Source organism: Tiliqua scincoides, chromosome 1 (assembly GCF_035046505.1).
Source record: "Tiliqua scincoides isolate rTilSci1 chromosome 1, rTilSci1.hap2, whole genome shotgun sequence".
In the NCBI taxonomy this organism is placed as follows: Eukaryota; Metazoa; Chordata; class Lepidosauria; order Squamata; family Scincidae; genus Tiliqua; species Tiliqua scincoides.
Window position 1 is genome coordinate 216,769,198 of NC_089821.1, and position 144,179 is coordinate 216,913,376.

The 144,179-nt window shown below is 44.7% G+C and overlaps 3 protein-coding genes and 1 pseudogene across 4 annotated transcripts; 1 reads left to right on the forward strand and 3 right to left on the reverse strand.

Moving 5' to 3' along the window:
* Positions 1 to 24,808: 24,808 nt before the first annotated feature.
* Positions 24,809 to 38,456, reverse strand: FBXO5 (F-box protein 5). Of its 2 annotated transcripts, none has more exons than XM_066615758.1 (5): positions 38,405 to 38,456; positions 28,402 to 29,100; positions 27,654 to 27,744; positions 26,164 to 26,343; positions 24,809 to 25,721 (listed from the first exon to the last, which is right to left on the reverse strand). In XM_066615758.1, the coding sequence occupies exons 1-5, from the start codon at positions 38,428 to 38,430 to the stop codon at positions 25,470 to 25,472; spliced, it is 1,248 nt and encodes a 415-aa protein (XP_066471855.1). In that variant the 5' UTR covers positions 38,431 to 38,456; the 3' UTR covers positions 24,809 to 25,469. The 2 variants fall into 2 exon arrangements, with proteins under 2 accessions (XP_066471855.1, XP_066471846.1); XM_066615749.1 differs by having other exon boundaries at positions 26,164 to 26,346.
* On the reverse strand, positions 37,836 to 57,859 carry MTRF1L (mitochondrial translation release factor 1 like). Its single transcript, XM_066615772.1, has 7 exons — positions 57,485 to 57,859; positions 55,279 to 55,358; positions 53,783 to 53,966; positions 43,324 to 43,487; positions 41,946 to 42,063; positions 40,285 to 40,421; positions 37,836 to 38,642 (listed from the first exon to the last, which is right to left on the reverse strand). The coding sequence occupies exons 1-7, from the start codon at positions 57,780 to 57,782 to the stop codon at positions 38,427 to 38,429; spliced, it is 1,197 nt and encodes a 398-aa protein (XP_066471869.1). The 5' UTR covers positions 57,783 to 57,859; the 3' UTR covers positions 37,836 to 38,426.
* Positions 57,860 to 68,521: 10,662 nt separating this feature from the next.
* Positions 68,522 to 103,777, reverse strand: RGS17 (regulator of G protein signaling 17). The gene is made up of 4 exons (XM_066611304.1): positions 103,659 to 103,777; positions 79,312 to 79,401; positions 75,512 to 75,746; positions 68,522 to 68,710 (listed from the first exon to the last, which is right to left on the reverse strand). Exons 1-4 carry the CDS (start codon positions 103,775 to 103,777, stop codon positions 68,522 to 68,524), a joined length of 633 nt encoding a protein of 210 aa, XP_066467401.1.
* Positions 103,778 to 127,493: 23,716 nt separating this feature from the next.
* On the forward strand, positions 127,494 to 127,613 carry LOC136638276 (5S ribosomal RNA; annotated as a pseudogene).
* Positions 127,614 to 144,179: the final 16,566 nt, after the last annotated feature.

The window sequence follows — 144,179 nt, forward strand, 5'->3', positions numbered from 1 at the left end:
ATATGACTAGTATTGTTGCCTGTAGAATTTCCAATTTGTTACAACTCTGCTAAATAACATTGTGGGAGAGGAGTTATTTAAAAGCTGTAGTGGTTCCTACTGTCGCTTATTAATGAGCGCTGAGAATTCAGATTTATGTACTGTAAATGTTATTGCTCTGCCACTACTAGAGGAAGGAAAGGTTAATTGTATAGAGCAATTCTAGTCATTTTCTTCTTACCTGAACCTGATTGTTTTGGAGCTCCTTTCTGTCTGATTTCATTTCGAGTCCCCACCTCAGTCTGATTTCCCTGTCACCCAGCAACACTTCAATGAACACAAAGATCTGAATGTTCCGTCTGATCATCTCCATCCAGGAAAATTTCATTGCTTAGCATATGTCCTAAGATTATGATGAGGTGAAAATGTCCACCATGACCAGCTTGGAAGAAGCAAGGATACAGATTGAATGATTGCTGTTTGAACCTCTCCAGAAATAAGAACTTGGTGCAAATCTTTTCTTTACAATGTTTCCATTCTCTCCTGAGTGTACTGAAGCTTCTAGATGTTGTTTTTTAAATTGTGATAGCATGGTACCAGAAAATCATTGTCTCAGGATTTCCCCCCCCCCAACCAAGACCAGCTCCTCCCCCTGCCTAGAGAGTGGTACCAGTATTATTAACAGTTTAATATTGTGTGAAATTTATTTTTGCAAGAACATGCCAGCATCATAGGACTCATTATACGTTAGCCTCGTTATGCTCTTTCACAGCTCTGATGAGAGTTCTCTGCTGAATTATTCAAGGAGATACTGCCTGAGAATATTACATACCAAATTACACTCATCCTCTCACATTTTTCTTTCTGCCTGGAAAAGCCTGTCACTTTCAATAAAGTTCTCAACACCCAAGCGCAATTCACTAATGTCAGCCACTAATATTTGGTGCTGCGTGGACATCAAATATGCACCATCATGCCAAAAGCAAGATGTCACACAAATTTTGATTCACCCCAAAATCTGCTGTTGTAAGCTTTATCAGAATTGTATCTGTAGAAGTTGACGTACGCGGACAGGCTTAATCCCAGAAATCAAGGATGGACCTTATGACCTCATATTTCAGCTTTCATTTAAGTAACCTATTTTTCTATCTGGTTTCTCTAAAGTGCTTTCCCCCCACACCTCAAAGCTGCACCATTGTGCTGATTAACCCAATGTGCAGATAAAGAGGAAACAGGTAATTCTGACTACATACATATGTCTTGTAGTGCAGTCATACCTATTCAAACATAAGCCTCAGTATGTTCAATGGGACTAATTTCTAGGTAAGTGTGTATAGCAACAGTTCTCAAACTCTCCAGGAGTTAAAGAACCACTGGTTAATGCTTGTGGGGATGGGGACTGGGAGGGGGGATATGTCTTGGCAGTGCTGCAGTGATTGCAAGAAGTGGCAAGAAGGTGGAGGGTCATGCTCAGCAGCTGAGACACTTACCAGTATGAACTTTGCAGCTGTACTCAGAAGTAGTCCCATTGTGGCTGGTCATTCAGTGAGCCTTCTGGGGCCATGCCATTTCTCCTGGATGGCATCTACCTCCCCTTCTCTCTTCACTTGTCCAGGGGAAAAACCTTTTTCAGATATAGGAAAAACAATTATCAGTTCCTTCAGAGATGGACAAGAGAGCAAAAGCATTAACCCTTCCCTGCCTCCTGACTGGAACTTCCCTGCTGCTTGCCTGGTTTTGGGGAATTGCGGAAGATCTGGTGAGGAGATAGGATGTGGTGTCAGCAGTGGCTCCTTTAAGGGTTAAGGCCTGGGCTTTGAGCAGAGGGTGTGCTGCACAGCTGCAGCCACTAGAGGCAATGAGGTCCCTATTGATATAAGGAGCACCTGAGGCAGGAAGGGTTTGTGGGTTGTAATGGAGTGAGTGTGAGGCTGGCTGGGCTTTGTGGCTAACTGAACTGCTAACTCATAGATTGACTTATGGCTCTGCATTTTGGACTGAACATCTGGACATACTGGCTATTGACTCACGGACTCACCCATGACCTTGCTAATGAACCAATGGACCAGCTAACAATGTACTGGACTTTTGGACTGATTATCTGGCTCACTGACTAATGGACTACTCAGACTGCTGTGTGATGCAGCGGTTGAGATGCTGCTGCTTGGAGAGCTGGGACCCTGCAGACTTACAGGCAAGCCACCTATTGGTCTCCTTCATGCTGGTGCTGGGCCACAAGTAGTTCTTGCAGTCTGCTAGATCTAGCTGTGGTTAAGCTGGGGGAACTAATTAGCCTTAAAGTGGGTATAGGAGCTCTAGGCAAAGCTCAGAACAGGGAGCTTGGCAGAACACCTGTTCTGAATGATGGCCCCACAAAGTCTTTCATGCCACAAAAAAGAGTAAGCAAGCGCACCCAGATGCAGATAGAATTGAGTCTGCATGTGTGGGGACTCATTTCTGAATAAGTGGCCTCAGACTCGAGTCAGTTCCAAAGTCATTGATGTGTCTGACTCAAGTGTACACAACTCAGCAAAAAAACCAAATTTTTGTGACTTGGACTTGAGTCATCTGACTTGAAGTTCCCATCCCTGCCAAAATCTTACAAGTTGGTTGGGTTATATTGCAATAAAGTTTCAAAATTACTTATATAATATAGGTTTGGTTGTGTACTGTTTGCTAAATTATTAGATTTGCTAGTCACTCCAGAACTTGTAAAAGTGTGGCATGTTCAGTCTAGGCTTTCTTCAAAATGTTTTTATTAGGAATACGATTGTGCATGAGACAAATCTTAGGATCAATAACAAAAAGGCAATGTCATCACTGGGCAGGGTTTCATTAAGCCACCCCCAGACCTTATGTAATGCAGAGGTGTGAGAGGAGGAGGAAATTACTGCTAGGATTATAGGATGATAAAAGACCTCCTAACTTTGACTATGTGGCAGGAATGCCTCCAAATCATTCCTATAATTTTTAGGTGACTGTACGGAAATTATGGAGGTCCCTGAAAAGGCTTTCAGTTGTTGCAGTGAATCAGAACTGCTCTCTGGTGTTACCTGACAATGGTCTCATTTCTGTTATCTGAAGGTGACACATGACATACTTGATTATATGTCTACGTGGTGCTGGGTGCTTCCCAAGAGATCACAGGCCAGTGTTGTACTTTGGAGTTGGAGTGATGATGAGAGGCACCAGATCCTACAAGCTGTGTGGAAGGTCTCATTTTTAATTTGTCAGAGCAATCATCTCTGCTACCCACTATCAAGTTGACTTGGAGGAAACCTCACTTGACAGTTGCACAGCACATTTGACCCTGTGAACAAATGCCATATCAAGGAACATTCCTTGATTGAATTTAGCCCATAGAGTTGGTGAGGATAGCTAGTGTTTGAGATCTTCTCTTGTGCCACTAATGACTTTGTTTACTCCAAATCAGGAAGGTTCTAGGATATGGGGTTTGTTCCAGAGTTAATTAAGAATGTGTTGCTGTACTGTTGGTAGGGTGTAAAACAAAAGGAGTGCCCTTTTAGGGCTGGGGATAGCAGTCAAGGACCAACAAAAGAGGGTTCTTTAATGAGTCCACTCCATACAAACCCCACAAGAGATCCCATAGCATTCTATGGGAAGAACCCTATGAGATACCATAAGGTTCTATGGGAAGAAAAGTTATAAAAATCTGAATCACTGGACCCCACATCTGTTTCTCATTCTGTGCTCTGCCTTGTTTTGGACATTGTCATTCCTCAACCCACCAGTGCTGCATGAGGCACTCCTTTTTAGCTGCTACCGAAGAACTACTGTGTCAAACTGTCACCCAGGACTGGTAACCAACTGCTCTCTTTCCTTCCCAAGCCTTCCCCCCCCTTCCCTGCTTCAGTTCCATGACACCAATGAGTTGGCCCTGCCTCATTTTAACCTTAAAAATCAAGTTCTGTGCTTTATTTATTTTGATATTTATATACTGCCTTTCTCAGTAGCCTCAAGGCGGCTCACATAGGCAGGCGGAACATAAATCCTTTATTCAGTGAGACTTTTACAAGTATTATTCCATGAGAAAATTTCATGGCACCTTCATTTCTCCAGTGTTTCCCTTCATAGAGCAGTCATCATCCTGGCTGCTGGCTCTTGCACTTCCCGGGCTCTCACAAACAGCTGCAACCAAGATTCAGGTTGGATTCTCAAGAATGTTATCACCATGTTTTTGTTTAGCCTGCTCACTCCTCCACACAGCTATGCCAACAGCCTCAGTCTCCCATTCAGTCTCTGAGCCCTGTAAGCTAAATATATATATTTTTTAAATATCCCACCTTTCTGACCAGATATGGGTTGGCAATAGTTTCTACCAACAGGGTGCACGCACTTCCACATACTAGCTAAGTGAATGCCCATGTCTACCTAAGGAGAGGCTAAATTGAGCCATAAAGATGAAAGGATCACCTTTATGCTGAAAGACTTTTCAATTAGCATTGCGCTAACTCTCAATAGAGTTAAAGTAATGTGTGTTCTCTTAATTCAGCTCTGCATAATTAAGTGCAAATTTAAATTTTCAATTTTAAATAACCTTTTTAAATTCCATTTTATGTTGTGTGTCTATTGCCTTTGAATCACTAATGCAGATCAGAAGTCCTTTGTAGGAATCCACAACTGTTATTTTCCATAGAAAACAAAGTAATGGTCCAATATGGGGCAGAAGGCATCTTTCTGTTCTGTTTCATCTTTGAAACCAGGGAGCTGATGCCCAGGAGAAGAGGTAGGGTTAGAACAATCTGTTTGAAGTCAGGCTTTCTCTTTTGTACTTGGCCCCTTGTGACTGATGTGAGTAAGAGGACCTTTCCAGAGGTCAAGTATGCTGATTCAGGGGGTCTTAGCTTGAAAGCTCAGGAAAGTATCTAGAAGTGTAAGTCTGCCGCATCAGCAGCATGATGGGAATAAAATGGGATTCAAAGATGCATTTCTGTTAAACATAGCCCTAAACTCAATTTCAGTATTTAATAAAATACACAAAGCAGGAGAGCACAGGATGTAGAAAAAGCTTCTAACCAGAGGCTTCATTTCCTTCACCAACGTTGCTGACTATGAGCTAAACTCTGCTTCTGTACCATCAACCATGTGGTCTTTCTACCTCTGGCATTTCAGTTTTTATTTATTTATTTATTTTTAATTAACACACAAACATATACATTTAGGAGTGCTAAATACCATATACCATTACTCATTAATCATACTATATCTCCTAATCTACTACTCATCTACTTCTGCCTCTTATTAGTTAATCCATTTATTTATATAATACTAAATTTTCCCTAATTCCCTGTACTATATTTTCTACATTTTCACTTTCTATCAAACATAAACTTACTTTAATTACTCATTAATATTAAAACAAAATAATCTAATTACCAAAATATAACATATAAAACAATTCTTCCATCTACTTCTAACTCTTCTACTCAGTTATATATTATATCAAATAAAATGGATTTTTCCTAATTCCCTATAATGTATTTTTAAAATATTCACTTTTTATCATTTAACATAATAACCACCTATAAAACAATTCACCCACATGCTAATATTTCCAGCTATTTTTTTCTAATTCATTCTCATTCATATATATCAATTTTGTATGTATTGGTTTTTTAAGTAAATTTAAACCAGTTATTAACTAAACAAAATCCTCCAATTTTCTTTAACCCTCAGGTTTCTTTTTCTTTCTTTCTTTCCATTTTTTCTCCTGTAATATCTTTAATAATTTATCTCCATAACAGAATCCAGTAGGCCCACACTTTCTTGTATATTCATTCTTCCAATTAACTGGGATATGTTTTCTGCTTCTTCCAACAGATTTTGTATTTTGTGCACCCATGTTACTGTCTATCGTCTCTATTTCAATCTCCATCAGTGTCCCTCTAGATGTTGATTTTCCACTCTTCTAATTTGTGTATCCACTCTTCTGATGATGATTTAATCCCTCACCATCATTTCCGCTTTCTCCTTCTGTGTATCTTCTACTTGTTTCTTCACATCTTCCAATTGCTCCTTGCACACATCTGTCTGTTGAGAGAGAGTCTTTAAACTGGCCTGAATCTGCAAGGACCAACTCAACTGCTGTCTTCTCATTGTGAGCAATTTTTCCAAATTTTTAAGGATCATTTGAGTCCAAATATCTGGAATAGGCTCCATCTTGCAATTTCTCTCTAATCCATAAGATGTCCACAGCGTATTCTCCTTACTTCCACCACATGTTTCTTCAGTCAAGCATTCTTCAAATCTTTCTTACAGATAACAGTGTGGTTAATGGAGAAAAACAAAACAAAAGAAACAGTCTCAAGAAGACAAAACTCTTTCAAGTCTAATGAAAATTATGTCCATAAGCAACTCTGGATTTTAGTCCACACACTAAATTATATTTATAGTTATAATCCATGACCAATTTATTCCACTACAAAGATAAAGAGCACTTTCAACATCCTTAAAAAGTTTCTCATTAACGCCTTCATTGTATCCAGGGCTTTTAACCAAATCAGTCAATCAAAGCCAGGGACAATATTAACAGATACTTACCTTAAATTTCCAACTTAAACTTTACGCTTCATGATTTTTCTTCTATATGGTATCTTAGCATGGAGCCAGCAGCTTGATTGCAGACACTGCACCTCCTCCAGTACTGTCCCTGATGATTAGGTTTCTGAGAAGCCCCCCCCCCCCCCGGTGGTCGGGCTTTCAAAATCTCAGATACCTGCACTATGGAAAGATCTTACCTCTCCTGATAAAGAGATCCTCTTCAGACCTGCAGTTTTTTGGGGAAAACAGACTGTCTCTCAGGAGCCCCTGGAGACATGTCTGTTCATCCACTGTTGGTTCCTCCTCCTCTCCTTTTGCATTTCAGTTTGGAAGGGTTTTGTCACTTACTACCAGAGATGGGAACTTGAGTCAGATAATTCAAGTCCAAGTCAGGAAAACACATGTTTTTGCTGACTTGTGTACACTCGACTCATCTATGTCAATGAATCAATGCCAGAGTCAAGTCTGAGGCCACTGTCTCAGAAATGAGTCATGAATATAAAAAATTTGAGTCAGCAAGTCTGGCTGTGCTTACTCACTTTTTTAGCACATGAAAGACCTTGTGGGGCCATGAGGGCCCTCAGACTGAGGGAGTGTCACCTAGGCCCAGCCCAGGAGGCCAGGAATCACCCTGGAGCAGGGGTCTCCTCAGGGGTAAGGGCCTCCTTGGGAGTAGAACCTGAGCACTATCAGGACTGGGATCCCAGGCAAGTCACTTCCCTGGGAGTAGGCCCTAGTGCCTCCTGGGAGCAGTCAGCAGCCATGTCGGCAGAAGGGGTGGGGCTGGACTAGAACAAGGCTAGCCTCATAAGGAGGCTGGACAGCCTAGGGAGAGGTCACTCCTCTCCAGTCAGGAAAGGGATCGCAGAGGAGGCTAGAGGGGGTAGCCACCCCGGCCTTATTCAGCCGACAGAGGCTTCAAGGGGAACTTGGCTTGCCTCAGCCCTGGAGAGAAGGGCCGGAGGCTGGGAACCACCCAATGCTGGACCCGCCTTGGGGTTAAAACTGGAGAGGCGAGACCAATGCCCCAAAGACCCCATCTCAACTACCCCCATTGGAGGCCAGCTTATCAAGGGGCAAGACCGGAGGTACAGGGGGCCCTCCAGAGGACAGCTAAGCTGACCCCCGACAACGCTACGGCAGCCACTGGGAACCCCTATCCCTTTCCAACGGGCACCGGTCAGGGAACCCTGTCGGAACCCGCAAGGGGTTGGGAAGGAGTGGGGGAACGTGCATATTGTTTGCCGACGCCGTGTGTCTCTGTAAAGCAAAGGGGCCTGTGACGTAATAGGCCACATGAATGTCAAGAGTTTAACCAGAGTAAATCGTCTGTACAAATCTGCTGTATCTGTCTCCCATCCTTCTTTCTGCCGATGACCTGCGCGCATCGTCGAGGTAAGCCCCTGTGCTCGGGCACACCCAAAGGGGTGGGGTCTCTGCCCGCCATGGACATCACAGGGAGCAGCAGGGAAGTTCCAGTTAGGAGGCAGGGAAGGGTTAATGTTTTGGTTTTGCATCAAGAGGGAGGTGGGAATGGGCTCTCTTGTCCATCTCTGAAGGAATTGATTATCATTGAAAGAAGGATGGGTGGAAGGAGGAGCCTAAGAGATGGGTTGGGGTACTTGCCTTAGGAGTGACTGGAGAAGCCCAAGGAGGTGGGAAAGCCAAGGGGAAGGCAGTTCCTAGTGATCAAAGAGAAACTCATGGCTCTGGGTGGGCTCATTGAATGACCAGCTACAAGGACTACTTTTGAGTTGACCTGCAAAAGATTGGGGGCACAATCCTAACCAACTTTTCAGCATGGAGGTAAGGGCAAGGCAACCATTAGGAAAGGGAACAAACATTCCCTTACCTTGAGGAAGCCTCTGTGACTGCCACCCAAATGCAGGATGCAGTGCACACAACACTGGCACAGCTACATCAGTGCTGGAAAGTTGGTTAGGATTTGGGCCTGGGTCATCTAGTAAGCCTCCCAACTGCTGTGCAGGACCCTCTTGCTTGCCACTTCTGTCCCCACTCTCACACAGTCCATCCCACCCCCTCCCACTTTGCCAAGATGGGATGCCTTTTTCCTCCTTACCTATAGGTCCATCCATGCTCAGCATCCCTTCTGAGGGTGAAATCGAGAGTCATGATCTGGGGTTTGCACGTGGCTGGGTTTGTCAGGAACAGAGTGGCATGTTCTGCACTGCAGCCTTCACTTGAAGAACAGCAGAGCTTTTGTTTACTGATGGGATGGGCAGGGACATGAGGGGAGTGTCGAATGAGAACTCTGACACATACATACACACGTTGCCAGCAGCTTCCTTTTTTCCAAGGAGCCATGCCTGACACGTGTATGGAAAAGACACATGACTCGAGTCAAATTGAGTCCCGAAAACGCTCTGGACAAGTCACCCATGGCCATCCATTAAGACTTGCGCATGAGTCATGGGGTCAGGGAATCGGAACTCAACTTGAGTCTAGCTGTGGGGGATTTTCACATTCCCTGCTTATTCTTTGTTAATTAAGTAAAGTTTTGCTGCAGTAGTAATACCCCCTTAAAGGTGTCATGCAAAATTAGAATATTCCAGGATGGTTTGTGCCCTTCTCAACTAGTGATTCTGCAGCAGAAGAATAGAAAGTGGGGTTGCTGTGTTTGAGGGGGTGGATCTCACAATCAGGCATACATGCACCTTTGCGTGTGTGTGTCTTACCTACCCATGCCACATATATCTGTGGGTTACAGATATCTGCTCCTTTATTACATGCATTGGATCCCCGGTCAGTAGCAGTGGATCACCACAGTATGATGCCTTTTGACATAGGGCCCACTCCTATCCAACTTTCCAGCACCAATGCAAATGTAATGCAGCCCCAAGGTAAGGGAACCAACATTTTCTTACCTTGAGGAAGTCTCTATGACTGTTCCCCTCCACGGCAGGATACAGTGCATGCCCTGTTGGCACAGCTGCATCAGCACTGGAAAGTTGGACAGGATTGGGCCCACCTAAATCATAGGTTGTGTATGGCTGGAAAAACAATTGAAATCCAGCAGATGCGGTTGAGGCATCAAGATCAAATCCATAAGTAGAAATGTTTGATTGGAATAACACTAACAGGCTGTATACTAGTTATTCTGAAACCACAGGACAGGCCTTTAAACCAGGGGTCTCCAAACTTTTTGGCCACAGGGCCAGATCAGATATTGAAGACTAGAAAAACAAATTTAAATATAAAATCTAAATAAATGCATTAGAGATGGAACTTGAATGAATGAATAATTGAATTGGCTCAAATTTCCAGGATTTCTCCAAGCACCAAGACACACCACAGAAATAAAGCACGCACTTAAATGGACTCCCATTCCCCTACCCCACATGCAGCTTACTTAAATGTACAGGACTAAATACCTCAGAACCAGCACGTCACAGGAACATTTCCTGGATTGCTCCAAGCACCAACACACACCACAGAAATAAAGCACACACTCAAATGGACCCCCCTTCCCCCACTTCCCAAGCAGCTTATTTAAATATACAGGAACAAATACCCAAGAACCAGCACACCACAGGAAACACCCAGAGCATGTTCTTAGGGCCGGGGAGGTCTCCCCAACCCTCCAAAAGCCTTCTAAGGTCTTTGGAGGGCACAAAAGTTACTTTTGGTTTATCAGGAAAACCAGGAAGTGATGTTTTTAAGACTTTAGAAGGTGTTCTGAGGGCCAAGGAGGCTGTGCAGTCTGCCTCAGTACACCCTCCAGATGTGAGCAGAACACAGCTCTGGTCATGTTCAGTAGAGTGGGCCAGAGGCTCTCAAGGACCAGAGACTGGCTGCAAGCCGGATAGAGGCTCATCCTGGGCCGCATCTGGTCGGGGTTTGGAGACACCTGCTTTAAGCAATCCTTAAGGCATGATGTCATGCAGAAACAGAGATTATGCAACTGGAACATTAGCAAAAACCAACCTAATAAGCATTGTGGATGCTGGGGAGATATCCCAAAATTCTAGAACTTTAGGTTCAAGAGCTGTCTGTGCATGCAGGGATGTGACCCTAAGACTGCTCTTAGGACCCCTACAGCATCATTCTATGCATGTCTACTCAGAAGTCCCATTGGATGTTCTACCAGGACAGAGTGTAGGATTGTAGCCTAAAGCTCCTTTACACCTGCTTTGATAGCACTGAGGGTCAAACTAAATGTTATACTGGGGCCTCAGTACTTTGCCCATGCTTTGGTTCTGATTCCTATTGTGGGTCCAGTGTGCTATTTTAAATAGGAAAATAAATCCTCATTGGCATTCAGTGGAGTTGTGGATGAAGACGATCAAGCTGAAATTCAATTCAGACAAAACAGAGGCTCTCTTGATCCAGAGACTTGCATTGCATGTGTTGAACCAGCAATTCAGAATGAAGTTGCACTCCTTTTACAGGAGCAGGTTTGGAGTTGGGGGTTCTCTTGGATTACTTGTTGTACTTAGATGGTCAGGTGGTGGTAGTGGCCAGGGGAATCTTTACCCCACTTAGGCTGGTGCACATATGTGAATTGATCTTTTCTGAACCATCATGGTCCATGGATTGGTGACATCAGTTACTTCAGTGTGCTGTACTTGAGCCTGCCCATGAAGACGGTTCAGAAACTACAACTTGTGCAGAATGCAATGGCCCATGTGTGATCATGGTCATGCTATCAGGCTGCTGCTCCTTTGACTGTGCTGGGTGTTAATTTGTTGCTGGGTACATTTCAGTCCTGATAGTGACCCTTAAAATTCATCATGGCTTGAGCCCAGGTTATCTTTTGACATCCAACTCCCATAAAAGATGGCCTGTCCCCAGAGGTCATCTGGGTAGCCCTCTTATGTATCCTGCCAGTATTTGAGGTTCACTGGCAACAACAAAGGCCTTCTCTGTAGTAGTGCCATATTATGGAATTCTCTCCCTGTTGACATTCCAGTGGGGGCTCAAATCACTTCTGTTTTCTTGCTTTTTTTTTTTTTAATTTTGTGACTTTTCTGTTCTCATTATTCTTTGTGATTGTTTTATTGTTTAATTTTGTAGTTTATAGATTTTATTGCATTTTTATGTTATCAGCTGCCTTGGATCTTTTTATTGAAAAGAAGCATGGAGGATAAATGTTTATAAATAAATAAATGTTTCAAATGTGTTTACATGTAAATTGCAATTGACTTTTTCCTTCAGTCATGTGGTTTCCTGAGACAGGTCTGCAGCTAAACAGTAGCAATTCTTACAGGTTAATATTAAGCACAAGACATGTATCAAACAAGTTGGTGTTCACTTTATGATTCGTGCTTTGTTAAATGCTAGTAAAATGATCCTTGATTACTCACCACTGTTTCATAAAAACTAAAAGATGCAGACTGCCCTCTAGTGGAAATGGAGGAGAACCAGCGCACCAATTCAAAGGGTAAGAACCCCTGTGCCTACTTCTCAGAATCAGTCACTAAGCCTAAGTATCTATAGATCCCATAAACACATGTTCTTCCCTAGTTTCCTCAGCCTCGGCTTCTTCTGTTGTATTCCTTTTTTCTCTTGTTTGAAATCTATATCTGGTTACTTTTTCGCATGATATCAGATAATACAATATAATAACAAAATAACACGTTGTTGTTGATGGGGCCAACAAAAAGGCCCCATCCTACCCAAATCCCCCCTCTCCACTGATGCACACCTGCCAATGGGGTGTGCATTGCATTCTATTGTGGTGGGGGCTGTTGCAGAAGACTCCTCAGAGTAAGGGAACATTTGTTCCCTTGGGTACTGCCATTTGCCTTGGGTTCCCATGTGCTGCCTTGGGTGCCCTTCAGGGAGAAAGGCGGAATACAAATCCAATGAATGAATAAATTTGTTCTTTTACCCTAGGGAAAACCTCCACTTTCCCTATGGGTCTCCTCAGTTCTGTACCAGAACTATTTTACTGGTGCAAAACTGAGAGTGAGGGAGATGAAGGGGGAGAGGGAAGAGGACAGGATATGGCCACACAGTCATGCTGCCAATCCCGCCCCTTCCTGCCCAGTTATAGCCAAGTTCTTGCCTCTCCCTACCCAACCCTTCCACTGCCCGCCTCAACCACTGCCATACCAGGGACAAGCAGACTGTGTCTTCACCACCCATGAGTGTGCACAACCACAAGCAACTGTGCTGGTGGCCTTGTGTTCACCAGTGGTGTCAGTGAGCATGACAGCATAGCACAACATGCACTGGATCCAGACACTCCAGCCTGGAACCTGATGCTTCCGTTGCTGAAATGCACGTTCCTCTAGCATGGTTTCACTTAGTATTGGGCAGTCATTATAATTCTCTCATATCATCAAATGTCACCTCATGTCTCTTTTTAGACTATGAGCCCCTTTGGAACATAAACTCTTTTCATTCTGTGTACAACACCATGTACACAAGTGATATTGTAGGAGTATTAAATAGGCCTGGGAGACACTAAAAGATAAACAAGTCCAAGTCCTCTTCCTCCTGCCTCTCTCATGGTAGGATCGGCTTGAGAATCCATCTCATCCTTTTCTGATGAACCCACAGAATCCAGACCAGTGGTGTACCTGGAGGGTGGTGGTCCACAGGTACAAGTGAGCACAGGAAGCATGGCTGGGGAGGGCACTGTCACCACTCCAGCTGTGCTGCCCTGAGGGCCACTTGCACCTTCTGCCTCAACCCAGAAGCATTCTGAGGGCAGGAGAGGCTGCCTGAGGCCTTCCTGGCCCTAAGAAGGCCTTCTAAGGCCTCTGGAGAGCCTTAAAACATCACTTCTGATTTTCCCCTGAAAACCGGAACTGATGTTTTAAGGCCATCGGAGGCTTTAGAAGGGGGTGGCACCTCTAGGTGTGTCCACGGACACCATAGTGGCCAGGATTGCCACTGATCCAGACTTCAGTATATCACATTGTAAAATGGCAGGAGCAAGAGGATCCAGACAAGTTTCTTGCAAAGCAAATGTGCAAAACTGCATGCTGTACCAGCAAGTACCCAGGAGCTGAACTGCAGGTCAGGTTTGCTTGGCTAACATTTACTCAAATAGCATACATTCAAATACAGGTGTGCATCACTTGAAGGCAGGGATATGTTTTCAGGTTCCTGCTGTTATGTGATTAGGACATTATGTGAACATCCAGCCCCATCTAGTGCCTTTTTTGTGTAAACAGATACTCACTGCCAGTTACTCACTACACAGAGACTTGATTGCCTCATTAAGAGCTTCTTTGTTGTGCTTTGATCACCGTCCTATAAGCGGTCCAGCATTAGGCAGAAGGTTGTTAAGTGACACACATCTGTATGCTATGCCCAGATATCATTTGGTCTAGTCTGACTTGGAAGAAAATTTCTTCTCCGCACCAAATGTTGCACCTTTTGAGATCCTGGACATGACTAAACACATGCAGGGCCCATGAAAGGGGTTAAAGGGGGTAATTTGTACCCAGGCCCAGGGTCAAAAAGGGGGCCCAGGAGCCAAAGAAGGGGCCCTAGAAATTTCCTGGGATCTTATATTTTGCTATCTCACCTGGACTTGCTACCTGCATGGAATGCTGGGAGCATGGCGGCTGCTGCTGCTACCGAAAGTCATTTGTGCTGGGTCAAGGAATGTGTACATGATACTCCTTACTACAATGTCAAATCTGGGAGGAAACTGGCCTGCTATAGTAGCTCTTTGGCATGTAGATTCTCTTTCCTTGAATTAGTGTATAGGACAGTGATTTTCAACCTTTTTCATCTCACGGCACACTGACAAGGCACTAAAGTGGTCAAGGCACACCACCAGGTTTTCGACAATTGACAAGACACACCATGCCGCCAGTGGGGGCTCACATCTCCCATTGGCCCTATTAATAAATGATCTTACCCCAAATTCCTGTGGCACGCCTGTGGACAACTCGTGGCACACCAGTGTGCCATGGCACAGTGGTTGAAAATGGCTGGTACAGGAGCTCAGGGACACAGCTACGGGGCTACAGCTGCCGCAGAAGTATGTTTTGGTGCAAGTAGGACACATTCCATTCCAGTGTAAGTCTCAATACCATGATGCTCATTTTCTGCAATGATTTTGTGTATTTAAAATATTTTAGAGAGATTTAGGCATGTGTTTGGTTTTCCATATTACTGTATCTAGCTGACGAAGCTTCGCTCCAGAGAGTTTTCTGGTTGTTACCACCCTCCCCCTGCCTTGTCCCTTCCTCACCCTTGTTCTGCCCACCCTTGTCAACACCCTGCCCTGCTCTGTTCCATCCCCTTCCCTCCCCCTTTGGGAAGGGACCAGAAGAAACCCCTGCTAAAATTCCTTTCCAAGGCCCTAGGGAGGGAAGCGGAGGCATGTACTGAGTGCTGGCTGATATATTGTGCACAGTGATTGGTCAGTGAGTTGTAGCAGTGAGACCCCACTGCACTTAATTCTTCAGTAACATCCTTCCAAGAAACCAGGGTTGGGAGAACATGCTATCAAGAAACATTTCGTGCTGACGGAACCCCACTTCCTTGATTGAAGAGCACTAGAGCAGAGGTGAAGAACAGGGTGAAGAACTCTCCTGTGAACATTGGAGTGGGGAATCATATGACATGGGCACACCAGTTAGTTTCCTGCCCTCAGAAGGCAAAACCTCAGAGGAAAGCTCCTGCACTCATTGCTACAAGGGCAAGGGACTAGCATGGCTTCAACTATGCCAAAAGCCCTGGATTGCAGAGACTGTTCTTTGCTTTGCCCTTGTCAGGGCCTCTAGCAGAAAGTGTTCTGTACTTGCCACAAGTGAAGAAAGATGTGCACAGGTGGGACCAAGGTCAGTGCTCTCAGTAGGATAACCAGGCAGCCAGACCTCTGGAGGCACAGTACTGATCTTTGAGGGGCACTGTTTTATACAGATGAGTTCTTTAACCCATTTATAAAATGCCGCTGCAACAAATGCAATGAGATATATATATTTTTAATTTTAAGATCAATGTCACAATGTACATAAAAACATGTCAAGTGTGTGAATTCACTAGAGAAGTCAACGATGTTTGGAACTGTTAGTGGAACAAGAAAAGGGGGCAGGCAAGGAATGCGCTGACTTGATATCATCGAAACAGATAATGTCCAATGGTTGAAAGAAACCGTGACAGGATACCATGGTGCGCTCTCATCTATAAAGTTGCCAAGAGTCAGACACAACTGAATGAATAAAATACACACACAAAACATACAGGCAGGCCTCTGTATCTGTGGATCAGGGATCCATGGATTCACCCATGGATCCAGGGGAGCCCTACACCCCCTGTGCCAATTCCATTACCGTAGTTTGTGTTCTTGCGCTAGTGTTTCATCCTTAAACAAGGTGAAATTGTTGCTGACATGAAGAGCAACTGAACCAGCCTGCAGGCTAGATGGAGCCTAACTGAGCATTAACAGAAAGCACCTCCGGTTAATATTGAGTTATAGCCCAATCCTGAGTTGCCCGGTGCCCAGAGGAGCAGTGGCACCAAAAAGGCTACCACTGCATTGTGGCAGCTGCCAGAGTCTCTTGGGGGGGGGGCATTTGTCCCCTTCCCCCAGGTGAGAGTGCAGTTCCCTCAATGGGTCTCTTCCAGTATGTGCCGGCTATTTTGCCCCTCAGTTTCCACTCTAGTTATGTCTCTGGTGTTCTGCCTGTAGTGTGCAGGCTTGTTGACTGTATGCGACTCTTTAGTTCATCAAGAATTTCACTTTGTTTAAGGAAGAAACACAAAAACTAAGTTAATGGAATAAGTGTGTGAGGCATGGGAAGGCTGCTTCAGTATTCGAATAGTGTCGTCTACTATTCGTCCTGCCAAATAGTATCACGGTTTCTGTACCTGCAGTGTGTGTGAGAAAGACTACTTAGCCTTGCATAGGACACAAAATAGCTGGACACCAACCCTGGGTGTGCCTCAATAATGCCTGGAGGCTGGAGAAAGGGCAGATCTGCTCTTCCTGACTCTGACTCAGGGGTTGGGCACCCTCACAAGGCTTTGAAATGTTTCTTTCTAATCCTTAATTGGAGAATGTGGTGGGTCATGACTTCATGGCGAATCTTCTTTAGCCCAGCTCCAGGGGGTCTGGGAAGGTGCCTCAGATATCCAACTGCATTTGGGCATAAGGTGGTGGAGATATCCCATGTCCTGACAGGCTTGGGACTGCATCACCTGCCAAAGATGAAGTGCTGCTCAAAGAGCAGAGTGAGTCCAAGGATGTTTTTGACAAACAAGATTGGCACCTGGTGCACAGAAAGATATACCAGGCATCAGAACTCCAACTCACTGATGAGCAGAAATGAAGCACAGCTGAGCATTGCAGAAAGGCTTCTTTCAGGTGCATACACAACTCCCAGAGAACGCTTAATCTATACCATGAGATCTGAAATGGGGCTTATCCCTCCAGATATAGAAAGTGACATCAGGGCTGATGGAGCCACAGAAAGGTCCAAAACATGGCAGGCATAATGCTTCTAGGATATCATATCTCCCACACCTACAAGGAAAGCTGTGGTTCTAAGGTTGATGCTATGGGATTGTGGCTTTCTGTGAATGCAGTGAAAGGGGACACTGGCTGCTACTTACTTCCCTCTTTCTGCCTCCTTCTTCCTACAGTATACCTTGCAGAAGATAATGCTGGTAGTTTATGAAGGAATTGATCAATAATGCTGCAAAGATGAGACAAAGGACCATGTGAACTGATGTGAGAAAGCCAAGAAACTGGATGACTTTCCACTTCCTGTGAGATCTCTGACTAAGAGAGAGGCTGTTCACCAGTCCACATCTCTTTCTTCATTGAGCACATAGTTATGGGGCCACAAGCCTGTTACACAAATGGGAAAAGAATAAAACATTGAGGACTGTCTGAACGTTAACACTCCATAATATGTATGAATGCACTTTCCCATCACTCCATGCCCCCCAAAACCCAGCTGATAACAGGTTAATCCAATTTAGTATCACAAATAAGGTTACACCAAGACAAAAGGCAAATTCAACATTACAGAGGACACTAACATGATATATACAGTTGGAAAGTAGCCATGACTAGATTTGCTAACCTCTCACCCCACATCAACTTCAAACCTTAAGAGCAATTTCCTCAGCTTTTCATAACCCTTAGCTGAGGCAAATACTCAGGTTAAAAGAAGAATGGGTATCCTCACAACTCCACACACTTCCAAACTCTAATCAAGCAATTCCTTCCTCATAGCCTTAATTACTAAACTCTCACAGCTGCTTTAATGAGCAAACTGCTCAAAGTAGAATCAGGCCTGAGCTAGAGCAGCAGCAAGGCCAACTTATTTAAAGGGGAATCAGGTCAAAGCCTTATACATTTACATATTCTTCACAGGGGAAGTAAGATATCTGGACTTCATTTCTTTTGAATTCATATGTTTTTCAATTACAGATTGCCACATCAATCTGCTGCTGCTAGATTCTTAGGTGATTCCCCAGATTTGGGGGCTAGTTTTAATTTGGGGGAAGTTTTCTCAAGGAGGCTTCTTCCATGTAGGCTGTCTAACTTTGGATGGTGGCAGTGTGAGCTACTGTTTCCCTGTTCCGTTCCAGTTAAAAGGGTGAAACAGGGAGATTGGTGTTAGTCATTGACTGCTAGGTGCTCCATCAGCCAGATCCTTCTCCATTCACTAACATTTGTGAACAGTCCTAGGGTCTGAACCTGAGGAGTTCTGGCAAACTTCCTTCATGCTCCTCAGGTCTAGGCCAATAAGCTAGTTCTTACATTTGGAAGAGAACACTAGTGAACAGGTTCAGTTCCTCCTCCTTGAGTGACATATTGACACACGTCACCCAAGGATCTCTAGGCAGATCCTTAAATTAGACCAGGAGTCATCTTTCCTCCCACACTGAGGCTTTTCCCTTACCCAAGAGTGGTAAACCAACTTGAAACTCCAGATGGTGAAGTAGAAACTTAGAGCTGCTCCAGCCTTGCAACTAACTCACAGCAGGGCATGCCCATCATGGGCACAAACATGACACTGCCTTGCAACCAAAGACCAAGAGCTGCTCTAGCAGTTTCTGGACCCAGCCTAGACTCTCCCTGGAAAATACTTCTGACATCACAGAGTCTAGTTCTGATTGGCTCAGGGGACCTTTGTGATGTAAACACAGCAGACTTCACAATTAGGTAGGAGCATCACACCATAACTATCATCTCCATAGCCCTAACACTTTAATGACCGAATCCTGTTAATAATAATAATAATCATCATCATCCTATCTTTGGCTGTCCTGTGGGGTGCAGTGATATTGACACAGCTTCCGCTGCATCCCATGGGCCGGCTGGGGCTTGGGCAGCAGCAGAGAAGTAAGTAAAGAAATTTTTTACTTACCTTCTCTGCCGCTCCCTGGTCCCCTGTAGGCCTATTCAATCTATGCCAACTCTTTTGCTGGTATAAATCTGGTGGGCTCAAGAGGACATGTTGGGCTGTTGGGGGGGGGGGGGGAAGTATAGAAAGAAATATTTCTACATCAAAATGATTGTGAATCAATAATTCACTCCCAAGTGAATGTACACTCTGTGGTAACCCTGCTTTTGTTGATGTGCAACATATAAAATGAGCCTTAGAGCAACTCAGATGGCGGGCTGCATTTGTATTAGTTGCATTTTACAAGAAGTTACAAATTGCATTTGTATTGTTTGGAGAGTAGGGCCCGGGGAGGGGTGGGGTGCAGAAGGTAGTTTGCACCTGGGCCCAGGGTCAAAAACAGGGCCCAGGAACCAAAAAGAGCCTATAAGAGAGGATTCCTGATCCATCAAGTAACACAATCTAAAAACAAAACAGTGCAGATATAAGGGCAAAAGCCACAGCAGCTCAAGAAACCCTCTGGGGTTCCCCCTTCCTCTGTCTTCCCCATGCAAGTTATCTCTCCAATTTTCTTCCCACCTGGTCACTGTTTTATGGTGCTGTTTGTAAAATGGGAATGAAGATGAATCTCCAATAAAACAATTGATTTAAATGTTTTGAGGACAATGGCAGCAAGACTGAGGTTTCAGGGTCTGACAGGTCTGGAGAATGACTGGGGTGGGATAGTGGGGTCAGAAGAAAAATTGTGGTTTGGGCCTTATATCTATACACGTAATTCATCCACAAGTATTGGAATAGTTTGCCTGCTGGGATATTTTGTGTAATGCATCAACAGCACCACCATGTGGCTTCCTCCCTTCAGAGCAGGTGTTATAAAATAGCTCTGCAGATTGTGAAGAAAAAGACCGGAGGGCAAACAGGTGCAGCCAGGGACTCTGAGAAGAATTTTATCAGGGGGTACAAAGTTTCTTTTGGGCCCCTTCCCAAAGAGGGAGGGGTGAAGCAGAGAGGGGGTGGCAATAGGGATGGACAAAATGGGGGCAAAACAGGCAGGGAAAAGTGGCAACAGCTGGAATAGTCTTTGGAGTCCAGGTCTACCAGTCTTCCCAATGCAGAGATCATTGGATCTACCTGCCCGCCCAGTGTTGGCAGCTAGATACAGTAAACAAACATACTAAAATCTTTGAAATATAGAAAAATCATTGCAGGAGATGAGTATCATTGTATTTAGGCTCACACTAAATACAAAGAATGGAAAGCGCTCTGTGTACACCAAAACTGACTTCTGCAGTAGCTGCAGCTTCTATACACTCCTTTATGGTAAGCAGAGCCACAAGCCAAAGAGCTACTGTAGCAGGTCAGTTTCCTCCCAGATGTGACCCTGTAAAAGACTGTATGCATTACTGGGCCAGTTGTGTATGGCTTGTGGCACTAGTCATTGCCATGTGCCCACAGTAATGCTCCCAGCATCCTGCATGGGTAGTGAGTCTGGGTGAGATTGGAAAATGTAAGATCCCAGGAAATTTCTGGGCCCCCTACTTTGGCTCCTGGATCCCTTTTCTGACCCTGGGCCCAGGTACAAATTACCCCCCCTCTCCTAGGCCCTGGGTGCAGCACCTAGCAGTTAGAGGCTGGTACCACACACTCTGCTCTCCACTTACCCTTTGCCTGGGGAGTCTGAGATTTACTGGGAAAATTGTGATACCTTTGCTGCAGCTACTCAAGGCTGGGAAGTTCAGATAGGAGGTTGCCTCGGAAATGGAGAAAGGATAAATACATGATACTGATCAATGACAAAAGGACAAGGATGGGGGATGGGTGGGCTGGAAAGGTTGGCATGGAGGTTAAAAGGCAAGCAACAAACTAAAAACTTTGACATGATTAACTGGATATACATGATGAATGCTGTTGTTCTCCCCAATATTTTTTGCCTATTTTTCTGTATTTTTTAGGACATTTCTAACCCCCCAGAGCATCTTGAGATGATTTGGCCAGTCAAAGAAACTGCCTAGCATCCTAGATGCAGCAACCATTACTTTACGGTGCTCCTCAGACACATCATTCCCCGAAAGCCACATGATTATAATGTATATTGATCTGTCTGGGACCCACTAAAGGCAACAGCTGCTAACCAATCTAAGACTGGCATGTGTCCAATGGGTTACATGGATTCTGTTTGGCCAGTCAAGCCCACCTACCTATGTAAAAGGGTGGGAGGGAGCGTCCAGGTGGTTTCCCCTCACCCAGTCAGGTAACCGTGTGACACCATCAAACCTAGATTTCTTAACATCATGTACAAAGATTGTTGGAGATGGTTTGCCATTACAGCTAGCTGCTGGTTTGTGAAACGTACACCCACTTTCTTCCCAGAGTAGAAGATCAGCATTCCTGAGACAATGGAAGCAGATGGCTACAGGGACTGTATTTCTAGTTACTTTTTGGGAATTTTGTGTTGCTTGCTCCTTGTGCTTCATGCAAGCTTGGAAACTTCAGGGTACAGATCTTGGAATTTTGTATACTTTTCTAACTAAAATAAAGCTGTGTATAGTCATTGTATTAACAATGTAGGAACAGGAAATTGCATTTGTTGATCCAGAAAATGTGTTAGCTCTGGTCCCAAGGCCAGAAGAGAACATGGTCTTCAGGAAGCTGGGGATACTTTTACTACAGTAAAGCAATGGGCCTTCACACCAATGTTCCCTCTAATTTCCTCCTGGAGTGCACACAACCTTGCAGTGGTTGCAGGATATTCAAACTCTGAAGGGCTGAAAGGGAAGCTGTATGGGGCTGCAGTTAGAGCTACACATCTTAGAGAGAAGACAGCTCCATGCAATCACTGGTGCAAGTGGGAAGGCAAGCTCAAAACATTCACAGGGATCACGTGGACATGTTTATTATATGAACTGACACCTATGTGAAAGGTTTGTGCATGTGGATTACTGCAAATACATAAAATGCTAACATGCCTTTGTCTAGTCATTCAATCAACACCTCCATGCGATCTTGCAAGGCTGCAAACTCTTGTGGAAGTTTAACATGCTTTCACAGGCTATCAGAAGGGTTCACACCAAGCACCTGAACCAGGCCTTATGGTGCATAATTAGATAGTGGCTCAGATGTGGAATTGTTCTCAAGCACTATCATTACCTATGGATAAATACACTCCTTTTTTTGTTCCACCATTAGCTGCTAAGTCTCTAATTTGATGCAGCACTTGAAAACTGAGAGTAATAAGTACATATAGAGTTCTCATAGGTAGCCACAAGACAGCTACTTGACATCTCTGGCAGACAATACATTTTCTACCTTCTATTCCCAGCTCAGTGTTATTTTGACAAAAGAATATATATATCGATGCCTGCATATCTACTGTTACCATGTAACACTTCCTAGAAGAAAAATAATGCTCCTAATATTACTGATCATGCAAAAACTTTCACTCTCCTCACTAATTGCAAATCCATTTTTCATCTTTAATAGATTAAGGAAATATATTTGTCATGTGGCCATTTAAAAACATAAAAGGGCTCCATTAATCATTTGGAAAGCCATATCCCAGAAGTAAACTCTTCCATAGAATCAAGGACAAAGGGCACAATGTTCAGTTTTCACTTCCTCTTAGTTGTTTAAATCAGATATTGGCCACTGAAAGTCTGTGCTATCTGCATTGAACAACAATGAAAATCCTTGTCCAAGACTAACATCCTTTCTATAGTACTGGACAGTGGTTCTCGAACTTTTCCAGCCCACTGCTCCCCTGATCCTTGTGGCCATTGGCCACAGCTCCCCTTTACAACACCTCACCTCAGTTACCCCCAAAATGGGGATGAAGGTGTTATAATTATACACTAGAAACAAAAAAATAGCTGCCAGCACTCTATGCAGTCCTAACCATACTTACCTGAGGAAGCCCCATTGAACAAAATAGGACTTACTTCCAAGTAGACCTGGTTAGGATTGTGCCCTGAGTTTGTTAGCAGCACACCTGGAGGGTTTTGGAAAGGGAAGGCCGAAGTGATGAATTTGCTGGGGGAGGGGAAGACCTTGCTTTGGGTTTATCTGCTAATTGCAAACAGATGCAAACTGAGACCCAGAGACTGTTTGGCTGCAATCCTAACATCATTTTCCTGGGAGTAAGTCCCATTGAACACAATAGGACTTACTTCTGAGTAGACTTAGCTAGGATTGTGCCTTTTGTCTTACAATAGCGGCCAACGTGGGAAGTACCCCCCCCAGGAGGCAGGAGGAAAAAGGCGGGTGGCTGAAAGGGAATGGGTATTTTTAATCAATTTTTGGAGACAAAGCCATCCCCCCTCAGCCACAAAGCTTCCTGAGTGACTTTGGGCCAGTCACACTCTCAGCCTCACCTACCTCACAGGGTTGTTGTGAGGACAAGGAGAGGAGCAGCTGTGTACACCACCCTGCACTCTTTGGAAAAAGGGCGGTATACAAATGTGGAAAATAAATAAAAATAAGAGTGGCTTTTCTTTTTCTTTTTCGAAGGGGGAGGAAAAAGAAAGGTGAAGCTCCTTGGTTAAGCTGACAGAGCCCACTCCTAGGCAGGTCTACTCAGCAGTAAGTCCCATTTGAGTCAATGGGGCTTACTCCCAGGAAAGTGTGGATAGGATTGCAGCCACACAGTGCAAGATTACAACTCACCCCTGAAGTAGATGGGGGCATGCTAACACACATACACCCCAGGCAGATGCCACCCGTTCTCCCAGGCAAGACGGAGGAATGTAGGCTGGGGCATTTGGACACCCTCCCCCCACTGAGAGCAGGCTAGGGTCCCTCCTTCCAAAGCAGAGGAAAGCGCTGCACACCTCCCAGCTTCTTCCAGTCAGCCTTCTCTCTGTTTGGTGGGGAGGCTTCCCCACCATGTTTCACAGCCCTCTCCACCTCACGCTGCCCCACCCACCTCATTCACAGCAGCAGAAAAGCAGCAAGTTAGGAGGCAGCATGTGCAGCTAAGTTGAGCAGCTAAGGCCACCTCTCCCCCAGATGCCTCATGATGCCCCTGGGAGCTAGCCATGCCTCCCTAGGGAGGCCCAATGCACAGAATAAATACCTCAGGTATTGGGTAATATTATGCAGTGCAATCCTATGTGTCTTCTACTATGTGAGCATCTCTTCTGAGTTCATCATCCTACAGTTTTTAGAGACTTTGTTCTTTGCAAATGCCTAAACTCTTTGAAAGAACAAATAGAAAGATATGATCCATCCATGTATTGACACACCTCCACAGATGGGAAGGGGTTGCAATATTCCTTCCCCCTCCTGTACAAAGCACAGCACAGTACATGAACCTATGATCACAATGAGAGGTCACTGAACTTCTTCAGTGCCTTCTCTCCTCAAAACCTTGGCTTCAATTAACTATTCATGCCTGCCTGATTGTCAGTATTTGCCACAAAGGGCCTAAATGGAAGATTCCAGTTCCTCCCATGTGAACAGACCCAGCTTAAGCAATTTACTTAAAACTTTCAGACTGCCTTTTGCATTGTGCACCAGCTGCAGCTTTCAAATACTTTTCAAGGACAGTCCTGTTGCAGCCCAACTTCTTCACCCCTCAAATGTATTAGACCAGTAGTTCCCAGCCTGGGATACGTGTACCCCCAGGGGTATGTGCCAGGACCTTTAGGGGTACTTGAAAAAGAATTGAATAGTGGTGGGAAAAGACAGGTCTGTATTAGAATGTCTTGCTGGGCTGGCAAGGCAGGAAGGAAGGGGGCTGCAAAAGCCCCACCAACTGCCAGTTTCTGGGCATCAATTCATTTATCATCAGATACAGATAAGTAGTTGAAAACATAAATTTGAAATAACAGCAACTATGTTAATTACAAACATTTTGCTAATATGAGATGTGTAGTTTATGGAAATGGGCTGCTAACAAGTGATGGGACCACAGTATTAGACATTACAGAAACATAAGTAATGGCATTTATCTGTTAAGTGAAATTTATTTTTCGGGAAAAAGACAGACAATATTTAAGTATTTACAAATATATACAGAATTAACACACAGAATTTGGGGAAAGTAAAGGAAGACCTGCTATCAGGATATTTAGCCAGGATTTAATATATTCAGGCTATGTATATTTATGTAAAAGTGGAAGAAGAAACATTCAATGCTTGTTTGTTTCACCAGTTACGACAGGGAAGGTTACAAGATCCAATAAAATCCTATGCTTTGAAAATGATCTGTTAAATATTCAAATACCAAGAGCATAGTTTTCCATACATAGCATTGAAAAGTAAATCTTAAAAATTGCAAGGAGGCAGAAAATCAGAATTTTAAAAAGCCAGTGCTTTAAATTTTATTTTACCTTCAGTTTCCTGAACATACTATAAAAATCCACTGTCTGACTTCTTGCTACAATGACCAACCAGCCAGTTCTCTCCCTTCATTCCAACACACGTATATTGTTTAAAATTTCTGCAGAATATCTTTTTTTTAAATACAAAGATAGATAAGAAACTCATGAAATTGTTTTAAAAATTAAAAACTTTAAAAAACTACAGAACAGCTCCAATTCTATTTTCTCTTTTTAAAAAATCTGTTGTACCAAACAAAATTCTTAGTCACTCCTCTTCTGGGCCTTTAAATCAAGGTATATGTTGCACTAGCCTATCATATGTAAGTTATAATCTCCGTAAATTCTGTTTGCTTTTTTTGGTACCAGGAGCTGCTCCTAGTTTAGAAGTTGGCTTCACAGACTTTCCAGTAGCGCAGTCCTTGGCACTGTGGTACTTGCAGAAGCACTTTGTGCAAAAGTCAAAACCACAGCTTTCACGGGTGCATACTGCCCTCTGAAGATGGGAATCGTACTTTGAAGGAGAACCACAGCGATGACAAACTTTCAGACTCTCTGTATTTTTCAAGGTTCTGGCAACCTGTTGAGAAAAGTACACTGAAACATTTATTCTTCCCCTGAACAGAAACAAAAAAGTAGAAACATGCCAGGCCACAGTTCAGAAACGGGGATTAAATCTTAACTCTGTGACACGGGACATACCCTAGCCTCAGATGTGCAAAGGGGAGTGGGTAGCACATAGTACATTCGCCTGAAACTAGGGCATAGGATTAAACACTGACTCCATGTAGTGACTGACTGAGCCACAGTGTTTTATACCCCAGCTTTCCCAGTTCATTTAAAGACAATCTAAGGCCTCCTCTATTTCAAGTGCAAGTGTAGCTTACAGTCAGTTTGTTATACTGCTCCCTCATTTATTTCACATACTTAATTTCACAGCAAATGCTAATTAGACTATATTTGAAGCTATTAGTAATAGTGTTGCAAAATCTCAACAATGCTGCCATTTTAAAATATGTTACCTCAGAAAACTCTGCGTGCCGGCTGTACGAAGAAGCACTCTGGTTATTCTGCTTAGTTGTCTTGATTCTAGATGTAGCTTCAGAAGTGGCATTTTGTGCAGTTCCAACTTTCTGAACAAGAGTTAACGCTTCTCGGTGAAGAGCATATTTTCTTGTATCGGCTTGTTTGCAGTTGTTATTCTGCTGAGAGAAAAGATTCTCATTATGAAAGTCTATTTTGAAATTTTAAAAGGGTAATACTTCAAATTCAACAGCAAATGATATCCTTCATTTACAAAACTTGATGCAAGAACCAGAGACTTTTCCCATAGTAAAGGTACATAGGAAAGGAAAAGTCACAGGGTTACAAATTAAAATTCTGAGCAATGCAGTTATACAGTACTTAACTGTATTTAAATATGGATTTAAAATGCAGATTAAAAAACATTGCTAGATGATAGGATAAGTGCTATAGTAGGGTATGCTAGTCAGCAGTCTCGAAACTGGAGATTGCTGTGCAATGGGAGAGGTGTCTCCAGTGCAACTGGCACTTACCACTCTACCAGGGAGCTGTTCTTCCCCATTGCTGATCTCCCCCAAACTGCTCTCCAGCCTGCCATGGCAGGCTGGAACGCAGTTTGGGGATCAGCGACAGAGAAAGATGGCTCCCTTGCAAAATGGTAAGCGCTATTCATGCAAGGGAAGGAAAAGGTAGGGTGCTGGACTGCAGTCTGGAGAGCCCTGACCTAGGCAAAAGTCAGGAGTCAACTGAGAAAGCAGGTGTGTCGATAGCCCAGCTGTGAGCAGTGAATATCTTAGAAAGGGGCCAAAAGCTAGCAGCTAAGGCAGCTATTCATCTCTCCCCCCCCCCCCAATTCTTGGTCAATTGCAAGAGCAGGAGACTTGAGCAGCTACTGCTTCTATAAAAGCCCCTCACAAAGTTAAGCCATTTCTGCCCAATGTTGCATATACGCAACAGGGACCAAATGGGTACACCTGTGGGCTGGGCAAAAGTGGTTAATCCATTTTGACTCTTAAACCAGAACCAGCCCCCTCCTCAGATTTCCATGCAACATGCAGAAGATTCTGGGAGGAGTTGACTGCGGCCACAAATAGCTGAACAGTAACCCAAGCCAAAGCTTACGGACCTCAAAGGGAAAAAGTCAACAGGTGTTCATTATTATAGTTATGACATCAGAAACTTGTAAGAACAAACCATGGCTTTTTTCTAGCCTAGTATTCTAGATCAGTATTTCTTAACATTTGTCCCCCACTATACCACTTCACATGTTCCATCTATTCAAAGTACCACTGGAAACAACTGGAGATTATAATCTCCAGTTACTTATGGGTCTGGATGTGACTGCAACAAACACCAGTAAGAGGCTCAGGGAGGATGGGAGGGCTTTTTGGAGAGCAGGAAAGCAAGCTTTGGAGCTCTGCTCACTGAGTCTCTTACCACTATTTGTTGTGTTGATAATTGAAAGGGGGGAGGAAGTTACAAAACTTACAGAAATTAACTTTAGTGCTTTGTTATACAGCTGAACAGCCCACTTGTCATCATGTAGAATTTTCTTCCATGTTGTGCTCACTTTAGCCACACTGTTATGAAAAAAATACCTCAGTTATATTAACAAAACATTAAATCTCATCACTTAATAAAATACACAATTCTACAATTACACCTTTGTAACACAAGCAATAAGCTGTATCAGTGGTTCTCAAACTTTTGAGGCTGCTGCCTGATTTAGAGGCTTTTAGAGATTGCTGCCAAGCGGTGGGGCTATAATGTTGATTGGGCAGCACTGCTCCCCCCCCCCAAGTAGCAGCTTGATGCATAGCCTAAACTGCCCTGTCAGGTTTGCAAACCACCAAAGGTTGGGTCATTAACACATAGGAACAGAATTTGCTTTTCTGTCAATGTCTTCACACATTAAATCAAATGATGGTTATTCTGATATATTAGTGAAGGTTGAATTTCTCTTCAGAGTCTTAGCATCACTACCAGATATCTGCTGCCAAGAACAGTGAGCAGAAAATGTAATGCATATGCAGATCTGTATATGGGTACACAAGCCCCTGTACAACGTCTATACTTTTCCATTTATGAAACAAACTCTCCAAATATAGCTTGATTTTCCTCATGCACCACTCATGCACTCTGCACAAGGAAGAGGATCTGTAGAGCTTTACCAAAGCTTATAAGGAATACAGATTGAAAACCTCTATTTTATAAACAACGAACATAGGTGAACTCACTTTATTAAGTCTATATCGCTGAGGTGTCTTAAGATGTTTGCTACTAGATGCCGGAACTCCTTGTTGAACAGCTCACCGAGAATATCCAACTTATCGATTCCCATTTTTCTGCCAATTAGATTTGTAAATCCCATGCTTTCCCTGGAAACCATCTTGTCTAACAAAACAGCCCATGACTTTGGATTTCTTTTACTATTTTTTTTCAAAGTGGAGCAGACAAATTTCTCAAAATGGAGAACTGGGAGCAAATTCTTTTTCTGAATGAAACTGCTATTTGGTGTACCAAGGAGGTTTCCGGCCAATGAGAGAGTATCATTATGTTCAATTGATTCATTGAACTGATTGCCTAACACAGAAGAGTATCCACTGTCTTCATTGTGATTGTCCATTTCATTGGCATCTCCAGTATGCCTCCACAATACCTGGTGGTTTTCTTTGTTATGTACAGGCTTCCCTTCACTTTTGACATTGACATTCTTGGGACTTCCATGGTGCACGTTACTGTACAATAGCCTCTGATACTCTTTAGCACAGTCTTTACAGAACTCATCATAATGAACAATATGAGACTCTTCTGATCTTGTGTCTGTTACAACTGGTTTTAATGGTGAAAGCCCACAGTGAACTTGGTAACAGTTAAAATCACGTTTCATTTTCAGAGTGATTAAGGTTTGTATCAGTATTTTTCTGATTAGTTTCCTATAAGAAAAACAAAACAAAAGTTGTATCAACACAGTGATTGTTACAGAAGACACTTTTATTTGTTTACCTGTATTTAGAGTCAAGGACATCTGCAAGAGGGATCTGAAGGCCTTAGGAATGGACCTCAACAGGTGGGAAACCCTGGCCTCTGAGCGTCCCGCTTGGAGGCAGGCTGTGCAGCATGGCCTTTCCCAGTTTGAAGAGACACTTGGCCAACAGTCTGAGGCAAAGAAGGAAGGCCCATAGCCAGGGAGACAGACCAGGGACACACTACACTTGCTCCCAGTGTGGAAGGGATTGTCATTCCCGAATTGGCCTTTCCAGCCACACTAGACGCTGTGCCAGAACCACCATCCAGAGCGCGATACCATAGTCTTCCGAGACTGAAGGTTGCCAACAGGAGGATTTAGAGTGAAGAGTCATAACATAAATTGTATGGCATTTACCTTCAGATGATTAAAAATATTTTATTGTGCAGGCATAAGTTGCAACAGATTATTTTTGCAAAGATAGACATAGTTTTTGATAGAATGAAAAAAGATTGTAGCTCAGTAATAAAAGCACATGCTTTGCTTACAGAAGGTACTAGGGTTTGGTATCTCCAGGCAGGACAGCAAAAAATTCCTGCCTGAAACCCTGAAAAGTGGCTGCCATCAGCATTGCCAACTGTGAATTACATTCCTAGTATAGAGCAGCTTCTTATATTCAGTTTGGGAAGTTTCAATGGGACAGTAAATATGGCAAATTTAACAAGTATGAGGTTAGATGACCCTGAATTGAATGGTCTCATAAAACCCTGCTGAGCACTCCCCCCCCCCCATCAAACTAAGGGGCCATTAGCTTCCTTTCTGCCTTTTCCAGTTGCAATCTGTGGAAAGACCCAAAAGCCATTTGAGTTCTGCTTCCCCCAAATGCTGCTTGAGGGCTTTCCTTTGGGAACAGTTATGCATCCCCATCCCAGATGATTAATCAGCCCCCCCCCCTTAAGAATAAGAAGAGCCCTGCTGGATCAGGCCAAAGGCCCATCTAGCCCATCTCAGTGGCCCACCAGATACCACAGGGAGCACACATGACAACAAGAGACCTGCATCCTGGTGCCTTCCCATGCAGCTGGAATTTTGAGGTAGCTTACTTCTAAAGTCAGGAGACTGCCCATACCCATCATGGCCTGTAACTTGCAATGCAACTTTTCCTCCAGAAATTTGCCCAATCCCTGAAAAGGGATACTAGTTAGACTATCGGTCCATGTAACTCACAATTGGCAATGCTGATGGCAGCCACTTTTCAGGGATTGGACAATCCCCTTTTAAAGGAACCTAGGCCAGGCAGCATCACTGCATCCTGTGGCAAGGAGTTCCACAGACTAATCACACACTGGGTAAATAAATATTTTTATTTTGTTGGTTCTAACTCTCCCAACGCAGTTTTAGTGGATGCCCCCTGGCTATGATGTTGTGTGAGAGGGAAAAGACCATCCTTCTATCAAGCCCCTGCATGATTCCCCCATTCAGAGGGATGGTGACCTTCCTATGCCAGAAGGCCCTTCCTACAATGATCTTTTCCTAGAAAGCTGCTGCCATCCAGCCATCCACTTTTGGCCAGCTGATGACTTTCCAGACAGCTTGCATCTCGCTGCCTGTACTGTAGGTCCTTTGAATGAAAGGTCAACACACACGCGCGCGCGCGCGCCCTATGGCGCCTCTGCACTCCTAAGGCGGATGCTTTAGGGCCAAGGGAGCAGTGCCACCTCCACCCTCCCTTCCCCCTCAGCTTGACAGAGAAGAAGGTGACCCTGGAGGAGAGCGCGGGAGGTGCGGAGAGGGGTTCGGGCTGGCTGATTATCCACGAGGCCACGCAGTTTGGAGGGCTATGGAGTGGCCCCCCAAGCCCCAGCTTGCTCCCTCCTAAAGGCCAGGAAAGCGCGCCCCCCTCTGCCCCGTATGGCGCGCTGCACAGCCATGCACGGGCCCCGCGCCCTTTCGGAAACGAGCAGGCTCCTTCGGGCGGGAGGTTTACCCTCTTCCCTCTGCAGCTGCAGAGGCCTCCGATCAAGGGCCTTGGAGGGAGGAGGGCTGCCCCCCCCGGAACACGCGTTTCCCCGCCATCCCTTTCACACACGGCCCCACAGGGAAGGGGGGATGGAAAGGGATTCCTCCAGGGCTTGATGGGGAGGCACGAATTAAGCAGAGCGCCTAATGGTTCACGCAAACCCCAAACCCCACCATGAGGGCGCATGCAGCCTCCCACCCCCGACAGACCCCCGCCTCCACCAAGAGGGGGTGACCACCTCCATCCACAGACAGACCGACCCCCACCTTCCATCATGAAGGGAGGGTGACAGACCCATTCAGCCCCCCACCCACAGACAGACCCTTACCCCATCATGAAGTGGGGGTGAGGTACCAATCCACCCCTATTCCCCTGCAGAGACCCCCGCCCTGAAGAGGGCGTGACATGCCCATTCAACCCCCACCCTCCCACCCACAGACAGACCCCTATCCACATCATGAAGAGGGGGAGACATACCCATCCACCCCCCCCCCACAGACAGACCCCCATTCACATCATGAAGAGACCCCAACCCTCTCATGAAGAGGGGGCATAGCCATCCACGTCCCACCATGAAGAGGGGGTACCATATCCACCCACCCACCCTACCCCCCAAGCCCCAGGCACACCCCTAACCCCCATCAATAAGAGGGACGACGTGCCCACCCACCCCACCGCTGCTGGTCGGGAAAGGCCAGAGAGGAGGGAGCCACCCGCCTTTGCGGGCTTTCCGGCCAGCCTGGTCACTACGCGGGAGACACGCCGAGATTCTCCCGCCCGCCCGCGGGACTGGCTCCCTGCAGGCTTCCCTATGCTGGGCCTTCAGGCTGCCCCGCCACCCCTTTCCCCGGGGGACTGAGCCGCAGCCGCCTGTTCCTGCAAGGGGGGGCGTGCGCAGCTGGTGCAGGGCGGTGGGGGACGGCAGGTACCTGGAGTCGGGGGGTCAGTGGCGGGCTAGGCTGGGCGGCGCGTCCCTACTCTGCGTCCAGCCCTGCCTTGTCTGGGCGGAATACCTTTGCCGGGTACTTTTAAAAACTTTGAATCTGGTATCCAAAACCCGGGCAGCCAATGGAAAGCGGGCGGCGGGCACGGCCGCCAATGCGGCTGCGGCGGAGAGGCGGCGGCCAATGCCGGCGGGCGAGGGGAGGGGCTGCCGTTGGGGGCGTGCCGGCTCCCTCCACCTCTCGTGCTCGCTTTCGTCAGGCTTGAAGGTGAACAGCGCGAGCCTAGAGAGGGTTGGGAGGATGTGCTGGCTGCGACGCGCGCCGGCGGGCTTCAGGGGGGTGCGTGCTGCGGCGCGCGCCCTGGGGCTCGAAAGAGCTCGCGCTCTTCGCCCCGCACCGTTCCATTGGGCGGGGCCTGCCTGGTCTCGCGCTCGCAGAGGACTCCACCTCTGTTCGGGAGCGCCTAGTCCAGCAAACGCCCCGCGCTCTTTCTCTCTGGCCCCACCTGGCACAAGGGAGCGCTGCAGCTGCTCAACCCTCTCCCAAGCAGCAGTGGCTACGTGTCCTGCCCCCCCCCTTTCTATAAGGCTGCAACCCTATCCACCCCTTCCTGGGTGTAAGCCCCATTGACTGCAATGGGACTTCTGAGTAGACAGGCATGGAGTGGGCCCTGTGGCTGCAGCCCTATCTACACCTTCCTGGGAGTAAGCCCCATTGACTGCAATGGGACTTACTTCTGAATTGGAGCCTGTTGCACATCCTGTTGGATTAGATTTATTACAAATGTGGTAATTTGTGTGGGAGAGGATACTTTGCACATTTCCGCATTTGTATTAGAGGTAATAGTTCTTGAACCTTATGGATGAGTCAAGCCTATGGCAAATACCATCGAAGGAAGGGCTACTGAGAAAAAAGACAATCATCTCAACAAGGCCAGTCGTGGAGCTTACAAAAAAAGGAAGATTGTAAGTTTAATTAGAAAAGCCCTTCATACACTTATTGCCAGAGCCCATCCAATGGAAAACACAGATGTACTCAAGACAAATACACTGATCTTAGTGTCCTGTGGAAAAGGGTAATTGTTAGATTTGTGGACATCATTCTCAGTTCATCCACTATCACCACCATTCTGTACTACATTGAACTTTCATATTATAGAATGCATAATACCACCAAGCCTGCCAAATTCCTCTGTTGGTATAAACCTTCTCTGATTTCCCTCAGAACCCAAACCTGTATAAGTTACCTTGAACATTTGACTGCTATTACTATTACTACTACTATTATTACTATTATTATTATATAATTACTGTTAATAATACCACTTTTCAACAGAAAGTTCACAAAGCGGTTTACAGAGAAAATCAAACAACTAATGGCTCCCTGTCCCAAAAGGGCTCACAATCTAAAATGATGCAAAAGAACACCAGCAAACAGCCACTAGGAAAGACAGTGCTGGGGTGAGGAGGGCCAGTTACTCTCCCCTTGCTAAATAAAAGAGCACCCACTTAAAAAGTGCCTCTTACCCAGTTAGCAGGGGTAATACTTGTATTATGATAGACATAAGCATTTCAGGTCTATAGCATGTGTTCTCCCATACTGCCCTCCAAGTTGCCTGGCAATAAATGCTTAAAGCTACCTTTATGCTTAATTCTGCCCGGACCACAGGTGTACGCATTTGATCCCTGTTGCATATATGCACCCTTGGGCAGAAATGACTACCTCCTTGCTTACCAGGTAAGAGGCACTTTTTCAAGTGGGTGCTCCTCTTTTATTTAGCAGGGGGAGAGTAACTAGCCCTCCTCACCCCAGCAGTTTCTTTTCTAGTGGCTGTCTGCTGGTGTTCTTTTGCATCTTTTTAGATTGTGAGCCCTTTTGGGACAGGGAGTCATTAGTTATTTCATTTTTCTCTGAAACAGCTTTGTGAACTTTTGTTGAAAAGCGGTATGTAATTACTGTTGATGGTGATTACGACAACTGAACAGAGTTGCCTTTAATTTTGTTTTGCTCTGAAAAACATCCCAAAGACTAGATAGTAAAGGCTGTCTGAAATGCATATGAAAGATTCTAACTCCCAGTCATTATCATGCTATGCAACTTAAAATTCTTCAATCTATAGCAGCATGATACAAAAACAAACATGGGAGTCTACAGAGATGCTGGGAGAAGTCTTCCAGGAACATCAATAAATTGAATTTTTCTAGCTAAAAATCACAAGATTTAACATTTAGAGTTCTTACATTTAGAACATAGCAAGTTTGTCTTTTCAGCAGCTATTTTTTAATCATAAATATATTACCTCAACCTAAAATATACCAGAGAAGATCTTACTGTAGAGTTATGTGTCCTTGTTAGAAATTGAAATCATGGATTTGTCTGAGCTGAATTCTCCCTGTTTGGGATGAGTACAGTTAAGAGTTTTCCACTGAAAGATTACTGGCTCAGAGAAAAAGCAGGAGGAAGATTTCCAGCCCCATGTAAATGATCACCCTGAGGCAAATGCAGTCTCACCCAGGTTAGATGGCATTTTAAGAGTTGATTATCTTTTCACAGGATAATTCACAGCTGTAAGGGGCACAGAGAAGGAAACTCCCCTGCACAGAAAACCAATTTCATTGAATTTCTTGGTTAATTCAGGGAGGCAGCAACCTCCTGAAGAGCAGAAACAAGGTTAATGTTAAGCATACATTTCTGTACTACCAACTAAGCCCATTTGTATTTCATTACACTGGTATCTTTACTGCATTTGGTATGATATTGCTGGGAATCTGATATGAGCACTGCAGCTTGCATACTAGCATTTGGATAGGGGAACTTCAGATCTCAAAACAATGCAAAGGAGTAGTGCCAGATGCAAGGGAGTGGCACTAAGATTCAGGTCTCTTGTTATCTTGTGTGCTCCCTGAGGCATCTGGTGGGCCACTATAAGATACAGGAAGCTGGACTAGATGGGCCTTTGGTCTTATCCAGCAGGGTTCTTATGTTCTTAATGCCACTAACCAATTTATTACCTGGTGCAGGTATATGAAAAGAAAAATGATCACTGTCTTGACTTGAAAGGAGGAGCATCAAAATACAGCAGAACCTCCAAAGTTGACCACCTCCTTAAGTTGACCTAATTTTCACAGCATGGACAGACACTGCATATACACTATGGGAGATCAACCTTGCTATATTAACCACCTCCGTAAATTGTATCTTGACCACTTCGACCATTGCACAGTTGCCCACTGAAAGCGATACTCTTGACTAAGGCGTCATCAGATCATTTAAAATGCACTACCAAGCCCAGCTCCTAAAGTGGGTCACTGCGAAAACACAAATCTCTTCTCTGCCTGGGGAAGCAAGTTCTTGTGCTGCATCAATTAATGTACTTGACTGTGTTTTCTGGATCAGTTCTGCTTGGAATAATGTTCAGCCAGAAACAATACAGAAGTGTTTCAGGAAAGCAGGATTTCTCACAACCCCAGACCTACATGTTGCACCCCTTTCAGACAGTCCATCTTCATCCAAATTTGATGGGGTAGATTTTGAAGAATTTGTTGCAATTGATGATGAGGTTGCAACCTGCAATGAACCTGATCCGGAAACAATATTCCAAGCAATATTGTCTGAAGTACAGCCCAGCAGAGAAGTGAAGGACGCACCCGGGAAAGTGGAAGAAGAAAGTGAGGACGACATGGATGCAGAGATTCCAAAGGAAGGGGATGTTGGGCATCTGATAAAACAGTTGAAGTCAAATGCCGTGAATAAATGTCCAGGCATGTTGAATGGGATAGCCAGCACTGATAGTGCATTCTCTTCTTATCCTTACCCAAAAAGAAGAAGCAAACCAGGATTGACTCTTTTTAAAAAAAAAAAAAAATTCACATACAGCATATGTATGTATGTAATATAAATAATTCTGAATGCATTTTTTCTCTATCTTCACTGTATATATTTAGGTATGGTATCTGTAATAAAGACTAAAAATATAAGTACAGTATTACATATTTTTCCATATGTTGACTACCTCCCTATGTTGACCAATTTCCTCCATTCTCTTGGGTGGTCAACTTAAAGAGGTTCTACTGTATTAGAAATAGTCTACCAAATGAGAAGATGCCCAATAGTTTTAATTTCTAGTAGACTGGAATGTTAGAAAGCAAACCCCAAACAAGTCACAAAACTGCTTCCATTCTGCAAAGGCCTGAAATCATCTTACCTTTAGAAAAAGTAGGAAATATTATCCTAATATGCCATTTAAAAGCATTTTCTCATTATAGTAATTTTTATTCTACTTTAGGCTTGCAGAGAACTTATGAACTATACAACTCTCTCATTCTTTCTAGTTTTCTGGTTGAGGGGAGACCAGAGGGTAGCTAAAATATCATGCCCCTGTTTTAAACAAGGGAATGCCTGGACAAACTTCTTTGAAGCTAGTAGAGAAACAAAGAGCTCTACACACGCAGCATAATCCTACTCATGCCTACTCAGAAAGCAAGTCCCATTCTATGCAATTAGACTTACTCCCATGAAAGAGTGTACAAGAATGCAGTCGCAGTCTCTAGTAAGAACTCTGAGGCTGAGAACAGGATTGGCTCTAACTGTGCCAAATCTTGAAGTTGCTAAAGTGATTCTCAGTACCCATGCATGATTAAAAAGTAGAATAGCAAGGAACTTGGATAAGAGCAGCGAAGAGTGTGTGAGACATTGTTTTGCTTACTTATAAGTTGAACTCCAGGTTATCTATGTACTCCAGATACATAACTCCAGGTGCATAACCTGAAGGACTCCCATCTCCAAATGAATGTTTTTACATGGAGGCATTCAGGGGAGATCCTGGTTCAGGCCCCATCACTCTCAGAGGTGGCTGGTGCATATTCAGGATACAGCCTTCTCAGTGGCTGTACAACTCCATACTCTAGTAAATACAACAGGCCAGGTCTCTTCCTGTATTCAGGAGGCTAATTAAGATGACCACAACCACCTTCTTCTGGTGGGGCCTTTGCTGTAGTTGACTAATAAAATCACCTGGCCTTCTAGATTGCTGTGGTTTGCTGTTTTATGGCTTTGTTGCTTTTAGAACTGCTTGCTGTTTCATGATGGTTCACCTTTTTAAAAAAAATTGTGAGCCACCTTTTTGAGTTGAAAGGCAGCCTATGCAATGTATAAAATAAACTAAGATATTCTCTTTACACTCTCACATAATACCAGAACCAGGGGACATCCACTAAAATTGAGTGTTGGGCGGGTTAGGACAGACAAAAGAAAATATTTCTTTACTCAGCGCGTGGTCGGTCTGTGGAACTCCTTGCCACAGGATGTGGTGCTGGCGTCTAGCCTAGACGCCTTTAAAAGGGGATTGGACGAGTTTCTGGAGGAAAAATCCATTATGGGGTACAAGCCATGATGTGTATGCGCAACCTCCTGATTTTAGGAATGGGTTAAGTCAGAATGCCAGATGTAGGGGAGAGCACCAGGATGAGGTCTCTTGTTATCTGGTGTGCTCCCTGGGGCATTTGGTGGGCCGCTGTGAGATACAGGAAGCTGGACTAGATGGGCCTATGGCCTGATCCAGTGGGGCTGTTCTTATGTTCTTATGTTCTTATTCTGCACAAACAGGCTTAGACTTTGAAAGATGCTTCCTTTGGCAGAGCACAGAGACAACCAGTCAGAGACGAAACTTACAAAGTGTGGTGTCTGTTGTCAAGGATCATAGCCATAATAATTTTCCAATGACAGACCACTGATTCAGACTGAAATCCCACTGCAAGTCAACAGAATTTACTTCTAAATTTTAGATTAATACTGTAATAACATCAACTTTGTTATTACAGAGCGTGATACCATAGTCTTTCGAGACTGAAGGTTGCCAATACTTATACTGTTATTGCACTGAATACATTTTTGATTGAGAATCATCACAAGAGATTCCAGTGTTCCACTTAGAGTGCAGCAACACTTAGAGTGCAGCAAATACCAAAGTCTTTCGAGTCTTTCGAGACTGAAGGTTGCCAATACTTATATTGTTATTGCACTGAATACATTTTTGATTGAGAATCATCACAAGAGATTCCAGTGTTCCACTTAGAGTGCAGCAACACTATCCTTTCAAGAATAGAAAATAGGATCACTCTAAGACCAAACTTACTTAAAATCCTCTACCTGAAGAAACAGTGGTAATTACAAAAATATTACAGCTTTTGCTTCAAAGAACTGTTTTGCATAAGTCCTACTTTAGCGCTTGGGGGGGGGCAGAGAGATACTTCTGAATTAGGTGGGTCCAAGCAAACTGATGTGTAGCTAGTTTGGTTGCTTTTCCATACCTGTGATGATAGAACATGAAGATCATCTCACTCTGGTGGGATCACTTTCTGAAATTACTTCCATTAGAATTTCATAGTCCGCATATTCTTTTAGGGACTGTATCATTTCCTGCAGCAGTTCTTCCCCCAACATGAACCTTTCAATGTTATGCACGGATCTATTTATCCTGTGATCAGTAACCCGATCTTGCGGAAAGTTGTAGGTTCTGATCTTTTCAGATCTACCTTTGGTTCCAGTCTAGTAGGAAGAAGAAAAATCATGGTCAGTTACCATTTTTATGCTCCCTTTTACATTTAAATTGAATATTTAGGTAATGGCCTTCCCTCGAGTACACACACAAACACAGTGTGTGTGTAGCTATAGATAAAATGTTATCTAAATAAATAAATCGAGCATCGTTACTGATACATGATAGAGTACAGCAAAAAACCCTCAAAAATCAGTCATCTTGCAATCAGCTTACAATCTAGAGTGCACCAGTGAAGAAGATAACAAAGAAAGAGAACTGTAGTACAGGTTAACTTTTTATTAGAGAATGTTTCAATTTTAAAAGCAGAAAAACAACTGGGTAGAGAAAACAAGATCCTGAAACGCGGTTACATACGTTGAGAAAGTATTGTCAGTCACAAGCATAGAGCATTCGAGTCTGGTATGTAAGTCCGTTCCAGGGGGTTACAGGTGGTAGGCTGGAAGTCCATAGGTCACTAGATTCAAAGCTAGAGCGAGACATGCTCACTCTTGCCTTGCACGTGGCCACTTGATCTTAGCCAGCGGCATTCGCCAATTATGTTTTAAGGGCATGAAGGTAAACTTTTATGGGCATTAATTTCGAAATTGGGTCCTAGCAGGCTGATAGGCAGCTATGTCAGTTGCTAAACATTATTGGGTTGAATCCTAAGACCACCCGTGCTGTCTCTTGCCTAATTAACAGAAGCTAACTCTGTGCCATTATTGGGGATTTCGCCCCTCCCACAGCAGCTGCTCACACTGCATCCCAAAATGTTCCTAAGGATTCTCCCAACCCTGAGGAGAAGTTTTTGTAGGGAGGGGCTTGAGTAAGATAGCTTATACAGACACCCTTGTACCTCACTACTTAGGATGTAACACTTTGAACGTAAGAGACATACATAACACAGGAAGCCCTCATTATCTGTGGGGGTTGTTACTGGAACACTTGTGAATACCACAATCTGTGGATGTTCAAATCTGTGCTCCGGTTGTGTCCAGAGGGTAAACTGAGGGCAGGGCAGGGATCTGTGCACAGCCTCTCCAACTCTCAATGCCTGTTTCAGGTAAAAAAGTGACTTCCGGTTTTCCCGAGCAACCAGAAGTGACTTTTTATGCCCTTATAAGGCTTTCTGATGTCCGGGGAAGCCCTGTGACACTGGGCACTATTGACACAGTCAATAGTAAGAATGTACATACGTTTGATACACGTGTATGAACCTCCTGATTAGGTAGCAGAACTAACTAAGAAAAAAGATGGGCATGTGTGAGAGATGCCCAGAGAATGACACTAAAGGAAGCTTCTGCCCTTGCATATACTGTAAGTCCTACAGAGACAGAATTACAAACTTGCATTGTTTTTTAGGACCACCGTGGGCCAGATGAATATATGATTTGGGGTCGAGGGCTGGCTCCTGTTCTAGATCATTGTGCTTTCAAAAACCATCAAGTTTCCTCCATCACACATCATAACCTATTAACATTCTAAGCTTCATTTTGTGTATCTCTTCCTTCTGCCTCAGCCAACTTTCTTTTCCAATTCTTTCCCATCAGCTTGTGTTTCCACATCGTATTTGCTACAGATGCTTTTTCACACTATAATGCAATCTCACCCTCCAGACATGATGTCATTCCTTGTCAAAATAAACATTACCTGAATCTTTCTGGCCATTTCTCTCTTTCTTGTCTGTTCTTCAAGTTTTTTACTGTATAGTTTAGCACGAAGCTTCTGCATAGCTTTTTCTCTATTCTTGATTTGAGATCTTTCTTGCTGACATTCAGAAACAACACCTACAACAACAAGAAACATAGATAGTGGGCAGGAATAATATGAATATAGAGAGAAGACTAAAATTCAATAAACTTGTTGAGATCTAATAAGCATATCAGACTTATACAAATGAAAATTTAAAACTATAACACTATTATTTTACCCCCAAAACATCAGAGCATGGGAAGTATACATTCATTGAGAACTGTGTATGCTTCCCGAGGCTTTCCTAAGCAGTTTTGAAGGTTGGGGAATAGAAAAATATTGAATGAGCTACAAATAAAATAGATTTGTAAGATAATGTAAAGTGTCTTTCTGGCTGTACTTAACTACTAGCAAAAGAAAAAAAAAACCACAGTGTTACATGTGACAAGAAGAAGAGGCCAAGTAAATAAACTTTTTCCAGTATTATTTTAATAGCACTTGTGGGAATTCAAATGAATGTATACTTCTGTATGAAAATATTCAGGGAGGTGAAAATTGCCCCAAAGGCTGTAAACTATGGAAGTACTTTTAAGCAACTAAGGACCCGATCCTTTGTGGTGCACCGCCTGCGGTGGCTGTCGTAAAAGTGCCATAAGGCACTTTATCACTGGCAGTAGACACCCTGCACACCAGTGGAGAGGGCAGCACCAAAAGGACGCACTGCAGGAGCATCAGATGATGAGTATCCATGCCAGGTGGCAGGGAAGCTTTTCAGGGTGGGGAGAGATCAGGTGAAAGGCAGGGAAGGGACGAAACTGGGCAAAGAGAAGGCAGGCCAGCAGGCAGATCAGGCCCCAGAGAGGGGTAGGGATGGTGGAAGAGTCTGCTGCTGAATCCTGTGCCCTCTCCTGAGCCACCTGACATGGGCCTACTTAGTTCTGCACCCACTAAATAGTGGCATCAGTGGAACTTTACAGGGTAAGGGAACCAATGCAGCAACTGTTACCCTGCACATCCCTGATCTTGTCTGATCTTGGAAGCTAAGCAGGGTCAGGTCTGATTAGTACTTGGATGGGAGACCGCCTGGGAATACCAGGTGCTGTAGGCTTATACCATAGTCTTTCGAGACTGAATGTTGCCAACCAAGGGAACCAATGGGCTGCCTGAAATAGCTTATGTGCTTTGTACTTGCACCAAGTTACACAGTCACATAGAGTCACTTTGCCTGAGTTTTTTATACCTAAAAATGTAAGTACAATGAATGTACTTACATTTAGGTCTCAGAAAGCCTATGTATCATTTAGGTCTCAGAAAGCCAGGATTGCCAGCAGAATTTGTTTACTGTACATTTGATGGGAAATCCATATTTGCTCCTAGATTCCTGTGAAATTTCCCAATAATAATTCCTCCCTCTCTCTTCTGACTGGTAGCAGCTCTCTAGGCTCTCAGCAGAGCACTTTCCCAGCTCTACTAACCAAGGTCCTTTTTAAAGCTGGAGGAACATTGGGAACCTTCTGCATGTAAAGCATGTGCACCACTTTTAGGGATAAGTTGTGAGAAGAGATTCGCAAGGTTACACACAGGAATGGATTCTATCACAATAAAAATCTGTAATTTACCGGTGGGAATGTGGACGATTCGTACAGCACTATCTGTAGTATTTACATGCTGACCTCCGGCTCCACTGGCTCTTTTAGTGTCAATACGCAACTCTTTAGGATTAATGATCAGATGTATCTGTAATGAAAAGACATGCTTTGCTTATCTTTTGTAAACCAACAATAGGAGTTTCTTCTTATTTCAGAAAAAGGCAAAATACATTTTCACTGGAAGATCCAATAGCTTCTACAAGACTTTCCGTTTCTACAAAAAAAAAAAATCCACACTTCTAAATATAGTGAGAATACCTAACAAAAATGTGTTCAATGAGCTATCCCAGGGGTGCCCAAACCTCGGCCCGTGGGCCACTTGCGGCCCGCTGCGGGTCCCCATCCGGCCCCCACGGGGGTCCCCCCACCTCCAATGGGCCCTCACCCCAGCCCGCGCTGGCCCGCCGTGCAAGCTCCGTGCCTTGCTTTCCCTCGCTGCCACTGAGTTCACTATAAAAGGCCCGGCATGCAGGGCCTTTTATAGTGGGAAGGTAACGTGAGACTTGCAGATCTCGTTATTTCCCACTATAAAAGACCCTGCGCGCTTGCCTGCTAGTCTCTTTCTTGCCCATGGGCTGGACTGGGCTCAGCTCCATTTGGCTTGGCTACCCTCCCCTCCTGCAACCTGAGCCAGGGGAGAGAGGGAGAGAGAGAGATCACGAGGGAGGGGAGCCCAGCCCAGCTTGCAGCAGGGCTGGTTGGCTGGCCAGCCGGCCAGGCAGGCAGCAGCAGCACATGGGCAGGCAGGTAGGCATGCTGCTGGGCAAGCAGGCAGGCAACCCAAGCAAGGGAAGGAGGGAGGGGGAGGGGACAGGTGAGCAGGCAAATAGTTGTGTGTGAAAGTGTGGAAGATCCCCCCTCCATTTGTGTGTGTGAATGGGATCATAAACTGGCATGAAGATTCCCCCCCCCCTTATTAGGGTGAATGGGATCATAAACTGGCATGAAGATCCCCCCCTTTTTAGGGTGAATGGGATCATAAACTGGCATGAAGATCCCCCCCTTATTGGGGTAAATGGGATCATAAACTGGCATGAAGATCCCCCCCCTTATTAGGGTGAATGGGATCATAAACTGGCATGAAGATTCCCCCCCTGTTATTAGGGTGAATCATATCATAAACTGGATTGAATTCATTCATTCATTTTCCATCTCTAATATACTCATTTATGTAAATTTATTCAAATTTGAAATGTAAATTCATTCTTTTTTTTTTTCCTGGCCCCCGACACAGTGTCAGAGAGATGTTGTGGCCCTCCTGCCAAAAACTTTGAGCACCCCTGAGCTATCCTGACAGCAAAACAAGATCAAAGCCTCTGATGGACTACTTCTAGTGCCCACATTATACCTCATTTGGTTGGGGTAATATTGCTACAGTCATAGTGCTGGTGTGAATTCTGCCTTTACTCTCTGTCTTAGGCACTCTCTGTACACGATGTACTCCACCTTCAAACTTCATCAGCTTGTATGCTTCAAACCCAGTGATAGTGGCAGATGCATGTCTCAAACCACCTTAAATTTAAAAAAAAGTAATGTAATTGCACAACAATTCTTTGAGTTCATAAAACAATTTATCTAATATGCTCTCATTCAATTTAAGCCATTGTGAGCCAAGCAGGCACTGTGAGCCAACTCAAACTGTCACAATAGTTTAGCAGGATCAGATAATGCTACTGCTATGTGTGAGGGACAACAGGTTAAGACAGGTCTCATACTACATATTTAGGTCTCTTTTAGGGACTTTAGGGTACTTTCAGGAAAAAAAAGGGGCCAACATATGGACCTCAGAACAACTATGGGAATAACAAAAACGACTGTTGTTTTTTTTGTTTTTTTTAAATAGCCCCTACCAATCAATCAATCAATCAATCCAACCTTTATTAGGCATAAAAATTAACACATAGTATCTCTAAACAAACCAATATATAAATATATGTTAAAAAGCAAATAAAGATAAAGGTTAAAACACAACAATTTACTTGCGCGGTAACTTCAGGTTGCTTAGGACTAACAGATTAGCCCTCTTCAAGTTACTCAGGTGTAAAAATTTCACAACTGGAAGGGTCATGAGTTTAGAATCTCCCGCCAACAAAAATTGTAGGCAAACATTCTCAGAAAGACCTTTTTTAGTTCTTAATAATGGGAGAAGGTACTGATCTCTAGGCACTTGATTGCCAACACAGTGCAAAACAATGTGTAAAAGAGAGTCTACCTCTCTAAGGCCACAGTTACAGACTCGTTCTTCCTTCGGGGCATTTCTAAACCTGCCAAGTAGGTCTTTAGAAGGCAACACATTGCAGCGAGCTAATGTAAAAGCCCTCCTTGCGAAGGGGCACTCCAAGAAGGTCAGATACTTTGGTTGTTGACCAAATGTAATACTTAGGTGGAAATTCAGGGGCAAACATTTTTTTTGTGCTGCACCCAGAATATCTTGCCTTTCTATATCAGTTAATCTTGTTATCAGGAGCCTAACAGAAACCTCAGGTGTAGCAGCTCCTTGTAGATCTGCCTCAAGGCCCATTTGTCTGATTTTCTTATAGAAAAGAGCTAAGCAGGGAGATAACAGTGGGTCAGACAGTATCCCTTTTAACAAAGGGTTTTGATCAGCCCTGAAGCACACTTTGGCCCAGTATTTTAAGAAACGGGACCATGCTAGAAACTCCAGCCTATATTGGCCTGTCTCCAGGCAGAGTGCCGCATAGGAAACGCAATGCGGAACACCTAAGATTTTGTATAAAAAATTTGAGTGGATCTTTTCAATCAAATTATTTAATGCTGGCATCCATATAGGAATGCCATACAAAATTTGAGGTGTAACTTTAGCATTAAATGCTTGGAGAGCAGCTAGAACAAATGAGTTACCCCAAGAAAAGAAAAAGCGGGTTATAGCCTGGACAACTAATTTGGATGAGTTAATTACTGTGAGGCGATGGGAAGACCAGGAGTGCCAGTAGTGGAACCGGAGACCAAGATACTGGAATTCCTTGACTTGTTGTATTGATTTACCACTAAAAAGCCAAGACTGCGGTTTCCAAGAGTGCCCAAACACCACAATCTTGGACTTATCATAGTTTAACTGCAGGGCGTTGTTGGTAAAATAATCTATACAGGCGTTAACCAGTCTCCGTAATCCTATTTTAGTGCGGGATATCAAGGCCATATCTTGTATTGGCAACCTTCAGTCTCGAAAGACTATGGTATCGCGCTCTGAAAGGTGGTTCTGGCACAGTGTCTAGTGTGGCTGAAAAGGCCAATCCGGGAGTGACAATCCCTTCCACACCGGGAGCAAGTGCAGTCTGTCCCTGGCCTGTCTCCCTGGCTATGGGCCTTCCTTCTTTGCCTCTTAGCCTCAGACTGTTGGCCAAGTGTCTCTTCAAACTGGGAAAGGCCATGCTGCACAGCCTGCCTCCAAGCGGGCCGCTCAGAGGCCAGGGTTTCCCACTTGTTGAGGTCCATCCCTAAGGCCTTCAGATCCCTCTTGCAGATGTCCTTGTATCGCAGCTGTGGTCTACCTGTAGGGCGCTTTCCTTGCACGAGTTCTCCATAGAGGATATCCTTTGGGATCCGGCCATCATCCATTCTCACGACATGACCAAGCCAACGCAGGCGTCTCTGTTTCAGCAGTGAATACATGCTAGGGATTCCAGCACGTTCCAGGACTGTGTTGTTTGGAACTTTGTCCTGCCAGGTGATGCCGAGGATGCGTCGGAGGCAGTGCATGTGGAAAGCATTCAGTTTCCTCTCCTGTTGTGAGTGAAGAGTCCATGACTCGCTGCAGTACAGAAGTGTACACAGGACGCAAGCTCTGTAGACCTGGATCTTGGTATGTTCCGTCAGCTTCTTGTTGGACCAGACTCTTTGTGAGTCTGGAAAATGTGGTAGCTGCTTTACCGATGCGCTTGTTTAGCTCGGTATCGAGAGAAAGAGTGTCGGAGATCGTTGAGCCAAGGTACACAAAGTCATGGACAACCTCCAGTTCATGCGCAGAGACTGTAATGCAGGGAGGTGAGTCCACATCCTGAACCATGACCTGTGTTTTCTTCAGGCTGATTGTCAGTCCAAAATCTTGGCAGGCCTTGCTAAAACGATCCATGAGCTGCTGGAGATCTTTGGCAGAGTGGGTAGTGACAGCTGCATCGTCGGCAAAGAGGAAGTCACGCAGACATTTCAGCTGGACTTTGGATTTTGCTCTCAGTCTGGAGAGGTTGAAGAGCTTTCCGTCTGATCTGGTCCGGTGATAGATGCCTTCTGTTGCAGTTCCAAAGGCATGCTTCAGCAGGACAGCGAAGAAAATCCCAAACAAGGTTGGTGCAAGAACACAGCCCTGCTTCACTCCGCTTCAGATGTCAAAAGTGTCTGATGTGGAGCCATCGAAGACAACAGTGCCCTTCATGTCCTTGTGGAAAGATCTGATGATGCTGAGGAGCCTGGGTGGACATCCGATCTTGGGGAGAATCTTGAAGAGGCCGTCTCTGCTGACCAGGTCGAAAGCCTTCGTGAGATCTATGAAGGCTATAAAGAGTGGCTGTCGTTGTTCCCTGCATTTCTCCTGCAGTTGTCTAAGGGAGAATACCATATCAGTGGTGGACCTGTTGGCTCGGAATCCACACAGCGATTCTGGATAGACGCTCTCTGCAAGTACCTGGAGCCTCTTTAGTGCAACTCGGGCAAACAGCTTTCCTACAACACTAAGGAGAGAGATGCCGCAGTAGTTGTTGCAGTCACCTCTGTCAACTTTGTTCTTGTACAGCGTGATGATGTTTGCATCCCTCATGTCTTGAGGTACTCCACCTTCTCTCCAGCAGAGACACAGGATTTCATGTAGCTCAGTGACGATGATCTCTTTGCAGCATTTTAGGACTTCAGCAGGGATGCTGTCTTTTCCAGGTGCCTTGCCAAAGGCAAGGGAGTCCAGGGCCACGTGAAGTTCTTCTAGGGTTGGTTCACTGTCAAGCTCTTCCAGCACAGGCAGGCACTCAATGTTGTTCAGTAATTCTTTGGTGACTACATTTTCTCTGGAATATAGCTCAGAGTAGTGCTGCACCCAGCGTTCCATCTGCTGCGCCCGATCCTGGATGACCTCGCCTGCTGCAGACTTCAGAGGGGCAATTTTCCTCTGTGTTGGACCTAGGGCCTGCTTGATACCGTCATACATCCCCTTGATGTTGCCCGTGTCAGCTGCTATCTGTATCTCGGAACAGAGCTGGAGCCAGTAGTCATTAGCACATCTCCTGGCAGTCTGTTGGACTTTGCTGCAAGCAGTTCGGAGGACCTGCAGGTTGCGCTCACTGGGACAGGCCTTGTATGCTGCTTGAGCTCTCCTCTTTTCCTCAATGACTGGTGTCAACTCCTCAGAGTGGGCTTCAAACCAGTCTGCCGCCTTGTTGGGCTTCTTGCCGAATATGGACAAGGCGTTGTTGTAAATGGTATTCTTGAAATGTTCCCATCTGTTGGATGCGTTTGCGTCGGCCGGGCCTGGAAGAGATTCCTCAAGCGCTCGTGCAAATTCCGCCACTTTTCTCTGATCCTGGTTCTTGCTGGTATCAATGTGAGGTCTTCCTTCCTTTTTCGTGTGATACAGTCGCTTTGTTTGCAGTTTCACTCTGCTGCACACCAGGGAGTGGTCAGTGTCGCAGGCAGCACCATGATAACTGCATGTGATCTTGATGCTGGGAAGGCTGGAGCGTCTGGTAAGGATCAGGTTGAGCTGGTGCCAGTGCTTTGATCTTGGATGTCTCTAAGAGACTCTATGTTGGGGCTTTGTGTTGTAGAACGTGTTGCTGACACAGAGACCATGATGACAGCAAAACTCTAGCAGGCGTTGGCCATTTTCGTTCATCCTCCCAGTGCCAAACTGACCTAAGCAAGTGGGCCATGAACTGTTATCAGCACCAACTCTAGCATTGAAATCGCCGAGGATGAACAATGGCTCTTTTACGGGGATCTTCTTGATAGCGGTGGCCAGGTCATCATAGAATTTGTCTTTGGCTTCTGCTGGAGAAGACAGAGTCGGTGCATAAGCACTGATGAGAGTGACAGGTCCTGCTGATGACTGGAGCTGCAGGGACAAAATTCTTTCACTTCCCACAGTAGGTGGGATGATGGATTTCAGCAGGGTATTTCTGACCGCAAAGCCAACGCCATGTTCCCTGGTTTCGTTTGGTGGTTTTCCCTGCCAGAAAAATGAGAAATTTCTCTCCTTGACAGATCCGGAATCTGGCAGCCTCGTCTCTTGAAGGGCGACGATGTCCATCTGCAGTCTGCTCAGCTCCATGTCGATGACAGCTGTTTTGCGTGCGTTGTCTATTTCTTGCAGGTCATCAGAGAAGCCAGGTGTCATTGTCCTAACGTTCCAGGTGCCCAGCTTTAAGGGCAGGAGTTTTCTGTTTTCTGTTGCATGGTGCAGAGTTGTTGATCCGCTTGTCGGTTTTCACCCTAAACCCCATGCACCCCATGAGGTTAACGGACCGTGGCGCGGCAACACCTTACTGGCTGGGGACTGCCCAGCTTAAGGCAGGCGGTAGCTGCCCAATGAGATGCAATGATCTCTCCCACCGTCGGAAGCAGCCCCTGGCGTCATGCTCTACGCCAATCAAGCTAAGACTTATAACCGGTAAACTGCTGCTTCCCGTGTTGTGCCGACGCCGTATGGCGAAGTTGGAGTGTCCTCTCCAGTGCGCGAAGCCTGGGTAAAGAAGGTATGGAGGATAGGCTGTTACCCATGCAGCAAATCCCCCCTCTCCACGTCGCTGGAATGGTCCAATGTAAAGGCAGAAGCCAATACGGTTGGTTCCAGCGGTGTCGCAGGAGTTGCCAGAACGTGACTGTGTTCAGCCATGAACTGCCTCAGGGACTCCGGCTCCTGATTTTGCCTCGAGGTTGACTCCTGAAGCCTTTTCCATAACTGGATGTAGCCACAAGGCAGTGGAGGTTTGAGGTCAGAGTTCATATCTTATATGAACTCTCATATAGGCCATATCAAGGCCTATCAAGGAATATCAAGGCCATATCATCAGCGTACAAAAGTAAAGGAGTTTCCACTGAACCTAATTTGGGAGAATGCGTATCGAAGTTAGCTAAAAAGGGAGCCAAATCGTTGATAAAGAGATTGAACAAAGTAGGTGCAAGAACGCACCCGTTTGACTCCCTTGTTGATTGGAATTGGGGCCGAGAGGCCACCCCTTGGAGATAGTTTCACTTGACAAGAAGTGTTTGAGTGAAGGGCACGGATTAATATTAATAGCCTTTTGTCCAGTCCCATCTTCCCAAGTTTATCCCAAAGTCTATCTATCTATCTATGGCCCCTACCACTAAGCCAGTTAATGCCAAACCAAAAAAACTTTTTCAAAAACACTTTTCAATGCATATTAACTCTTTAAGTTCAATTTTTGGCTTGTCTTTTAACTTTAAGTTCCTCAATTATTTTAGCTAAATTTGAGGGAGTGCTGCCAATGGCATTAAAGCGGACAGTGGTTCACCACCCTCTCTGGATCCCACTGTCTTAGATAATTATCAGCAAGAACTAAACCTCCCATTTCTGGGCAAAGTGGTTGAGTAGGTGGTGCATTTCAGCTCCAGAGGGTTCTGGATGAAGCGGATTATCTGGATCCCTTGCAGTCTGTATTCAGGCAGCCACTGGGGACAGCCTTAATCACCTTGGTGGATGACCTCTGCCAAGGGTTGGATGGAGGGAGTGCATCCTTCCTGGTCCTTTTTGACCTTTCAGCAGCTTTTGACACCATTGATCATGGCGCCCTTCAGGCATAATTGGCTGAGTTGGGGATCAGAAACACAGTTTTGCAGTGGCGCCACTAGAAAACAGGCCCGTGGTAAAGTGTAGGTCTGGCAGCGAACACACAACTGGATATTAAACTGAACTAACAAACAAACTTTTGTTATAAAATAATAAACAGCTTGCTTTATAAACTAATAGCAAGTTGCTACAAAACAGTTACAACTAAGAAGCAACAAAGCAGAAGAATCTGCCTCTCATAAGATGCTACTGAAGCTCTATCAGCAAATGTTGCCTCACATACTGTAGCAACTATGCATCTTTTTAGCACTGAGCTACCAAGCCTCAAGCACTTTACGTTGGGACAATCCCACCAAAATCAATAAGGTTACTTTATTTACTCTTAGGAAAATAAGAACTTACAGCTGCGGTTCTCAAACTCTCAGGAAGTTTGAGGACTGCAGTAAGTCCTTGCGGGGGAAAGCAGTGACACGATCCCCAGGTTTTGTGCCACTGGAATTTGGGAGAGGGTCATTTATCAATATGACCATTGGGGGATGTGAGCCTCCACTGACAGCACAGTGTGCCTTGTCAATTGTCAAAAAGCTGATGGTGTGCCTTGACCATTTTAGTGTCTTGCCAGAGTGCTGCCAGATGAAAAAGGTTGAAAATCACTGTTCTAAAGGCTGGGGAGCTTTGCTGAGGGTCATGCAGAGCTCCCCACACCCCAGGAGGCTGCAGCAGGGACTGGAAAGTACATGCCAGTCCCTGCAGCCCCCTTAGCAACGCGATCCTGGGGATCATGTCACTGCCTCCTCCCTGCCCCTTAAGGGGGTAGAAGCCAGGGCTGTCAGGCTGGGGCATTGTGATACCCTAGTCTGAGAAGCCCTGACTTACACTACAATCCAAGTCATGTTTACTCTAAAGCAAGCCCATGTTCAAATGAGGCTTATTTTCTAGTAAGTGTGCATTAGATTTCAGCCTAAATAAACTACTAATTAAGTTTTCTTCCTTGTTCTTTTACACAGAGGCACTGCATGGTACTGTTAGTTAATCATACAATATTTTGTCAGAATCTATCTCCTCAAAGGGCAGTTTTCAGTTTGTACTTACATGGTAGAAAACTTTATTCAGATTTGACTTAGAAGTAGTCATTTTTACAATCACAGCTCTACAGATGATACATCTGTAAAACAGGAGCTCTTTACCTAAAAGATAGCTTATTTATCTGCCCGATCGATATCCTTGCATGCAATTGTTTTGGCTTCTATTAAGGACCACAACGTTTTGGCTTCTATTAAGGACCACAACAACGGATTAATCCAATCAAGTGCAAGGTCTCTAGAAAAACTGAATGGGAAACTTGACACTGAAGGCCCAATCCTATCCAACTTTCCAGCACGGTGTAGCCACAATGTAGCCTGTGGTAAGAGAACATGTGTTACCATACCTTGAGAAGGCGCCAGTGACAGCCTCTCCACCGCAGGATGCAGCGCACACCCCACTGGCACAATTGCACCAGCAATGGAAAACTGGATAGGATTGGGCCCCAAGTCTATAAGACAGCGATTTTCAACCTTTTTCATCTCATGGCACACTGACAAGGCCACTAGAATTGTCAAGGCACACCATCAGGTTTTTGACAATTGACAAGGCACACCATGCTGCCAGTGGGGGCTCACATCCCCATTGACCCTACTAAGAAATGACCTTCCAGCAAATTCTAGTGGCACACCTGTGGACCACTCACGGCACACCAGTGTGCCATGGCACAGTGGTTGAAAATGGCTGCTATAAGAACTTGCTAATACTCTACTACCTAACTGGTTAATAATCAATGGGCAATGCTTATAGTTTAATTTAAAACTGGTACAAGATGTACAGTAGATACTCAATAATACAGAAAATTTTTGCCAAGTAATCAAGCTCCAATTATCACTTCGCCTTATCTCTGGGTCAATCAGAGGGCAGAGCTTTTAAACTCTGAAAAGTTTCGGTTCTTGCTAAAGCAAGCTCAGTAGAAGCAATGTAGAGATCATTTGTTTCTATAGTAACTTTCCAGCCAAAGTTAACCTTTTATTCTCCTTTTGCAAATGCTGTTGCAGCCTGGTTCTGTTTTGCATTTAGCAGAGATCTGTTTTTTTCAACACCAGGATGGGATCCTCCTTTCCATTTGAAGCAAAGTCCCAGGCTACAATTCAATGCACCATTACTTAAGAATAACACGCATGGAAAGCAGTGGGTCTACTTCTGAGTAAAAAGGGTTGCAAATATATGCAGATGCAACTCTCTGCTGTGAATTTAATTGCACACTCTCAGTTATGTGTTATGGGTTGTATGTTGTATATAGAGCTTCTGGCTTAACACACCAGACACCTTAAAGGTGGATTTGATTCATGGATCTTCTGCAGTGGTTCCCAACCTTATTGGTTGCATATTCCTTGGCAGCCCACTTCCATAAATTGTACTTTTCATATTAGCAAAATGTTTGTAATTAATAATACAAGCCCTCATCTCCTCTCTATGAAAACCCAGACTTCACGTATTCATCACATATTTTCTCTTTTCATCTGTTTGAAGAACAGAAGACTCTGCCTTTGCACTGTTTTGCACCAGAAATGTGAGGAGCAATTCTGGGTGATTGATCACTTTCCATATTATGTTTCAGTTTTTTTACTGTGCTGATTTTCAATCACTGGTTCATACATGAATTGATGACTAAAAACTAACTATTGGTGGGGCTTTCACAGCCAACTAGCTACCTTCCTTCCTTGCTGGCCCTGCAAAGCATTCTGGAGCACGACCTGCCTTTTTTTTTTTGCCATTATTCCATTCTTTTTCAAGTACCCCTAAAGGTCCTGTTGAGTGTCCCTGGGAGTACATGAATACCAGGTTGGGAACCACTGTTTTACTGGTATGTTGTTTACAGTGCACGGATAGTGTTTACAAAAAGGTGGTGAAGGCCAGAATTTAAATAAATATAAATTTATTTAAATATAATTTTATTAAATTAAATATAAATATAAATAAAAATGTATCTTATGATCTTTTACTATGTTTTTTAATAAATTAGAGACTACAGTTCTTAGGTTACAATTAGTGGTAGGTTATTTTTCAGGATCTGGCCTCTGGTAAAATCAGTCAAAACTATAGTCAGGCACCCCCCTAAGTTTAAACCCCCCCCGACTTATCTGAGGGTCATAGAAAATTCCATGATTGGTGGCTCAAAACCTGCCCTTGACTTATCTGTGGGATCAACTTGCAGTACATTCTTCGGCGGGCACTTTTGTAAGTTTAACTGAAGGTTATTCCATACATACCATTTCTAGGGAAACATGAGTAATTCTCTAGTGTTTCCAAGAGAAAACTTGTAGTAAATGAATGGCACATACAAGCATAGATGCATCTTTAGACAAAAAACATAGGTAACCTGACTAAGCCAGGTTTATACCCACGTGCAACATCCACATGTTAGCTGAATTTAAAAAACCATGCGGCAGCAACTGGAAGATGTAGAGCTGCTTTAAGTAGAGCAGTGTTTCTCAAACTGTGGGTCGGGACCCACTAGGTGGGTCACAAGCCAATTTCAGGTGGGTTACTGTTCATTTCAATATTTTAATTTTAATATATTAGACCTGATGCTATCGTGGTATGCGACTGCATTTGGGGAAATGTTACAGATCTGTACTTTTAACAGGATACTATGTATATGCTTTTAACAATATAGTCAATGGGTAGGATTGTAGCCTAGAACTGTTAAAAATTTTCATGCCTGATGATGTCACTTTCAGTCATGACAGCACTTCCGGTGGGTTCTAACAGATTCTCATTACAAAAAGTGGGTCCTGGTGCAAAAAGTTTTGAGAACCACTGAAATAGAGCATCCAACTGTCTCATACCAAGTTAGATCATTAGTCGATCTAACTCAGTATAGCCAGTGCTGGCTGGTATCCGCTCTCATTCTCAGAGAGGAATTTTTCCCTACCTTATCTGGAGATGCCAGGGGTTGAACCTGGGACTTTATGTACGCTGTATATTTTCACATACCTTGCAAAGAAATGTGTGGGTTACTAACCTAAATCACTTGGAGCATATTCTAGAATTTCAAAATTCCAGTTTTTGTATGCAGCATATTGTTGATACATATTGAACACCTCTGCAGTGAATAGCATGGCTTCCTGTCCCCCAACTCCAGCAGTCACCTCCATGACGAGATCACTCTTGTCTGTTTCTTCTAAAGGAATCAAAAGCAATACTATCTGCAACACAAACACAATGTGCCCTTTTACCCCATAACATTCCCTTCACCCAATTTCAATCCTAGTGTTCATCTTTCTAGAATAGCATGAAATAAAACAAGCACTGCTACATATAGGCAAATAAATTATTTTGCATATTATAGTTGTTCCTCAATACTTCTGTACTTATTTCTAAAGCTAAATAAAACTAGTGATTTTTTCCTTCTGTTCAGCATTCAAACTGGATCTCCCCGTCTCCATATCAACTCTAGTGTTTATAGCTGCATATTTGATCAAGTGTACTATTATTCACCTAATGGAAAAAGACTACAGTAAAGTAGTTGGCCCACCTCAGCAGAAACAGTAACATCAAAGTATCTTGACTACCAGACCAGATCCTAGTCCTTTGATTTAACTAGTACCTTAAGGCTAACAGGGATCAAGCATAGGTGTGTCCCCATATTAAGGAGGGATCAGTTCCACAGACCCCCCCCCCCATACAAAACTTCGGATATGGGGTCGGAAGGCCCTCCCATCCTCTTTAATGTGTTTTTAGACTTACTGAAGTGAAAGTGCTCTTGCTTAAAAAGGTCGCTTGAAGCTTACAAGTTTATAACGACCTTCAGGTTGCCTCATGGCAGCCTGGAAGTTTGAAAAATACTAGATTGAGGTAAACAGGAGCCAGTTAACTTCTGCTTCCAGTTAACTTTGATCTAGTTTTCTTTTTTCTTTTTTTTCAAGCATCCAGGCTGCCATAAGCTTGTAAGCTTAAAGCAACCCTGTTAAACAAGAGCACTTTCACTTTGGTAAGTTAATGGGTGCATGGGAGGGGCATCTGCGAATACAGGGGGCCCCCCCTGCAGATACATAAACAGAACACACCTTTTCAATAATAGTGGTGGAAAGCATCTCTGAAAGATGCACCTAGCTTATGACTCATACAAAAACTGTAGAATTTTCTTCTCTTATAACAACTGATCTTTTGGCAGCAGCTTCAGGACTGACAAAAGCAATACCACAAGCTGTCAAGATGGCCACATCTTTTCCAAGAATTAGACAAATACAAGTAGGATAGGCCTGCCAATTGCTATTGTCCGCAATAGCAGAAATAAAATTGTAATTATGATAAGTGGAAGGAAATTCCAGATAATTTCTTCTCCCTTCCTCATACCACACAGTGGCTGCTACAAAACACTTTCCTAAGGATTAGGGGACTTGGAAGAATGGGATGGGATGGAGGGATAGGGGAAATAGCCCCAAATTGGAGAGTGGTTCTGTGCTGAACCAGAGGTTCAACAATGACTAATAGACAGTTATGTTCAAAGTGATGTACCTGACGTTTCAATTCTGCTATTTCTTCCTGACAGGAGACAACTTCCTTTTCTGCAAGCTTCCGCAAATCGTCATTTTCATCTGGAACAATATAGCATATAATACCCACATTAATTCCAAAAGGGCACATTTGAAATGAAAGATATTCTATGGTCCCTCACTTCCTCTTTTAGTACATGGGTATTAAGAGCTTTGGCTGTGGACCAGGAAGATCCAAGTTCAAATACCAGCTGACCTTGGGTCAGGCAATCTCCCTCTCAACCTAACCTACCCAATAGTTATGAGGGTCAAAGGTGGAGCAAGCTGCTATCTACACTGCCCTGAGCTCTTTGGGATAAAGGCAGAATAAAAAATGTGAAAAATAAAACATAAAATAATAATATATAGTGCTATTACAGCAGACAGATGAACCAAGCACACATGTGCTATGAACAGTCTCCATGTGTTGATTACACATAAACCCCACAGATGATGGGGAACAGATGGGCATGTGGCAGCTGGTCTACAATTTAGGGTGCAATCCTAACCCACTTTCCACCACCGACATAAGGGCCATGCAGCTCCGAGGTAAGGGAACAAACATTCCCTTACGTTGAGGAGGCCTCTGCGAGTGCCACTCAATTGCAGGATGCAGCACATGTCCCACTGGCACCTCTATGCCAGTGCTGGAAAGTTGGTTAGGATTTGGGCCTTAGTTTCTAGCAAAGTTCTTTGGCTCACAAAGGGTATATCATTCTTATGCTTACATGCCATCCAGAAACACCTAGCTGGCCACTGTTTCAAATGCTGGACTAAACGGATATTTGGTCTGGTCCAGAAGGCAGTTTGCCAAGTGGTAACCCTAAACACACTTACCAGGCAGTAAGCCTGATTTATTTCAATTCTTCTAAGTCAAGAGTCTCCAAACATTTCAGTATGAGGGCCACATAATAGCCACACTGTATATTTTGTACATTTTCACAGGCTGAAAAAAAATCAGTTTTATAAATGAAATATAAATGAATAAATAAGTTTTATTTGGATTTTTTTGTAATCAGTATATATAATTCAGAACAAGAGAGAAATAAGACAATTACAAAGAAAGAATGCCATACTTAAACTGACAAATGATCTATAATGGGTAAAAAAAGCCAAACATTTGCAAATGCTCTGGAAAAAACAACAACAAAAAAAACAAGTTGCTGAGGGCTGGATAAAACAAGAAAATAAGAAGAGCCCCACTGGATCAGGTGAAAGGCCCATCTAGTCCAATTTCCTGTATCTCACAGTGACCCACCAAATGTTTCAAGGAGCAAACAAGACAACAAGACAAAACCTGTGTCCTGGTGCCCTTCCTTGCATCTTGTACAAGATTACCAAAATCTTGTGGGGAGTAGGATATGGCCCCTGGGGCCACAGCCTGGAAACCCCCTAACTAAACATACTTAGGATTGCACTCTACATTTGATCACAGCACGTGACTAATCAACAAAGACTTTTAAGTGCTGGAAGGAAATCTCTGTTCAGTGACTAGGTGCCTGCCAAAAATTCAGCAGGCAGTGATTTTCCCGGGACAGAGTGGCAGCTACAGAATACAGCTTCAAGTATGGAATTCCTGCCTGTCAAAGGCACAGAGATCTGGTCACAGCCAAGGCGACCAGAGAAGCCAAGGCGGAACGTGCAGTGGGTGGGGAGGCAGGTGAGGGCAGAGCCTCCCCACTGGATTCCTTCAAAAAGCACCGCTGCCCTGTGAGGTGCCCAAGCACCCACAACCCAGCCAAGGCAACCAGAGAGCCCCAGGCACAGGGATGTGTGGTGGGTGGGGAGGCAGGTGAGGGCAGAGCCTCCCCATGGGAGTCCTTCGAAAAGCACCGCCACTGTGAGGCGTCCAGGCACCCACAGCTCAGCCAAGGCGACCAGAGAGCCCCAGGCACAGGGGTGTGTGGTGGGTGGGGAGGCAGGTGAGGGCAGAGCCTTCCCACAGAGTCCTTTGAAAAGTACTGCCACTGTGTGAGCTGCCCAAGCACCCACAACCCACACACAGAGCGTGTTCACCCCATTGAGGGTGAGGGTGTGTGTAAGGGACACGCTCTGCGCATGGGTGATGGGTGCCTCACACAGCGGCGGTGCTCTTCGAAGGACTCTGGTGGGGAGGCTCTGCCCTGACCTGCCTCCTCCCACCGCAGTCCCTGCCCAGGCAGAGTGTCAGGGAGGCCAGCGACGCCCACCTTCCCGTGCCAGGCGCTCCGTGTCGCGCAGCTCCTGCTCCTTGCTCCGCAAGAGGCGAACCTGCGCTGCCAGCTGCGGCCGGAAACCCCCGCCGGGCTCTTGCTGGGGTGGCTCCTGCTGCTGGTCGAGGAAGCGCTGCAGGGCGGGCGTGGCGAAGAGCTCGTGCAGCGGGCGCGGCTGGCTGCAGAGCAAGCGCCGGCTCGGCCTGCCCGGGCACCGCGCGAGGGCGGGGCAGGAGCAGCCGCTCCCCGGCCCGCGCGCCCACAGAGAACGCAGCAGCGCTGAGCAGCCCCGCATGTCCACGAGCACAGCCTCCGCTACCGCGCGCGAAGCCGGATGACGCTCGCGGAAATCAGCCTCTCCGGCGTCTCCCAAAGAGGTAGAAGAAGTTAAAGAGGACTACGCGCCCTCACTTCCGGCTCCCGTTCCACTTTGCCCTAGGGGGGAGCTGCTCTCAATGCGCAGGTCTCTACAGCGCCCTCTACACGCAGGCACCTGTTATTTCATCTGTCTTTGTACAGGCTTTCTTTGTACATCTGTCTTTGTACAGACTTTGTCTTTGTATATCTGTACAAAGACATCTGTACATCTGTATGTCTGTACAAAGACATCTGTACATCTGTATGTCTGTACAAAGACATCTGTACATCTGTATGTCTGTACAAAGACATCTGTCTTTGTACATCTACACGCAGGCACCTGTTATTTCATCTGTCTTTGTACAGGCTTTCTTTGTACATCTGTCTTTGTACAGGCTTTGTACAGACTGAGAGCAAAGTCCAAAGTCCAGCTGAAATGTCTGTGTGACTTCCTCTTTGCCGACGATGCAGCTGTCACTACCCACTCTGCCAAAGATCTCCAGCAGCTGATGGATCGTTTTAGCAAGGCCTGCCAAGATTTTGGACTGACGATCAGCCTGAAGAAAACACAGGTCATGGTTCAGGATGTGGACTCACCTCCCTGCATTACAATCTCTGCGCATGAACTGGAGGTTGTCCATGACTTTGTGTACCTTGGCTCAACTATCTCCGATACTCTCTCTCTCGATACCGAGCTAAACAAGCGCATCGGTAAAGCAGCTACCACGTTTTCCAGACTCACAAAGAGAGTCTGGTCCAACAAGAAGCTGACGGAACATACCAAGATCCAGGTCTACAGAGCTTGCGTCCTGAGTACACTTCTGTACTGCAGCGAGTCATGGACTCTTCACTCACAACAGGAGAGGAAACTGAGCACTTTCCACATGCGCTGCCTCCGACGCATCCTCGGCATCACCTGGCAGGACAAAGTTCCAAACAACACAGTCCTGGAACAAGCTGGAATCCCTAGCTTGTATGCACTGCTGAAACAGAGACGCCTGCGTTGGCTCGGTCATGTTGTGAGAATGGATGATGGGCGGATCCCAAAGGATCTCCTCTATGGAGAATTCGTGCAAGGAAAGCGCCCTACAGGTAGACCACAGCTGCGATACAAGGACATCTGCAAGAGGGATCTGAAGGCCTTAGGAGTGGACCTCAACAAGTGGGAAACCCTGGCCTCTGAGTGGCCCGCTTGGAGGCAGGCTGTGCAGCATGGCCTTTCCCAGTTTGAAGAGACACTTGGCCAACAGTCTGAGGCTAAGAGGCAAAGAAGGAAGGCCCATAGCCAGGGAGACAGACCCGGGACAGACTGCACTTGTTCCCAGTGTGGAAGGGATTGTCACTCCCGAATTGGCCTTTTCAGCCACACTAGACGCTGTTCCAGAACCACCATTTAGAGCGCGATACCATAGTCTTTCGAGAAGGAAGGTTGCCAACATGATGTACAGGCTTTCGTATGGGAACCAGAATTGGTGCAGTTCAGTTGTGGTCTATGGTTCTAGGGGCTGCCAGCCACCTCCACTGCAGGTTCCCCCTGTGTAAGTTGGCCCAAGAACCAGGGTGACCAGAGGTCTTCTTTCTCCAGGACATGCCCTCTTTCTGGTAAAAGAACTTAAATGCCCTCCTTTTCCCTGTGAGCAGGCAGTGCAGGGACTTCATGCTTCAGGATGAAATCAATGTTTACTAACCCACTTCACAGCCCAATCCTATCCACACTTTCCTGGGAGTAAGCCCCATTGACTCCAATGGGACTTACTTCTGAGTAGACATGCATAGGATTGGGCTCTCTCAGACTCTCATCTGCAACATTAGACCCACCCTCAAAGCCAGTGCATGAGAGCAGTGGGCAAGTGAGGGCCCAATCCTATCCAGGTTTCCAGTGCCGGTGCAGCCGCAACACAGCCTCAAGGAAAGGGAACAAATGCTCCCTTACCTGGAGGAGGCCTCCATGATTGCACCCTCACTGCAGGACGCAGCGTGTGTCCCATTGGCACGGCTGCACTGGTGCTGGAAAATTGGATAGGATTTGCCTCTGAGCGGCCACAGTTCTCATCAGTTGGCAACCAAGCAGTGTGCATTGCTGGTGTGTCAGGGCCCAGTCCTATCCAATTTTCCAGTGCTGGTGCAGCCATGCCAAGGGGACGTGCACTGCATCCTGTGGTGGGGAGGCAGTCACAGAGGCATTTGTTCCCTTACCTTGGGCCGCATTACAGCTGCACCAGTGCTGGAAAGTTGGATAGGATTGGGCCCTCAGTTTCCCCTCTTTCCTGACCAGTGGGAGGAAGAGGAGGGGGTAAAGAATGGCATGGAACTAGCTTCCACCCAGTGTTGAGAAGGCACAGGAAGAATGTGGTGAAAATCCCAAATTTTCCCCTGTTTTGCTTCCTTTTTCACGTGGGTGTTTCTAGCACTCCAGCACCTTTGGGGTGACTCAGCATCTTTAGCTCAGCAGGAGTAATTATCCTCGTTGTTTACTGCTGAACATCTTCTTCTTCCCCAACTGGCTGGCAGTCGAAGAACTTGGCTTTGAGCCAGTTAATTGGACTGTGAAGCCCACTTGATTTCCAAGAGTGGGAAATCTAAGAACTGGGGTAACTGCCCTGTTTCCCCATTGCCCAATCACAGAGGTGAAACCTGGTTATCACCCACAGGCTATAAAAAGTGGGATCACACACTTCCCTTTGCACTTCTGCCCAGGTCCAATGTTGGAAACACCTGGAGCTGCAAGTGAGGACCATGGCTTTTGGGCTTGTCTTTTAGCATCCTTGTCAACATTTGCCCCCTTTCTTCTTTTGCTTTTTTGAGTCTTTAATCTTTTCCCTCCATTGTTTTGATTCTTTAATCTTTTAAGAACCCCCTTTTTACTTGTACAGTACTTACTTGGTCTCAGTTCACTTGGAAGGTCGTGGGTTGACTTGTCTGCGAGACTGTTCATTTACCACTACTCATTGGTTTTAAGAGGAGCCCCCAAATCTTGGGATCCTCTGTTAACCTGAGAAGGCAGCTTTCCCAAGGTGGTCTCTTGTGTCCAGTGGTACTAGGCATCTTTAGGATTGGGTCAAATTTTTCAGATGACACAGAGTTGGGGGTGGGGGAGCTAATGCCCTGGAAGACTGTGTTAGGGTTCAAAATGTTCTTGACAGGCTTCACCAGTGCTTGTACCAATAAGATGAAGTTCAATAGTGTCAAATGTTAAGTCCTTCATGTAGGAACATAAAATTAGGGGCAGAAGGATAGGATGGGGAAAACATTGGTTGGCAGAAGTGTGAAATGGATCTAGATGACTTACAGCCCAATCCTACCTAATCCCCCACCACCGATGCAGCCACACCACTGGGCATGTACTGCATCCTGGGGGCGGGCAGTCCCAGAACTCTCCTCAAGTAAGAGAACGCTTGTTCCCTAGCCCAGGAGTAAGCCTTTGCTGCCCTGCTGGGTCTACTCAGACCTGTGCCATATCAAGGCTGGGAAGGCAGATCAAGGCCAGGAAGAGGGATAGATATCTGTAGCAATGCTGCTGCCAATACTACCCTTTCCCATCTTCAATCTCCTCAGTCTCCGCCACAACCCTCCCCACCTCTTTCCACCCATCCCTGCCTCCCTCCCTCCACATTGACTTACTGGTGCTAGGAGTTGTTGCAAGGCCACTGGTGCGCAGCCATGGCCTGTTGTCTCTAGTGGTGGTGGCCTGGCTGTGAAAAATGGAGTGTTACCTTTTGTGACCACCAGAAAGGATGTTGAGCTCCCCTACCCAGCAACACCCCCTCCCTGCCTCCATTCTGCTCTCCCTCAACCCTCCCCAAGACCCTGCACCACTTATTTTTCTTACCTGTGCCGGCAACTGCTTCTTCGGATGCAGCACCAGCAGACCAGCGCAGGCCTTTCCACCGGCTCTGCATACGCTAGTCACTTGCTTTATGGCATATTTGCAACACTGTAGGCCAGCAGGTGCCAAACCCTGGTCCGTGGGCCAAATGCAGTGCCTGCAAAAACCCATCTCCATTGTGAGTGGTGCTTATGGTTCCAACATGCAGCATCTTATCTTGCCCTCCAATCTGTAGAGAGTGTCACTCCGGGCAGTCGCGTCTGCCTGGAAATCCAGGCGCAAAACCTGCTGGGGCAGCGGAAGCAGCTGCTCAGAGCAGCACTCTGTGCAGATTGGAGAGCAAGACAAGACGCAGTGCGGTGAGACAGGAAGCGCCACTGGCAACGGGGATGGGTTTTTGCAGGCGCAGTGGTCTGTGGTGAGTGCTGCTCTAGGCTGGTGCAGCAGCTGCTGCGCTAGCAGAGGGTAAGTATAGAATTGCGCTGTGAGAGATGTAAGTGCCACATACCATTGCTGGTGCTCATCCTATCTGTCTGCAGGGAAGGAGGGAGGGAAGAGTGGAATACCTGTGAGTCTGTCTCAGGGCTAGGGTTCTGCTCCTCCCTTCTTTCCAGACAAGTAGAATGAGCACAAGCAAATCACACCACAGGTTGAGCCTCATTATTCGCTTGGGTTCCAAGCTCTCACTTGGATGGCAAAAAACGTACTATGGCAAATCAATTTAAAAAACAAAGTTTTTTTTCTTCAGTGGTTTAAAAACAGCCTTGCTGACCTTTGATGTAAGATAAGATTCATTAAGAAGACAATCCATCAATCAATCCTCCTCCAAGCCTTAGAAAGGCGCTTCACTCAGCCCCTCCCTTCACCAATGCAAAGTGATCACCTTTATTTCATGTGCTCAGGGGGAAGGAAGGGGTCGCCTGGAGAGAGAAGGATTGATGGATTGTCAGCCAGCTGCCCTCTCTCTCTCTCTCTCTCTTATTAACAAGGCTATTGTTAAAGGACTGTTCAGTTTTTAAAACTGATTTTAAAGGGATGCATTTTCCCCTTCTCCAGGGATCAGCACATTCCTTCTCATTTGCAGGGGCCAATCATGTTGAGTCAAATCTGTGTATAAATAGGCTGGACCTGTAATTGGAAAACATGCAAATTAAAGCAAGAGTTACCAGTATCTGAAAACAGTTAATCACATCATTATGGACTGTTAATTAATGCCATAGATCACTGCTACACAGAGGGAGGGAAAATAAATATAAAGACTACATGTTCATGTAGTAATGTAATCATGAACGCTATTTGTAGTGAAATCCTCTGTTTTGGCGTATTTCTGGACACTTCTAACCCTCTCGCCCATGCATCCTAAAAGCTGCTGAGATGTCCTCCTGCAGCCCTTGTCCTCTTTGAATTCATCCCCACATGGCACACCTGACAAACCTTATGTGCTTGTTCATTGTCTTGGCTGGAAGTCATTCAACAAAGGATTCTGGCCAGCCGTCCTGCTGAGATTGACATATACCAGCTGGTTAGTCTCCCCAGCCCACCTAACCAGGTTAGAGGATAGGTAAAGGGGCTCAAGTAGTAATAAACCATCCAATTGGATGACTCTCTTAGCTCATCAACCCTAGGTTTTAGAGCTCATGCTGTCATGGTCTGTCATTGAGAACATTTTTTTTTTCAATGTATGCATTTATATACTTCTGTATATAAAAGGAGTCCTCCGAGTATGTAAAAACTACTACCTTATTTTTGGGTGGCCCTTTTAAGCATCCAAACTGATAGGCACTGAACCATCTGAGTTTAGAAGGAATGAAATATGAAATGGTGTAGCATAGGTGAGGAGCAAAAATGATGGCTTAAATCTTAATCTCTGTGAGTGGAGAATCTCCATTTGTGGAATGGAGATTTCCCACCTCCTTCTCCCTCTTCAGCCCACTATGCCCTCAAAAAAGTGCTCTAGTAAGTTGGGGACCCTCCGGAATGGCATGGGATGTAGAATAGGGCACTGTAGTGGAGAAGGGGAAACAGTAAAAATCAGGGACCCCCCCCCCTTGTGGGAACAGAAGTGCCTTCCACTCATGCAAGGGCATGCTTGAACCTATGTCTATGATCCTAAAGCCGCAATCCTAACAAACTTTCCAGCACTGGCATAATCCTATTCACACTTATCTGGAGGTAAGTTTCAATAAACTCAGTGGCACTTACTTCTGAATAGACATGTGTAGAACTGCACTGCCAATGACATTAATCCAAGAAAGCCCTGTTAAAATTTCCAGGATTGTTTTTAGTAATCCCCTGGAGATTTATGCTGGAGATTATGCTGATTCCTGGTCAGTTATGGGTTGACAATCTAATCCTTGGAGCACTCTTACTACAGAGCACATTTCATTCAGTCAAAAGGTGAATGGAACTTAGAAACAGTGACATGCTTTGACGAATAAGAGACATGTATGGGCATTTGCGTGACCAGATTGTATAGATAATTTATTCACTTTTTTTAATCAAAAGAATTATATTTATTTTGAATACGTGTGGTCTCATGAAAGTTCAAAAACGAGAAGTAAATACATTTTTATCTATTTCCGCCTATAAGTAATAAGTATAATTAGGCATTTTTTATTTTTTTTAAAAAGTTATCTTATAGCGCATGCACAATCATCTTTTTTTAGAAATTTAATCATTGGTTGCTCACATTTTGCAAATATACTGAGAGCAATGAGATTATGTTATGGTCTAAAACACTGCCAATATTCATTGCAGAAAACAGATTTGTTTGAGGTATGCAAACTGGCATGAAACGTATCTGACTGTTCTTGTAGTCATAGAATTTTGACACAAACAACTTGCGTTATGTTAAAAAAAAAAAGGCAAAAGGCGTATTTGACAGATTTAAAATATACATTCACTCCTAGGAAGAACATATCAAATATGGAGTGTCGATATGGTCAATCTACAAATCCCTTACAAATAAGGGTTTGGACTGAAATAATCAACACAATCTCATTGCAATTACACACTAATCCAATTTCGGAAACATTGGTTCAAATGCTATTTTTTTTTTCCAAATACAGATAAAAGGAAGTCCGCTAGAATTCCGGATGGTACTGTATTGTTAGGCCCTTGTATTTTAGCTTTTGATTACATTTCCTCAAAAAAGATATCCTGTCAAACTGACAACTCGCCTACCATAGTAAAAGTATCTTATAAAGATAGCTTCTGATTAACAGGTCACCATCAAATAGTAACATCAAAAATATGAAGTCTAAATATTGAAAGTTGTCTACATGCAATATTGTCTAATTACATAGAACCTAGTTATGTGCACCAGAGATAATTGTGTCTCAAAACTGTAACAAATCTGAATTCACACCATATAAATATATACAGACAGGGTACTGTATATGCAAAGTACCATAGTAAATATGACCTTAACTGCAGTGCTATAGCTACATAATACCGCAGTTAATTCTAGTTAGGAAAAAAAAATGTATGTTAAATTTATTTCATTATGAGCATTTCACAGTTGAAGGAGGCAATTCTTTGCTGATTTTTTCCCCCTACCTCCTCCTTTAGGAAAAAAAATCTTTTTTTTTTTTTTGTAAACATCCTTAAAGATATTATTTTACCAATATCTTTTAAAAATTTATTCATAATGGTAAATAACTAACCAACATGAATAAAGTATATCATAACACAATAGCTTTTCAGACAGACAGGTATTTATTAAAAGAATGTCCTTTATAAATAATTTGTCTTGCATTTTTAAACTACAATTTCATAAACAACAATATTTAAAAGTGCTGAGTATGGTAGGATAGTCAGCAGCGCCAGTGTAAACAGACTATGTTTTCTGCTTTGCAGAATTGTCTCATATATATCTATATATATATCTATATATATCTATATATATCTATATATATATATATATCTTTTTTAAACCCTATTTTGTCAAACACTACAACAGTTAAAAGAGTTGCATAGGGAATAAAGAATAGCCCTTTTAAGTCATATCTCCTGAATTCTATAGAAGTTACAAAACCAAATGAGCTTAAGAAAGCTAAATTGTCCACATTTCCCTCCCTCCCCGTCTACAAGCATACAGATTTCAAGTAAAATAATAAGTAGAATGTCCCCATGTCTGCCCTTTCACATGTCTTCAATAAATTAAAAACGAAGAGGTAGTAAAAAAAAGAAGGGATAAAACTGCCCCCCCCAACAAATGAATTACCTAATCACCAGCTAAGAAGTACATAATAACTTGAGATGGGGTACGCAGAACTTTGCATGGCATAACGGCAGAGACCCCTCCCCTTATGTTATGCTGCTGGCGCTGAAAAGAGACCTCTGGCACAGAAGTTTAGGGCTGGGGTGGGAAGATCTCGATCTGTAAGTTATTCCCTACAAACAAATAACAAGGCTGGTTCAGAGTCCAGCCAGCCACTGCAACAGAGCTTTGGAGGGCAAGACATAAAGTACTCCTGTTCCACCATAAATACCCCTTAAATGAATGGGGTTTATATACCAGCATGCTTAGTGGATTGCATCCATGTAGTGGTGAACTCAGAGACTGGCTCTAGACAGAGGAATAACTTCCAGAAAAGGGGCTAATATTTGAGAACCAAATCCTACTCAGTTAACACCACAGCAATTTTTAAAAAGTAAATAAAATTAGGACCACTCACATGAACTGGTCAATATAAGGGTGAAGAATCAGGTCTATATGATCCCTCCAAACATTAGGCCCTTTGACATTTATCTGTTCTCTTATCTGTTTTAACAAGTTGCTTAAAGGAAATGTCTCATTTAGAAATATGAAGAAGGGAGATCTTTTTTGTTTCGTTTTGTGAATCACGTATTTCTTTTTAAGATCAAAGTGCATATCAAGATCAGGAAAGTTTTAAAAGAAGGTGAAACAGCTACCTATAAAGCTAAACTAGCAGCAAAGGGTGCAATACCCTGGGAACTTTTCCATTGTGAATTTGCAGGGAATGGGAATGACACAAGAGCACAATGACTCTCACACAAACCCACATTCCTTCCAGAATGGCTTGTGCAAATGACACCCCTCATGAACTGAGCTCAAGGTGGTTTGAGTCCTGTGCTCCCTTCTTTATTCTAGGGCTTAGAAAAGTATGTTATTGTTTAAAAAGAGAGAGAATGAGAACATTGGCATTATTGGCATTATTCTGTTAAATCTGAGTTTGGCATTAATTACATCTTCATATTTTCCTTTTTACCTTACAAGGAATCCTTCAAAATTAGGAGGGTCAGAATATGTTAATCTTCTTGAGACTTCCCTTTAAAAAAACAATTTTTGTTCCAGTTTGTGGGAAACTCACAAACTTTCCATCTCAGACAATAGCACTTTTAAGAAAAATTATCTTACAGGCAAGTTGCTAGTCCTCAGCATGGGCTGAAATGCTACATGTAGGCATTTTTATTAATTTTCTTTAATTAAAAGATTAAAATGATCAACCTTGTTTATATGTATATATGGGTATTTTTTCTGTTTCTTTTGTGTTTTGCTGAATTACATAAAATTACACAACAGTGTTAGATAACTGGAGAGCCAGTCTTTAATAAATCGTACAGTATCTGACATTTGAAATGTTACAATGATTATCTGTTCTTATAACATTTAAAAACAATATCAGCGCATCGACTGTGTCACCCCAACATGGATCCCTTCATGTGGATTGTGCTTTTTGTTGTTTTTTGATATTTCCAAATTCTGTAACGAAAATACCACAGTTTTGGCAGTCAACAACCAGAGGAATCTCCTGTTTTGAATTTTAAATAAATGGTGTTAAATAACTCTCTCCCTCTCCCTTACAGAGAAAGTCTGTCTGTCTTACATAACAGTGGATTTCTCTCCATAGCTTGGAACAATTAACAAAACCTTAGGAGTAGCTTCCTCCAGTGTTGGTGCACTTTTAAAAATATAAGTTACTCTCTGGTTCACGCAATGATTTCCTTGTACTGTAAGACCATGTTGCACAAAATGTGCTTAAATATAGATATAACTTACGTTGTTGTATTAAATATTGCAACAACTAAATGGTAAGTGAAGCAGTTTTGCTCTGCACATGCAGTTTGAGGATACACAAGGAAATTCTTCATCAAATGACAAGTAAGTCATTGCAACCTTGACCGCAGTTGTGAATCATGTGTGAACAAGTGTGATTTGGCAAATCTGTTTTTTCCCCTTCCCAACTCAAGGATGAAGGACCTTGGTAAATGTAGACAAAGACCATTATGTGTATTTTTTTTTCTTCACAGTAGCCTGAGTAGTGCTAAACTGCAGTTCTCCAGGAACTCAGTTCCAGATGTTATTAAACTACTAGGGTGAAAACAGATGTAAAAAAAAGAGAGAGCTTGCAGCACATCCCTCAGCTGTGGGGCGAGTCTGGCTTCCTCTCAGCTTCACAACGGAAATGACGGATATGCTAACAGTGAACTGTGCTGATTCAGGTATCTGTCTTGCTCCCCCTCCTTAACTTCAGGGGGACTGTTCCTTTCTTAAAATTTTAAAAATGGATGTCCATGTGTTTGCCTTATTCATTTAAAAAGAAAACTTTTTTCCCCCATGCGCAAAACTGTTCCAGCTATTGCAGGGGAGGCTTCTTGGTGACATCATGGGGGAGGGGCACAAATCAGCACCATGCACAACCGGCTTCTGCTTTAAGGGTTGAGAACCCTGGAAAGGAAAAGTACGTTTGGATTGAACGCAGTGAGTGTGCTTCCAGAGCAGCCACACTGCTCTAAAAAAGTTACGTCTGTCTTCATCCTAATAGTCCTCTTACACCCTAAAAAGCTAAGTCATGGTTTCAACCCTCCCCCCAAAAAAATTAGGCCTAAGTTTCTGAAGTAGAGCCCATAGAACTTTCAATAAGAGACTTATAAATTTGGGAATTCAAAAACCTTGGGAAAGAGTCTCTGTGCATTAATGTGTAGATTTGAAGTTGAGCATCTTCATACATATGAGGGTTGGGGTCCAATAAATTTCTATTGATGACTTCTCGCACACGTGAGTCCAAACTAACCTAACAAGAAGATGAAAAGATTTTGATTAAACATTAATATGATTAAAGCATATGAACTTATCCATATTACTTTAAGGCTGCAGTCTTATACACACGTACTTGGGAGTAAGTCCCACTGAGTTCACTGGGAACTTGAGTACAAAGAAAGATATTTGCAGAAGCGTGCGTGGCCTCTGGGACACCAAGTGCCTCTGGGAACAAAGTGCCAGGTAAGGTACCGCGAGCTTAGCATCTGGGCGAGGAGAAGGCAAGTGGACCTCTGAGTTTTGGAGGAGATGAGGAGGATGAGAAGGTAAGTGTATTCTTTCTAACTCTTTGTCTTTCTAACTCCTTGTCTTCCAACTTTAAATCAACCTTAAATCAACATTGAAATTTAGCTCCACCTAAGGTAGCACCTGATCTAACCTAAAGGAGGGAATCTAAGGTCCAGCGAGTTGGGGCACAGGAGCTAGGTGAGGGCAATAAAAATACGTAGGTGTGTACATAGGCCTACTGTGAGCAGGAGCAGAGTCCTACTCGTGAGTAAGAGCCCAAGGGTCAGGCACTTGGAAAAATAAATAAAACAGAGGAAGATAAAGTGGAAAGCAAGTTTTTCTACTTTGTTTTAAATTAACCCTATACTTAACCCAAATTAAACTTAATCTAAGTTAGAACATAATCTAAACAGTTCAGTAAATTGGGACACAGGATCTAGGTGAGAGCAATAAATAAATAAATAAATAAATAAATAAACAAACAAAGTCAAATAAAAACTAGCTTGAGGTTAAAAAACAGTCCCGCCTAAGAGAACTGAAACAGTAGGGTAAGAACCTAGGAAGGGCCAGTTCCCAACCAGATAGGGCAATTTAGCATAGTCACCTTTAGGAGGTGATAAGAGCCCCATTAGGCTAATTCAAGCAACCCATTCAGGGGCCTGCAGAGTGGATTAAGCCCAACAACAGCTTTTTGCCTTCCTGAGCTTTTGTAATCTCACCTGGGAGGACCAGCCCCCCTTTCAATCAGCAAGGAGGGAAGGAGGAGGAGCTAGCTAGGGGTATAAAGCTAGTGCCTGCCACCGCGTGAGCCTCTCTGCAGAAGCGCACGTGGCCTCTGGGAACCCAGTGCCTCTGGGAACCAAGTGCCAGGTAAGGCACCGCGAGTTTAGCATCTGGGCGAGTTCAGCAGCAGGACGAGGAAGCCAGGGCCCCAGATACCGCCCTTTCTCTTCCCTTGAGAAGAGGGTAGCAAACCAGTGTAGGGTTTTTTAAGTACCCCTAAATAAAAAACAAAAAACGATGCAGTCAGACAGCCAGCAGCAGGGTGGGGGCTATCCAGTGTTCTGCATCGAGTGTAACATGTATGACTATATGCCTCTGGGGCATAAGTCATGGGTGTGTCCTCGGTGCAAGCAGCTCCAGGGACTCAGGGAACGCGTCCGCTCCCTTGAAGCCTTGGTGGCCGACCTGGAGAAGCAGAGGCAGGCAGAGAAGGGCCGTGGGGAGACTTCTGGGGATGATCAGGCTTCGTCCCAGCCTCAGGTGTGCAGCTCCTCAGCTGCCCTAGTGGGAAGTCTCAGGTCTGGAGGACATCATCCTGGAGAGGAAGGAAAAAATCCCTTAGGGGGGACCCCTTCTCCAAGGGATGGGCCCGTATCTGAACACACTCAGGATACTCCTCGGCGGGAGGGGGGGTCGGGGGCTTCTTGTAGTGGGGTATTCAATTATTAGAAACATAGAGAGGGGGGTTTGCGACGGATGTGAGGACCGCATGGCAATTTGCCTGCCTGGTGCGAAGGTTGCGGACATCACTTCTCGTCTAGACAAGCTGGTAGACAGTGCTGGGGAGGAGGTAGCGGTTGTGGTGCATGTCGGCACCAACGATGTGGGCAAGTGTAGCTGGGAGGTCCTGGAGGCCAAATTTAGGCTATTAGGTAGGAAGCTGAAAGCCAGGACCTCAAAGCTAGCGTTCTCTGAAGTGCTACCTGTTCCACGTGCAGGGCCAGCTAGGCAGGTGGAGATCAGGGGTCTCAATGCGTGAATGAGACGGTGGCGTACGGAGCAGGGGTTTAGATTCGTTAGGCACTGGGGAACGTTTTGGGACAAGCAGGGCCTGTACAAGAGGGATGGGCTCCACTTGAACCAGAATGGAACCAGACTGCTGGCGCATAACATTAAAAAGGTGGCAGAGCAGCTTTTAAACTGAACCCTGGGGGAAGGCTGACAGGAGCCGAGGGGCATGTGGTTCGGGACTCCTCATCCCTATGGGACAAGGATGGGGAGGTTAGGGAATAACAAGACAAAGGCAGAGTAGGAGAAGAAATTGGGAATAGTAGCATGATGGGATGTGATAGACGGTTTGGCACAGTGCGAGGATGCGGGGACAAAGGAGCGAATATGCAGCCCATCCTGGGGCATTCCATGTACAAATGCTTTTATGCAAATGCCCGAAGTCTCCAAGCAAAGATGGGAGAACTGGAATGTCTGGTGACAAGGGAAAACATTGACATAGTGGGCATAACGGAAACCTGGTAGAATGAGGAAAATCAGTGGGATACAGCAATCCTGGGCTATAATCTCTACAGGAGGGACAGGGAGGGGTGTGTTGGAGGTGGGGTGGCCCTTTATGTTAAGGAAGGGATAGAATCCAGCAAAGTAGAGATTGAAGGTGGGTCCGACTCCACCGTAGAATCTCTGTGGGTTAAATTACCAGGCCTGAGGAGCGATGTAATACTGCGGGCGTACTATCGTCCTCCAGACCAGAAATCGGAAGGGGGCCTTGAAATGAGGAAACAGATCAGGGAGGTGACAAGGAGGGACAGGGTTGTAATCATGGGGGACTTCAATTATCCTCATATTGACTGGATCAATTTGTGTTATGGTCACAAAAAGGATTCCTTGACTGTGCCTTAGAGCAGCTAGTCATTGAGCCCACCAGAGGACAGGTGACTCTGGATTTAATATTGTGCGGTACTCAGGACCTGGTTAGAGGTGTCAATGTTACGGAGCCATTGGGGAACACTGATCATGCTGCGATCCATTTCGACATGCACGTCGGGGGAAGAATACCGGGCAAATCTCTCACAAAAACCCTTGACTTCCGACGGCCAGACTTCCCTCAAATGACGAGGCTGGTTAGAAGGAGGTTGAAAGGGAAGATAAAAAGAGTCCAATCTCTCCAGAGTGCATGGAGGCTGCTTAAAACAACAGTAATAGAGGCCCACCAGAGGTGTATACCACAAAGAAAGAAGGGCTCCACTAAAGCTAGGAGGGTGCCCGCATGGCTAACCAGCCAAGTTAGAGAGGTTGTAAAGGGCAAGGAAGCTTCCTTCCATAAATGGAAGTCTTGCCCTAATGAGGAGAATAAAAAGGAACATAAACTGTGGCAAAACAAATGTAAGAAGGTGATACGGGAGGCCAGGAGAGACTATGAGGAAGGCATGGCCAGCAACATTAAGTGGAATAATAAAAGCTTCTTCAAATATGTTAGAAGCAGGAAACCCGCCAGAGAAGCAGTTGGCCCTCTGGATGGTGAGGGAGGGAAAGGGGAGATAAAAGGAGACTTAGAGATGGCAGAGAAATTAAATGAGTTCTTTGCATCTGTCTTCATGGCAGAAGACCTCGGGCAGATACCGCTGCCCGAATGGCCCCTCCTGACCGAGGAGTTAAGTCAGATAGAGGTTAAAAGAGAAGATGCTTCAGACCTCATTGATAAATTAAAGATCAATAAGTCAGTGGGCCCTGATGGCATCCACCCAAGAGTTATTAAGGAATTGAAGAATAAAGTTGCTAATCTCTTGACTACTCGTAAAATATGCAACTTGTCCCTCAAAATGGCCACGGTGTCAGAAGATTGGAAGATAGCAAATATCACACCGATCTTTATAAAGGGAAAGGGGGGGACCCGGGAAACTATAGGCTGGTCAGCCTAACATCTATACTGGGTAAGATGGTGGAATGCCTCATCAAAGATAGAATCTCAAATCACATAGACGAACAGGCCTTGCTGAGGGAGAATCAGCATGGCTTCTGTAAGGGTAAGTCTTGCTTCACAAACCTTATAAAATTCTTTGAAAAGGTCAACAGGCATGTGGATGCGGGAGAACCCATAGGCATTATATATCTGGACTTTCAGAAGGCGTTTGACGCGGTCCCTCACCAAAGGCTACTAAAAAAACTCCACAGTCAGGGAATTAGAGGACAGGTCCTCTCGTGGATTGAGAACTGGTTGGAGGCCAGGAAGCAGAGAGTGGGTGTCAATGGGCAATTTTCACAATGGAGAGAGGTGAAAAGCGGTGTGCCCCAAGGATCTGTCCTGGGACCGGTGCTTTTCAACCTCTTCATAAATGACCTGGAGACAGGGTTGAGCAGTGAGGTGGCTAAGTTTGCAGACGACACCAAACTTTTCCGAGTGGTGAAGACCAGAAGTGATTGTGAGGAGCTCCAGAAGGATCTCTCTAGACTGGCAGAATGGGCAGCAAAATGGCAGATGCACTTCAATGTAAATAAGTGTAAAGTCATGCACATTGGGGCAAAAAATCAAAACTTTAGATATAGGCTGATGGGTTCTGAGCTGTCTGTGACAGATCAGGAGAGAGATCTTGAGGTGGTGGTGGACAGATCGATGAAAGTGTCGGCCAATGTGCAGCGGCAGTAAAGAAGGCCAATTCTATGCTTGGGATCATTAGAAAAGGTATTGAGAACAAAATGGCTAATATTATAATGCCATTGTACAAATCTATGGTAAGGCCACATCTGGAGTATTGTGTCCAGTTCTGGTCACCGCATCTCAAACAAGACATAGTGGAAATGGAAAAGGTGCAAAAGAGAGCGACTAAGATGATTACGGGGCTGGAGCACCTTCCTTATGAGGAAAGGCTACGGCATTTGGGTCTCTTCAGCCTAGAAAAGAGATGCCTCAGGGGGGACATGATTGATACATACAAAATTATGCAGGGGATGGACAGAGTGGATAGAGAGATGCTCTTTACACTCTCACATAACACCAGAACCAGGGGACATCCACTAAAATTGAGTCTTGGGAGAGTTAGGACAGACAAAAGAAAATATTTCTTTACTCAGCGTGTGGTTGGTCTGTGGAAATCCTTGCCACAGGATGTGGTGACGGCATCTGGCCTGGACGCCTTTAAAAGGGGATTAGACAAGTTTCTGGAGGAAAAATCCATTACGGGTTACAAGCCATGATGCGTGTGTGCAACCTCCTGATTTTAGAAATGGGCTATGTCAGAATGCCAGATGCAAGGGAGGGCACCAGGATGAGGTCTCTTGTTATCTGGTGTGCTCCCTGGGGCATTTGGTGGGCCGCTGTGAGATACAGGAAGCTGGACTAGATGGGCCTGTGGCCTGATCCAGTGGGGCTGTTCTTATGTTCTTATATTCATTATTAGCCTAGTACTTAATGAGTTTTATGACTGATGTGAAACAAACTGCTATTATTCAGTGCAAATTAAAAGCAAAAATGTTTGTACCTATTTAGTTTGCCTGACCTACTGAGGCATTTGTCTATGTCTAAACATAAACATGCATGCAGCCATGTGCCTGTTTCTTCTATGTAAGTTAACCTGCAGGGGCTCAATCTGGATCAGGACCTTTGTCTTTATCATGGTCCCAATCTGAATCAGGTCCCTGGCAAGCTCTACTTGACCTGCAAAATGAGCTCCCATTAGTACCAACTTGCCTGAGTGGAAGGTGCCTCGGTTTTCAGCAAATTACCTCTTCCCCTTCCAATGTCCATGTACCATGTGTCATTCTGTTCCAAAGGGGTCCCAGATCCTAAGGAAAAACCTTTCCTGAGATTCATCTTCTCAGACAGCCCAATCATATGCAGGTTTGGGCTGCTGGCCGGGGCATGTTGCTAGACCTCACTGTGCCCGCCAGAGCAGGTGAAACAGTAGCTAGGGTGGAAGGTGGGTGGGAAAGGGGAAAAACTGAGTGCAGCAGAGGGAGGAATGGAAATGGAGAGGTTGTGGGAGGGGTGGATTCAATGGCAATGGTGTGCACTAGAACCTATCACCTCTTTTGCAAGCCTCCCCATGCCCTTTCCTTCCTTGGACTTGTGCCAGCAACAGAGCTGGTGTAGGTCTGAAAAGACCTATATTACAGAGTGGTATGCTTACAGCGGGTAAGGGGAAATGATTTCCCTTTCCCCTCTGAAGCCTCGTGATCCACCTTCTTGCTGGACAAAGTATGCCCATTTTTGGCATGCCTAAATCAGCGTGGGGAGGGAGAGGATGGGATTGGGCCCTCAGTTTCCTTCAACTTGTGCTAGTTCGGATACACCTCAATATTTTATAGTGCTGCTTTTTTCCTGTCCTACAGAAGATTTTCACTGAATGACAGGAGGAAAGCAAGCATCACCTCAAACCTTCTCATGCCTTTATTACCCATGGTAATGCGAAGATAGCATTGTCACTTGACTATACAACTGCTAGCACATAATTTTTTCTGTTACATTGGTTACAAGGCATGACTGTAAAGAGTTTCTCAGTTACAGTATCTTTTCCCCATCCAATTCAGAAGGAACTTTTCTCCTGTAGGCTTAGTGTTTTCTTTCTGACCTGAGGGGCTTAAGGGCCCAATCCTATTCAATTTTCCAGTGCTGATGTAATTCTGCCAGTGGGATGTGAGCCGCATCCTGTGGTGGAGAGGCAGTCACTGGGAACTTCTTAAGATATGGGAACATGTGTTCCCTTACCTTGGAACTGCATCATGGCTATACCGGAGCTGGAAAATTGGATAGGATTGGGCCTTAAGCCATCCAAGGCCCTTGTATCTATGAATGCCAATATAGGATTTGCAGCATTACCTCTTTGGGTGAAAGTATTGAAATGTAATCTTCATATATAAGCCTTGCTTTTTCTTCAATAGCTTCCTTGTTCTGTTCCTTCTTCAGGTCTTCACACGCCAGCCAGAAGAGGAGGTTCTCCTCACTGTACTCTGTTCGAAGAAACTCTCTGAAGACATTCCTACCAGCTGGTGTTTTCATCATCTTGTCAAAATTTTGAGCCCAGGACAGAATTTCATCTGCAGTAGGGTTTTGGCTGCAAAAAGGTGATGAGAGAAGGCACTTCTTGATTTCACAGAAATAGTTTCATTTGCTGGTTCATGTTTATGTCATGCACACCAGTCTTGAGCCAGAGAAGCCAGAGAATGAATGCTTTCATTCATTGGAAATCACTTGGGCTTATTCACAACTAATAGGTTCCAGTATTGTTGAAGAGTCTTTCTCTGGACTGGGACCACCCTCGACTGGGGCGAAAAGCCTTTCTGTGTGATTTTTCAGGCTGTTTTCATACTATTGGAAATTAAAATTGTGGCAGAAAGTGCCAAATTCTCAAAATGCCAAAGGCAAACAAAGAGGCAAACGTTATTCCCTCCCCCTCCACATAATCATCTCTAGTCAATAGTGATCAGTAAAGGACTGACTAGAGCTCAATGACGTTGGAAGTTTAAAGTCCATGTTAAGAGCAGCTTCATACAACCAGTTTTCATCATGAAGTGACTCGGATTTGCAGTGGAGAGATGCACAGAACCTGGTGGTGAGTACAGAACTTGGGTTTAGAGTGGATTCTGTGATCAGCTCAACCACTAAAATTGATGTTTATATTCTGTTCCGATTGTGGTACTTTGGCAGCCAACACTGCTATAAATGCTGTCATACAAAATCAGCCATGGGGATTTGATAAAATAACTACTGCGTTCAAAGGAACAGATAATCTGACTCACAATACAATTCCAATGTATTTCTCACGATCAAAGATTGGCCACCTCTTCACTAGCGCACCCCACTACAATTTCCCCACTGAATGTATTGAAACAATGCTGGAAACAAGACCACTTGTTCGGAATGTAGGCATGGTGTTGGTTAATGTATGTCATACAGTGCTTCTTATTTTCCATATGAGACTTATATTTATTAGTCACAAGGTCTACAAAAAATAACTTTGCATAGCACCGTCAGAGTGCAGAATGTAATTACTGGCTCTGCAGCTCAGGTGAGATTTGTCTGTGACAATCAGGTCTTGGAGTGCTGGTGGACAGCTCTATGGAAGTGGCAAACCAACGTGCGGCAGCAGTGAAGAAGACCAATTCCATGCTAGAGATAATTAAAAAGGAGATTGAGAATAAAACAGCTAATATTATAATGCCATTGTACAAATCAATGGTATGGCTGCACCTAGAGTACTGCGTCCAGTTCTGGTCACCATATCTTATAAAGGACATAGTGGAACTAGAAATGGTGCAGAAGAGAACAACCAAAATGTTTACTGGGTTGGGGCACCTCCCTTATGAGGAAAGGCTACAGTGTTTGATAGTCTTCAGTCTAGTAAAGAGGTGCCGGGGGGACGGGACGGGACATGATTGAGACATATAAAATTATGCAGGGGATGGACAGAGTGGATAGAGTGGATTTTCCCTCTCACACAACACCAGAACCAGGGGACATCTACTAAAATTGAGTGACGGGAGAGTTAGATCAGACAAAAGAAAATATTTCTATATCCAGCATGTAATTAGTCTGTGGAACTCCTTGCTGGAGGACATGGTGATGGCATCTGGCTTACATGCCTTTAAAATTGGATCCACAACCACAGGTGAAACTGTGATCCACAGAAATTCCCAACTGGGTCTTTCTCCCTACCACCTACTGGTGCTCATACATAACTGTCATTTTGTCTGCCCGTCCCTAGTTGCTCAATGATGTGTGTGTGTGTGTAAATATGTACCATCATCACCAACGACAACAATACAGGTTCTGAAAGAAAAAGATGAAACAATTGATCACATTGTAAATGGATGCAGCAAAATTGCACAAATTGCCACAATAAAGCCGTTGGTGTTGTTGTAATCTCTGTGTTCTATTAATATTTAGAGTTCATTTGCTTTAACAAAATAAAAACAACAAAAAACTTAAGGCCCAATCCTATGCAGCACGGCTGTGGTCCTCAGAGCCAGTGGAGCGCCGGTGCTAGTTCAGTGCTGGAAGATATAGGGCTAGTGCCAGTGGAGCACTAGTGCTCCATCACTCGGCGATTGCACGGACTGCTGGGCAGCAGAGAGGTAGGTGGGGCTGCGGGGGCAGGAGGGATCCCAGGGCAGGGGGAGGCGGAGGGAGGGTGGGAAGAAGACGCGGAGGAGGCATGCCAGGGGGAGGAAGTGGGGTGGGAGGGAGGTGAGACCAGTGGAGTTTTTCTCCATTGGATCCTGAGCCTCTGTGTCAAGCCACCAGCCCAACATGGAGGCTCTTAATTCTACATTGACCCTTGGGTCACTGTAGAATTGAGTGGCCCCATCGCGGGGTGACTTACCTTACCTGGGGGAAGGGGATGAAAGTCCCCTTCTCCCGAGGAGCTGCTGGCGCTGCCCGGTGAGCGCACAGGATGCAGCAGCAGCCATTTTTGGCGTGCTGCAACCCCACACACCGAGCAGCTCAGGACTGGGCTGCCTGTCAAAACACTTAAAAGTGCATCAGTGATTGATACCAAATTAATCAAAAAATTATACCAAAGAAAACAAATTAAAAATTCATTAAAGTACACATATCAACCTTAGTAGGAAATCATTATCCAAGGTGTAGTTTTACAAGCAAGAAAAGTAAAAGTCGCTAGTGTGGTATGTTAAAATTATCACAGCATGGACCTTGAGTTACACCATATGTGGATTTTTTTCAAATCATAGCAATTTGACAGGACAATGTGAACAAACAATGGTTCGGATTCGAAAGGTAAGTATAAAAATGGTGCAAAGTATAACAGTGGCAGGGAAGGGAGGGTCAGGTATGCATGCTGGAAAAATATGCATTAGTTTGTATCCCACTGGAACATGCATCGTACAGTGTTTGGCTGCCCTTCAATGCATAATCCTTACAATTTCTTATCCCAACATGCCAGGACATCTGGAATTTAAGGACTCAGCTACATGATCTCTGGGAGAGCGCTTGGGTCACAGACAAGTCTCACCAGTGAGGACATCACTTTATCTCTTGAGTTGGTTAGTGCTGGGACTTGCAGGATGTGTGTGAACTGACTCAAAACAAGCACATCGTAGGCTCTTTGATGAAAATGGATGCTAAACTGATGAGAATACCATTTTCCTAACATAATGGAGACCAGAGACATGGGACTTTGGACACAGAGAAACCGCTTTTTGTAACTAACAGATGATGTGTTGTTGTAGGAACAGAGTAGTGTCCACAAGATGGCAATGTTCTGAAGTGCAAAGGTAAGAAAAATGTAGAACTGAAGATGAGGACAGTATAGTCATTCACAGCTCAGAAGTTCCATGCATGTAATAGTTACACACACCCAAAACAGAAAACCATGTCCTAAACTCTGAAGATTGCAAGTTTATGGCATATAGTAACTAAAGTGAGACAAAACTAATGTGAAAAAGCATGCAACAAAATTAACTCTTGTAACTGAGTAAAAAAAGAGGAGAGTAATTTATTAGTGAAATAAGGGTTATAGGAGACCCCATGGCAGATTATACAAAGGAAATAAGACAACAGTGGTATTATGCAAATTTGCACATCTTATTCAAGCTGCAGTTAGTTTATTACAGCACTTCTACAGTAAGGCAACCAAAGGAGCCAAATGGCAAACTTACCACTCCTCTATGACCTGGATGCTCTCCATTTTGGTTGTGTGTGTTGGTCTTCCTGTATTGTCCCCTCTATCTTCATTCCTAACAGTGAGGCTGCAATGTAGTACAACACTTTATTTTGTCTAGAGAAAATTAATTTTAAAATAATAAATATATAACATAATGTGGAGATTGAAAGTGAACCTGCACTCTTTAGAGAAGTCTTTTTTGTTAGCACATGCAGGCCAGTGTTTGAAAAACCACAGGAAGGAGTTCTTCTGTATCTTCTACTTGACAATTATTCAAATAAAAGGCAAGGAAAATCAGAATACACATTTTAATATGAACACTTTTCAAAAGCAACTGTTGTCATTTTTGCTTGTGATAACATTTCAGCTTTGACAATAAATGGGAATCTGTTTTGTGTTTGGATTGCCATAACCTACTCCTAAATATATGCTAGGAGCAAAGAAACAAATGACCACTTGTTAAGAGGGAGATACAGGTGGGACCTTGGTATCTACTGATTTGGTATCCACTGATTTGACTCACCACTGAATCTGAGGTTCACCTTTAAATGCCTTGTAACAAGGAAAGAAAGCACCAAAATCCAATTTCCTGCCTTTGCACTGTTAATTATAATTTTATTCCACTAGATTCTATTATTCACCCATCTAGTGCCTGAATGCAATATAGTGTATATACCAATGCAATCTGGGATGACAATTGAGGAGCAAGAAATTTGGGTCTTTAAAGCTATTTTTCCACTGATTTGGTATCCACTGATTTTTTCTATCCACTGGCAATTCCGGAACGGAACCCTAATGGATAGCAAGGCATGACCGGAACTACCATATGTTAAGGCTGAAGGTAGATTTATTTAAACTTATCTTCTTTCTTATCTCTTTATATATCTCTTATCTCTTTATACATTTTGAGAGAGGCAGTTTTAGCTAGATCTGCTCGAAGATTTTGAGCAGTGCAATTAGTTATGTGATCGCTCATATTTAGCAAAGATCATTAAGCGATCCAAGAAGGCAGGCTGCTAGAGCAAAAGCAGACTGCAAGTGGCTTCCAAGCTCACTCTCTGTGTTGTAATTGGTACATGCTTCTAACACCACCTGCAAAGGAACTCAGTAGAATGGCAAAGTGCAGGCCAATTACAATGCAGAGAGAGTTGCCTCCCACTACCCAGTTCAATATCTAAGGCTGCAATCCTAAACACCCTTCTCTGAATGTAAGCTTCATTGAACAAAATGGAACTTACTTCCAAGTAATCATGTTCAGGATTGTGCTGCAAGAGTCTTGAGTCAGGTCTCCCTTGAGCCAGGACATTTCATTTCTGAATCCCATAGTGACTGACATGATGCTCAGATATAGGGCTGGGGCCCCACTGGAAACCCAAGAAAAATGCAGAGTGGAAGAAAATAGTGACAGGAGCCTTGTGCGACAGCACACTGGCATGATGTGTATATTTTGAGACTGAGACTATGATTTGCCACCCCTGGTCTAACCTACATGTGGTTCTAGAGCAAAACCCATCAAATACTGCTGCTATGCAACCTCTGTTTATCTCAGCTGCCATTTTAACATTCAGTATGCATATTTAAAGAGTCAGATTATTATTGAGTTGATGAAAAAAAACGCACAACGAAATGCTATTAATGATATTTGGAGCTTGTCATATATACTTTCCTCAGCTGAATATTAATCCAAGCTATACATCCTTGTCAATGAATAAAACATATGCATTAGCCTCTGGGGATCCTTAAATATTAAGGTGTGAGGATTCCTTCTCTATGAGACCAATGTGTACCACTGCAATATAAGGCACTTTGGTTAATAATCTCTTCACATTACTAAATACATTTGATTTCCAGAAGGGAACAATATGAGTTTTTTTGTTTGTTTGTTTTGTTTTGTAAAAAGCCTATTTTATTAATCTATAAATTGTGGTGAATCGCAATAGGTGTTCCTTTCCCTCTTGGAAAGATACTTCTTTGCTTTTAAGCAGCATTTGCTTGCGATAGCCTTATGTCTGGTTTCCAGGGGTATATAAAAAATCCTAACAGATATGCAATTCACTGCGGAATGCTGGGTATGCAGCAAACTGACTCACAGCCCAATCCTCACCTACACCACTTGGCCTATGATGTATCCAGTGCAGGTTAGGAGGAGGCTGGAGGTCTACTCGGGGTAAGAGGATATTTATCCGTTTATGTGAGTAAAGCCCCAGTCTGCCCCATGGGGCTTCTTGGATCCATGCCAGTTATTTAGTTGGTGCAAATCCGTGAAGGCCGGTGTAAATCCTGGAGGTCTGGGAGGGAAGTTAAGCTACAGTGGAGGAGGCCTCCATCAATCCCTCCCCTCTAGGCCCAATCTGCCCCATTATACCCTTCCCCACCCAGCAATGCCCCCTCTCTGACTTCCCTCCCCCTGCCCCTGCACCTCTCTGTGTGTTAGCTGCTCATGCCAGCAGCCAGGGCTCTGGATGCGGTTGTGGCGAGCCAGCGCAGGCCTTCTTTCTGGTTCTGCTGCTCACAAGTTAGTGTAAAAGCACTTTATTGCGCTTTTACAATGGCTCACACTGGTGCGGCAATCACCACGCCGGCACAGAGTAATGATGGGATTGCACTTATAGTTTACCCCCCCCCCCAAAAAAAATTCAAGAGAAATTGGGAGGTGTCTGCTTTAGTGAAGCATCCAAGGGTTTCTCAAGTTGTTATACCACAAGCCTAGGCATGTCTGCTGAGAAGCCCCATTAAATCTGATGAAATTTGATCCCAGGAAAATGTGTTTAGGATTGGATCCTGACAACTCAATCCTATCTAAATTGCCCCAAGGCAGAAGCACTGATATCCAGGCAGAAGTGCCTGGATCAAATGAGAGGTGTGTGACATTGCATTTGTGGGTACGAGGTGAGTCAGCAAGGGGGCTAGGCAGTGGGAGGGACGGGAGAGGGAGGGGGAAGAATGAGGATGCTTCTGGGTGGAAAGGGGGTGGAATGGAGACAGAATGGGGCAGGGTCAGCGGCACTTGCATGCAGCCGAATTCTATCCCCCTTGCCTCTCCCTTACACTCCTTGGTTCTACACCAGCAAAATAGCTGGTGCAAAACTTAGGAGACCAATAGGGAAAGTGGAGGCTTTCTCCAAGGTAAGGGAATGAAAGTTCCCTTGCATTGAGGAGACCTCTGAGACTGTGCCCCTACCATAGGTTGCAGTGCATCCCCCTACCATAGAATGTTCCCCTACCATATGTCCCCCTACCATGTCCCCCTAACCTATGCTGGCACAGCTGGGCCACTTGGCCTATGATGTATCCAGTACAGGTTAGGAAGAGGCCGGAGGTCTACTTGGGGTAAGAGGATATTTATCCGTTTATGTGAGTAAAGCCCCAGTCTGCCCCATGGGCCTTCTTGGATCCACGCCAGTTATTTAGTTGGTGCAAATCCGTGAAGGCCGGTGTAAATCCTGGAGGTCTGGGAGGGAAGTTAAGCTACAGTGGAGGAGGCCTCCATCAATCCCTCCCCTCCAGGCCCAATCTGCCCCATTATACCCTTCCCCACCCAGCAATGCCCCCTCTCTGACTGAATGTCCCCCTGAATGTCCCCCTACTATAGAATGTTCCCCTACCATAGGATGCAGTACGCGTGCATTGGTGGGGGGGGGGGGAAGAATTTAGTTATGTTTGGGGCCTAAGCTGTGAGTGTCATCTGTCTCTTACCAGCACTGAATGTCCTGCTGGAGTCAAGGCTGGTGAACAAACTCTCCATGCAGGGAGCAAAACTGGTAAAACCTGTGATTAGAGTTGCTATTTAATTTCTCCTAGAGCAAAAATTTTGAGGTTATTTCTGGAGTTCCTGCTTGGGAGGATAAGATTAGTGAAATGTCATACAGGGATAATTCTTTACTACATTTTGCCATTTCTAAATATTATTTTCATACACCCATAGGATTGAAATCTATAATTTGACTTTCCCATACAAAAGGAATTCACCTCCTACAAACCACATGAAATGTTACATTCCAGGTAGAAGTGGTTTGAACACAAATGTGCTGCAGCATTATTTATGGCCCAATCCTATAGGCCATTTATGACAGTAGATCTATTGACCCACTGTGGCAAATAGCCCTGCAATGATGCAAAAATTGTGCTCCTGGGGAAATGGTCAGTGGCTCCGTGCGAGCACCAGACTCACCCTGACACTCTGTAGGCCAGGTAAGGTGGCGAGGAACAGTTTGTGAGCAGTTTAGGGGAGGGGGGCAGGGGAGGGCTGAGGGAATGCATCTCCAGCGGCAGACCTCCCATTATATTTGATGGGTCAAATGCCCCATGCACAAGCCTTTAGGTTCCTGTGGAAGCCTCACTGAGGCTCCCGATGGGGTCGCAAACTGTGCTTCCAGAAAAGTGCAAGCACAGTAGAAAGCCTCAGGAAGCTTCCCTGACGTAGCCTACAGTTGCTCAAGGCTCCGTGAACCTCAGGTGAGGGGGGGCAGATTTGTGTGCAGGGGTGGCAACAGCCCACAGGGGATGCCATCACTGACCATTGCCCCAGTGCATGGGGCTGGGGAGGTCTGCCACTGTGGATCTCAGCAACAATGGTGCATGCCTCATTCTGTCCCCAATTGTCAATCCACCCCACACCCTTCTTCTCTTCTGACACCAGAAGAATTGCTGGTGTGAGTCCAAGGAGATCCATAGGCAGTTAGGTGGCCTCGTGGGAGATAAGTAAAAAAAATTGTTACTTAGCTCTCATTGGCTATCTGTTCACCCACCACCACCACTACCACGATAGCAGGCAGCACACTATCCGTCAGGATGGTGTGGGATAGGATCGGGCTATTAGGCTCTTATATCTGTCTTCGTTCTGAGATTTTATACAGTGTAAAATACTCAGCCTAACAGAAGCAACATGTTGTTAAATATTTATTTGGGATCCTCTTTTCTCACGCTACAATGAAGCACAATCCAGCAGGATGGTCTCCTGCACAAAAACTACTGAGATGAATGAGAACAGGCACCACAAGAGCCCTTAGTGTCCATCACTGGCTACACTGCACATTCTCACACAGAGGGGACATCCAGAGCAGCCGCCAAGGCTGATAGATACAAGCAACGCTAATTAAATCAGCAACGCTACCAATTTGCCCATTTTAAAATTGACTTAACCATTGACTGATTTATCTGACCCAGTCCTGTTTTCAGATAATGAGCTCACATAGTGATATGTTTGGGAGACAATTTGTGCACGGAAACCATTGGAGCTACATTTTATTACTGAAAAACAAACAAAAAGGCAATTCAGAGTCAGTTGTAGGGTTACACTTTAAAAAAAGTCTGTACCAGTAAAACTAGGTAGTTGTGACCCAATGTGAAGCTGATATTTTTTATACTACCAGGATTTATACAGTGTAACCACAAGGATAGTATCAGTTCCTATTTCTTCCTCCAATATAGGTAAGTAAAGCAGCCTGCAGTTCTCACTGTGCATGTTTGAGTTAAGATGATGCTAGAACCTCAATGTCTCAGTTCCATGAGACTGGGATCTAATTGCAACATAGTAAAAGATATGCACTACAGCAGCAGTTCCCAAACTTTCTAGCGCTGTGACCCACTTCATCCTCCCTGGTGAATTGTGACTGATGCTCCCTGCTGCCCCACAAAGCCTTACTTGGTGCCTCCAGAGACTGCTTCTAGGTTCTGGAACACCAGAACCAGGGGACATCCACTAAAATTGAGTGTTGGGAGAGTTAGGACAAAATAAAATATTTCTTTACTCAGCATGTGGTTGGTCTGTGGAACTCCTTGCCACAGGATGTGGTGATGGCGTCTGGCCTGGATGCCTTTAAAAGGGGATTAGACAAGTTTCTGGAGGAAAAATCCATTACGGGGTACAAGCCATGATGTGTATGTGCAACCTCCTGATTTTAGAAATGGGTTATGTCAGAAGGCCAGATGCAAGGGAGGGCACCAGGATGAGGTCTCTTGTTATCTGGTGTGCTCCCTGGGGCATTTGGTGGGCCGCTGTGAGATACAGGAAGCTGGACTAGATGGGCCTATGGCCTGATTCAGTGGGGCTGTTCTTATGTTCTTATGTAGGTTGTGCCGGGCCCATGACCCACTCTATTGGCCTTCACAGGCCTCAGAATGCCTGAGAAGTCAGCCAGAAGTTGCTTCTGGTCACTTTCTTCAGGCATTCTGAGGCTCACGGAGACCAATGGAGTGAATTGTGGGTCTGGCACGACCCAGAAGTGGCTTCCAAAGGTTCCCATTAAGGTTTTGTGGTGCGGCAGGGAGCATTGGGACGCGACCCACCATGCATGGGGTGGGCAGAAAGGGATGTTATAAGCAAACCCAAGAAAGGCTAGGTAGTAGCCTCGGCTAGTTTCAGAGCAGGAAGCAAGGCAAGGAAGCCAAGGCTGCCTTCCCAAGTGAAGGATTCTTGGAAGGCAGCTTGTAGAAGTACTTGGAGGAGAGGGTGCAGTAAAGAAGGGGAAAGGCTAAAAAAATGAAAGAGGTCTGATACCTATCCTTGGAGCTGGCTTGCACACCTTTCTGTATTGGGGGGGGGATGGGGACTGAATGGCAGAAGTCATCCCTCAGAAACACTAACAGCATTTGAAGTGCTGCTAAAGCCTTTACTGTCCTCAACTGTGTAGCAAGAAAAATGTTTACACAAAGAAAAAGTCCCAATCCTGCCACAAACATCAATGGTGTTTCCTTCCCCCACTCCAAGCAGGCATTTTCCTTTTTTTTTTTTTTTAAGTATTATTATTATTAATTATTAACAGTATTTATATACCGCTTTTCAACTAAAAGTTCACAAAGCAGTTTACAGAGAAAAATCAAATAACTAAATGGCTCCCTGTCCCAAAAGGGCTCACAATCTAAAAAGATGCAAATGAATACCAGCAGACAGCCACTAGAACAGACAGTGCTGGGGTGAGGTGGGCCAGTTACTCTCCCCCTGCTAAAAAAGGAGCACCCACTTGAAAAAGTGCCTCTTACCCAATAGCAGGGGTATTCTTAGTTTCAATTGGAAGTTCTTGTTTGTTCTCACCTGAGTCACTTGCCCTGGCTCTACAATGGCCGCTGCACGAGTGCTAGAGCCTTTCTGCAAGTGGAAGAGCACTTCTGGAGCCCAAATTCTCCCTGCCTGTGAGAATATTAGTATCACTGAAGGAATGCAATGAAACCCAGCATGCCTACAGGGAGTAGGAAAAGGGAAAGGATGGTACCAACTGTGGACATTTGGGTCCCTGAAAAGAGTCTCATTTTCATACAGTGCAACTGATATGACTTGGTTTTATCTCCACTGTGAGATGCTTCTGAGTGCACACAGACAATGCAGGAGGTTTTGTGAAGTACCCATTATGCCACTTAGAGCAGAGATACTGTGACGGAAGACGACCCAATCAAGACACACCCACCCTATGCTAACTTCTGACAAGTGCAATGTGCACCTGCACCACACCACAGGGCTCATGAGCTTGCTTGCTCACTTGCACGCATAATGACCCTAAATAGAAACCCAATTCTGGGGAAACCAAGCTGTCTATGGCTATGTCAGAGAAAAGGGACTAAGCGGACTAACTCTGTCCACTAGAGGGCTTCACGAAACCCTCTTTTCACCATGTTGGAGTAGTTGCTTAATTCCTGAGTTTTAAAGATGAGCAACGAGAGAGGCACAGCAAGGCATATTTATGATAAGCACATTTTAGTCAGGGAGGGGGGAAGGAATACAAGTGGAAGTTATATGCTGAAATGTGCCTCAATAGTAAATCAATAGATTTGAATGTGCAGAACCTGTCTCTCCTATCACAGTAACAAATTAGACTAGTGTTTCCCTAACTGTGGGGTTGGGACCACCAGTAGGTCGCAAGCTGATTTTTGGTGGGTCACAAAAATTTTTTGAAATATTTGGGGGGGGAAAAAACTTTGCAAGTACTGTTGCCCAGTTTGCAGGAAAAACAAAAACAAAACACCATTAGCTGGAATGCTAATCAGTGGTATGAGGTAATCTTCAAACCCCCAAATTAAAATGTCACATTTTCTGATTTTCTCTAGTAATGAAAGTGGTGTAGATCACATGTGAACACAGTTTCAGCCTTTTGTCTGACCTGGAAGTCCCTAACTGCACATCTCACTTTCCAGTTCAGCTTTCTGGGTATCCTGGATTGACTGTAAAGGTTTGGGGGAAACAGTTCTTGTAATCCATTTCTAGGGGGAGTCTAGCAAATATCCACACACGCATACTATACATAAGGACTCTAGCAGCTTCAGGAGCATATGATCCTGATCATTAATATTGTTTCTTTCTAGATCTCTTTTGTGTGTGTAGTGGGTCAGGATAGATTGTTGTTTTAAAAAGTGGGTCCTGACGCTAAAAGGTTTGGGAAGCACTGGATTAGACAATGGCTATTACACTTTGTTTTCATTTTCTTTGTCCCCCCCCCCCCCCGAACTCAGTACTATGTGTTAATCAAAACGTGGGGTAGAGGGAATCAGCATCCATTTCAGTCTCTGTTACCCTATTAAGTTAATTGGAACAATCATTTCACTAAGGCTGGAACATGCGTGAGTCAACATACAGGTGACGCTGTGCTCTGGATGGATTTGAAGGCTTTTATGAACCCTGCAAAAGCCATGCACATCTGCCCGTGGCCTCTGCAGGCTTCAGAATGGCCGTCTGGGCCAAAAATACATGACTTCCAATTTCCTCAGGAAACTGGAAGTGACGTTTTTATTGCCTTATAACACATTTTAAAAGTCACTTCTGCAGAGGCCCCATGTCTCTGCGGGGCTCAGAACACCCTCTAGAGGTGAGGGGAGAAGAGCTCCCCTTGCCTCCGGAGGGGATGAGCACAGGTGTGTGTGTGGGGGCCCCGCAGATCCAATCCACAGATACGTGAAACCACGGACTTAGGATATATGGATACGGCCTCCCCCCATACTGGTTACTGTTAATGGATAGCAAAAAATACAAGTTACACCATGGGCCTTTTTAAATTTTTTCCTCTTTTTAATGCCAAGTGTTCCTCCAACTTTCCTTTATAGCCTGTGGTACTACTCTGTTAGCAGAAGCTTGAAATCAATCATTCCTTTTGAAGTCACACAAAGAGTCTATAAAATCCCTGTCAAATCCAAACTTTCAAAACTGTTTCAATCCTAAGACATCTTTTCCCATATATTAGGATGGAGATACATATACAGTAGAACCTCTTTAAGTTGACCACCCAAGGGACTGGAGGAAATTGGTCAACATAGGGAGGTGGTCAACATATGGGAAAAAAGGCATTTAAATATTATCATGTTTAGCTCCCAGGACAACAAATGCAAGGCCAAGTTATTATTTAGATTGGATTTTTTAAAAGTTTTATTGCAAATATCAACGAGAATTGATCCTTTTGTGATGGTTACTATTTATATCATCTATATCTATATCAAGAGACAGAGAATAAACAGCCCACAATAAGTGTTTAAAAAAAACCCTGAAAATTCATAAGCTTAAAAAAAATTGTAAGTTAAAAAAAAATGCTTGGTTTCATAGCAGACAGGCAGACCAGTGCTATCCCTTGCCAGCCCATAGTATGTAGCATGTTACATAACCCCAACAGCTAAAAAAACAACACTTTTTTACTTAGGCTGCCTGGCCTCCACTGGGTCTCCTCAGATTCACTAAATGCCAGAAGGTGCTTGATATGGTCCCTCACTAAAAGCTGTTCAGAAAACTCCACAGTCAGGGAATAAGAGGACAGGTCCTCTCATGGATTGGGAACTGGTTGAGGACCAGGAAACAGAAAGTGGGTGTCAATGGGCAATTGACAAAAAAAGTGGAGAGAGGTAGAAAGTGGAGTGCCTCAAGGATCTGTCCTGGGCCTGGTGCTTTTCAACATCTTCATAAATGACCTGGAAACAGGGATAAGCAGGGAGGTGGACAAGTTTGTGCATGACACTAAACTTTTCTGAGTGGTGAAGACCAGAAGGGATTGTGAAGTGCTCCAGAAGGATCTCTCCAAACCGGGAGAATAGGCAGCAAAATAGCAGTTGTGTTTCAATATAAGTGTAAAGTAATGCACTGGTGATGGGAACCAAAGTGAAAGAACAGTGGCTTCGCTATGCACAAGCAACCTCGTGTCCCTCACAACTTGGTACATGTCCAGGTATAATCGGCAGCCGGCGCAGATCTGTCAGGTATGTGCAGTGTGCTCACCTATAAAAACCCTTTCGCACACGCGCTAGCAGGCATAGGGAAGGGAATATTACGTGGCTTCTTGCTTTCCAAGATGGGACAAACCAGACAAAACACAGGCCCACAGTATTGCATTCAGTGGGCAACTTACAGAGAGTAAATTAATACTCTGTGCAATGGTCGAAGTGGTCAAGATACAACTTACGGAGGTGGTCAATAAAGAGAGGTTGGTCTCCCATAGTGTATATGCAGTGTCTGTCCATACTGTGAAAATTAGGTCAACTTAAGGAGGTGGTCAATATAGCGAGATGGTCAACTTTAGAGGTTCTACTGCATTAGAATGTTTAACTATTCAACAGATACACTAGTGCAATTCACAAAACAAACAGGCGCCAATTATTTCTATATCTGTGTGCACATGTCCATCAGTCAACAAGCTATATTTTTATAGCAATGATGGGCTGCATGAGGAAGAATAGGTGATTTGTTGTCAGAAAGCTGACAGCAGGGATCAATCTGCTTGGCATTGTGCATGTTTTTCCACTCCACACCTGGAATTTAAATACACAAGCCTGTGCACTGAATGTAAGAATCCAGCATTAGGAACTGCATGTGTAGCATACACCGTTTCCAAGCCAGAAGAGAACTGATTGCAGGTTTCCCATTTTCCAGCAGAGAAGCAGGCACACTCTTCCTTCATTATCTGCACCTAATTTTGTTCCTGAAAATAGTGCTTGCAGAGAAAATCCAGATGGGTACAATTATTACAGTAATTTCAATGGGAAAAGTTCTCACTCCTTCCAAAGCCATCCCGAGTTCACCCAAAAATCATCCTAAATGCTTAGTTTCACAAGGAAAATGTTGTGTGGCAAGATAAAATAAAACAAACAATAATTAATAATATTACACAACATCAATAAAGTGTTAAAGTCAATTATGAAAATGTTTCAGAAGTTCTAACTTTACATGAAGTGCATATTTAGCACTTCAAGTTTTAGTTGCAAACTAGTGCAACTAAGGGCCCAATCCTAACCTCCCCCACTCCCACAGTGGTGCAAAAATGGTTACTGCTGCATCCTATGGTGGGGATACAGTCATTTGTCCCTGCACCATTTCCCACTATTCCCGCTCCACCATTTCCATAGTGATTTATAGAAATAGCACAAAAACAAGTATACTATGAAAGGGAATGCATAAAACATGTGTCTTGAAAGTGTGGGGACATGCTACCCATCAGGCAGTGTGACTCACACAGGAGGGTGCCTCTTCCAAGTTGTGCTCCATCCTCCAGGGGTCCTGAAGAGCACTTCCCCTAAAGCAGGAGCACACTTGAGAAAGGGGACCCTTGTGAACCTACTGGGCAGAGAAATCCAAAATTTGATCAGACCTCCTGGAATTCCTTCCTGGGCATACAAGGCAAATTTGTCCCTTTCTCTGTAACCAGAACACAAACAGAAGGAAGGTCTACCACTGGATAAAATGGGAAGTATCCAAAGTATACTTGACCTCTATGATGGAATTGGTCCTTTTTTCCCCTCCATTGTTCCCAGGTGCACGATATTTCCTAACTCCTGTCCCCAGACTGGGCAGACCTACACAGGCTTCCCGGATTTGTGCCAGCTAAATAGCTGGTGCAGATTCTAGAAGCCCCTTAGGGATGGCTGGGGCTTTACTCGGGGTAAGGGGAAAATATCCCCTAACCCCGAGGTGACCTCCAGCTACCTCCTAACCTGCGTAGGATAAAAGGGCTCAGAGTCTAAAAAGATGTGGAAGAACACCAGGAAACAGTTACTGGAAAAGATTCTGTGCTGGGGTGATTAGGGACAGTATACTCTTTGGTCAATCTGCAAGTGACAGCGGCCATGAGGATCAGAACGAAGTCTGGATAAATGGATGCCAATAGTATTTGTCATGCAAAACTGCAAGGTGGAACATTTTCATTGGAACATGATATCCGCCAGTACGGACATAAAACATATTTTGTGGAGATCATTTTGGGAATCACAGGAAGTACAAATTGTGGAATAATTCTCTGTACCACCATGTATGAATAAATACAATAAATTGAAATGAGTAGAGAGAGGTACAAATGGAATCCTAGAAAGAAAAGACAGCAAATGAAATTAATGGTGGGGAAATGTGAGACAACAAGGAGATAATATGTGCATCTTTGTATGAAAGGACTCTTAAATAAATCACTAGAGCCTCCATATGGATGAGTATTTATGTTACATCTAATTTTTAAGGGGAGTTAAGACTATTTTATCTTCCTTGCCTTCTGTCTTAAGAAAAGTGGAACTGCTTTTTAACTGAAGGATTCCGTATCTTCTTGATTTTATGGAATAAGACAGTCTTGAAAGACTTAATTCTATGGGCTTCAGAGTGATAGCACTTCAGTCCTGCTTAAAAATACAGGCAGTTATTCTTGGTGTAACTGACATTTTAAGCTGATTTGGAATGAAACATGACGGGAAGATAAATCTCTGCAAGTAGGAAATTATGCTGTGGCCCAGTACATCAGCCAAAAGTTACATCTTTCATCCTCTAGTCCACAGCAGGGGATGGAAAAGAATTCTTGATAATTTAGTTATCAACATTTAGTTGGGTTCCATCACTAAAGGAAATCAAAAGGACTTTCATATTGTCCCCAGAAATTCAATAAAGCAAGTGTTTATTTTGAATTGAGTCCCTGAATTGAGGGATTGAATTCCTGAATTGAGTCCCAACTTCTCTTTTACTAGAACTTCTTATGATTTATACGGCTTTATATAAAAATGGTTGATAATTTTGAGAGCTTAAGGTTAGGATTCTCGTCTATTAGGTTGCCATTTACCAGCAACAATGGACATAGCCTTCTATGACTTTAACAGAGTTGTGATCAGTAGGTGCAGGTTTTAGGGCAGCCCAATCTTGAGCTGCCCGGTGCGTGGGGCTGCAGTGGCACTGAAAATGGCTGCCACTGCATCCTGGGTAAAGCGAGTAGCCCTGCAATGGGGCTCCTTGATTCTATGGAGACCCAAAGGTTGGCATAGAATCAAGAGCCTCTGCATTGGGCGGCCAGTCCAACGCAGAGGTTCTGAATCCAGTGGAGGTCCCTCCCCCCAAAACGCCTCCTCCCCACCCTCCCTCTGCCTCCCCCTCCCCGGAATGCCTCCTTCCCACCTCCCCCCACGCCTCTACCTACCTCTCCATGCCGATCATTTATAATCATTTATATCTTGATAATCATCTATATAATCATGGGTCATTTATAATCCATGTCTCCCATGCAGGCACTAATTATGACCTGAGTAGGTTTGTTGCATTTTGTGCCTTGACTTAAATGTGATCTCCTGCACCTAATTAAATGTGCCTTGACTTAAATGTGATCTCCTGCACCTAACCCCTGCTAATTGGGTAAGAGGCACTTTTTCAAGTGGGTGCTCCTTTTTTTAGCAGGGAGAGAGTAACTGGCCCACCTCACCCCAGCAGTGTCTGTTCTAGCGGCTGTCTGCTGGCATTCTTTTGCATCTTTTAGATTGTGAGCCATTTTGGGACAGGGAGCCATTTAGTTATTTGATTTTTCTCTGTAAACCGCTTTGTGAACTTTTAGTTGAAAAGCCGTATATAAATACTGTTAATAATAATAATAATAATAATTACTGCAGATCACATTGTTACATAACTACAGTGGCTGGTTTGGGGAGTCTAATGAATCATTTTGCATTTCTCAATGGCTGATCTGAAAAGATGCACATCTTTCTGGTTCTTTAATGAAGAAGATATACCTAACTAATTAACAAAAAGAAATAGGAGAAAGCTCCAACATGAACTCTCAACAAACAAGCTGGAAATATGGCTATGAAGATGTTAGGTCCCAATTTAACAGTTCTTATCAGGTAGAAGAGGGTCATATTTTAATTATTTTCAGTAATGTAAGCCTTACTCAGTCCATGTCAAAAGAGCTCTGTGAAAAGAATTTCTGAACCATAATTACTATATTTGAAGAGTAAATATTTGATAGGAGGGGCCAATTGGATACCATGACCTTTTCTATCAAACACACCACACCCATAGTTGTTTAACCGAAAGGAGACCTAAATTACCTTTAAACATAATAACCCTCATTCATGTCCAAGAAAACCTCACCTATTTATACCCAGATGACTATTCTTTGTACGAGTATCCTTTGTATAATTCTTGAGTAGATAGTACGCAAAAGTGATGATCTCATCAGGTCAGGTTGTAGGAGCTCAGAGGAACTTACTGACAACTGATTATTTCAAGAAATGGAAAAAAGAAAAAGATCCAAAATAGGGAAAACAATGTCACTGTTGTGTCCGTTTAATTGAATTCAGTGAAATCACTTCCTTCAATTCACAGCATAAAGCTATTCTTGTTCATTTCCGGGCACGATTCAAGGTGCTAGTTTTGACTTTTAAGTCCATTTATGTCTCGGGATCAGGGTATTGGCTCTATATAATCTGACCACTGAGGTCATCAAAAGGGACCCTTTTAGCCACGCCACTATTGACGGAGGTGAGGAGGATGGCAGAGGTCATCCAAGGGGGCCCTTTTTAACCAGGCCACTACTGATGGAGGTGAGGGGGATGGCAGAGAGGAATAGGGCCTGCTTGGTGGTAGAACTCCCTCCCCTTGGAATTAAGAACTTCTCCCTCCTTGGAAACCTTTTGGCTAGGACTTGAGAACTTTATTTTAAGTATGGTGTTCAATAGATAACATCAGTGGTTATTAACATCAGCCGCCCATCGCCCGCCCTCCCTCTGCCCAGAAACGCCCCCGCCTCCTCCCCACCCCCCCACGCCTACCATTGCTGCTTGTGTCGGCGCGAGTGTGCTGACACAAGCGGCAGTGAGGAAGCCACCGCGGAGGCTTCTGCCAGCCTCCGTGCATCAGCGCATCTGGATGCGCCAACACGGTTCCTCCCATGGAGGCGCAAATGTGCTTTATGGCATGTTTGCTACCCTCCCGGGGGACTTATGCTGGCCTGTATGCCGGTTAGGATTGCACCCTAATATGTTTAAGAGTATACCCTAATTGTGCTGTGTGGATTGGGTTCTTATCAGACTATCAGCTCAATTCTGAGCTACCCGGGGCACGCAGCTTTGGCGGCACTGAATACAGCTGCCGCCGGATCCTGTGCGCAATGGGCTACCGCAGACGGCACCTTGGGAAAAGGGGAATTTCATCCCCTTCACCCGGGTAAGGGAAGCAGCCCCGCAATGGGGCTACTCTGTTTACTCAGGAAATGCATTCGTGTAGGGCGCCAAGCCCTACACAAATGGTCAGGATCTGGTGGGGCAGAGCTCTACTGAAACCTCCTCCCTCCCTCCCCCAGCATGCCGCCCTTTTCCTGCCTCCCTGTCACGCCTCCTCCCCGCCCTCTCTCCACCCTCTGTCTGCCTCCCCCCTTCCCGGAACACCTCCTTCCCGCCCCCTCTTCACCCCCGCTTACTGTGCCAACCAGTGGAGGATGGGCGCCCTCCCAACGCTAGCCCAGCGCCGGCCAGCGCCAGGCTAGCATGGGCGCTGGCCCTGCGGTAAGCCTTGCAGACATGCCTTACACCATATTTGTGACACCGGCAGAAAGCCGGAGTGCCAGGCTCAGGATTGGGCTCTAAGATCTCTACTGTTTTCTATTGCTTTAAAATCTGTAGAATTAAGCTTTAAATCTATTTTCTATTGCTTTCAAATCTGTAGATTTAAGCTCTAAGTTCTCAAACACTAGTGTACTCTTCTGTGGAGAAGGAGTAGATCTTAAGAGTGGTGACACCATTAAATAAGTACAAATGCAGGGCCTCTGGGAGTAATCTTCTGCTACTGCTGCTGAAAGCTGAGCAGCACCTGTGGATTTCTCCTTCAGGAAACTTGCACAGTTGACATTAAATTTAATTGATTAGGTAATCAATGAAAAGGCAGAGGATTAACAATCTTCAATGGGCAGAAGGTAGGGATGCTAGCTTCTGAACTAGCACCTTTGTCAGAGATCTAAATTACCTGAACCCTTAAGGGTTATACATTAAGGGCGCAATCCTAACCAATTTTTCAGCACTGTCTTAGCTGTACCAGTGGGGCATGTGTGGCATCCTAAGTTGGGTGGCAGTCATGGAGGCCTCCTCAAGGTAAGGGAATGTTTGTTTGTTCCTTTACTTCAGAGCTGCATTGCCCTTACCTCAGTGCTGGAAATTTGATTAGAATTGCACCCTAAGAAATGTAAAACTTATTAGAATTCCCACTCCTCACAAATGGTGGGTGAGAGAGTTCCTTACTGAAACTATTAAAACTGAAGGAACTTTTTTCTAGTTCTACCATATCTCTTATTGTTGATTTGCTCAATGGGACAAAAAAGCTTCTGCCCTCCACAATCCTGAGCAGGTAGCCAGAACAAACTGAATGTGAAGCCAAGGTGGAGGTAGCCTTCTGGGCCATTCATTGTAAAGGCCCATAGTTCAGTTTTTCAGCCTTCTGGGCCATTCATTGTAAAAGCCACGGTTCAGTTTTTCAAGTGTGAGAAAATGGGTGATTTCTCCCATTTGAGGCACCACGGACTGACAACAGATTTTAAGAGAGTTATACATTGGCTTGGGAGAAACATTGCTTCCCTTATATTTATTTTTCCTCCCCGCTGTTGCCTTCCTTAAAACAGATTTTTCAGGTTTTTGAAACAGTACAAAACCCTTCACAATCTGTTTCCTACAGGGAAAAGTGTGCATGGGGATGAATGGGCACACAGCATTTCCATAAGTCTTTCATGCTAACTGCTTTCAACCCCCTGAAAAGAACTGTCCACCCATATGTATGTAGTACACACCAGTCATCCTTGTAAACAATGCAATACTCTTAAGTTTAATGTTGGTAGCCACATCAAATAAAAAAAGGAGAAACCAGGCTCCTGCTGAGGTAAGGATGACAAAACTTACTTTTTAAAAGACATCTGTAGGCACACACACACACACACAGAGTTTAAAAAATGTACATGGCTGTCAGACATATCACAGATTCATTGTAAAATAATGGCAGAAACATGTACTGTTTCTTTTTATAACTCAAGTCAGGCTGTTAAACTCATACAAGGAAAATATTCCTTTTCATAAAAAGAAATATTTGTGTAACAAGGTCAGAAGAAGAGTTTGCAGACTGTTGATACAGTCCCAAGCAAATGATAAAACCAGAAGGGAGGGTTCTCTTGCCAGCACTGATGCTTGACGACTGCAAGCACTTAGTGAACACCCTGGAGGCTGCCAGGAGCACCTGGGTTCTAGCATCATTGTAGGCCCAAGATACTTCTCTGCCTCTTCCTGACACTGTCTAATGCTAAATTAATCATTTTCAGGGCCTGGAGCCCACAACCAATTTTGAAAATAGAGACCTTACTTCACTCACTTCACAGAACTTCCTTTTCTTTTTGCTTTCCCTACTGGGGAAAATACTGGAAATAAGTGTTTCTCCTGGAAACTTTCTGGCTTCCTGTTTTCAAAGAAGGCTATTATGACTCCCCAAACACCTTCTTATGGTACAGGAAAAGAAATTCATTGTGCTTTAGTCTAACTGCAGGAAAAGTGAAGGGCAAATTTGAAAATGGGAATAGAATGTAAGAATATGAAAAGAGCTCTGCTGGATCAGGACGAAGTCCATCTAGTTCAGCCTCCTGTATCTCTCACTAGCCCACCAAATGCCTCAGAGAGCCCATGCAACAAGAAGACACCTGCATCCTGTTGCCACCCCCCTACACATGGCATTCTGAGGTAGCCTACTTCGAAAACCAGGAGATGGCACATACCCATCATGGCTTGTAACCTGTGATGGACTTTTCTTCCAGACATCTGTCTGATCCCCTTTTGAAGGTATCTAGGCCAGATGCCATCACCACATCCTGTGACAAGTAGTTCCACAGATTAATTACATGCTGGGTAAAGAAATATTTTCTTTTGTCTGCTCTAACTCAATACTCAATTTGAGTGGATGTCCCCAGGTTCTGGTGTTGTGTGATAGGATCCAACTCTCTAGATGGGAAATGAGGAAATATGCTCTGCTGCCACCTGTTGGAGTTAGTCAGTGGCTTTCTTTGTTACTGACATAACTCTCTTCTCCTTGGTGATCTCCAAAGCATCTTTCAAAGCTAGTCTGCAAAGAAATGGGGGAGTCTCTTCATCTTCATACATTACAAAAATATGTGGAGCCATTACAACCAGGATGGTGTGACACCGGATTCAGGTTAGCAGTAATTGCGGAAATGTATACAGTTGCTATACTTTAGGCCAGAGATCTCCAAAGTGGAGACTGCTACGTGGCAGGAAAGATGTCCCAGGCATGACTGGCACTTACTGTTCCACAAGGGAGCCTTCCTTCCCCGCGTCTGATCTCCCCCAAATTGTGCCCCAGCCATCCATGTCTGCCTTGAAATCCAGGAGCAGTGGCTGCTGGGGCGACAGAACCCAGAAGCAGCAGGCTGCAGTGCAATCTGGGGGGGGGGGTTGGTGGCAGGAAAGGAAGTCTCCCCCATGGAACAGTAAGCATCATTCACGCAGAGGAGGGAAAGGACAGAGCACCGGATCTGGCCTATGGGCCAGAGTTTGCCCTGCTTTAGCCCAGTAGTTTTAGATCAAATGGGTCCCACCAGTGTGTGGTGGTGGACTCAACTTATGTTAGATCACAAAACTGACAGTCCGATCAGGCTATGTGCAAGCTGCTTCTTGGGGGGAGGGCACTGCTGCCCAGTCACCATTATAGTGACATCCCTTGGCACTTATAAATCAGGCAGCAGCCTCAGGCATCAAAAATGTTTGAGAACCACTGCTTTAGACTTTGATCAGAGAGTCACCCAGGGACTGGTGTAGCTCTGGTTACAGAATTAAAATACTGGTGCTATGAATACCTTCCTGCTTAGTGATGGAGGCAGCCGGTATGTTACCTCTGCCGTAGACGCCAGGTATGTGTGTTTCTGGGGTGTTATGAAATGCGGATGTCTTAACATTTGATCAAAGAATTCTCATGGCAATCAATAATCTTATCTGAGGATTTTGAGGATCATCAGTCGAAAAATATGGTTTGCCACATCGTTAAACAATCAATCAAATATTCTCCAGAGTCTTGTGAAGGAAGAGTTCCTTGTACGATGCAGGTATGTTTTTAAATAGGTTTTTTTTTCTTTTTTAAGTGAATATCTTCTGTTGAATGACTAGATATGTAATCTCAACATAAACAGGAACAAAAACCAATTGAAACCAAGTTGGTTTTTTAAACCTGAATAGAATCTTTTTTCCTCGTACAATTCCTTCTTACGATCAGTTAGTCAGTGCTTTAGAGCCCAAGCCTACGCACGTCTACTCAGAAGTAAGTTCTATTCGCATCAGTGGGGCTTACTCCCAGGTAAGTGTGGATAGGATTGCAGCATCATTTTCTGAAACCAGAGTAAAGGCAGTTGTCGTACAGCACCTCTTATGACTGGCTGCCTACATTTTGAATCTTCGCATCACTTTATGCCTAGAGTTCTCAGAGTGGAACTTAGACTTCCCAGGGAGTTGATAAGGAAGCTGAAGATACCTTAAGATACCTGAGTGCAGGGCAGGTCCAAGAATTCCTGACACTGGAGGCAGCCTATCAAATGCAGCTTCTCTTGCTCAATGATGCACCAACTGTTACCTTGCACATGCTCGATCTCGTCTGATCTCAGAAGCTAAGCAGGGTCAGGCCCGGTTAGTACTTGGATGGGAAACCGCCTGGGAATACCGGGTGCTGTAGGCTTATACCAGAGTCTTTCGAGACTGAAGGTTGCCAACCATTTTTCTGTTCCTCCCACTCTCCAATGTTCCAGCTCAGCACACTCCTCCCCACTACATTTTTCCTTTTCCTCTCCCTTCCTCTTCCTCTTTTCCTTTTCCAATCCAGAAAGGAAAAGGTGAAGCACAAGAGGCAAGCAGACAGAGCTGAGCACCTCTCCCATTGTTGCCTGAGGCAGCCACTTCAACTGGCCTCATGGATGGGCTTGCCTTGTCTGTGTGGCTTCCCACCTACTTACCAATGATACTCAGGTCAAATTTAGTAATTCCTTTTATCTAGCCATGGGAAGTTGCTTCCATTGGTATGAGTTATGACAGAATGGTATGGATCTCTGCTTCTTTCTATTTCATAGATCCACCTATCCCAGGATGAATATGAGCACCCGCATATGAGCCTCTATCAGAGGGTACAAAGTTTGTGATATTTGCACCACAGAACAGCCTCTCTTTTTGCACCTGTGCTGGGCCACAATCCCAGTCCCTAGTACAGTAGTAGCAACAGCTGCTGTCACGAGTGCTGCTGAGCCAGTGCTTTCTTGCCAGCTCTTATATGGACAACTGCAGCATGCAGAGAGAAACAACTGCTATCAATTCCTGTTTATCTTGAGTTAAAGGACTATTCCAGTCACTTTGGATCATTCTGGAAGGAGTAGTACAGTGGTACTGTCACCGATAAAGAGCGTTCCAGTATACTGAAGTGTTCTATAGCCAGCAGATCAGAGCTCCATTGCTTCACTTGGATTGCCATTGTCCTTTAAGTGGCCTTCAGGATTATGCTTTCCACTGACCAGGGCCATGTTTTGACTCATGCAGTCTGCAAAGTTCCGTGCTGCATCACTCCCTGCCTAGTGCGTCTTTAAAAATACTTAAAATACACCCACCCTCTCACAACCAACTTCAATCTCCAGTGTTAGAGAGGGAAGAGAAATGTCTTAGGCCATTAATTTGTTTTTCCTTACATACTTTTTCCATACTTTTGTCCAATCTAATTCCAAAGATCGCCAGCAATGGCATTTCCACCACAACCTCAAATCAAACTTGCTAACTTTTTTTCCCTTAAAGCAGGCAGCTGTAACTTTAGAACTAGATCTGCTTCCCTCAGTTCCTGCAATAACTAACGATACGCGGTTAGCGTTCAGCAGCCGCCTTGTAACTTGTGAATACAAGAAATAATTCGAAAGTTATGAATACTAATATGAATAATACTCTGGATAGTCACAGGCTAATATATGGGTACTGTGCTATTTGGGATGTTTGCCAAGGGAAACAGAGCTTTTTAAGAACAACTGAGGACAACTGTATGCTTAAAAATTTCCCAGAGAAGCACTATTAATGTAAAAGCATTCAAACTGCTTTTAAAGAGCTGTAAAAAAAACATAAATCTATTAACTTCTAACCCATGGGCACCTCTTGCATAACAGAGGTTGTATGGTCCCTCTTCACCTGTATATTTCTTTTTGATTCCTTTATTCCCCCCACCCACCATGCAAACGGAGCAGGTGCTAAGGCAAAAGGTGGCCTCATACACCTCCAATCCCTCCCACCCCTTTCCCCAGGAGGACATAAGGTCAGTTCACATGACCCTGAAACTGCACTTAAATATGAATTGATGGTGTATGAACCGAGTCTGGGCATGAGATGAAAGAGTCAAAAGGTTGTCTCACTGCACATTCAAGGTCCAATTCTCACACGTATGGGGGGGGGGAGCGGCTGCTGGGAATGCAATCACACCGTTTCTCTGAAGGTTCCAAAGGCAAGCCATTGGTGTGAAACAGCTTTCCCATAGGGCTTCATCACCACATCAATGCAAAGTGGGACTTAAAGGGACCTTGCATGTGTTGCTGCGTTGAAAACACTGAACTGTGGGGCTGGGGCAAATTCTGCGCACAAAATGGATTGCCACAGGAACCTGCCATCATACCACTATATATCTGTGTGCATCACACTCACATCCAAATTATAATCTGTTTGTTTTTTTTAAAATCCTTTCTGATTTTAATCTCACCATTCCAACAAGAGGCTTATATGGCATACATAGTTCCTCCCTTTTTATTTTCACAACATGTCTGTGAAGTAGAGTAGAATTAATGAATTGTCACTCAGTAAAGTTTGAACCCGCATCTCCCCAGAAGAGATCCGGTAAACCACTACATCCCAGTGGCTCTCTTCATGCATTTATTCACAGGTAATGATTGTTCTTCATGTCTGTAAAAGTTTGAAGTATTGGCTAACAGTGGGAGGGGAAAACCACTCCTTGTATTGTACAGAAAACCCAGACTTGGACCACGGTGAGGCCATCACACAGGCCATCACACAGTAAACATATATCACGCAGCCATCACACACCAAAACAGAGTTCATATGTCATCAATTCATGTTTTAGTGTCTTTCAGGGATCACATTAAGTGGATGAGCTAATGCAATTGTAATCACTGCCTCATGATGACTTCACTCTATAGCTATTTTCAAGACCCAAGGGGAAAAACTATATGACTGAAAGATTTGGCACCCCAAATCTACTGTTCTGTTTACTATTAACTTTTTAAAAAAGCACAAAGAATAAGCAACTGATAGGAAAGAGACCAACTAGCAGTAAACAGTGGAAAAGAAGCAAACACAGACAGAGGGCTACAGGCAGAGGGATTTGAGGATCGTGGTAAGGAGGAAAGCAGACTCTGCATGCTCCTGTGGTCTTCCTATCAGTGAGGGCCAGTCCACTTGTGTCATGGGTAGAGGATGAGTTTACCTTCATTGCAACAGCATCCTCTAAGTTTTCCCATGGGGGTGAATGGCCCTCATTGATTTACATGGGAGAAAGGAAAAGAGTATACTTAGAAATGCCATTGGGGCTAGGGGTTAAACTTGCTCTCTGACCTGGAGACATCAGTCATTGAGAATGAAGCCTGCTTGTGCCTACATAGCCTCAACCCTTCTCCATATCTCCATCTTGGGTTCTGTTTTTTGGTCATGTTCAGGTGCAACCCACTGTTGGGAACTGGTTTTCATAGCTAAGACTACATGGGATCTACAAAGCACATATCAGCAAGTTAGTAGCTGCCTACACGTGCACATCTCTGCTGATGTCATTAGCCTGTTCACATGGATATAAATTGTGCTATATTGAGAGTTTATATGCGGCTGTGACAGGCATCCTGGATGTGCCCAGGATAGAAAGATCACATGATTATCTGAGGTTATTTTAAAAACAGAAAATAAACACTGATTTCAGTCTCAGATTTCCTGAGCCGATGATTCTTTTAAGAAGAGGTGAGTAGCCACAATCTCCTGGCCTGATCCCCATTAAGCTGACAGATCTTTGCTAGGTGAGAGATCTCAGTGGAATTTGAATGCATCCAGACTATAAATACTTTCTGTAGGATATATGTCAAATTATCAGATGGCAATTAGGGATGTCAATTAGGGATGGACCTCAACAAGGGATTATCAGATTATCAGATGTCAAATTATCAGATGGCAATTAGGGATGTCAATTAGGGATGGACCTCAACAAGTGGGAAACCCTGGCCTCTGAGCGGCCCGCTTGGAGGCAGGCTGTGCAGCATGGCCTTTCCCAGTTTGAAGAGACACTTTGCCAACAGTCTGAGGCTAAGAGGCAAAGAAGGAAGGCCCATAGCCAGGGAGACAGACCAGGGACAGACTGCACTTGCTCCCGGTGTGGAAGGGATTGTCACTCCCGGATTGGCCTTTTCAGCCACACTAGACGCTGTGCCAGAACCACCTTTCAGAGCGCGATACCATAGTCTTTCGAGACTGAAGGTTGCCAATACATGATCAGATGGCAAATAAGCAGGATTGTTTTAATGCATATTTCTTTTTCATTCAACATGTGCTGACCTTCTCTTCTCTTCCCCACCCACTCCACAGAAATGAATCTGAAAACTAATTTTTAGCACACAATTGCTAAGCTTGGTATAAACATTTGTTGCACAGTTGGGAGTTTTCAAATAAAAATACATGCTTAAAACAGTGTAGCATTAGGGTCACAGGTAATCTGTTCAAACGCCCATCCTTTAAAGTTTGTACAATGTTTCCTTTTCCAGTGTTCTCATCACTTTAGAGAAGTCCAAATTAAATCTTTAAAGCTAATGCACACAGATCCCTCTGTTTTCACTAGAAATGCTTTACTGGGGTGGGGGCAGGGCGGGGGCAGGGTGGGGATCTCCCTTCCTCACGTGCAAAATATTGTTTTGAAAAATGCTACAGAAGCATAACCTTGAAGGAAGGCATGAGGTTGTGCACAAAATTGAGACTCAAATGTGCATTTATTGAGCAATAGCCTGATGACACCGACAAACCCATTGTATTTTTCGCAACAGATGGTTCTCAGTCATCCTTTACCTGTGCTGGATATGGTAGCAAATAGACTGCATGACATACCATGAGCAGCTGCAACAACAACACCAACAGAAGCAACATGTGTTGTTGGGCCTTTGGTTTCCAGGTGCTTGAGACACAGCAGATGTTCCTTCATTTTGTGACTGTTGCCTTTTTCTCATTTCAGCTTCTGCAGTACCCCAGTGGCTACAAGAACACAGACATAAGAGAACATGAACGAAATGCAACTGTATTTGTGCTCTTTCTAAATCAGTGACACAGGCTCATACCCATGTTCAACCTCAAGACACAAAGGTGACCACTAATAATAGGGTTTAATAAGCACTGAAGCACTGATGCCATCTCCTCCTTGATGTTTGTGCAGTATTCCGCCTCCCCTCTGTAAGTAAAGTGGGATGCCCATACAGAGACATCCAAGAAAAGCTAAATGGGAGGGAGGTGGTGTAGGAAAGGGTCTCACCTTGTGGTAGAGGCCTTCTGTGCCTGCAGAAAAACAACAGAAATCTGAACAAACCCTTGCCCCCCCAGGGGATCATGCATGCACAAAACCCTTATGTTGCTTCTCAAACTGTTCACAGGTTTGTACACGTTATTTCATATTCCTTTAGTTAAGGAAGCTATTCTTGTTATCCATGATTACTGGAATACACCTCACAGTTTCTATAACAGTTGTAGCATTTAAGATGTCAAGATCACAATGTGACTATCATGTTTCCATTTCTATACGGAGAATTTTGCTGAAGAAATTCAAAATTACTCCATTTCTTAGGTTCACTATAACATAAAATTAGATGTAGTTCCCAAGCAGCAATAAAGAATCTTAATTTTACAACTCAACAACTACAAGTTCTGTACATCAAGCCCACCACTCATGCATTATCCTCTGCCACGTCCTTTGTTGCACTTCTGTTCTTGTTGTCTTCAGCTCAAACCATACGCGATCCTAAAAGTGTAATGATGCTTCTGACTTCTTTGTCTATAAAGCAATATATGTGAAGGGCAATCTGGATTGGGACTACAATGTAGGTGAAGGGGGCTTTTCCCACAAAGCTGCTGTTTTAGTTACTACTCAGGAGAAAACTACTATTGACTGGCAGCAATAATAATTCCCTCCTGAGACAAATACAAGGGCCCCCCCATATCTGTGGATCCTGTATTTACAGATTCACTTATCCACTGAGGCAGGGCCCCCTGCACCCTCCAGAGGTGAGGGGAGCTGTGCTCACCTCACCTCCGGAGGATCTTCTGCAGACTTCTCTAGCCCTCATAATGCCTTTCAAAGGTATTAAAACATCACTTCCAGTTTTACAAAAAACCAGGAAGTGATGCTTTTTCGATGTAAGCAACCATTCTGAGGCCCTGAGCCATCTGCAGGATTTGTGGGGGCTTTGCGGGGCTTAGAAGACCCTTCGGAGGTGAGGAAGCACAGCTCACTTCTGGAGGTTGGGCTGCATCTCTGGTATCCATAGTTTCAGCTAACCACAAGGGGTTCTGGAACGTACATCTGTAACAGGTTTGGTGGGGGGGAATGCTCATTGAGATCACAGGACACCCTACAGCTTCATTACAGTTTTCATCCAGTTAAGTTCTCCATGGTTACTATTTATAAAGGAAAGAAGAGGGCAAGGGACATCCCCATAATCCACGATTTCAGCTTACCACAGGGGGTTTCTGAATGGAACCCCAGGAGATACTGGGGCACACTTGTAATCGGTTTTGGGGGAAATGCACATTGGGACCACAGCAGACCCACAGCACACCCTATCGCTGCACTACAGTTTTAATCCAGTTAAGTTCTCCATGGCTACTGTTTTAAAAAGGAAAAAAAAAAAGAAAAAAGATGGGAGCATAGCAGCAACTTTACCATTGTGCATAATTTGACCCTTAAGCAGATACCTAAAATATTTTGTGAAACCAGACGCTGATGGGTCACCATGCAAAACTGGCGGAGTTCAGTTCAGTTCATTCAGACTTCAAACTGTTCATGATGCTCAGCAATCTCATGCGTAACTTATACCTATGCAGGTTGAGCCTCAGAAATAAATCCTACTGAATTCTTCAGAGGGCCTGTTTCTAAGTAAGCACACATAGGATTTCCGCCTTAGCTATGCAAGGCCCAAGCCACAGATCAACTGCTTACTTAAGCTACATTAAAACCTCATTCTAGTGACCATAAATACTGAGGTTCATAGTTGTTTAAACTGTCTAGAGAAGCACGTCCCTATTCCACATATCCCAACACTGCACTCTGTTAGCTACCAGTAAATATGCTGCTGTCATTTTTGCTTAGAGAAGCAATCGCTCAGTTAAGTCTGCATCGTGCGCACCATAAAGATGATGGAGAGAGCAGGAAAGAGAAGCAAGCCGGAGAAAGTATTTTTTTTTTTTTTTAAATTCATAGGGCAAGAGAGGCCCCTGGTCCTGTATAATTAAACAAACCTCCACCCCATGAGGCTTTGAACAGGAAAGTTCACTGCAGCCTGCGTAAAGCCCCACAGAAGCTTGCTGCCATATTTAGGAGGAATTAATTACCATGCACTGCTCTTTGCCGGCAGAAGTAATTAGCACAAAAAATTCCTGTGTTCATGAGATAATGCCTTGGGAGGGGACCTTGACAGATGTGTGAGTGGTGCTGAGGAATGTCTGTCTTTCCCTCCTGTGCACACGCTTCTACATGCACAACATCTGACTAGAGCAACTTTGTCACCTGAACTACTTCCTATGCACTTTTATCTCATAATTCCAGGCTGTTGGCAGTTCCAATTATTTGTTTTCAAATCATTTTTCAAAGCAAACATATTCAAAAACACAAAAGAAGAAATTGGATATTTTTAAAAGAGAAAGATCAACAAACTGAAACTTATCCAGAATGAGGCATCCCATTAACTGACCGCATTTCAACCAAGGCTGGTACCTTGATGCCACCCCTGATTTCAGTTATTAGCAAAAAGAAGCCTCACAGTCCCCAATCCTATCCCCTGTCACCAGCACTGATGCAGCCGTACCAGAAAGGCATGCACTGTATCTTGGGGGGGAGGGGGGAGTCGAAGACAAATGGGAGGTAAGTTACAATATTTTTTTCAAGGGAAGCCCTGGGGCTACCTCTGAATCTCCTTGGACATATGGCACCTATTTTGGTGATGTCAGAGGAAGAAAAAGGGGAAGGAGGTTTCTGAGAGAGGCAATAAGAGCTGGCTTGCACCATTGCCACCAGATCCACCCCCCTCGTTCCACCCCATCCCTGACCATCATCTGCAAAGCAGACTTACCTGCTCTGGAGCAGGTCACCAGCTGCGATAGTGGGTTGCCCATGGTGCACAGTGCATGCAGCCGTACAACCTGTTATGACAGCTGAACTGTGTTCCATTGTCATGAGTTGTTCCACAATATTTTCTGCATTATGTTCATTTATTGAATTTCTCCCTCACTTTTTCTACCAAGAAGCTCAGAAGAGCCCAAGCAGAGTCTGCCCTATGCAGTTCCGTTCCGTAGCAGGAAGAGTATACTGGGGCTCTTCTGAGCTTCATGGGATACCTGAGGTAACTTCAGTGTGTCCTTTTGCATGACTACAGAGCAGTACCCGGTTAAACCAATCCAGCTTTGACATTTCTTTTGTCTAGATTTTTTTTTAAAAAAGAAATTAACCCATTTCTGCCCAGCCCACAGGTGTACACATTTGATCCCTGTTGCGTACATGCAACATTGGGAAGAAATGGCTTATTAATACAACAGGCCTGCTAGTATTAAATATGCATATATATATATATATATATATATATATATATATATATATATATATAGCACTACAGATAAGAAATGGGTTGTAAGAGTTGGAAAAACTGTGTACTTATTGTTCTTGGCAGAAAAAAGTCCTCCATTCAGGATACTTTTGCTTGTGCTCCTATCAGTAGCTGCATTGTCCATCACTGCCTTGTCATAGCATGTCCATGCTTCAAGGTGATGAAATGGGGCATGTCAGCAGTTTGTATGTGGATTTTTTTTTTCTCAGCTTACTGCAAACTTGCTTTGTTCAGTCTTGCTTATTCAAGTCACTTTAAATACCATCAAGAAATCCTCCTGGCAGCAGCCATGTATTTAAATATAGACCTCTCTCTTTACTTCCTCATGCTGTGTAGGTTATTGCTCCCCTCTCCAAATAACACGCTGTCTGCCCTTTGACTGATACTCCTGGCAATGGCACACAGGTAGTGGCCTCAAATGCAGTTGAACTGCTTCAGATTATGGATGCCATATACGCTGACCAAATTAAACCTATCGGAGAGTGAAATTTATTGTGGTGGAATCATATCCTAGGATGAACTTACGGAACGCTCAACCAATACCACATTCATAGAAAGTACTTCCTGCACATTTTCTCCCTCCCCAGCAGCTCTTCAAAGATCCACCAACTTTCAGGTATGTTTTTTGGGGGGAGCTGAGGAATCTGCCATAGAAAAGAAGAGAAGCTTGCAAAATGTATAGCAATTATGCATTAAGCCAATATAGGGCCCAATCCTAATGAACTGGATCACCACCTGCACGCACTGTCACAAATGTACCATAATGCACACTTGCGGCAATCAGCGCCGGCCCAGTGCTGGAGAAGACTTGGCGTGAGCCTGCACTGGACTAGTGCTTGTCTGAGGTTGGTGAAACACTGCCCGGAGCACCGTGTGAGCGCCGGGCAGTGGAGCGGTAAGTAGGGGCAGGGAGAGAGGCATTCCAGAGCAGGGAGTAGGTGGGGGAAAGCTTGGAAGTGGAGGGAGCAGGGCAAGAGGGAGGCAGGACCAGTAGAGCTGAACTCCGCCGATCCAAAGCCGCGCATCAGGCCTCCCGGTCCAACATGGGTCAGCTTTACTCTGCGCTGGATAAATAGCCAGCACAAAATCAAGTAACCCCATTGCAGCACTTCTTACTGTACTTGGGGGAAAAGGAACAAGTGTCCCCTTCCCCCAAGGAAGCGTTGGGAGCTACCCATGGCTGCTTAGAGTCCTTAGGATGCAGACATTTTGCCGCTGCTGCAACCTTGGACGCCAGGCAGCTCAGGATTGCGCTGCCCGAGACCTCTCTTGACTAAGTTAGTTTATCTTCAAACAAATATATTACTTAAATGTTCAGAAACCTGTTTTATTGTAAGTGCAGAAACATAGCTATGGCTTTATACCTGACAACAGAGGACAGTCAGTAACTCCTGGTGCTGAAGCTGGTAAAGTGGGATAATATTCTGGCTGTATTACAAAGTGATTTTGGTTTCACAGCTCTAAGTCTTAAACAAATTAACTGTTTTATGGTTGCCTTTACAACCCTTGTACAATATTCATCAAATTAATTATAGGAACTTAGTGTTTCAGATACTCACAACAGTTATTATGAAATGAATTTACATTATTGGAAGGATTCAAGATAAGGTTAAGTTTAATTTCACATAGCTAATCCTTACAGCAAGGGGAATGAAGGAGATGGCCTCTCTTCCAAGCCACAGTTCAACAGTTTTGTATTTGAACAAGATGATTACAGTAGTGTACCAATATTTGACATCATCAATTTGCATGTAATGAATGGAGATTAGTGCCAGACATGGCCACACTTACTTATGGAATTCACAGGATGTAGCACACATTAAAAAGCAGACCAAGGCAATATTTTTTGGCTTCTTATACAAACAGAATTTCCCTGCTGGAGAAGGGGTTAGCAATTGGTAGCGCTAAACCTTGGTAACCCAAAGTTACCCATTTTTTGTTGGAGGAAAAGCAAGAACAATCTGAAACACTTTGATGTTTAATTAGGAACTATTTATTTGTTGCAAAAGTATCAGGAAGAGCCAGGCAAAACTTAGACTACGGCAATAAAAACTTCCAAATATTTAGCTTATCTTTCAGTCTAATTGACTTACTGGCTCAGTCTTTGCCCTGCTAACTAAGCAAAGAGGCACTTTTCCCACCAGTTTCTGGTGGATAATGACCCCTGCCTTGTTCTACCACACAGCAATCAAGAGAGCAAATCAATGTGGCAAGCCTATGAATATTTACGTAGAAGTAAGGACCCAATCCTAAACTGGGCCAGCACTGGCGCTGAGCCCTAGCGCCAGTGCTGGGCGCCATAAATGTGCCATAAAGCATGTTTATGGCATTTGGTGAGCAGGGAACGTTGGTGCTGGACCCGGGCCAGTTGGGCACTGGGCCCAGAACTGGTAGGAAGAGGACATGCCACTAACGGGGATAAGTGCAACCACTGGGCAATGGTGCAGCCCCTTGGGGGTGGGGGCGAGGGCAGAACAAGGGGAAAGGAGAGCAGGGTGGGAGGAGGAACTGGGCGGCAGCGGGGTGGGATCAGCAGAGCTCTGCTCCGCAGTATCCTAAACTCTGTGTCAGGCTGAAAAGCCCAACATGGAGTCTCTCAAGTCTGTGCCGGCAAAACAGCTGTTGCAGACTTGAGAAGCTACATTGTGGGACTTGGTGCTTTCATCGGGGGAAGGGGACAAAGCTCAGGATTGGGCTGCCCGTCTCATGGAAGTCTGTAAGACTGGAGCTCAGTAAACATGAGTAAGACTTACTGTTAGTTCATAAATTCTATTTCATAAAGGGGAAAGTGAGGATGAGAAATCACAGATCACAGCTGTCATCCAGAGAGGCCATGTTTTCATTTTCATCTATCAACTTAAAATTCTGACTTTATATATTTCCAAGAAAAAGAAGAAGTGTTTTGTTCACTTGACTTTCAGCATTTCACTCTCTATGTCTTGAAATGATCATGTGACATCTTTACCAGTGATAGATCCCATTTGATGAAACATTTTTTTTCTATGAAACAAGTTTCCAAGGTTTGCAGAATCAGGGTACAATAGCAATCATTACATGAGAATTATGGTTGTACGGATCCAGCAGATTCAATGTGATTTACAGCTACTGACAAGTTCAAGCAGAAATCTACATGCTGCTTTTCGGGGTGCCCTTTGGTAAATAATGTGTTTTGAAATGAATACTGAAAATACAACACAATTTTACAATACTTTGAAGTGAATGATTGGGAAGGAGCACAGCATTTTTTGTCATTATCCAAAACATGGATCTCCATTATCTTTAGGTTCAAAGCTTTCAAGGAAAAAAATATATCAAAAGAAAGCATGCCTTGGGCAACCCTTCTGCTTGTCATTTTCAGGATTGCTCTAGGCTTCCTTTAAAAATTAAGGAACAAGAAAACACTTGCCAAATTTCATGGTGATGTGTACCCTGGGGTAGCTGCCATTTGCTTTCTTTGCTCAGGCAGGATGAGATTCCATTCGAACCCTCCATCACATGAAAGCACACACCTCTTTAATTCAAGTGACTCCTCTATATGAAATTTAAATTAATGCATTTTCAAGCTGGAAGCTTTTGTGAGTTTAGGCAAAGGCTTCTGAACACAAAGGGCAAAAACAATATACATGATTTATTTAGGAAAAAAAGATAATAAATGTGCAGCATAACACTAACCCCTGGGTTAGGCCTGCACAAGTCACTTGTGCCGACCCAGAGGTGTTGCAAACATGCCGTAAGGCATGCTTGCTTCAACTCAGGAGTCAGGGAGGCCAGCACAAGGAGTTGTGCTGGCCTCCCCTCGCCAGGTTCAAGCCCAATGGAGTAAGTTTGTGTTGGTCAAGTTCATCCGTCGCAGGGGTTTGGAGGGCATGGGGATGGCGGGGAGGAGGCAGGGAGGAAGCATTTCAGGGTGGGGGGAGGTCAGGCAGCACGTGTTCCCAGCAGCAGGCAGGGGGCGGGAAGCAGGGCCAGGATCCAGCAGTTATGCCGGATCCTGACCCTGTTCCCTGGCGGTGTGGAGCAGCCTCTGGCTGCCCCGGTCTACTTGAATTTGCGCCACCTCTTGAGGTAGACCCATCAGGGCCAGTGCAGCCTGACACAGGCTAGGTTGGTTGGCAACCTTCAGTCTCGAAAGACTGTGGTATAAGCCTACAGCACCCAGTATTTCCAGGCGGTCTCCCATCCAAGTACTAACCAGGCCTGTCCCTGCTTAGCTTCCAAGATCAGACAAGATCGGGCATGTGCAGGGTAAGGGGAGAGTTTTCCCTTGCCTCAGGTTGCGCCGATTCTGCCCTCAAATGTGTGCTGGATGCAGCATAGGCCCACTGGCCTTCTGGCTCCAGCACAAGTTAGGACTGTGCCTATAAATATATAAAAGCATCAGAACGTTGCAATGGCTTAATATGCTAAATGCCATAAATCAGGGTGTAATACTTCTGTGAAAAAAGAGGGAGAGACGGAGGGCGGAATGGTACAGTGCCTAGTGGTTGGTAGCAGCCTTTCTCTTCACTTTTCTGTTCTTATTAGTCAGACTGGAGTTTACAAGGAAATTGTAGTCTTCTTACTGCCACCACCGAGAATGCTCAGACCAAAGGAAGTTACCTTTGGAAGCCTCCCTCCCTGCTGAATATAGAGCCACCTAACTCAGGGGGGTCCCTTAGAAAACAAACAGCAGCAAACTTCAGTGATCTGGTAAGCATGGCAACCAGTTTCTTCAATGAGCTTAGACCAGGTAGGTAAAATAGTAAAAAATGTGAAGTGTTTATTAAAAGTAAGGAACAAAGCAATAGGGGAAGTGCAAAGGATTAAAACAAAGGGCAACAGCAAAAAAAAGGGGGGAGGGGTGTTGGCAAAGATTGGCATGTAGATTAAAGGCAGGTAACATATGAGACAACTTTCCTGGCATAATCAAGTGACATTTTAATTACTTGCCTTCTGAGTCCCTTACAGCCCAATCCTACCTGAATTCATCCCCACCAATGCATGGAGAGCACACAGCATCTGCAGTGGGGCAGTTGGAGGGGTCTCCTTAGGATAACTTATTTACTTATTATATTATTTTTAACAGTATTTATATACCGCTTTTCAGCAAAAGTTCACAAAGCAGTTACAGAGAAAAATCAAATAACTAATGGCTCCCTCTCCCAAAAGGGCTCACAATCTAAAAGATACAAAACACCAGCAGACAGCCACTAAGAAAAGACACTGCTGGGGTAAGGAGGGTCAGTTACTCTCCCCCTGCTAAATAAAAGAGGGGCACCCACTTGAAAAAGTGCCTCTTACCCAATTAGCAAGGGCTTGTTCACTTAAAAGGGGATTGGACAAGTTTCTGGAGGAAAAATCCATTATGGGGTACAAGCCATGATGTGTATGCGCAACCTCCTGATTTTAGGAATGGGTTAAGTCAGAATGCCAGATGCAAGGGAGGGCACCAGGATGAGGTCTCTTGTTATCTGGTGTGCTCCCTGGGGCATTTGGTGGGCCGCTGTGAGATACAGGAAGCTGGACTAGATGGGCCTATGGCCTGATCCAGTGGGGCTGTTCTTACATTCTTATGTACTCCTGAGAAGGCCTCCACCACTCCCATGGACTCCTCAGATCCATGCTTGCTGTTTCACAGCCATAAGTCCAAGGCTTGTAATGGCAGAAGAAAGGGAGAGGGAAAGAGCCAGGATATGGGCACATGTGCTGCCAATCCTGCCCCGGTCCACTTCCCTCCCAGACCCTAGTCCACCTGGAAACTCCCTCCCTACCCCATTCTGCCTTCACTGCAGTTGGATACATCTTTCCTGGTCCAGCAGCAAGACTCCTGCTCTGCCACAGGTTGCAACAATATACTCAAAACGGCCAGGGGTAGCACACTGTGCCACCACTATAAGCCATTTTATGACAGTGGAACTCTGTTCTGTGGTTTTTAACCCCTCAATGTGCTGGCCATTTTGTTTGCTTTATAAATCCATTACACCTGTGGTTGTCACACATTTAGCACTGGGATCCACTTTTTAGAATGAGAATCTGTCAGGACCCACCAGAAGTGTAGTCATGACTGGAAGTAACTTCATCAGGCAGGAAAATTTTTAACAATCCTAGGCTGCAATCCTTCCCATACTTACCCAAGAATAAGCCCCATTTACTATCATTGTTAAAATAATATACATAGTAGTTTGTTAAAAGCACAGGTCTGTAACATTTCCCCAACTACAGTCACATATCACAGTAGCATCAAGTCTAATATATTAAAAATAAAATATTGAAATGAATGGGGACCCACCTGAAACTGGCTCACAACCCACCTAGTGTTTCCCAACCCACAGTTTGAGAAACACTGCCTTACACTAACAATGTAGCAAGGTGAGTGGGCATTACTTTTCATGTGAACAAAAGCAGTTTTCTTGCAATGGACCAGGCAGTACACCTGAACATCCTTTAAGAACACCGAGAGTTGATAGAATAATGAGCTCATCCAATTGGATGATTCATAACTACCTGAATATCTCTACCTACCCCTTGACTTGGTCAGATGGGCTTGGATAGCCAATCAGCTGTTGCATGTCAAGCCTAGCAGGACTAGGAGCTATGGGGGGAGAACCAAACTATGAAAATAAGCAACACTCCAACCCTTGGGGTCAAAGATAACCTGTTGTGCTATGTGGCCTCACTGCAGTGCCATTTAATTTAGGGCAGGGCTTTTCAAACTGGGGCGTCACGATGCCCCAGCCTGTGAGCCCTGGCCTCTGCCCCCTTAAGGGGTGGGGGCAGCCTGGAGGCAGGGAGGAGGCAGCGACGCGATCCCCTGGATTGCGTTGCTCAGTGAGGCTGCAGGGGCTTGGGTGCACTTGGGTGCTAAAGCGGAAGTGGAGCGCGATTGCTCCGCATTTACTTTCACTGCTGCGCGGAGTCCTGCTGCAGGTCGTGCCAGGCTCACCACAGCTTGGGGAGGCTGCAGGAGGCTTGGGTAATTGCACCCAAACCCCTGCAGCCCCCCTGGGCGATGTGATCCTGGGGATTGCGCCGCTGCCTTTCCTCTGCCTCCACTGCCTCCCCCCCACCCACGCAAGTACTTAATGGCTCTCAAACTCTCCCAGAGAGTTTGAGAACCACTGATTTAGGGTTTCAGGAAGCATCCCAGGCCAGTGGCTCTTGTAGCACCCTGCAGCCCTTTTAAGACATTGAAGCATGACAGAAGCCTCTGTGGATTAGAAGGGACAAATTACTAAGCAAAAGAATTGGTTAAAAATTGAGCCACATACAACCAATTTAAGGATAACACAGTCTTTTTCTAATTAATGTTAGAAAAGAGAATTCCTCTCTCCTTCATTGGTATAGAGTCAGACAAATACACAGAATGTGTGTCTGGAAGCAGTGATTCCATAAAACATGTCCTGAAGGCAATCCATCCGAGAAGACTGCTTCTTTATTAAGATATATCCTATCATCTAGTCTGGTAACAGGCCCCAGGAGGCGCAGAAACAAGCATCAGCATAGTGTTTCAAATACATAAACTACTGCGATGGTAGATGGAGGGCAAGAATGTTATAGCCTCCTAACCCTTACCACCCAGCACCCACTTCCCTGCTAACTGCATAAATGGGAAATGAACTGGGAAAAAGGTAGTTCTCACTGCCATCATCCAAACCACTTTCTCAGGTATAAGGAGAGCTTTCTTGGGTGTAAGCAGGTAGGGAGGCTATGGCACTTTTCCATGGTCAACAACAGGTTCTGCCTCACCTCCCACCCCCGCACAGCACATACCTGAACTGTTCAGATAACAAGTATTCCAGAAATCTCTTGGCGACAACAGGTGTTTTTCCTCTTCTGTAGTTTCTTTATGCAAACTTTCTTTCTCTTTAAATGTAACACGTCTTATGCTTTAGCAGAGTTCAAGGAAAATGATGCGGCACCAAAGCTGCTTTTCAATGATCTAATTCCATGACTAACTCCAACCCACTTCTATTTTATTGCACCACTACTGAGTAATCTCATATTTCAAGAGACATATATTAAGAATATAGAGATATATATTAAGGCTACCCAAACTCAGAACCTCATCATCTAAATCCTGTGGGCACATGCAAATTTCAGCACATAATTAGTGCGTCTTGTCAGATCTATGCAATTCCCAGTTCTCTAATCTCATCCTGAGTATTAGCACAAATTTGCAATCCCAGAGCTGTGTTATTATGCAGCTCCTCCAGTTAAGAAGTTCTTCCAGTTGCACATGCAGCAGGAGACAGTGAAGTCACTTAATTTTGATAAATAGGACCCTTAAAATCAGTAGATGAGGCCTCTTAAAATGTTGTCTTCATACATTGCTGAGAAAACTATGACAGGCATGTCAATTATCCCTGTAAATCTGCCTTGGTGGTAGAAATGTATGTTCGAGATACTTATTTATAGCAGAATAGAATACAGGTTTCCAAAACTGAGTGGGGAGGTTAGCTCCCAAATTCAGAAAATTCAGTGTTTTAAAATTTAGATACAGTGATTTCGTTTAAAAAAAGAAAAGAGATGTATGTGGAAGTATCTTTTAAGTCAATAAAATACAATATATATCCACCATGGAACAGAGCCATTAACAGATTACTGGGGACCCTGGGTGAAAGTCCTGCACTGACCATCTGGGGTGCCCCCTGCTGGTGTTTTGGGTGCTACTACAACCACCGAAACTGAGTTTCAGGCTGGTCTAGTGGGTATTCTGATGTGTGTGGATGTGGATGCTAAGTCACTGCCCGACCTGGCCAACATCTCAATGCCACTCCTCGGAAGGGGGAAAGTATAATAAATAGAGCCAAAGAACATGGTGACAAAAGCAAAATGCAATGGTAAGAGTTCGCTTACTTTAGTTGCTAGGAGTTGCTTTAGTTGAACATAAGAACAGCCCCACTGGATCAGGCCATAGGCCCATCTAGTCCAGCTTCCTGTATCTCACAGCGGCCCACCAAATGCCCCAGATAGCACACCAGATAATAAGAGAACTGCATCCTGGTGCCCTCCCTTGCATCTGACATAGCCCATTTCTAAAATCAGGAGGTTGCACATACACATCATGGCTTGTAACCCGTAATGGATTTTTCCTCCAGAAACTTGTCCAATCCCCTTTTAAAGGCGTCCAGGCCAGATGCCATCACCACATCCTGTGGCAAGGAGTTCCACAAACCGACCACACGCTGAGTAAAGAAATATTTTCTTTTGTCTGTCCTAACTCTCCCAACACTCAATTTTAGTGGATGTCCCTTGGTTCTGGTGTTATGTGAGAGTGTAAAGAGCATCTCTCTATCCATTTTATCCTTCCCATGCATAATTTTGTATGTCTCAATCATGTCCCCCCTCAGGTATCTCCTTTCTAGTCCGAAGAGGCCCAAACGCCATAGCCTTTCCTCATAAGGAAGGTGCCCCAGCCCAGTAATCATCTTAGTCGCTCTCTTTTGCACCTTTTCCATTTCCACTATATCCTTTTTGAGATGTGGTGACCAGAACTGGATGCAATACTCCAGGTGTGGCCTTACCATCGATTTGTACAATGGTATTATAATATTAGCCGTTTTGTTCTCAATACCTTTTCTAATGATCCCAAGCATAGAATTGGCCTTCTTCACTGCCGCCGCACACTGGGTTGACACTTTCATCAACCTGTCCACCACCACCCCAAGATCTCTCTCCTGACCTGTCACAGACAGCTCAGAACCCATCAGCCTGTATGTGAAGTTTTGATTTTTTGTCCCAATGTGCATGACTTTACACTTACTTACATTGAAACGCGTCTGCCATTTTGCTGCCCATTCTGCCAGTCTGGAGAGATCCTTCTGGAGCTCCTCACAATCACTTCTGGTCTTTACCACTCGGAAAAGTTTGGTGTCGTCTGCAAACCACCTCACTGCTCACCCCTGTCTCCAGGTCATTTATGAACAGGTTGAAAAGCACTGGTCCCAGGACAGATCCTTGGGGAACACCGCTTCTAATGTTACTTCTAATGTTGTGTAAAACAATCACAAGTTAGAAAGATTAACAGCCCAATCCTATCCATACTTTCCTGGGAGTAAGCCCTATTGACTCTAATGGGACTTACTTTTGAGTAAATATGTATAGGATTGGGCTGTAAGTTGGGAGGTGCCCAAGACATCATTTGAATAGAGAGATGAATTCCCCTTTCTCCTTCTTGTCTGTGCCATTTGGTGAGTCTACAAAAATGTCTTTAATTTTTGTATTATTTTTGAAAGTTTTTTTTTCTTCCAAGCTGAGTGCTTCTCATGGTACCACTCATACTTGGGATGGCAGATGGCAAACACACTCAAGTCCTTCTCCCCAAAACCATGTCATATTGTTTCACAGACCTTTTTAGGTTTTTGTTAGCAGTTTTCTCCAGGACAATCACTCTTCCTCTCCATTGCATCTTCCTGAATTTATTTAAAAGGGCAGAAAGCATAATAATATGCAATGTTTGCGTGGTGCTTTCTGAATGCACAAAGTGCTTCATGTGTATTATCTTGAGATAATCCCTGTAAGGGAAGTATTATCACCCCCTTATTGCAGCATTGAGTGCTGAGGTTATGGCTTGCTTGATTCCACCTAATGAGTTTGTGGCAGAAGTAAGCAGCCGTGGACCTCCGCAGCCCAGTGCTTGGGTCAAAGCTCCACGATGGCACCCCCCCGTGGGCTATCACCACCACCCCCCGTGCAGATATCTGCCCCCCTACTCACTAGAGGCTCACGGAGCCTCGCACGACCTCCTCCCACGCTGGGGAAATCTCTGTGAGGTTCCCCGGTGCTATAAACTGTGCTTCTGGCATACTGGAAGCACAGTTTCTGCCTCCATTGGGGGCCTCAGAGAGGCTTCTGCAGGGTCCCAGTAGCGGGCGCCTGGGGCATTTGCCCCATCAAACCCTAGAGTAGGCACGCAACTGTGAAATTCCAACCAGAGAGGTCCAGATTTCCACCTCATGAGCACAACTATGGCTATCTGCCATCATCCATAACATGAGAACCTGGTATTGTTATTGGTGCCCAATGAGGGGCTAGGAGTACAGCACTAAGGAGAAAGCCTGTTTTGAAGCCACCTTGAAAAGTCCTGAGTAAATCCACTGAGGTGCAAACAAGTGATAGCTCCAACCAAGACTTAGAGTAAAAGATGACACCCAGATTTCAGATTGCTAAATGCTCCTTACACCAATGTATTTTGTCTTATTGGAAAGTATTTTGTTCTTGGGCATCAAGCCACAGAAACATGCTGTTTGTCCTGTATTTCAGAACACTAAACCTGAAACATTAAACTAATTCTGTGGTTCCCAAACTGTGAGCCGTGGCTCCCTGGGGAGCCGTAGACACAAGCTAGGGGAAATGTGGGATCCTCACAAAAACCCTGCTGCCCTCTATAGTGTATAGGATTGTAGCCCTAACAGGGAGTCACGGCCAATGCTCCAGTAAGTCAAGGGAGTTGCCAGTCAAAAAAGTTCAGGAACCACTGCCTTAACAGAACAAACATAGTGGGTCTATGGTGTCCTTCAAAAAAAAAAATGTTTTAGGTTTATTTGACAGCTTTCATTCTCACAGCTTTATTCTTTTGCATGTTACATTTTTGTACATAAAGCTAGGATAATTTTATTTTTGATTACACAAATATCATTTCCCTGTCCAAGTTTAGGTAATTTGTAAATCCAGGTGACATTTGAAATCTGTTGACATGCCACTGAATATTTCAAAATACTGCTGTGCCAAATTTTCATGAAGCTTGGTTTTTTTTTTCCATGTGAAAAGTAGACTTTCAAGGAGTGTGCAAAACTTCTCACAACCCACACATGCAATTTACTGGCCCTCCCTTTTTTAAAAACACCTGCTCACAGCTCTTTGAGCCTGTTGTTACAGATCCATTTTGGGGGCTTCATTCTTCTTCCTTGTGTGATTCAAGCCAAAGACTATATAGTGAATATGATGACATCACAAAGCCTTCTAGTCAACTAGATTTGACTACGCAACAATTTTACTTAGGGCAAACCAAGCCTTCCCATTCACTTCACTTTCAAGGAGAAGGAGAAAGGAGGAAATTGATCTCCTTTGCCCAGGCAGCCATGTGGCTCTGGTAGTATAACTACCTGCCAGCACCGTACACCAAGACATTTGCCCCAATTGGGCTCTAGTCGCACAAAGATGCATGTGATTATTTGTGGCATATTTAGATGCACGTCTGAATATGCATCTCATTGAAAGTATTGAGGTGCAGATGGAGAACAGCTGCATTCAGAGGCACAGCTAGAAGTGCACTAAAATGTAGTTGCCATCTATCTATCTGTGCTGCAGTATTTTCAATAATTTTAGCATTTGAATGCACACCCAAATGTGCAGCTTAGTCCGCAGTGTTCCAACTAGTAAACTACACATGACTTGATTTGGTGTAGGAAGCATCTGTCCAGCTGCGTCAAAAACAGGATTGCATTCCCTCTTCTCCCTGATACAACACCCCCCCCCCACACACACACAAGCAGTCTCACATTCTTCCACAAAGGGATATTAAAAAATCATCAAAGAGCATGTTTTGCAAGGGGCGCCCCACCCTTTGCAAAACATGCCCCACCATGTGCATTTGTCCATTAGGGCCTGGATAAGATTTGCCTGAGAACACAAAACACAAGGGTTGTCAAGGACCTGGAAGGCCACAAAGTGGCAGTGCCACTCTAGGGCCTTAATGGGGCATGTGTTGCGGGCCACAGCAAGGCAAGGGCTGACCAGAGATTATCTGTGCTTTCGTAGATGTTCTGCAAGTCAGGTCAGCATGAAGGAAGAGGAAGAGGAAGAAAGGAAGAAAGAGACATAGTACTTGCACAGCCCTAATTCCCACTTTCTCACCAGCCAACTGCTCATGGTGTACTCCCAAGCAGTGATCCCACAAGAGGAGGAGATATGAAACTAGTGCTTAGGCCAGCGGTTTTCAACTGCTGTGACACAGCACACTGGTGTGCCGTGAGGCTGCCTCAGGTGTGCTGCGGGTCCAAGGAGTCAGGTGGTGGTAGCAGCATGGGGGAGAAGCGGCGGCTTGGAGCCTCATGCGGCAGCAGGAGAGAAAGGGCAGCCATGCAGGGGCTTGGAAGCTCCTGCTGTTGCTGGTGCCTGCCCCGTGCGCTGATTGGGCAGCCAACGAGGCAGCTAGAAAAGCCTGGAAGAGCTCCCAGTGGGTGGAAGAGCTCCCAGTGGAGGGAGTGAGGGTGAGCAGCGAGAGGAAGGAGGGAGTGAGAGTGAGAGCGAGCCTGAAGGTGGAAGAAGGTAGGAGCCAGAAGCAGTTGGCTGGCAAGGATCCTGGATCCTTTCTGCCCCTCCCCTCCCTCTTCACCAAAGTTCAGAAGGTGCCTCCCATTCCCTTTCTCCCTCTCTCTCCCCACCCCAGTGAATCCTGCACGTGTTTCAGCCACATCTCCTCACTGCCCTCACCCCCCCCCATTTCTCCAGTTTGCTCAGTCTCATCTCTCTTTGCCAGCACCTCCTGGTATATCAGAGCACATCAGCTGATAACAGTTTGAACAGACCTGCTTCAAAACCTTTCCGGAAACCACATACACCTCCCTCTCCAAGCTTCTGGGGAATTTATTTCATTGTCATGTAATGATCTAAGGCTGCCATCCTAACCACACTTTCCTGAGAGTACGTCCCATTGAACAAAATAGGACTTACTTCTGAGTAGACCTGGTTAGGCTTGTGCCCTTAGTTATATTAATTAATTGTAACATAATAATGTAATTAAAAAGTAGTAGAGTGCCTTGACAACTTTAGTGTCTTGTCAGTGTGCCGTGAGCTGAAAAAGGTTGAAAAAGGCTGGCTTAGGCATTAAGCATTTCCCCTGAGGTTTACTTGCAGCCTAAGGGCCCAATCCTATCCAATTTTCCAGTGCTGGTGCAGCCATGCTAATGGGGTATGTACTGCATCCTTTGGTAGGGAGCCAGTCACAGAGGCCTCCTCTGTATGGGAACATTTGTTGCCTTACCTCAAGGCTGCATTGCAGCTGCACCAGTGCTGGGAAGTTGGATAGGATTGGGCCCTTAGGCTGCAATCCTATACACATTTTCCAGTGAGCAAACTCCATTGAACACAGTGGGAATTGCTTCTGAGTAAACAAGCATAGGCTTAAGCTATAAGAGAAGGAAGCAAAGTGGACAATGATTTCTTTCCAAACTATTTTACAAATTTGTTTCATTTTGATACAATGTGGTTCATCATAACTTAAACTCTCATGGTTTTCTCTCTATATTGTAATGAGATCAATTTTACTAATAAAGAGTAATATAATTAAAACATCCAAATACAATTTTTTATGCATGCATGAAACATATTTGCTTATAAAGGTTATTCTGACACAGCATAATTAGAAATTATTACACACCTATATATGCTACAGTAAACTCAAGAAGCATAAATAATTATATTTGAGCCTCAAAATGTTTAATCTGGAACTCAAGAATGCACTGAATACACTGAAGAAAAGCAGATGCTTGGGAACAATATTAATTCCTGCTGGAAAGGGAGTTTTTTGACTGTGCAGTCTTCCAACTACAGACTTGCTATTTTCTCCTCCATGGATGACGGAGTCTTTACCTCACAGAGTTCACCAGAAAACATAATATAGAAGCCTAGAGTTGCCAACAGAAAAAGGTTTTGGTGGAGACTGAGGTCAAGTGAATATTAGAAACACCTTTTCCCCTTGTTTTGGGTTCTGCTTTCAGTCATCAGGCTGACAGCCCAATCCTGAGCTACCCGTGCCCAGGGATGCAACTGCGCCAAAATGGCTGCCACGGCATCCTGAGCATGCCAGGCAGCTGGTGGTGGCTCCTCAGGGATCCAGTGGAGCTTCACTCTATTGGTCCCATCCCCTCTGTCTCCCCAGCACACCGTCTCCCTGCCCTACCCTGCCCCGGAACACCTCCCCCCACTTACCTCTCGGCTGCCTGGCGCTCACTCAGAGCTCCTGGTGGCAGCTGCCTGACCTCCATCCGGCACTGACTCAGTGCGAGCTCAGCGCTGAGCCAGTACCCATGCTGGCCCAGCAGAAGCCATCGCAAGCATGCCTTGCTGCATGTTTCTGGATCAGGCCTTGAATGAGCTCTGCGACTACCTATGGGAATAGGTTTACCAGATAATTTTTGTTGCAGTCAGTGGCTATGCAACTTTTCACACCCAACTAGGGTTAGGAGTTCCATTGATTAGACTTCGTGGTGAACATATTTATGTGATAGTTCACCACATATTAATTCAAACCACACTGAAAGCAGAAATTCAATTTGATCTGAAACCTTACAAAATCTGTGTTAATCTGCCTTAGGAGGACATGGCAGGAGATTTGATTTTATGTAGGCCTCATACGATTCTATGCACACAAACTTATGAATAAGATCCCACTGAAAGTCTTACTTCCAAGGAAAAATGCATAGGATTGGAATGTCAATGTGCCTATGGCCTGATCCAGTGGGACTGTTCTTATGTCTATTACTTTTACCTCTTTACCTCACAACAGTCCACCAGAAAGCATAATCTATAAATCTAGAATTGCCAACAAATTCACCTCCAGTTAAACTTGTGTTGGATTGGAGAAATCAAACACTTTCAGACAAGAATTTTCAGAGAAATTTAAAGCAAATTAGCAAATTGTTTTAAAAGCCCCACTGCAGAATAACGCAGAGTTAATCCTCTCTATGAGGGCCTGAGAAGATATATGTTGGACATACAGTAAATAAAATACCTGAAATAGTCCTGAAAAATATAATTGTTCCCTGGTTTTCTAAAGCTTACAGTAGCAGTGGCCATTGGATTGCATTGCTACAAGTTTAATATAGAAAAATTTGCTGGGAAAGCTATTAATAATGACATCTGTATATTAATAGATATCCACTGGGATTTGGCTGTTGTGTAGAAAGATGCTGAAGGAGTCCAAGCTACTAAAATACCTAAAGAAGTCTGAAGTAAGATGGGATGTTTTTTCCAAATTTTTGGGCAGCCCACTAGGTCTCTTGCTGAAGGTGTACAATCTTAGTAGTGACTAGAGGGTGGAAGATATTCTTAATACCTTCTAGAACACACAACCCTCTGCATTGTTAGAGGTAAATTCTTGATGTATTATGAGTTGTCCTCAGAGTCAACTCACGAGGTCTGGTGCATAAGGTTTGTCATCTAATACAGCAATGGAGGTTTTCAAACTGTGTTCTGGGAAGCCTAGTCACAGGTGAGCTTTCCAGGTGGGCATCTTGCCCACCATCACTGATTTTTGCCTACATTGCACAGCCAAAGGGAATTGTTAAGTGTATTGAGGGTATGCCTAATGCATTTAAAATAATTCTTTCTTAGAGGTCACTTCCAGCTTTTTGTGTGTCAAATTATTCTTTATTTTCACATGTGTTTTAAAAAGTGTAATAAAGAAACATCAAAATATTCAGATATACACATAATTGTTCACATTTTGTTACACAGAGTGAGTCTTGACTTGTTCAAAGATGACTTTTGAATGTGGCTGAAATACAACGCAAGTCATTCTGGGAAAGAAGAACTGCAAAGGAAAGGAAACATATCATATACTAGTAATTGTTGCTTGGAAAGTGGGCCCAGCACTAATCCTAACCCACTTGAGACATGAAAGGCAACTATGGTGGCTTTCATAATGACTGGTAAATCAAGAAAATGCAGTTGTTCAATGTTATCTCTTCCCCCCACCCTGTCTTTAGTGAATAGCCTCTCAATTTAAAAATATTTCCTTTGTATCTTAACTAGGGCTTCTTGGCTGCTTACATGCAGATAGTGATGCTTGTTAATGCCTGATCAAAGACCAAAAAAATGAAGGGTGACCTCCTATAATTGAATGTAATAGTGACAGCAAAAGTTGCATGTTGTGGGAATAATTCCAACAGGCCTAAAACAGAAGTAGATCAAATGGGCAAAACTGCCAGAGAGGAGACTCTGGTTAGACATCAAGAAGAAATTCCTGATGGTAAGAGCGGTTCAGCAGTGGAACAGATTGTCGAGGGAGGTGACGAATTTTCCCTCACTGGAGATCTTCAAGCAGAGACTTGATGGGCAAACCCTGGACCGGGGGTCATTCGCAGCCCTCATGGACCCCCCAATCTGGCCCGCAAAGAGTCCTCAGTCTCCAATGAGCCTCTGGCCCTCCAGAGACTTGCTGGAGCCCACACTGTCCAGGCGCAACTGTTCTCAGCATGAGGGCGACTGTTCAACCTCTTGCATGAGCTGCAGATCGAGGGCTCCCTCCACTGCTTGTTGTTTCATGTCTGTGAAGCAGCAGCGGCAGTGAAGGAAAGGCCGGCCTTGCTTCTTACAAGCCCTTTTGTAGAGTTTGAGCTACTGAGAGACCTTCATTCATTCATATAAGTTCCATCTCTAATATATTCATTTATATAAATTTATGTAAATTTATTCAAATTTTAAATGTAAATTAATTTTTTTCCCTGCCCCCAACACAGTGTCAGAGAGATGATGTGGCCCACCTGCCAAAATGTTTGGACACCCCTGCTCTAGGAGTATTGCCATCTACAGGCAGGGGGTTGGGCTATCTAGGTCCCTTCCAGCTCTATGATTCTAAAGCTAGGCATTTCCAAGGATCTCTTCTTTTAGGGCTCCTTTACACTTCCCTCCACATGCAGATATGGCCAGCCCCTCCAGGATGTCAACTGAAGCAGTTGTCTCAGGCAGCAGATTGGCAGGGGGTACTCACATTTGACCAATTGCTTACCTCCACTGCTCCTCCTTCTGCCCCCACTCCCTGGATGAAAAAAGGAAGAGGGGAACAAAATGGAGGTGTAGAGGAAAGGAGAGCAATGGCCTAGAACCAGGGGACATGCACTAAAATTGAGTGTTGGGAGAGTTAGAACAGACAAGAGAAAATATTTCTTTACTCAGCATGTGGTTGGTCTGTGGAACTCCTTGCCACAGGATGTGGTGACAGCATCTGGCCTGGATGCCTTTAAAAGGGGATTGGACAAGTTTCTGGAGGAAAAATCCATTACGGGGTACAAGCCATGACGTGTATGCGCAACCTCCTGATTTTAGAAATGGGCTGTGTCAGAAGGCCAGATGCAAGGGAGGGCACCAGGATGAGGTCTCTTGTTATCTGGTGTGCTCCCTGGGGCATTTGGTGGGCCGCTGTGAGATACAGGAAGCTGGGCCTATGGCCTGATCCAGTGGGGCTGTTCTTATGTTCTTAGAGTTTTCAGAGAAAACAGGCTGGCACATCACCAGGTGAGGGGGATAGCATTTGGCAGGCCGCCTGAGGCGCCAGGAGATTTTGGGCTGGCCTTGCACACAAGCATTCCTATCCATTCTCAGGTGTGCACCTACAGAAAGGCATATGATCTTAGTCTATTTACTTACTCTATTTACTAGGAAGAGCCCCTGTTCACTGATACCTACGCTTATCAAATTCCTGCCCCTATTTTGCCTTTTGAAGAGATTTTGAGAATGCCTTTTCAATATTTTGTTTGTATGAGTTGCTTTCTGCAAGTTTCAGCTCAGTTCCAGATCTCAAAGAGTTCAATCTCTGTGGAGAAGGGAAGTGCACCTGGACTCTTGTGGACAGGAAGTAAATGCATATACAGTGCATGGATACAAAATGACAACGCATAGGACATGGGGTGGGCAGAACAGGGAGAAGTTGAGGGTGGGGTTGAGCAGACTGGTCCGGGTGGGGGGGTTGCCAGCAATGGCAGCACACGCCAAATCCAAACCCCCTTCCTGGTCCTGATCTACCTGTAGGGTGTAACGTGGACTTGCTCAAGCAATTGAGCCTCCGCAGGTCTGAGCTGCCCCATAACAGTTGCTGTGGCTTACTCTGGGGCATGGGGATTTATAGAGACCTCCAGCAGCTGAAAATCCCCCCTGGGATGCAGAGGAAGCCGTGCCAGCACGGCCACATCACCGTGTGGGGATTTAGGTAGGATTGTTAGTTCATTCGGTGGGGCACATATCCAAATAAGTGTGCAGAGAAATCAGGTACATTTGGAGGGTGTGTTTTGATTTTGCGGAGGTGTCTGCATACCATCAAATACCCTGTAGTAATTTTGCTGCAAAAGTCATACAACACGATATATTATGTACCATGCAAACTGTTAGCATCCCAGAGATATAATTCATTCCAAAGCAATTATTGCTTATTAGACTCCATTACTATTTATTTCCCCCTTTATCTCTATAAACAACTTTTTAAACATTCCCTTCACAATACAGCTTAACTAACTGGTTGTATGCAAAGCTATTTCTGCCCTGCTTTAGTATATATAGTGTTTTGTCAAATGTGTAATTACAGTATTATTTTCTTAGACGTATATATTCAGGCAACATGCTGCTTCACTACATTCATGCATGTGTATATCATTTCATCTCTCGCAGGCATTGTAGGGAATCAGTTCAGGTCCCAACTCTAGTGCTACTGGAATGAGCATTCTGTTGGTGCTGGGTGCTTTCTCGCTGTTGCAAAAGGTGACATGCTGAACACTATGGTTTGCATCACCCAGTGCAGGAGGCCAGTACGACACCCCCATGATGAACCTCCTCCCATGCAGTGGGTGGGGCAACTCCCTGGGCAGTGGGCGTAGTGATGCACCTTCGCCCCACCCCCACAGGGTTTTTGGCTATAACTTTTGATGGAATAGAGATATTTCAACATGGTTTGTTTCATTGCATTTTGCATGAAATTATGCATTGAATGATATATAACACGTTGGTAGTATTTGAAAATATCAAGATTTTAAAAATTTTGACTAGTAAGGATGTCATGTCCCGCCCATGCACATCACCCAGTGCGGCCTGCACCCCCTTAGCTATGCCACGGATGCTGAAGCACATGGGCTGGCTATTGCCACAAGCAGTGAGTGACCAGCTCCACACACAAGCAACTTCTGGATCCCCATTGACTGCAGTATACATAAGGGGTGGGCTGCCTGGCCACAATCCTATACCAATTGATTTTGGATTAAGCCCCATTAAACACAGTGGGACTTACTTCTGAGGAGACAGGCATAGGATTGTGCTATTAGAGAAGGAAAATGATAAATGATGCTACCAAACTGGGATCATTTTATAAATCATGTTTATTTAATTCAGTACTTATAGCAACTGTTACCCTGCACATGCCTGATCTTGTCTGATCTTGGAAGCTAAGCAGGGTCAGGCCTGGTTAGTACTTGGATGGGAGACCGCCTGGGAATACCAGGTGCTGTAGGCTTATACCATAGTCTTTCGAGACTGAAGGTTGCCAACCATTTAATTTAGTGTAGCTTTCAAGCTTATTGAATACCTATCTGCCTTCAAAGATGCTGGAACTTTATAACACCACAGACTAATCAATGACCTTACTTTAAAACTAAGAAGAAAGAGTTGTATAGGGAATAATTCCTGCAGGGGGAAAAAAGCACATAGATACAACTATGCACCCATAGGTACACCCATTGTTTCTTAGGGTTAAGAATATCTGTATCCTGATCTTCCTTCAAGAAGCTCATGATGATGTACCTAAAGGTTACCCTATTTTATCATCAAAACAACCTGGAAGGTACATTTGGTTGACAGAGTGATTAGTCCAAGATCACTCAGTAGGCTTCATGGTTGAGCAGCAATTTGGACATGGGTCTCTCTGCTCTAACTCTGCCACTATTTATCCACCACATCACACTGGCTCTTATTAGATCATTTGCTAACGAGAATTGAATGGGACAGAAAATTGAAAATGGGACACAGATCCATTTCTCTATCTCCTCCCAATTGCTGTTTTAAATGTAGGTAAAGAAGACTAATAACTGAATCTCATTTCAAGCTTATGGCTGTTTCGTGGATAACACCAGTTGAGCGGATATTCCCAGTTCATGTCCAAAAAAAAATAATCAATCAGCATAGCACTTGTTAGCACTTGAAAAGACTGAGAGCAGAATTGTAGAGATACCCTTTTCCACATTATAACCGAGTGGTCAACTAGCAGACCCTCTTCTGTAGCTCTCTAATGCAACAACAATTTAGGGCAAAGTAGTAGCAGAATAGATAGCACCTAAAAACTGCAGGACATAATTGTCTGCAGGGGCTAATCTGCAAATTGTCCCCTGACCAATTGTTTGCAGGGGATAGTCACCTAAGCCAGCGCTGCAATGGGAAGAACAGATAATGGCAAAAGGTACCTGCTTAAAGAGTAACAAGGTGACACTGGACCCCATGATACAGGTGTATAGGCATTGCCCTGACATAGACATCATAGACATACAATCATAGAAATCACATAGACAATCATATCATACAATCATAGACATCACAACTGTACCAAGAATGATACCCATTTGCAATGTACATCACATGGGTTGATTGTGCAGATAACAATCTGTACTTTGCCACAGGCTGGCTGCAGAATAGATGTACAACCAGCAATTAACCAGGATCCATCTAATCTACTGATCTGTGGGAAAGCCACAGCTGAATGACAAAACATTCACACATTTGTTACATGCAGAAGATTCTCAGAGCAGTATCTAGCATTCCCAGATAAAAGAAAGTCAGGCAAGAGGGGAGGTTAGGCAAGCTAGTAGGAGGCAACTAGGAGAATTAATTGTGGGACTTGAGTATGTACCAGCTGCAGTTCTTCCAGTTCATTTGATTCTCACCCTGTCTCTATGCAGTAATAAAACACTGCAATAATTATGCCAGTGTATGTACTGTAGTTGTATCAAAATTTGTGTGCACACCAGTAAAACACTGCACAGAAATAATCTTGATGCACCTGTACTTGCAATGGCAACAATACTGTCTTTTTGCAGTGTTTCATTCATGTTTAGTCATGTTTAGCCATGCTGTAGAGAAGGGAAAAGACATGAAGGAAGTGAAAGTGGCAGCAAACCACACCTGCATAGTGCTCTAGAAGTGCAAACAAGCAGCCCAATGGAGAATTCCTGGGTATCCTGGCCATAAAGTGAATCACTGAACATTAGGGTTACTGAGCTCCCAGAAGTGGCTGCACAGAGCTCAGCAGTAGCAGAGTAGTAGTAGCAGAGACTCTGTAACCTGGGCAGGCTTCTCTGCCATTTTCTGTCTAGAGCAGTGATTTTCAACCTTTTCCATCTCACGGCACACTGACAAGGCACTAAAATGGTCAAGGCACACCACCAGGTTTTTGACAATTGACAAGGCACACCATGCTGTCAGTGGGGGCTCACATCTCCCATTGGCCCTATTAATAAATGACCTTCCCCCAAATTCCTGTGGCACACCTGAGGACCGCTCACCGGCACACCAGTGTGCCACGGCACAGTGGTTGAAAATGGCTGGTCTAGAGCATGGCAAATTGGGCGGGAGGCTTGACCTGCAAAGCCATGCTCCACATGGTTGAATGACTTTGGGTGGCAGACCGGATCTGGCCCATGAGCCGTAGGTTGCTGACCCCTGCCACTCCCTTTTACCTCAGTAAAGGAGGACTCTTCCTGTCCACTGCCAGTTCCTGGTTAGCTTTCTCAGCTGGGCACCCAACCAGGAGGCTTACCAGGAGGCAGTGAGGAGCAGCAGGCCACCCACTTTCTTCTTCTGGGGCTATCTGACCATTACCAGGTGGAGACTGGACATCTGGGAATGGTAAAATTGCACTGGGGAAAAAGAGGAAGTTGATCTGCTGCTGTTGGTCCCCAACACTTGCCTAGTAAGTACCCCCATGGGCTCTAGCTTACTGAACAGCAATGAAGAACAGTAACAGCAGCAGACCAAGGTATGCAGACCCAGGTATAGGCCCTTACATGGATATGGGGCCCTAACGTATGCCTCACAAGGCCTACCTGTAGAGCCACCCTGTTCTTTCTCCACTTTCATATGTAGCTGTAATGGAGTATTGCACTCCAACACAGCTTCCCTGCCAATACAGTTATTTCAATAAAACCAGTTCATTTGCATGGACTAATGTCACAGTTCCCTGTATCTACAAAGTACCCTATGCCATTATTTACTTCCTATAGTGTATTCACAATTGGGTAAGATATCTAAGTACATTAATCAACTAATGCATTCATTTTGCATGAAGAGGAACAAATACAAGAAAACCCTCTACAAAAATTAAAGAAATGCTTTTTTTTTTTTTTTAAAGTGAGAGTCCAAAACAACAACAGTGGTAGATTCAGTACTTCACGGTTTCCCCCACCCCCCCTTATACAGCTATAGAAAACACACTTAGCTGACAAAACGCTTAAGGAGAATGGCCTTTTCATAAAATGTAATGGATAATAACATTAGCCTTCAAAGGATATGCAAGAATTAAAACCATCATGGAAAATCAAAGCAGCAATGGATATTTAATGCTTCAAATAGTTAACAATAACAGAATATAAATACTGCACCTGTGCCTCCACTTCCCCTGACCTACCACCCACCCAGCCATTCTACCTTGTGATCTGATCTCACTTGCAGAGACAATGAGAAGTGCATCAGTGTGACAATCTACCTCTTCTTCCTGCACTTCTGTTGGGAGGGAGACATCACAGTAGCAGCAGCCCACCTGGCCACTTGGTCAAAATAAGCAGGGCAGGTGCAGGCAGCATGCTTCACTTTTGAAGAAATGGACAGATTGGCAGGGAGAAGGTGGGGCAGGTCAGGTGGAGGGGTCAGGCTGTACATGCACTGAGGGGTGCCCAAACAAAAAGAGAACAGAAAATTTGACACTACTTCAGGTACCGCTTTCATTTGAACTGGCCCCAGTTTGGGTGTTAGCGCATCAGCAGATTCTGTTCCTCTGTGACTGAGATTTGGAACATTCTTGGCTATAGCGACTGTGGATGCAAGCACATATTCGAGAAGTTATGGAAGCCCTGCCAGATCTTCTTTTCCTGCTGTCTCTCTTTTGTCTTGTCACAACTAGCAAACTTTGTTTTCAAGACAGCACAATCCTATGCATGTCTGCTTAGAAGTAAGATCTGTTGTGTTCAATGGGGCTTACTCCCAGGAAAGTCTGCATAGCAGTGGTTCCCAAGTTCGGCTCGGACTTTGGGACTGCAGGTGAGTACTTTGATATAATACAGATATTCCAATGCAGTTTATTTCACTGCATTCTGCATTAAATTACCTTTTCAATGATATATAACATGATGGTATTATTCATACATACCAAAGTTTTCACAATTTTGGACACTAGTGTCAAGCTCAGTTTGTTGCCCCCCTAAAGCTTGTTGGCCGGTGCAATTGCTACCTTCTGCACCCGTTTAGCTATGCCACTGCTGTGTACATGTGAGTGTGGGGAGTCATTTTAATTTGGTCTTGGCCTGGTATAAGGGAACGAATTTTAGAATATAGGTTTTAATGCATGTCAAAAAATGTGATAGCATTCCCATGCAAATGCCAACATTTAACAATCCCTGAGAAATGGTAAGAACGTGCGACAAGAAACACATCAGTGAATTGACAGTCACCTAAATCCTTCAGTCAGCATTCACTGGTATATGTCTGAAAAGTCAAGAAATATATATTCATAGTAAGACACTTACAAATTTAATGCAGGGCTATCAGTTCACGTGCAAATGCCAACGTTCACAACATTTTGGCCAGTCATGGTAACATATATTTCAGCTATACATGCATGAATGCATAAACATACACACAAAGTGCACGTGACTTAAGGAATTGGAAGGCGGTCAAGTCTACTCATGAGATGGAATGTTGCACAATTTTCAGACCTGAAGGTATTTTCTGGAATCAGACGACACCCTCAGAGGAATGACAACCACAGGAATCACAAGCTGAATTAGCCAACATCATGGTTATGGATAATGCCAATTGCAAAATGTCTTACTTTTCCAGTAAGTGGTGCAATCCTGATTTCTGCAGCCCATATTTAAGGGACCAGTAAGTATTCTTCCAAACTGGTGGTTTAGTGGTCAGCTTCATGCTCTACTACTGGTTATTCCCTTTGTAATCTGGTCGTAATTGACTTTGTTTCTGTTCTTTGATTAAGGAGGAGAGTAAAGAGCTGCATTTCATAACAGGGTTTCAATGATACATGTCAGCTCTTCACAAAACTCGGTAGTTGCCTGAACAGCCACAAACAATTATACGAATTGTATGAAATGTATGATTGTATGAATCAAGAGGAAACTTGCCTCAGTGCCATTTCTTAGCATAAAAATTCCCATGCTGGACCAGATCAAAATTCCATCTAGCCAAGCAATTTGCCTTTGACAGTGGCCAGGAAGATGTCCTGGGACTTGTCAAGATGCTCCATGTCTTAAGAACCCACTTAACTCTCTCACTAAAATGGCACTTAAAAGTGCTGGATGGAACTGCACTTGTGTCCGTCCATGTCCCTCTCCCCCAAGTTATTGCAATAGATGCTTCAAGATACTTATTACTTGACATGCCAGCCTCATTTGTCATTTTTCAGCACACTCTTCAGACTTTTCCATGAGCCTAGATCAATGGTTTCCAACCTGTGGTCTGGGGACCACAGGTAGTCCATGAGACCCTGAGAAGTGATCTACAAGGTCTCAGGAAAAAAAAAAAGATGATCACCTTTGATCACTTCCAGTGTCTCTCCAAGTAAACACTTCTTCACAGACCACTAAAGTGTTGGGAACCACATCAGCTGTGCTGCCTCCCCACCCCAGTCTTCACCTTGTTCCCTCCCCTCCCCATTCTTCCCACCATCTACGCCCCTCCCCCATACTGACTTACTGGCACGGGCTCCCATGGTGGCCATTGTTGTGTGGCTGCTTGCTGTTTATGGTGGCAGCCAGGCTGTTTTGTATGATACATCACTTTTTATAATGGCTTTAAAGTCTCTGGAACATGCATTCTGGTCATGCAGCATCCCAACAGGACTGGAACACAAGTTAATTTCCCAGGTATGGAAGGAAGTACTGTACAAATGGAATGAAATATAGAACATTTGTTTATAAATTGCCAATGTACGATTTGCCAAATAGATTTGTTGTGACAATATTACGTGAAATCAACCTAATGCTCTTACTGGCCTGCTACAGCTTCAGTCCTGAATATCCAATTCAATCCAATTGCAGCTTTGGACTACTTAAATCTCAGCTTAAATGTGTGCAAAATTGAAGCCTAAAATACCTATGATGGACTTAGTTAAAGTGCTCTTCCATGTGGTATCTGATGTCACCACCTTCAGGTGTGTGCCTAATGCGATAACAGTCTGCTCTCAAAGAGCAATTATCACTTGAGTATTTATGAAGCAATTATTATAAGGGATCAAGCACAGCCCCACAGGAATCCATCCCAGTCCTGGGCTTGCTCATCAGTCTTATTAATGACTTGGACTCAGGAATAGAGTGTGTAGGCTCATCAAATTAGTACACATTGCTAAACTGAAAGGGTTGCCAATACTTTTGTGGTTCGCCGGAGGGTTCATAATTGTCCTGATAAACTGGATAATTGGTCTGAACATAAAACAAAAAACATTCAGCAAGGCAAAGGCAGGATTTCATTCCCATGCTCTTGAACACTTCTCAGATAAAAATATGGGCATACATGTTACACCCCATATCTGAGACTCTCTCCCCTTTTGACATTTTACTGAAGGCTCTATTTTGCCTGCTGCATTCATTAACTCTTCCATAGCTTGTCCTGAGTCAGTTTAACAGTGAACAGGGTACAGAATTTGTATTTTTGGTTACAAAGGAAAACAATCTCCTGGAGCAGTGGTTCTCAAACTTTTAGCACCTTTTTAGAATGAGAATCTGTCAGGCCTCATCGGAAGTGATAGCATGATTGGAAGTGACATCATCAAGCAGGGCAATTTTTAACAATCCGACCCACAATTTCCCAGGAGTAAGTCCCATTGACTATCATTGTTAAAAGCATATACATAGTAGCCTGTTCAAAGTACGATCTATAACATTTCCCCAAATGCAGTCACATACCATGGCAGCATCAAGTCTAATATATTAAAAAAAATATTGAATGAATGAGGACCCACCTGAAATTGGCTCGTGACCCACCTAGTGGGTCCCAATCCATAGTTTGAGAAACACTGTGCTGGAGGACATTCATAAACAGTTCAATATTTAGCACAGCAGTGTGTTAAATGGCAGGGTGTGAACTACTTCCTCAGCGTCAGTGGGCCAGAGGCAACTTGTTAGTGCGTTAGAGTTAAGATTCAGCAGTCTCCACTCAGAAGGTTAACTTCTAGAGACTTGGGAGAGAACACTGAATATTAGAGAACAACTCTAACAATGCACAACCTCCACATTTTTTAAAAGAAAGAAAGGAGAAATTAATTTAGGAGGGGCTATCCCAGGGACAATTGCAGCACCTGCATTTATAGGTCGGAAAAGAGTACTATTCACCAGCAAGATCTCCTGCAGAATACTTCTGAAACGCACAGACGCAGAGCATAACTGAGCATTTCAAGGAGGCCTGGGCAGAAAATCTTCCCTGTGGATTGTGCCCCAAGTGAACATAAAGCTACAGCAAAACAAGACAAAACTGTATTGTTATGAGCAAATAGCAAAAGAAGTATAATGAAGTCAGAGGAACCAACTGGATGATTCTACAGGACATATTTCAGTGAGAGAGTGCATGCCTGTTTTAAGGCTGTGTGAGATTATCAGCAGAATCTTGTGGGATTGTACCACTTCGATGGAGGAGTGGAACACTCCCAACACTCAGTTGGCATCTGCCTTGTTTTGGCTGTTTGGTTTGAAGCAGCAGTTTTGAGTACAGCAATCCCCCAGAGCAAGGTCCATAGTTTATGGGAAGATGGGATATCTCACTATTTGTACTGGAGGAAGGCGAGCACATACCAGCTGTTTCCTACTGTGGTCTGGAAAGGCTCCCTGCCCTGTGCAGAAATGATCAGTATATCCAATATTATTTCCCCTGCTTTTGAGAGCCAGTGTATGGTAGTGGGTAGGGAGTAGTTCCCCCACTCAGACATCTCAGGGTTAGGTCACACTTTATGTTAAAGCTGTGCATGCTTGACAAAACCTCTTGTTGATAGGACAACACACAGATCTCCAGACATACAGAGGACCCATGTCAGCCAATGGTGGCTTCCTGGTGCACGTCCACCCAATGTTCCTGAATCACTGAAAGTTCTCCTTCCTTTCTGTGCAGGTAGGGCACACCTGCCATATCAAAAAACTGAGGCAGTCCTATGCTTGTCACTTATTATTTCCAAAGAAAGGATGAGAAATGACATTGACAAAAAGAAATAAAAATTTAGTAAAGGCATAGTATGGAAGTTTCCAATAAGTGGTAAACAGGCCATTCAAATTAATTCCTACAGACAGACAATAATTTTGATGACGTGTCAGAACATGATACAATGACTGGTTTAGAACAGTATCTAAAAGACTCAGTAACAAGTCTGGGGCAACATCAGGGGTGATCTGGTTGAGGACCCATGACTATGAGGGGATCCATCCAGCCAGATCACTTCCTGACCTTCCCAGTACCCGATAGTACTGGTGTGAGTTGGGCAAGAGACTCACACTACCATTGTGACTGGTAAATTAGTGATAGCATAAAATTTAGTGATAGCATTAATTTAGTGATAAATTAATGATAGCCTCCCTCTCTTGCATTCTGGGGCCTCTGGGAGATATTCCCATTAGCTGATGGGGCAGAAGATTTGCCCCATCGAGCAAAGATTCGCCGTCATTTGCTAATGATATGGTTGGAGGAGCTCCTATCTGCTGCCACCTGTTGCTTGCTGCTGGTAAGCTTAGGGACTGTGGCAGCCCAACTCACCATGGGGGATTGAGTGCAGAGCTTTGCCTCAGCTTCCCCCCCCCCCCCACTCCCAGCAACCTGGTGCCAGTGCTGGAAACCTCCCTGCTCGGTTTGAATGTCACCTGTGCCATGAATTTGCTAGATGAACTTTGACAAACCACATTCTCTTTGGCCCTTGGCCCAATCCTATTGTTGTGCAGCGTTGGCGCAGAAGCTGCAGCACCAGTGCTAGCTGTTGCAAATGTGCAAATGTGAAGCATATTTGCGACAACGCACAAGCAGAGTGTGCTAGTGGGGAGGCCTGCGCCATCCCACCAGTGCTGGATCCAGCCCAACAGCAGCTGGCACTGGTAAGTACCATGCCAAGTGCCTTAGGGATGGGGGGAGAGCAGAATGGAGACAGGGAAGTGGGGTTTCGAGGCAAGGGAGGGTGGGTAGGAGCATGGTTCAAGCCAGGGTGGGGATGGCAGAAGAGGCCTCCACCATATCCTAACCTCCTTCCCAATCCTGGAAGCCCTACACAGGGCTTCTTGGACTTCGCTAGAGATTTTGAGTAGGCCCCATTGAGCAGGCTGGACCTTGACATGGGGTAAGGGAACAAATGGAGTTCTCCGGCCTGCTCAGTTTCAGCACTGGATACAGCGTGGGTCGTACGACTTTGCTGCACCTGTGGTGAATAGGATTGGGCTACCAATCTCTTAGTTGCAATATGGGTATACTAACTGACTTACAGCCCAGCTCTAAGGGGCAGCCCAGTCCTGAGCTGCCCGGGACGCCCCGGTTCGGCGGTACCATGACGGCTGCCGCCGCATCGAGCACCTCCCATGCTACTGCAGGCGGCACCTCAGGAGTAGGGGATGTTTGTCCCCTTCCCCTGAGTAAGGGAGGCAGCTCCCTGTGTCACGCCGGCCTCCCCGCCCCCTCCCCACATCACGCTGGCCTCCTCCCTCCCCGGAACGCCCCTGTACCCACCTGCCGTTCCGCAGCCTGGCGGTGGCAGGCACCGCCAAGCTGCGGAACGCGGGCGCTCACTGAGTGGTGGCTCAGTGCCGGCCAGAGCTGAGCCACCTCCGGCGGGAGCCCGGCAGTAAGCCCCGCAAACATGCCTTACGGCATGTTTGTGACTGTGGTCCGCGCCGCGGAGGTGCGGTGCGAACCATAGGATTGGGCCCTTACCTCACTGAAAAGATCAGAATGAGATTGTATGCGAAACACTTTGTAGACTCAAAATTGCAATATAAATGTGATGTATTATTACGCTGATCTGAAATCATTGCAAGAAATGGGCGAACAAAACGATACTGTACATGACTTTTTTAGTGACATTTTAAAATGCAATTGCACTTTGCAAGTAACTGCCAGCTAATACTACGTTCTGCTGTTTCTGAAACAAAATCAAAAGGCTGGTTTTCCCAAGCAGCCACTTAGCTAGTGTGTGAAATAAATTGAGCTGAGTTTGCCTGGTTACTGGAGCTCATTACGGTGGGGTTGATGGTGGGAAAAGTATGATGCAGTGAGCCTGCTCTTCCAATAGGACAAATCAGCATCAGCCCAAAGCCTGCTTGCATCCGCTGGAGTTTAGCCTGGCACAGATTCAATGAAGCAGTATGACACTTGTGATGATCTTGCCAGGAAGAAAAATGTGCACTGGATGAACCGTTCTGGAGTTCAAAAAGCCACCGCACTACAAAGATGCTCATCATTCCATTTTTCATTCACTCTGTATTTCTCCCCTGTAGATATGAGTGCACCTAACATTGCATGCACAGAAGACTCAGGAACTGTATGCTCGATCTTCTTGTCTCCAGCTTGGAGCTTTTTATGGAAGTAGCAGAGCAGAGCCTGTGTCAGAAAGCTCTGCTTCAGGATCCCCACCGGGAAGTGCAACATCAAAACTCAGCAGCGCTGTGCTAAGGAAGCATGGTGTGCCCCCATCATTCCGGAGGCTGATGTGCTCATTACATTTGTCTCATCTCCAGCAGAAGATTCCTCTGGTGCACAAAGGTTTTGAAGAACATGCCCTTGCTTTGGTGGGGCAATGTTAGAGCACATGTAGATGACAGTTTTCTCTGTTCCATGTTGAAGTGTACGCAACGGGGAGCACAGGAGGTGACTGGCTGAAAGATGGCCAGGAAGCACATGTGCTTTGAGAAGCGCATGTGCACATTCGCTGTGGGAAGCTAATTACATGAACCATATGGTTCAAGCATTAGCCTTGTGGCTGTTGGGAAGACGAGTGCTGAATGAAATAGTTACAGGAACCTTTCTGAAACAGCATTTGACACTCCATATTGGAATAATTCAGAGGCAGCCTAAAGATCACATCACAAAGAATACAAAGGTTCTGTAGCACACTGTAGTGGAGCAGCTGGGAGAATAAGCTGTGATGTCTCTGTTAATTGTCACCTCAGTCAAGAACTAACTGGGTGGCTTTGGGCAACCCAAGTCAGAGCCCAATCCTGGGCTTGGCGCCGTGGTTTCGTGCCGCCGTGCCCTTAGCCTCACTGCCGGGCTACCGCCTGTGCTAGCCCAGCACCGGCCAGTGCTGGGCTAGTGCTGGGCTAGCATGGGGCGGGCGTCCAGCCTCCATGGCTTGGCGGTCTCATGGACTGCTGGGCCACGGCATGGTAAGTGAGGGCAGGGAGCGGGTGGGGAGGACATGTTCCAGGGAGGGGGGAGGCCGGTGGGGGGTGGAGAGAGGGTGGGGGGAGGCATGACAGGGAGGCGGGGGCAGGCGGGAGGCATGCCAGGGGGAGGGAGGGAGGCGGGTCCATGGAGCTCCGCTCCACTGGATCCAAGGCGTTCGTGGACAGCTCAACGCCCTACATGAACGCCTTTACCGCTGACCTTTTGGTTGGTGGTAAAGTGAGTAGCCCCATTGCAGGGCTGCTTACCTTACCCAGGAGAAGAGGATGAAAGTCCCCTTCTCCCAAGTTGAGCTGCGGTAGTCCGAAGCACACAGGATCTGGCAGCAGCCGTTCTCGGTGCTGCCAAGACTGGGCGCCCCGGGTAGTTCAGGATTGGGTTGCCCTCTCCTCTCAGCCTCAGATAGTTTTGTCTGGAATAGGAAATAATAACACTAGGTGTATATAACTAGAACGCTGTAAAACCTTGTGCAGGTGATGCAAATGGAGCATTTTAGAAAAGTTGTACATACATACGAAGTATGAGCAGAGTAGGTGCTTTTTGTTACATTTTGAACTAGGCCGTTTAGTGACTTCCTTTTTAAAGGCATATCCAGGTGGAAGATTCTTCAAGTTTAGGTGCACAGAAGCAAGCATTGCAATGCTCCGTCAGTATGTGGTTGAAACAGTAGAATTTCAGTTTGGCTTCTCGTTTTGGCATGGCATCTATAAATGGAAGGGCATTTGTAAAAAGAACTCTAGGCATGGGAGGGACTGTATCCACAGAACCCATATCTGTGGATTCACTTATCTGTGGATCAGATCCATGGGGCCTCTGCACTTGCCCCCCCCCGGCATGCGCCCCCTTCAGAGGTAAGGGGATCTCTGCTTCCCTTGCCTCCAGAGGGTCCTCTGAGCCCAGCAGACATCCACAGCTTCTGTTGGGCTCAGACTGAGGCCTAGAGGGAAAAAAAGTCACTTCTGTTTTTCCATCAAACCGGAAGTGATGTTTTTAATGCCTCATAAGGTGATCTTCCTTTGCCTCTGGAGGGTGGGAGTAGGCACCCCTTGCCTCAATGAATTCAAGTATCTGCCTGGGAGGGGGTTCCAGAACAGAACCCCCATGGATACAGGGGCACACCTGTATATGAACTTTTGTAATTGAAAGAATCTAGAAGTTATGGGAACATTAGTACCTTCTTACAACTGTATGGTTGCTACTTGTCTAGTTTTAATCCAACGGAGCACAATCCTATGATGCTGAATTACTGGAGCAGCAGTTGCTATGCATTGTAAAGCAGTATGCGTTGTAAAGCTTTTTTTTTTTTTTTTTACTCAGCCTTGGGAACAAGCCGGTCAACTAGCACAGGGGCTGGGAGAGGGTGGTGGTAGGGCGTTTCAGCAGCAAAGAGGGGGCTTATGGGTGAGGGAGGGCAGAATGGGGGTTAAATCAGAACTGGAAAGGGTGGGATCAGTGTTCCTCCTCCATATCCTATCTCCCCTCTCTGGCCAGCTGGCATTACACAGTGCTGCTTGGACTGGTGGAGATCGAAGTAGCCCTATAAGGCAGGGGCATTAATTTGGGTAAGGGGAAAATATCTCCTTATCCCGAGGAGACCTTCAGGATACAGTGCAGGCCATACGGCTTTGCTGCACCAATGCAGGTTAGAATTGGGCTGTTGGTCATGGTTTGATTGTTTTTTAATTTTATTCAAATTTAGCTTAAGGAAGCAAGTCAGCCTCAGGGCTAGGATATGGAGAACCTTTAGCCACCCATAATCATGTGTATAAAAAAGCACATGCCACCACCTGTTGAGGGTCTTTCTCCCTGGGAGAGTTGGCTGCCCTGATCCTGAGAGTAGAGAGTTCTCTTTGGAGTCGAAGGCCCTTTGAAAGAGGAACTGCTTCTGAAGTAGGCAGCCACCCCCCATTCAGTACTGGTAAATAGATTCGCCATTTTTTGTCTTTCTCCCTACCCCCTGCAAAATCTGTTTGACCAGAGAGAATAATGGAGCACAGGAAAATGTGTCTGCATCCTGGGAAGTGATGCCTCTGAAACCATTTTCCACAGTCTCTTCAACTCAGCTGTCTGTCTCCGTCTCCTCCTGTTTTTGTGGGCTCCACATATGCAAGAACGGTAGGAATATATTTGGCAAAGCCAATTTGGACTGGGAATGCTATAACTGGATGCCGGCGCAATGTTAAAATCTGCTGCCTGTCACAACCAACAGTTTTGTGGCTGCTGAGTATGTCCAACGGAACAAACTCCAGAACATCTGCTGAACCTGCTGCCTTCCCTTCAATGCCGACTGAGATGATTCTCCCATTTTCACAGTGTTTTAGATTTGACAGAAAAAGGGCAAAGTTTACAAAGCTGATTAGCCTGTTGGAGGGTCACATTTAAAGCCAGATTTAATGCATGGGCAAAAACAACAGGAACATATTTCATGCTAAGTGATAAACAGATTTATAATTTGACTGTGAACAAGAAAAATGAATCCTCCACTACTATGAGGCTTGGAGGCATGCCCCACCAAACAATTTTTGAACTAATCATGGGCTGGATCCTAACTTTCAATGAAGCATCGCTCCATTGTCTGAAGCATCTTACAGGAACTGAGAGTTGCACAAGCGCCGGAACCCCTTGCACAAACAACACTCCTTTCAGAAAGCTTCCATCAATAGAAAAGAACTCCACTGAAAGTCAGGCTCCAACCCACTGTCTTTAAAACATACATATCCTTACAATACTGAACACACATTTTTCCTATTTAGATGTCCTAATATGTATTTTTTTAAAAACAGGAAGTCCATCTTTCCCTTTCCAAATACAAATAGTTCCAGAATTTCAATATTCCAGGCACACTAGCCAAGCCGAGAGACACATTCTGTGTCCAAACAGGCTTCCTCTCTAGTGAGTGATTGATAGCAGCAACTGTGGTCTTAGTTCTCCAAACGTGGCTCAACGGGACTTATAAAAGCAGTGTCCACGTTTGGCTGCTGCCTTCCATTTTACAGATAAATTCATTATCCAACATCAATCTGCACACACAGTGATAAACCACTACTTATTAATAAAATGCTTATTAAACTGATACAGTTGGATGATATGAACAAAGGAAACTGAAGCCCTATGCTAAATCATGTGTTGGGGGCTCATCCATCTCCAACATATCAACCAGCTTTCTACTTTCCTAGAACTACATATATTATGAGATTTTTTTTTTTAAACAAGCCTTTCCACTCACAAACAGAATGCTCAAGAATTCAGGATTCTTCTCACTTATGATTTATTTAACTACGTAAACAGCTTTGTGAACGACTCCTGTTGAAAAGTGGTATATAAATATTAATAACGAAATATTTGTTTACAGTGGTGGTATGGTGTAGTGGCTAAGATTGCAAGGGCCATATTGGAAGCATGCCTAAATGTGCAATGAGGCCCCATGGGGGGGGGGGCTTCAACTATAATGCATAGGGGAACCACAGAAGTTAGAGCAGTGGTTCTCAAACTATTTGGTCTTTGGAGCCATTTATCCTCCTCAAAAGAATCCTGGGGAGCCCTGATGGAACATACACTGAGTTTTGGGGAACCCCAGAATACCGCAGCATGTGTGGAATACCGCAGCACCCGGTACAATGCCGAATACCAGTGAAGAACCGGAATAGGAGAAGAATGAGAAAGGAGGTAGGAGAGACAGACGATCAAGGCGGTGGGAGAGACAATCAATCAGATGAGTCAGAGCTGGAGTCATCAACACAGGTGACTCGAGTGTACACGAGTCAGCAAAAAAACGTGTTTTTGCAACTTGGACAAGTCACCTGACTCGAGTTCCCATCCCTGGTGGCAGGATCTGGAACCCACATCAGCCATTCTGCAAAGCTGCTTGCTAACAACCTAGGCACAGCACGAGGCAGGCAAAGAGCGCCCCATCTAGCATTTAACAGCTTGCATCACCACAAACAGGCACATCTGGCTAGGAGACTGCGGCACATGGACCCATCAGAGAGAGCAATGTATTAGCCAATCACTGGCTGGCAAGTCCCAGGTGGTGCCTACTGCTGACTCACCCACATACATCACTGGCACTTGCTAGCATGGTTGTCAGTATGCTGCCACGGTATATACCGTGGCAGCAGAGAACAAGGGGCTTATGATCATCATTCCCTCTAAGGGTTCTGTGCCAGTGCATAAAACCTTTGGCAGCTGTGCAGCATCACAATTCATCATGACACCACCTCTGGTTGGTAATGATATCATCACATCATTGCCAAACATCTGGGTTGCCAAGCTCTGCACCGCAAGGAGCTTTGCTGGGAAGTGCATAGTCATGCTGCTGTGCCCCTTAGTGGGAAGAGTGCTCATGGTCACTGAGGAGCATCCCTCCACAGAGCCCAGGAAGCCACAGAATGAGGATACTGCAGACCCTGAGAGCAGAGAGGCCCCTACTACAGAGTCAAGCACTGGGGCCAGCTACGGCATGGAACAGCTAGGGTAGGAAGAAGGGATCTCTCTCTCCTTACTAAATGACAACAAAGATGATACTGGCAAAAGTTTTATTGAACTGTATCAGCGACGAAGCAGCGCGTGAAAAAGAAACACACAGGTGGGGCTGCCAGCCATCTTCTCTCTGCTGGGCTCTTGTGCAAGATATCCAACAGTCAAGTAACAGGTGCCTGTAAGGTTTGGCTGCACCAGTTGGTTCGCTGTCTGCTACGAAGTTTGCAAAGCCACAGGGGCCTGACTGGAACCAGGAGGTTAGCAATATCAATGAGCAGAAGCTGGGCTCACATGGGTCACTGCAGGCAGGCTGTAGGCTTCCCATGGTGTCTACACCTGTGAGTCAGCTGCCTGTGGGAATTAAGGAGAAATACAGTCAGAGTAACAGAGACTTGACAACAGCATAAGTCATACCCATTCTCTAGCTTGAGATGCATACCCGTTGTCTGTGAGGGAGAGCAGAGCCACCAGAGTGTACATGCAGCGGTGCCCTTTAGCAAGCATGAGCATAATGGCTTGGGACATTACCTTTCCCCCTCTCCAGGGGGCTGCAGTGGAACTCTGCAGAGGACCGATGTTCAGGCCCCTGTGGCAATACTACAGTACAGAAAAACAAGAGTACAGTACAGTACTCTGTACTACAGTACAGAAAAACGGATGAATGTTTAACCAGCAGTAGCGATGGTTGAAGTCCCTGGCATCCCCCCTCAAAGGGAGCAGACACTCCCTGATCTTAGCTGTCGCAAAAGGAAGGGATAGTTAGGCAACACAAGTAATAGCAGAGACATCTGATAATCCTAAGGGGTCAGGAGGGGTCAGGTGGTACAGACATGTGACAGTGATACAACATCACTACACTCCAACATGGAATCTCTCCCTCACTTTGCTTACCTGTGTAGGGTGCATCATGCGGGCTTCTCCTGTTGGGGTGATGAGGCAGAGGTTCCAGTTGAGTGTTTGTGTG

Excerpts from the sequence above, each read along its gene's own strand:
- FBXO5 (XM_066615749.1), bottom strand. The coding sequence starts at position 38,430 with ATGATCTTCATGTTCTATCATCACAG. Across the intron at positions 29,101-38,404 it reads TTCATGTTCTATCATCACAG|GAAACTAATCAGAAAAATAC; the intron begins GTATGGAAAAGC and ends TTTTTCTTATAG. Across the intron at positions 26,347-27,653 it reads AAGCACTAAAGTTAATTTCT|CAGAATAACAACTGCAAACA; the intron begins GTAAGTTTTGTA and ends CTTTTCTCTCAG.
- RGS17 (XM_066611304.1), bottom strand. The coding sequence starts at position 103,777 with ATGAGAAAAAGGCAACAGTCACAAAATGAAGGAACATCTGCTGTGTCT. Across the intron at positions 75,747-79,311 it reads ATCCAGGTCATAGAGGAGTG|CCAAAACCCTACTGCAGATG; the intron begins GTAAGTTTGCCA and ends ACCTTTTTGCAG. Across the intron at positions 68,711-75,511 it reads CAATACTTTCACCCAAAGAG|GTTAGTTTGGACTCACGTGT; the intron begins GTAATGCTGCAA and ends TCTTCTTGTTAG.
- MTRF1L (XM_066615772.1), bottom strand. The coding sequence starts at position 57,782 with ATGCGGGGCTGCTCAGCGCTGCTGCGTTCTCTGTGGGCGCGCGGGCCG. Across the intron at positions 43,488-53,782 it reads ATATGCTCCAAGTGATTTAG|GTGGTTTGAGACATGCATCT; the intron begins GTTAGTAACCCA and ends TTTAAATTTAAG. Across the intron at positions 42,064-43,323 it reads TATTACCCCAACCAAATGAG|ATACATCTGATCATTAATCC; the intron begins GTATAATGTGGG and ends TTTTCATTACAG.